This window comes from Mus caroli, unplaced genomic scaffold (assembly GCF_978045245.1).
Source record: "Mus caroli unplaced genomic scaffold, Mus_caroli_1 scaffold_1, whole genome shotgun sequence".
Classification (NCBI taxonomy): domain Eukaryota; kingdom Metazoa; phylum Chordata; class Mammalia; order Rodentia; family Muridae; genus Mus; species Mus caroli.
The window spans coordinates 75,529,461-75,673,639 of NW_028227256.1; the positions used below are offsets into that span (position 1 = coordinate 75,529,461).

Below are 144,179 nucleotides of genomic sequence, written 5' to 3' on the forward strand. Positions count from 1 at the left end.
TATGGGTGGCCCTGAGGGAACAAATTATGCAGAGCCCACTAAACAAAGACCATCTTAACTCATCTCACTTCGACAACTGATAAAGAGCTGTAGAAGGTTCCAGAAGATGAATGATATCCATTACGCCCTATACAAACCCTAGCCCTGGGCTTCCTAGTGACCCATATACTCCAGAGGTCCCCCCCCCCCAAGCAATCTTCCTACAGCAGTTTATTTGTGGAGTACCTGTCTGCTTATCCTGCTTCAGGTGACCCCAAGTGCTCCTTCTATAAATAAACATCCTGAGACTCACAGTTGAGATCTCTGATGGACCCACCCACCTCTGTCTAGGTGTGCACTCCCTATGTGCCCAGAATCCAGTAAGCAGTTTACCCAGACTTGCCTCTAACAGAACCATCTTGCCTTGGCTCTTAGGAAGGGCTTGTTTGAAGGGCCAGCATAGTGTCCTCCTTCATGACAGAAAGTGACAGCTTCTGGAATGTAAGTTCCTTTGCCACCAAGTGTGGTATCAAAAAGGCACACTGTATCCTTCCTGTCACTCCTTCTGAAAGGGCTCATTTGCATGAAGGCCTCTGATTCCTCTCTGGGGCCCTGCCTTCTCACATTCGCTAACTGAGCTGTTTCAAAGGTTTTCTAACACACAACCACGCCTCAGTCCTAGCCTGGCTTCCTTAAACAGAAAAACACTTGACTCAGAGCACTGAAGCAGTCATAAGAGAGACCAAAAAAAGAAAAAAAAAAAAAAAAAAAAAAAAACAACCAACCAAACAAACAAACAAAAAAAAACAGCACAGGACTTTGCTTGGCCAGACACAGTTCCTCTCAGCCCATTGCTGGAGATGCTAATTCAACCGAGTCAGGCTGCCCACATCCAGAACCGTTCCTTCTGCCTGTTGGAAATTCAAAGCCACACAGAGGATCTGAACTCACAGTCTGTCGTGGACACTCAGCCTGTTAGTTACTGTCTTTAGCCAAGAAGGTCATGCTTCCCACAGCAACATCTGGCAGGGACCTTCTGAAGCTGCTGCTGTTCCTAGAGGTGCACTGACACCCTGGATTTTGTTACACACGCCAATCTCCATTTTCTTTTATGGCTGCCAAGATAGCACAGGCACAATGTCTCAGAAAGAACGCAAGTTTGTTTCTCACTATTCTGGAGAATAAAGATCCAAAACCAAGGTACTGGCAAGTACTTAATCATAAGGGCTCTTCTGGCTTGCAGGAGGCCACCATCGACCCTATATCCACAGGACCTCTTTGTCATCAGTGCACTGGGATGGGAAAGCGAGCTTTCTGGTGTCTCCCTGGAAAGCCGCTAATCCCAGCAGGAAGGTTTCATCCTTATAACCTCATCCAGCCCTGACTATCTCCCAAAGGCCTCACTTGTAAGAACCACCACACTGAGCATACTGGAGAAGGAAGGGCATTTGGTCCACAGTAATTTTAATATATATCAAGTTACTCAAAAGCCCTCGTAACATAACTGGACAGAACTTTGGTGTTATCAGTTGGGTCAATTCCTTTAAATGAGGTTCTATTTAGCTTAATGCAGTTAATATGTCTTTTCAGGTCATTACTCTCCTTTTGGTAAAGTGGAAGAAAGAGCCCAAGTCAACAATACAGCAGCATCAATACCAAAACCACAGCAATCAACCCAGGACAACTCTCAGCAGTATTTCCCTCCTGAGCCACTGAGCCTCTCCTGCTTAGTGTAGGAGCCACTATGTGACTGGCTAGTTTCTACTCAACTTGCTCCTGTTTAAAGATTTAAGTATCGATCATGTGTGTTCCTGGCACCCGAGCAGGTCAGAAGGTACTGGATCCCCTGGAACCAGGGTTACAGTTGTAAGCCATCAAGTAGGTGGGAATCAAACCCAGGGCCTCAGCAAATGCAGTTAGTGCTCTTAGCCAGTCACCTCACCAGCCCCCACAATCTCTTCTTCGTCTACATCAATAGGACCATGTGTAGTCGTTTATGTATGGCTTCCTTCTCTTAGCATGCTTGGACTTATTTGTGTTATCAGGAGTCCATTCCTCATAAGGAATGCATGTCCTTCATAGAAAGGCTATGTGGTCTGTGGCCTACTATATGTAACATTGAACATCTGCGTAAAAACTGTTGTGTGATCATGCAGTTCCAACAGCTAAATGGTGTTTCAGGTTTCAAGAAACCAGCAAACTACTTTCCTGGCAATATCATTTTATATCCTCTCAACAGCAGAGTGCAACAGTTCCACGTGGACCACCAGTATCCGATCCATCATTGAAACATGAGCCCTTTTTACATTTTTTAAAAATATAGATTGGTGTTTTGTCTACCACTTACGTCCCTGGTGCCCTTGAGGACCAGAAGAGAGTGTCAGACCTAAAATTACAGATGGCTGTAAGTTGCCATGTGGGTGACAGGAATTCAGGAATTAAATTCAGGTGCAAGAGTATCCACCCTTAGCACCTTTTCAGCCCCCAAGAGTGGCCATTTTAAGTAAGGAGTGTGCAACAGTGTGTCTATGTGGTCTTTATCTGTATCCTGAGGAGGACTAATAACCTTGTCTTATAAAGTTGTAATAAACTGTATATATACACACATACAAAACCACTCACACATATACACAGACTGACACACCACTCATATACACATATATTCACATACAAATCAACTTTAAAAAAAAAAAAAAAGATGACTTGAAAAGCTGTCACTGCTTGGTCGTACTGATTCTGAAAACATTTTCCTAAAGTACCGATTTTATTGATTAATACTTATCAGGTTTAGAAAAGGCTTAAGGCTGTACAGCATGTGTTCTAGATGATGAGTTGTTTCCTTCTCTTCGGGAGGAGTCATAAGTACCTAACACTCTGAAGGCCAAGCAGAGCTTCCGCTCCGAGAACTCACCCTGCCTGTCTAGGGCACCTCTCCCCAATGTGGTGCATGCAGCTACACACCGGCTGTTCCACACGCTGGCCTAATGCAGCTACACAAGGAGCCAGATAGCACATTTCACTTTATTAAACATTAACGCACAAATGGATATGTCCTGTAAAAGAGGGCTGAAGGACACCACAGGAGCAGAAAGGGACACTCAGAGACAGAACCATACAACAGAGACCAACCTCACAAAAAGGGCTCAATATTGATTTCCAGAGAGGAACAGGGCATGGTCAGCTCAAATTTGGTGATAACATCAGGATGAAGGACACCTAGCTTCCCAATGCTTTGACCCCCAACAAAGATCTCAGCACACCGTCCAGGGAAAAATGCAGAACCTGAAACAGAGAGTGGGAGAAAAATCAATGATCCTTCTGAAAAAAAAAGTCAATAGCCATTTAACACTAAAAGCCTCCAAGTCTCCTTTAAAAATAACCGTTCTTCTTTAAGCTACTGTCTGCATAGCCGCGCACCCTTGCACTTGCTAGTATGAAGGAGCACTAATAGCTACACCAGGAAACAATCGTGAGAATAAGAGCCCTATTCTTGAGGCTGCAGGAGTGTCATCATTTCTTAGGGGACACAAGGAGAAGAAGTAAAACTGAGGAACCTCCAGGGACAGAACAGACAGAAGCAGGTTTTCCCACATCAGTACTTGCTGGATATGAAGCCTGCTGTGGCTCCATTCACTCCTTACCATGTCATACTTCACTTTATTACACAAGAAACCCACACTGAAATACCACAGCCACAGGGACCTGCATGTGTGCTTATAGGCCACATCTCCACAATGCAGCCTGTGTCCCTGCCTGAAAAGAGATCTGCCTCTAAGCAGATGGGGCACGCCATCTGTAAAGTTCCGGTGAAGGCCACAGCAGAGCCACACTGGTCTTAGCTGATTCCGACTTCACTTCAAGGCAGGCAGAGAGCTCTCTTTATTTGCTGCCAGAGCTCTGCTCCAGCTTCCCACCCAGTAACCATTCTGGAGGCTTTAACCAGCTGAAAATGAACCAACAAGCCGGGAGGCCCACCCACTTCCTAGCCACTAAATTACCAGTGCCACTGGTAATTACCAGGCTTATCAACATGCTGGACTCTGCAGTAGTTTTAAAAAACAATGCTGATTCATTTCTATCAACACCCACTTGAAAAGGGATCAAACCCACAGCTCCTGAAGGATTCAAGCAAACTGTTTACTGGCCTGAACTATAAATACCCAGCAGAACTGGGCCACAAGCCTGCAGTCTGCCACTCAGAACGAGTGCATTATTAATGGGGGAGCAAACTGCTGAGTCTCTAATAGCTCCAAGGTCAGCATAATTAAGAATACAGAGTGGGAGGGGTGGACAGGGGACTCTACTACTGTTGGGCTGATTCCATGGAGACAAGAGTTACAAAGACTGCCCAATCAAGGTGTAGAGATATTTGCTTCTATTCTCAGGAAAGAACAGAAAAACATTTTTGTCATTCTCAGCCCAAAGCAACATGGCTAAACTATTTTTTCACATCTCATCAAGCTAAGTGATTCTGCTTCACAGTCCAAGCAAGCCATCCCACGAACTCCATTTAAGTGCTACAGCTGGCTCTGTGCCCTAATCCACACTCAGGAAAGGGTTGAGGCAAAGACTGTTATACAACAATTCAGAAACGAAGCTGGATAGTTAATAAAGAATATGGCTGGGATAGTAATTATGGTTAAATCGGATAAAGATGACACACTCTTATCCTGTGAAATGAAAATACAACTTAAAAGACAACACTACCCATACAGACAAGACTGTCAACTACATCCCCAACAACAACAAGAAAAACAGGGAGGGAGAGAGGAAGGGAGGCGCTGTCTTCAAGGCAGAATGAAGAGAACTTTTCAGATGACAAGCCAAGGCAGCTTTTCCCAAGTGCACTCAGACCCCAGAGCTGGGTTGTGCCCACACCCATCCTCCCTGTAGACAGAGCTGTAAGGCTGCACACATAACAAGCAGCAGTGGACGATGAGGGTGCTCCTGATGAGGACAAGGACACTCCTGAGAGGACTCTGGCTTGCTCTAAAGGCCACCAGGAGAGGAAATAAATACCCAAGACCTTCCTGACAGCCTTGCTGTATGAAAGCTTTCCTTTTATCTATTTTCAATTCCAGTTTGATTGGATTCATTTTTACTGAAGCATAAAACCAAACTATTTTAGAATCTAAGCCAGATGTGCTGGTTCTGACAATGTTAGCAAAATAAAGCCTAAGATAAGGAATGAGAATTTCTACTTCATATAACAACATTTGATTCAGCATTTTTTAGTAAAATTCAGTTATATTCTTCTTCAGTTGCCAGGTTTACTTTGCCTATAAACTTGGACCAGATTTTGCTTTAGTTCATTAATCAGGTAGATAGATAGTAACAAAAATATTTCTATCAATAAATGCAATTTTCTCTCTTTCCAGAGAAAAACAAAGAAAAATCCATATTCAAAACTATTTAACATATTCCAAGGTAAAAGAGTATTGAAAAGGGATTCAAATGTCAAAAGTTCACACTTTCACTGGGCCCAAAGTCACAACTGCTGCTCAAAGGCTCCTTAGCCACCAGGCTCCACACTCTCTGTGTAACGAACCCAATTTGCAATCCCTAGATCATCAACCCACTCTGCTCAACTGCACACCTGGACTTGTGGTGACAACTTTATTTTTCACTACCATTTTTCAAGTTTTCACTTCTAATAAGTTCAGATGATGGCATGAACATCCACCTAAGAATCTCACAATTAGAACAAGCTAAGGCTCTGTTCTCCAAATACACAAACTGAAAAGCATGCAAATGGGCCTTCTGCTATCAAGGGCAGAAAGAGCCTTAAGAAACGAACACGCCACTTGACTTGATGCCACAGGTGAACTAGAAACTACGTGTAAAGTTACAAACACAGAAGCATTCTTAGTATTTGAGAAACGTAGAGATCCAATCAAACTCCCCAGTCAGAACTGCCTCATTAACAAAAAGTGGGGAGGGGGACAGAGCCCACATAGGGCAGCAATGAGCCCAAGGCCTTCAAGATAAGAGTTATTGTCAACCGCAGCTCTCCACTTTTTTGAGTGACCACTGCCCGGGGAAACACACCTTTGTTACCCCAAATTCCAGGTTCCACCATAGAACCAACAACAACCCAGTTTCCCAGGGCTTTTGTAGTTTTACAGAATAGTAAATCAAGGGGAATTTAAGCTGGATGGTACACCAGGGGGCAGAAATGTGGGGGTTTTCCACAGGCCTAGAATAGTATCTGATGACATTCTTAGCTCATGGATGGACAGATGGAAGCTAGTGTTCTCTTAAGAGCTTTTAAGAGGTTTTAATTTATTATCACAAGATATTAGCTCTAACAGTTCTATGAGTCAAAGTGTTAGTTCAGATACAGAGTGGGGCACTGAATGGCTATTCCATAAGGCTAAAACTAGCCCAAGATAAAGTAATTAATTAGCCTCTGAACCTACGAAGTTCAAATCTTTGCACGATACACAGTACTGACATTGCAATCAATCTATTGGTCTCTGCAGACACAGGAACTCCTTCGGAGTTCTTTTCAGAAACTCTCCTTTACAATGTCCACTGCTGGCCAAAGGAAGGCACTCTGCTCAGTGCCCAGGTGGATGATGGGACCCAAAAGCTCCAGCTAGAACTGATAAAGTCTGTCTAAAAACACAAAGTCACACAGGAAGGCCATGGCCTAGGCTTTCAGAAAGTCAGACCTGGATGGAAGCCAAACTGAGTTTATCTAATCCCAGCGGAGAAAAGGCAGCATGCTGTGTCTACAGAAGAAGCTGCCATTGCCTTGCAAATGGGAACTGAGGTTCAGCCTCTACAGAGTGCCTGCATTCTCTCCTCCTGTGTAAAAGCACTGAATGCTCCAGCACACCAGTTCCCACCACATCCGCATGAACTCCTTGAGAAGATAAACTCAAGGTTTTGTGTTTACCTGGCACAGTTAATGGCGTTTCCAAGGCAGAACACATTTTGGGAAATATTGCTCTCTATTGCAATACACGTGCAAGTGCAGACAAAAGAAACACCAGTTAGGCACAAAGAAGAGCTTAATTTCCCAAACTTAGCGGGGTGTGAATAAGCCCCTTAATTAAAGTCTTTGTGTCCTTGGGGTCATCTGTGGGCCCGTAATCTAGCACAGCACCCCGTCTTTAGCATGTTTTCTGGCTAACTGACCATCAAAGCATTTGGGAGTGCCTTCTCTTGCCCGTTGCCAAACACTTTGAACAGTTTCATTTTGCTCCCATCTTTTTAGCGCAATATTATAGCCTAGAGTTAGCAGAAGCTTTCCATACACTCGCTCATTCCTTAATTGCAGAAAGCAACGGAAGTAGAAGCTTAAGGTGGTAACTGAGCAGACCCCTCATCTGAGAGTACCAGAGGGTGTTATCAAGCATGAGGCTCGTCACCCCCCTCTCAGTCCTGCCACTGGCTAGAGCCAGCTCACTCCTTAACAGTTTACTCTCCATGTACTGAAGCATCAGCTGCTTATTCAACTTTCTCTTCCCTTTCTTCACATTGCCAATACATATTTTGGGATTCAAACTCAAAAGTGATTGTAATTGGATGCTTTACTACCCAAATCTAGAGGAGGAAGAGGAGGAGGGGGAGAAGGAGGAGGAAGAAGAGGAGTAAATTAACAGGGGCAGAGAATTCTGGTAAAGTAGTATGTCATTACTAATAACAGAAACTATATTCATTAGACTTTTAGCACATACATGTCCCCAAATTCAGGGATGAAATGGAAATTATATAACTGTAGTACCAACTGAGTATGTCTTGAATTTTTTCAAAATGGCTGATTATGTAATATAGGTGAAAGAAAAAAAATATGTGAATAGGCTAACTTTAGAGTTAGTACCTACCCCAAACCCTATACTTTTTCAAAGGATGGATGGAGGGTAAGAGGGAGGGAGGAAGGGAGAAAGTAAGGAAAAAAGGAAGGAAGGAAGGAAGGAAGGAAGGAAGGAAGGAAGGAAGGAAGGAAGGAAGGAAGGAAAAAAGGAAGGAAGGAAGGAAGGGAGAGAGGGAGGGAGGGAGGGAGTCTTACTCAATTTTACCCTCACTGTATGCATGATTTTATTCTTATGAGGCCATTTGTTCTCTGGTTTTAAAACAAGCAGATGTTTTGAGGACAAACAGGATCCCACAAGGGAAAAGAGGTCCATTATAGGTAAGGTGTTAACTTGTGAAAGACTTTAGGGTTCCAAAGAGCCCAAAGCACCACAACCAAGATATGAACACAAAACACTTTTTTTCCGATCTCAGGGCACTCAAGAGAAAATGCCTCTGCAAAGACCATTTAATTTGTAAGGGGAGACTGAATAATTTCCGACTGGTAATATAAAACACCCATTTTCTCCCAGATGTACACAACTCTTCTTCACCTTGCATTTGAAGTGAATATTTATGGTACCTAAAGTCTATAAAGAGAGGGGACCTAATCCTTTGAATTTAATGGCCATCTTTCATCCCTTTCGGAAGATCAAAAGAAAGAAAAACCCCTTACACAACTTTACAGTGCTAATCCCAACACACCTGCAGACACCATTAACTCTTACGGGGAGGCAGTGGGCCAGGTCTTAATACTGGCATCATGTACTTACTAGACAAGGACCTGGGACTTTATTCTTACAAGAAATCAGCAAAGCCCAGACGACCTCATCTTCTCATAGAGAAATGCCTTCAACAGAGAACCATCTTTTGTTGGGCATGTGGCTCACGCCTGTACTCCTGGCACCAGGGAAGCAAAAGACTGACAGGCTGAGACCAGTCTAGACTCCTCAGTGGACAGTGTCAGAGAAATATACCCCCTTCCATTCCCTAAAGCTTCCTATAACTATAGTGAACGGTAACCCACATCTACAGCCTTTGCTTCTGTGGCTGCCACTTTCTTAACAGTTAACTTAATTAACAAAGATCATGCTATGGAAACCTAAGATAGATTTTACAAGTTCAGTCCTTGCTATGCATCTCACACACGCTCTTATTTCACAACCTGAAGGAATTCAAAATGATGGCAAAGGGTTAAAGGTGGTGTATCCAACTGCAATTTAAACTAGCCTCAAAGTAAGTTGTATAAAATCAAAGGACAAATTTTAACTGTAGGTTAGCAAAGATTCACTTGAAAATTCCTAAAGAATACCATCATCCAACTCTTGTCTCCACAAGTCATTTTCTAAATCCTGCCATTTTAAAGTATGTGCAGGATGGAGATATATATAAACAACTCAATTGCCTGGACTTTCTAAGCCATCAGCTCCTTTCTTAGTTTTCCGCCTAACCCAGGACTGTTTGTCAACCCAAGTTTGAACAATGTATTTCTCGTACAGGTACATCTAAATGGTAACAATATGGTTGTGGTCCAGCTAGTGAAGCTAAGGAGACAAAGCAGAGTCTGTAAAATCACAGCCACAATTCCACACAGAATCAATACACCATGGCTAACTTGTAGCAAACACAATTTCAAACATGTAATTATAATAGGTATGTTATGGTTCCAGAATCTGATTTTAGTTTACCATGTACATTTAAAAACAAACAAACAAACAAACAAAAATAAAACAAGACTAACAAAGAAAGAAAAGAGTATTCGACTGTAGGGAAAGATGCTGTATCCTCCTTTCCGCTCAGATCCTTCAATCTGCAGTGGGAGTCAGAGGGTCTCAGAGTGTGGATCTGCCCAAACCCTTTGAGCAACAGTAAGTTACAGATAGGAAGAAAAGCACAAGGAGATTAGGAACTCTGCCCAAGGCAAGCAATAATATAGGCTAGAGAGCAAGAAGCCAAAGGTGAAGAGGGCCCCAAAGCTGCCCTCCTACGTGAGGCCCACAGGCACACAGGGCTGCAGCAGGATGCTTTTAAGCTGCCAGCCAAGCTGTCCACTGCTTCATGTTTGCAAGCTTCCTCTGGTTTACAACAAATAGAATGTAAAGAGGAACTGGAGAACTAACAGTTTGTCACCTCTAACCTTAACACACACGCTGATGCTGTCAATATAGCAGAGTACTAACACAACCACAACAGTCATTTGGGGAAACAAAATTACATTTAAAATTTTTTTTTTTAATTTTAAAATGTATAAAGGAATGTTTTGCCTGCATCTGTATAGAGACACCACATACATGCCTCAGAGATCAGAAGAGCTGCAGAGGGTTGTGAGCCTTTTTGTGGGTACTGGGAATAGAACCCAGGTTCTCTAAAAAAAAAACAGCAAGTGCTTTTAACTACTGAGCTATAATATATAATATATAAATTCTAGATTCCTAGAACAAGTCTTAAATGATCTGAGCTGTGACACATGTAAGCCTGGGCGGGTAAAAAGGAGACAGTGCATGAGAACCTGCAGCAGAGGCCTCTTCTGAACTTCACTCAGAGCTCCTAGCTGGAAACGAGCTTGCAAACAGCCCTGTCCATCCTCTAGCTTACACAGGAGAAGAGAATCTGCAGCAGGTAAAGTGCAGAACTGAGACCAGAATCCACATCCTAAACCCTGGCTCTCCCATCCACGGCTGCTTTTCCTGGTGGCAGACTGAAAATCTCTGAAGAGTGACTTGCCCATTCACAAGACCTTTCTTTACACATCCACATATCTTCTTTTCCCAATAAAACTCTGGCCTAGACAGGACACACACTTACAACAAAGAGATTTAACAAAATCATTTGAATTCAACAGCATCACTCACTGTAAGTCCTGGCACTTGGAAGACTGAGGCAAAAAGAATCTGAGTCCAGCCTGGGCTACATAGTGAAGATCTACCTAAAAGTGAATAAACCTCACTCCACGGTAAAGGTGAAAGATCTGTGGCAGTCCAGTAGCTGGGAGTCATGCATCCTATGGCTAACAAGCAATGCATTACTGGTGTGTGTGTGTGTGTGTGTGTGTGTGTGTGTGTGTGTGTGTGTGTGTGTGAAAGAGAGAGAGTACTTGCAGGAGCACGGGGATAGAACTCATAGATGGCAGGCTTTACCCAACTGGCCCAAGCAATATCTATTGATATTACCTTTATACTTAGCACCTATATCATTTTGGGATATACTTTTCCAATTTTGTATATAGCCACATGTTTAAAGACATTTTTGTCATGTTCCATTACGTTTACAGGATAGTTTGCCGAATAATTCTTGTTTATTTTTTACTGCGTTTCTTTACTTTCCCAAATGTAGTAGTACATAAGTAAAACAAAAGATGAACCACTGACCCAAATTCACAATAAAATATTTCTAATTTTTAAAGAAAGCAGATTATGAATTAATAACATTTTAAAAATCAGAGTAAAAGTAGTTATAAAGGCTTTTAGAATACAGCTCGTTAAAAGGAAATATAGAAAAAACAAAAACAAAAAAACCCAAAACTTCTGAACACAGAGGCAAGAAGAGCTGCAGACCAGCTGCTTCCTGAGTGCATACTGAATTTGTGAATCTGCTGTAGAATTTCCAATGTCTAGAAGAGCCTCAGCTTAGCATTTTAGCCCCTCTTGGCTATGGTGAATCTTATTTGTTTTGTTTTGTTTTTCAAGACAGGGCTTCTCTGTGTAGCCCTGGCTGTCCTGGAACTCACTTTGTAGACCAGGCTGGCCTCAAACTCAGAAATCCACCTGCCTCTGCCTCCCAAGTGCTGGCATTAAAGGTGTGCGCCACCACGCCCGGCTTTTTTTTGTTTTGGTTTTTTTGATCGGTTGTTTGATTGGTTGGTTTTTTTCGCCTGTCAATCTTATATTAACTACATATTACACATGTGGGAAATCTGAAAGTCACAGACTAAATGTACAACTTTTAAAAATAAGGTCTCAGCTCAAATTCCATTTTCATTATAGATAAATTTGTTTTTAATGCTGAAAAAGGACTTTCAATGTTCTGGTAGAGATTTGGATGAGTAAGGAGACCTTGATACTAACTCTGATATACATCTGAAAGCTTCTTGAACTACTTCTTAAGTAAGGAACTGACTTCCGGAGGTCTTCAGAAATGAACAAGGGGCCTCTGAGAAGCTGTGTAATGCTGGGAGCTGTGCCTTTACCCAAACAGAAGTTAGGTCTCTTTTCTAACTCTTACCTACTTTCAGTATAATTATATTTCCTTCTATACCTATCCCATCCTTTGAAAGTTATTTTATCTTTTAAACATACAAATTGAATATGATCATTAGATAGTGTTTCTTCAATTTCTCCATGAATTTCAAAAGGCATATGTGGTGGTTTGACTATGCTTGGGCCAGGGAGTGACACTATTAGAAAGTATGGCCTTGTTGGAGGAAGTCACTGTGTCACTGTGTGGGGTGGGTTTTGAGACCTTCCTCCTAGCCAAGTAGAAGCCAGTCTTCGGTTTGCCTTCAGAACAAGATGTGGGACTCTAAGCTCCTCCAGCACCATGCCTGCCTGGATGCTGCCATGCTTCCTGCTTTGATGATAATGGACTGAACCTCTGAACCTGGTAAGCCAGCCCCCCAATTAAATGTTGTCCTTATAAAAGCTGCCTGGGAGCTGGAGAGATGGCTCAGTGGTTAAGAGCACTGACTGCTCTTCCAGAGGTCCTGAGTTCAATTCCCAGCAACCACATGGTGGCTCACAACCATCTGCAATGGATTTGGATGCCCTTTGCTGGTGTGTCTGAAGACAGTTACCAGCTACAGTGTACTCTACATAAAATAAATAAATCCTTTAAAAATAAAAAAAGCCTTGGTGTCTGTTCACAGCAATGGAAGTTTTGGAAGTTAATTTAATAAAAGTTATAGTAACAACCACAAAAGCAGTAAGTGCAAATGCTATGATGCACTCTGTAAGAAAAACTGGAACCAGTCTTCATTACTATGGTTGGAGTAAAGACCTCCTTTCTGATCTCAGTGTGAAAACATCTCCACTAAGAAAGTCAGATTCCAGAAGGAAAGAAATGAGTAACTTACTATATGATGCTTAAAAACCTCCATAATAAAAGTCAGAAAATCAAAGAGTTAACAAACTAAAAAAGGTACAATATTTATCACAAAAAGTTAATAGTCATACAACAGGAAAAGTTCTAAGACCAATAAATGTAAAGAAATAATTAACAAGAGGCTCAGAGAAAAGGAAATTAAAATATACCACAAATGAGAAAATATGCTCATATTTGTTCATAAAAAAGATGGAGCTAAATGTTAGTGAGATGCCACTCCCATCTAAGAAACTGAGAACAGAAAGGAAAAGACAACCCATAGAACCTACAACTCAGTGCACTCAGGACCGTCTCATCGGCTGCACCTGCAGTGTGAGAGTCAGAAGGTTATCCACCAATTACCCTTTCCCAACAACCCCATACCTCTAGGAATCTCTTCCCAAAGTACCCTGATAAAAGCATCAAATAGCATGAGCACAAGGTTACACACAGTGTAGTACTGACTGGAAATAAGCCAAAGTTCACTGTCGGAGAACTGGGATTCTGTACATGAGAACAGTTCATTTGGGCCAAAGAAAAAAAGCCCCAATATGCTGCCTCTGTGTAGAACAGGAAGCCAGCTACACAACAGTGCACACAGCATTGCTCACTCAGCTGAGAAGGCAGAAGGGTGTGTACGCATTTATGTGCTCTTATATCTAAAAACAAACCACAGAGGACAAATGAAAAGAAAGTGGAGGTCAGTGGAGCACAGCTGTTAATTCCATCACTTGAGAGGTGAAGGCAGAGGTACCGTGGGTTCAAGGCCAGTTGTGGTTATATAGAAACACCCTGTCTCAAAAAAAAAACAACACCAACACACACCACACACACACATCAGACAAACAAACAAACAAACATCTCACAGCCCCAGAAGGTAGTAAAGGAATGGAGTGAAAGATGAAACAAAGACTGACTATTATTATCTATATGTACTCACTCAGTAGGTTATATACTATAGATAAAAGAAATGGCTGTATGTATTTTCAGCAGTCATACAGTTAACAACATTGGAATTCTCGTTTTGAAACTCTGATGACACACACAACCAGATGAGTAAAAGCAAACAAAACTGGAAATGTGTTTAAAAAAAAAAAAAAAAAACCGAAGAGTTTCAGTGTAAACTAAGAGAACTATCCAACTCTGTAAATATCCTCAGGTTCTGACTACGAACTGAAAATATCCATGTTGGGATGGGGATGTAGCCTAGTGGTAAAGCATTTGGCTAACATACAGGAGGCCCTAGGTTCAAACCCCAGGACTAAAAGGCAAACAATATAAAAATCGAACAAAAACCTGTTTGATTTGAAAAGAACACTAAAAAAAACAAAAACAAAAACAAACCAAAAGTGTTTTCTGAATCTCCATAATCTTTGTATGCAAAAAAGCCCAGAAACAAAGCTGCATGGAGCAACAATGTCAACCTTAGCATACAGTCCATGATATAAATTTGATGTCTCACTAAAAGGAACAGGGATCCTTGGACACATGGCTGACTCTAGTGCTAATAAGCAGTACAAACTCACCCGGGAGCACAGGGGATGAGGAGTTTATTCCGAAGGTGCCCATCTCAAGTAAGGTTAAGAATAGAGACAGCAGGTCCCCTCGGGTCTCCTACAGCTTGGAGCCCTTAAAGCTAAGCTCCCCACTTGACAAAATTCTGACTCAGTGTTCAGTTCCTCTCACTGGACTGTGACACAAGGAAGTGTAAGCAGGAGCTGTCTCACAGGATTCAGCAATACAGGACTGTGATGGAAAGCTCTGCCAAGACTGTTCTCTGTCACAGCCCTGTGAGCCCAGCTCTCGGGAGGCTGAGAAGGACAGCCTGGTCTATAAAACAAGACTGCCTCAAAAACCAAAACAAGCCTAGAAATCACACAGAGAGAGCTTAAACGCACCTAAGGGCTGTTGTACTGTCCTGTGCATGTTGCTACCACAGAAACCATCTGCGTGTGGCTTAGGCTCTGACCCTAAATTTAAAAAGTTCATATCACTTAATTTTAAATTAAGTTCTAAATTTATCTTTGTCAAGTGTTAAAAACATAAAATTGTGATTATCAATTAATTCAATTATGTTCCATTTATTATCATGGAGACATTATACTTTTTTGAGACAGGGTTTCTCTGTATAGCCCCCCTGGTTGTCCTGGAACTCACTTTGTAGACCAGGCTGGCCTCGAACTCAGAAATCCGCCTGCCTCTGCCTCCCAAGTGCTGGGATTAAAGGCGTGCAACACCACGCCCAGCGACATTATACTTTTATGAACTACTAACTGGCTTAAGTAATTTTATATACTATTATTTACATATGTAAATAAATAAATTTTTTTTTTAGAAGAGAAGTCATAGCTCAGTTTTAAGAGTCCTCACCAAACATGCAAAGTCCTGAATTCAACTTCAAGCACCCCATAAACAAAGTGTTATGACACGTGCCTATAACCCTGGCAGCAGAAGGATCACAAGTTTGGGCAGTGCAATGGTTCTTATCACCAAGTCCAGTGACTCGAGTCTCTTCCCCAGCCCCCACATGGTGGAAAGAGAACTGATTCCCACAAGTTGTTCTCTGATACACCCCCAATAAAATACAGTGGTATGAGTGCCCTAGACCCCCCACAAAAAAAAGTAAAAATGTAGTAAGAGGATCATATTTTAAGATCATCAGTCTATGTAGCAAATTCAAGGCCAATCTAGGCTTTTTTGAGCCCTGTCTCAAAAAAGCAAAACCAAACCAACATTAAAATAAAAACAGAACCCAAACTTTTTCAGCAGATATAAACCTAAAAGCAAATAGTTTTTTAATTCAACTTCCAAATTACAAGTTTAGCTTGGTGGTGCAGTATTAGCTACCCATAAAGAAGAATGGAATTGATCATTCGCCAGAAAATGGACCGAAACTCATTTTAAGTAAAGCAAGCCTGACTCGGTAAGACAAATGCTGCATGTTTTCTCATATGCAGTAACTAAGTTTTTAAAGACATAAGATCCAAGTACTTTACATACTGTGCATGTATCAAAATGTCACAAGGATAGTCATATTATACTGTATAAACAACAAGAAAATTTTAAAAGCAAAAATTTGTTTGGCCAATGTTAACCCTTCGGTGAACAATTAAAAGTAAGTTTTATAGAGCACTTGCTTAGCATGGGTGAGGCTCTAGGTTTGATCCTTGAGTTGCATTTGCCCACACACATAAAATTATTACGTTTTATAGGTTCTATATACACAGTTACACATGTAGCACATGAGCAATATATAGTACATCTGCAGAATTAAAATTTAATCCAAGGCAATTAAGACAAAAATGTCTGGCTGATAACTAGAGAGACTACCAGGTACTCCTGAAGCAGAGAACTGCTTGCCTTGAGGTTGGGAGTCAGTCCTGGTTAGATGGGAGCAGGACCACTTCCTTCTCTCAACCTAGGGTATAGTCATTCTCTTCTTTGTCTGGAAATAGCTATGAAAATCCATCAGCTCACTGATGCACTTCCTCCCTCAGGGATCAAGGTATGAACACTGGGAGTTGAAGCTAGGTTCCCTTCATTAAGTACAGCCACTGAACCAGCTTCCTCCTGAGAGCCTAGGACCTGCTGAAGGAAGGCTTTTTAACATGTCTAGGAAGAGCATTTCTAACAAAGGCCTGAGAGAAAACTTTCTGTTAAAAGAAAAGGGTTATGTGCTTTGTAGCTCTGTGTAGGAGCTAGCCTAAGGAGGGGATAAACAGTTCTGAATTTTAGAAAAAAAAGACAATATCTTAAAAAAGGTCTTTAGGAGAAATAATAATAACAACAACAACACAAAGGTTGTCACACTGTTACAACACTATCAGAACACTGAACTAAACCATGCAGGTAGGGTTTGTGGCTATAACAATGGCAGAACAACACACATGAAGAAAGCTAAGTGTGTCCATGCCTGGGACCTTTACCTTATGTACGGAAATGAGGCAGGAACCACGAACTTTCACTCACAAATAAGACAGGCCAAGTGAATCATAAGGTAGGTGCCAGGGCTTCCAAGAGCCCTGAGGTCCTACTGTCCTGCTGCCTGCCCCCAGTCTTTTACCACTCAAAGCACATGGACACAGTACTGGGAACCTTTGACACAAACTGTAGACAACCACTAAAGAGGTCCTCTTTGTAAAGTCACAAGGCTCCAAGCTTCCAACTTTTTACCAAAGCCGATGCCTTAGATTAGTCTTTGCTGATGGTAGTGTGGCTATGCTCTTTAGAACCCCTGCATTATACTCCAGGATGCTCTGTGTAACCAAACCATAAACTGAACATCTTTACTTCAACAAGCTGTTCAGATACCTTCCCAATGAACTTTCCAGCTCATGTTACACTAAGAGTGACGAGGGAAACAGCCCAATTTTAACCATGTATTTTAGCATCTGAGATCTTCCACAGGTGTCCTGAGAGAGGAATAAGGTCATGACCTCGGGTCACTAGGTGTTATTGTAACAGAAGGTACCTAATAACATATGGTGCTGCCCTAAATGTGGGCATTACAAGGTCAATTTTCATTTCCTGAAATGAATTCTGAGTAGCATAAAAACTCAGACTATCAAAAACAAACAAACAAACAAACAAACTAAAGCTCTGAAGCCTGTCTGTTCATCAATGATCTTGTCTCAAGTTAAACTGAACTTTCTATAGAACTGAAAAAAAAAAAAATCAAACTGAACTAGGTAACAAGCTAAGGAGGAAAAACCACTGCTGGAGTCAGTGTAGCCAGTCACAAACAAAGCCCACCACATTCTACAAGAAATTATTTTTGCCACTGATTTGCCCAGCAACCACATTACTGTTCTAAACACAAAAATGTTGAGAATTTTCCTTGCCCAGAAGTGGTTTTGTTAAAAGGCTAAGTGCATCTTAACATACATAATTTAGTTTGCAACAAACCACAAAAACGAAGGGAAAAAAGCCTGAAAAAAAATAAAAACATATATTTGGTATAATGATCTGATCAATTACCTCTAAAACACTCTGTGCTGAACTTTTGAAACCCTTAAGATGCTCTGCAGTGTGCTAACAAGTTAAAGGGTTTCTGTTTTTTTCACCCAGCTTGATTCCATTCTCTCATTAACTTGACAATCTACATTACTTTATGGTCTTAAATTGCAGAGGTGCTCAGAAAACGAAAACTATGTATGATTAGTGACCATGCCCTTCTCCACTGGCTGCAGTCACAGCCTTCTGAGTTCTGCAGACACACACAAGCTGCAGAGAGTGCTACTACTCCATCTGTAAGGCTATGCACGTTCAGTAAGACAGAACGTTCCTTGGGAGCCGGGTGATGATCAACCAAATGAATTTCCAGATCTCTCTTCCAAAGGGCAAGACCAGGTTCTAAGAGGAAGATTAAGCTCCACTCTATGTATTCTCCCAGCACAGTCGCACACAAGGAAGCTTGTAAGAAAGCACTAAGAGACAGAAAGCGACAAGACCCAAGTCACACGATCAAGAAGTCTGCTAAACAGACTAAGCTAAAGTATAACTGCAAAGCCGCTAGGGATGTTTAATTATTAAAAAGTAAACCATATGCTTAAGTAATAAAAGACAGCTCAGTAATCAAAAATGGCATGAATCAGTAGTTCTAATTCTGGTTCTACTTGCCCTACTCTGAAGATCTTTTCCTACTATATATACATACATTTTGTGTGTGTGTGTGTGTGTGTGTGTGTGTGTGTGTGTGTGTGTGCGAGCATCTCTTGCCAATCATCTCTACACTTGGGAAGCAAAGAAAAAGGATGGAAAACTGAAGGCAAACTAGGCTAACCAGCCAGATCCTGCATCAAAAAAACAAGGGCAAGCCGGGCAGTGGTGGCGCACACCTTTAATGCCATCACTTGGGAGGCAGAGGCAGGCGGATTTCTGAGTTCAAGGCCAGCCTGGTCTACAAAGTGAGTTCCAGGACAGCCAGGGCTATACAGAGAAACCGTCTGGGGGGTGGGGTGGGGGGGTGGGGGAGGGGACAGGACAGGACAAGGGCAGAGTTTAGCTCAGTAGCAGTGTTTGCTTAGACTGCCCAAAGCCCCACTGAAAAGGAAAAGAAAGTAACAATTTGCCCTAAGCAAAAGAAACATAAAGACCTACAAGTAATTAAGAAATAGTTATAATCACTGGATAGGCTTGGTGGCACACACCTTCAATCCTATATTCAGGAGGCAGAAGTAGGCCAATCTTTGTGAATTCAAAGTCAGATTGGTTTACATAGTGAGTTCCAGGACCACCAGAGTTACTTGGTAAGACTAAAAAAGCTAGCTGGTAGTGACAAAATCCTTTAATCCCAATAGGCAGGGGCAGGCAATCTCTGAATTTGAGGCTTGATCTACAGACCTAGTTCCAGGGGAAGGGGGGGAGGGGGTGAAGAGAAATAGTTATAACTTATAGATGTGTTTTGTAATTTAAAAACAACTCTAGGCTAAAATAGCAGATACTTTTTATTAGGGAAATTAGATGCTAATAAGTTCTCTATTGCTTTGAACTTTAATATCCAAATGATTCAAATTACACACAAGTTTGAAATTACAAAAATATAATTTTTAAGATCAACACCTACTGGTTGTCATACAAGGCTCTAGTAATATAGACTATGAAAATTTCCAAATATTGGATGCTGCTGTTTTTATCTTCTAGTGGCTTCTGCAGCTCAGTCTTAGACAGTCTTGCCATCATTCTTCCTGCCTCCAGACCACATGCACTGCGGCTGCATTAATCCCACTGAAGTACAGACCTGTTAGCACTCACCTGCGTCAAAAGAAGCAGCGGCTTCAACCCTTTCTAGCTAGCTGAAGGCCCCTGCCGCATCCAGGACTTCTCCCACAGCTTGGAGCCACACAAACGGCTCTGTCCTCCATATGCATCCCACGGTACTCACTTTCAGATCTGCCCAAGGGCTCTGCAGGACAGACCCTGGCTCTCTTCTTTCAAATCCCTGTCACTTCCCCCAGTCATTTCTAGAGCCCTACCACTGTTGACAGCGTGTGTACCTTAAGACCTGAAGCAACTGGAGGAAGAGCCCTGGGTTTGACATGAACAACCAGGCCCAACCCAGAAAACTTGCCTCCCCTGAATTGCTTCACTTATAAAGCCCAGATACTGTACTAGATGGACTCTAAGGGCCAGTTCCAGCACTGGACTCTACTATGGAAGCATAGCACATCTTTACTGAATCACATCCAATGAGATATATATGGAAATGCCAAATCCCAGCTACTATTAAACCGTTCAACTTTATATGAGCAAATAGTCCAACATAGCTAGATATTTCAGAGCTACTTTTTAAAATGGTTCGAAATAAAAAAGAAAACAAGCCACAATAAAAAATAAAAACAGAAAAAAAATGTGAGGATTAAGAAAATAAATATAAGCAAAGCTCCAAAATATTTCCTCACCAAATCTCACTATAAATAACTGTTAAATAACACTTTCAAAATGAAGGTTCTGGTGGAAATTTAGGATGCCAAATCCAGTCCTAAAAACAGCAAGGTAAACAGCAGGAACGAGTGATAAAAATACTTTGCTTCAATTGTTTCTAGGTTTCTTGTCAAAGAAAATAAACTTAGATTCAAGCCACAGGAGAACAAACAGCGAAAGCTTCAGAACGCCTCAGACAAGGAGAAACCAGCATATTAGGCCGCAGCACACACACGTGGCATTTATTGGCCTAAATTAAAGCCAGAGACTGGACTGGGCTTTTGGCAGTGGACTCCACCTTGCTCCTTGATTAATAAGTGCAGTTTTCACAGTGGCCTTCTTCTTGCCTTGCCTCAAAGCTGCAGGCACACAGGCAGTGAGCGCAGGCTGAACTTCGGTGTTCTGAACCTGCAGCCTGCACGCTCGGGCTCACCAGTGCTGGTGGCACAATGGTGCCACAGAGGCTACCACAACTCAGCTACTTACAGAAGCAACACTGCGCAGCAGTTCCTAGCAAGTTTGAAGAGCAAACCCCTTGAGATTCTGGAGGGAAAGGGAACAGTATTTCCTAGAAAATACTAACAACTTAAATCAAGTTCTCTGCCCTTTGCTGCTCACACTCTCTAAATCAAAAGCAAAATGAGAGGAAAGCGGACTTTATCAAAACCAGGATGTGGTCTTTCATCAGGCTTGCCAACCCTGGTATCTTACCTGCAGACGCTTTGATCATGTAGCCCCCACTTTCCTCACCAGGAGGCACATCGAGCAGCTGCATAATTCTGTCCAGCAAGCCATGGATGATCTCAAACCCGGGAGTCTTGTTGTAATAAACAGCACAGAGATGCCTGCAGTTTTTCGCACCTACATCTAGGAAATCAAAAAAGACTTGGTCATCGGGTCACATTAGCCATTATTTAAGCAACCTGAACAAAGTTAACAAAAAGAGATAAACAGACTATTTGACATCAAGAGAAGCATCCAGCCTCAGACATTCATGAAAAGATCAAACTTTTTAGTCACCAAGTTTTCAAAGGTGTTTACTATGGGGGGAGGAGCTTTCTGGGCTGGCCTGAAGTCAAAAGGCTTCACTAACAGAACCTGCTTGTAAAATGTGCTGTAAACACTCGTGCAAAATGTACCAGTTGATGATTCATATTCTATATTCATGATACCACCCAAATACTATTAAATACCAAAAGAGCTTTCCACAGAACACGTACTACATTATTTCCAATCGAGACGTAGAAACCTAGATGGGATGAGTGCTGTGCTACGCATGGAAAGCTACTAAGAAGGCAGCTTGCATCTGTATTTTAAACCACCAGAGTAACTTCTAAAAGTATGTGGAGAACCAAAACTATACAAACATAGCCATAATCAGAAACATCCACGCATAGGGAAAAAAGGACTCGAAATAAGTCTAATGTTAACAGGTTATGTTTGAATGAGATAGTTTTTTTTCTACATTTGATCATTTTAAAATCTTACCATGATTAATATATGTTGCCTTATATAAAAATAAGACAAACTGCCAGGGAGTGATAGCACATTCCTTTAACCCCAGCACTCGGGAAGCAGAGGCAGGCAGATCTCTGTGAGTCTGAGGCCAGCCTGATCAACAGAACAAGTTCTAGGACAGCTAAGGCTACACAGAGAAACGCTGTCTCCCACCTCCCCCCAGCCCAAACTCCACAAAGACTCACAACCTGAGATGAACCCCAATGGATAACTGGATAATGGACCAGCGTACAAACAGTGAGACACTACTCACAGATCCAACTTCAGCAACTGTCAATGGACCTAAGCGGTGGAAGGTTCTCAGAGGCACAGTAGTGAATGAAAGGAGTCAGCCACAGAAAGAAGGCCACAGAACACATGATCCATTCATGCCAGGGTGGAAAAGTATTTTTCAAGCAACTGAGACTAGATGGTAGTTGTATAAAGTAAAATGTGGGGGAAATGTGACTAAACTGGGAAAACATGGAGGATTTCCAGGGTGATGGTGTTCAGGATCTCAGGGGGATGGTTTAAAAGGGACCTAGCACATGAAGGAACATTTAAAGTCAGCAGCAGGATTTAACTTTAAAACTAGCCTACAACTTAGGTAAAAACCATGACCCTTAAATTAGAGACACGAGAAACATAGCTCTAAATACAAATGCAAATGCATTTGGCCTCATTTTGCTTTTTAAATTAAGAAAAAAGAAGAAATGACATGAACACAGCGAGCTGCTTCTGTTCACATGGGCTGAACAAAAGCTCAGTGCAGCTTTTCCACAGGTAAAAGCTACTAGCCATGCTGGCACAGATGGCCTTTTATCGTCCCAATAGCCAGATACTGAGGCAGTCAGGCCGCCGGTAAGCTCTGACCAGGGACTGAGTATCTACCAGGCAGCCATCAATGTCATCACTACACTCTAGACACTACACAGCAAGCATTACTGCTTCTATGAAGCAGATGGAGAGCCAAATCAAGGCAATTAAGGGAAGTTGCCCAAAGTCGAGCTAAGTAGCTCAGGCTAATCATTATCAATTCCACAGCTATGAAGTTACAAATCAGGTCATGCTCAGGACTGACTAAACCCCATTCTCTCTCCACTGCCCTACAGTGCACCATAAAGGATTTAGAAGGTTAACAGTATAAGAATAAATGCATGCCTTGCCATATAGTTGCTTAATACAGTCAAAGACATGCATTCTTGAAACATTTTTAGTACAAAGAACAGATGTTTTACTTCTCCAAAGTTTTTATGATTCTTAAAATTTTTTAAGTCACTGAAATAAATTATTTTTTTTAAATCTGGAATCTGTGTCCATCAATAGTATTTTAATTTATGAAGATTATATTCTCAGTAACTCCTGACTGAATAGACACAGAGAAAGAACTGCTTTCCCCATTTAACACTTCCTGCATGCTAAGCTTGAGGCACTCTAGTCTTCCTTACACGATAATGCCCAGTGACACTGCCGGACTGACACAAACTAAACACTTTCTCAATACATAACTAAAGTGTGCAAAGAGGCAAGCACAGGGAGGCAGCCACCATGCCAGGCCAGGAGCACAGAGCGGATCCAATTCCAAGGCAGCCTAAGGGACGAGTGCCGAGCTGCCACCCTGTGCTACTGTTCCTGCCAAGGACCAAGAACTCCGATATCTAAACTCTCTAATCAAAGGTGAGGCTAAGGATAATATTAAAGTCAGGTAGGTATAAATGCCAGGGAACCCAACAGTATGTATAAACGAATATGAGAGGCCTAATTCTGCTGCAGAAATATAAGCGCGCACGCGCGCACACACACACACACACACACACACACACACACACACACACACACACACACACACACAGTCTTTCTCCTCCTGAAGGGAGAAAATGAAGTGCAACAGAACTAAATGGCCCTTTCATATTGCTGACTTGCTTCTGGGTACTCCTGCCATGTGGTCCCCATTTGTTGGTGTCACAGGCCTCCACTTGAACACAGGCATGCACTGAACCCACTTTGTAGCTCCATACTCACCGTGAGAGAATAGGCCAACAGTAAGGCCGCCATTCGGAGAGCTCACCAATGCAAATGAGAAGAAGCTGCCTTAGTTTGATAACCTTTGCCTTGGTCTACTTTTTCCTAATCTCCAAATTACTTAAAGTGAACCTTTCTTTTTTTTTTTTTTCTTTTTTTAAGATTTATTTATTTATTATATCTAAATACACTGTAGCTGTCTTCAGACACTCCAGAAGAGGGAGTCAGATCTTGTTACAGATGTTTGTGAGCCACCATGTGGCTGCTGGGACTTGAACTCAGGAACTTAGGAAGAGCAGTCGGGTGCTCTTACCTACTGAGCCATCTCTCCAGCCCTATTTCTTAAGTTTTACTTAAATCTCTTTGGGTGCTTGGCCTGCATCTAAGTCTGGATTCCACTGTGTCTGGTGCCCACAAAGGCCAAAAGATGGTGTCTTTTTCCCAAAAACTGGGATTACATCTGGCTATTAGCTGCTTTATGTGTACTAAAGTTAAAGTTTGTTTTTTTTTTTTTTTTTTTTTGGAGACAGGGTTTCTCTGTATAGTCCTGGTTGCTGTGGAACTCACTTTTCGAACCTTTCTTGATAACAGTAAAATATCTAGACCAAAACCACAGAAGTTTTAAAGCAATTTATGTGCTTTGAGGAACTATAGCAAAAAAAAAAAAAATTACAATTAAAACTTTAAAAAAGAGCTGCGAACAGAGTCAGTTGACAGAGTGCTTTAGCACTGCACGGGGGCACTGGCATCTCATGTTCAAGGGCATCCTCGGGGACACAGTGAGTTTAACGCTATCTTAGGCTACATGAGACCTTCTTCTCTTCAAAAAGATAAAAAATAAAATTAAAGTTTATTTCTTTTAAGAAAAGTTTCAGGGCATTTATAACTTATGTGGGAAATAATAAACTAACTTCTAGGTTTAATTTTGCAATACTTTGAGGGCTGCGTGTTAACCTCATTATTTAGGTGTTCTCCCTACCCCACGGTTTTTCACATTTTCCAGAGGTACCACCCCCTCTGGATTTGGTTCTTCATATTTTGTTTAAACATTCACTCTCCATTCCCATTACCACCTACAGAAAAATGATGAGGTATGCTAAAATTCCCACCTCCTTGCCTTCTGCACGAGAGGCCATATTACATCACAGGAAGTAAAGACTGCATGCCACAAAGTAAGAACTATTTAGATTTCATGCCAAGGCTAGGGTTTGTTGGAAATGCCTTGGTTCTTTATAACTCAGTTAACAGACCTCTTGTGTCATGCCATCAAACAATTCTGCTTCTTAAATGGGCCTGCCAAGTATGTCAGCCTAAATTATCCATGTATTGCACAGACTTCAAAGTACTGCCTGGAGAGAGCTGATCTAAACCACCCAAAGGAGGGGTGGCTAGATGCAGTTCTGTGAGCTCAAAGAATACAACACATGAGGGGGGTTTTTGGTTTTTTTTTTTTTTAAGGAAAAGAAAAGGGAGTGGCACACAGTGTCCTGAGCATGTGACTCATATCCTAGGCTTTGCCATAGGCTTCCAGGCAGTGTAGATCCTGTTGCACCAATGATTAGAGGGGAATTGGTGGTTTCTGGTAATAATATCATCTAGGGTACAGAGTCCTCCTTACGCTCACATGTACCCAGATGCCAAATAAAGATGCTGTCAGAACAGAAGTGTAAGGGGAGAAGAAAAGGCTTCTAGCAAAATCAAGGGCTGATATTGTGCTCATGCTGGAGACTCACAGTAGGCTCGACTCAGAGAATGAAGCACTTCACTGGAGCATCTATGTCTACCTTTCCAGCAGCATTTTCAACACTGGTACTCACAAAACCGTAACTCATGCTGCAGACCTGCCTCCTAAAGAATTTTAGCATGTTCTAAATGACCACAGCTAATGTAGGGAACCAAGAATCCCGATGTATTCCTTACAGGACTATAAATTAGTGCAGTGGAAATAAGTAAGCAAAGGCATGGAAGTGAAGGAGGGACTAGATGGGGAGATCAGCGGCAGTGACACAAGGACAGGCCATGGGGGAGTGAATAAAACACAGGGCACAATAGCCAGTGGGTGCCCTTAATCCCAGCACCAGGCAAAGGCAGTCAGACTGGAGGCCAGCCTGGTTTACAAGTTCCAACCAAACCAGATGTACCTGTTTTAAGAAAAAAGAAGAGAACAGGAAGAAAAGAAAATGGCATAGTAAAATCCATTTTATAGGTATAATTAATGTATGCAATATAGTACCATATGCGACATATATTTATATGTATAGACATAACTATATGCTGGGTATGTTGGCTCATGTGAACCTGTAAGCAGGATGTAAGTTTGAAGATAGGCAAGGTCACAGAGCAAGGCCTGACTCAAAACCAACAAAGTCAAAACAAAAAAAAAAAAAGAGAGAGAGAGAAAAAAAATCAGTTAAAAAGTTTAGAAAATAATTTACTAAATTATCAAATATTTAAATGTATATACCTAGGGACTGACAATTATTTCTAAAATAATTATTTGTTTAAGGGAAAATGATACTCACTTAAAGACATACTTTAGGAAAAGTCTCCTAACCATCTATTCATTCATGCTCACTCTGCTTTCCACATGGTAGAATATTATGCAACTATTAAAAACGAGATCAATAGTGTGTATCCAGACAGATTAGATTAAGTGTAATTGCATCAGTGTAAACTATAAAACTATCTCTTTGTAGCTGCACACAGAAGTGTAACATGCCACAGATATATGCAAGGACAGGCAGTGAATTATTCTAAATGTGGAATGTCTGACAAGTTGTAGATCTTATTTTTTTAATTAAACAGAAGAACAAAATTCCTAAATCAACAAAACATATTCATGAAAGCTTAAGAATATTAAAAATATATGTTCAATTGTAAGGGACAGAAAAAAAAAAAAAAACAACCAACAACCAGCAACAGCTTTCCTAAAATGCTTTTATATGGCAGCACCAAAGTATACACTTTTATTTTAAAATGATGCTGAGAAGCCGAGAAACAAATGTGAAAAGAAATCTCTCAAATTCTCAATGCATACAGGGGGAAAATTTTATATTCCTGACGGTTGGCTTTTATTTTGTTAACATAAACCTGGAATGGATTTTTATCTATTAAAAAAAATACAGCACTGGATGCATGACAAGGCACATTATACTCACGTTAGCAGATCTTAACTTTGTGGAACCAAGCACACTAAAATAACTTTCTATATTAAAAATGATATATTTACTCAGCTAAGATGCCATCTCATATGAAAAGGATGCTACTTCAAAAACTGTTAACGTCAGTCTCCTTACACCCATGTTTTTTGAATTATTAATTGGAAATTCTACATGCCAAAAATATGAAATGGTGAAATTAAATTAATCCAGACTGATGACATAAGCCCTCTTCAGAAAGCCGCATTGCACATGTGGATGCTGGATAACCTTCTATCATCTGAGGCTCCAGAATTGATGGACAGTATCTCAGAAGATAGGTATTCACAAGCCTATAATAAACTCTTCTTCTTCAGCCGTCACCGAACACACAGGCATACCAAAAATTATGAAGACTGGACCCTTCTTTCACTCATCCATGTCTACTTTCTGTCAGCTGGAGACTGACGCCATGGCCTTATGCGTGCCCGTGTTTAATGTGCCATAACCCACGGCAGATAAGCACTGACATCGTGTGTGTGCATGTGTGTGCGGATAGTATGCTGAGGAACAACCCACTCGAAGACCAACAGTTACGGTCTGTGGTGGCCATGATGCTGCAGGGAGGAAGAAGAAATACAACTCTGAAACAGACCTTGCAATTGAAGGCTTAAAACATAAATTCCTTATTTCCACATTCACTTAAGAAGGGTAAAAAGAAACAGACCATCTTCTCGCTTACAGAGGCGTCTGGGACAAGGTGAGAGTTTGAGAACCATTTCACTGGAGGGAAACGTGAAGGCAGGGGAAATGGAGTTCAAAGCAGGAGCCACTCTGGAAGATGGAGCAAGGTATGAGGGAGTCAAAAGCTCAGAGTAGCTGAGCTTCAAGAAGAAAGGGAGGCTGTCTAGAGCTTATGTGAGAGCTTGAACCCACTGCACTTAGTACAGCAGTGACCAAGTCCAAACCTTCTGAAACCATGCACGTGAGGCTGCTCCTTGGATGAGCGGGTAATGCTGATCTGCTCCTAATGATATAACCACCACCTCCAACCCCTTTACAGAGCAAGCCAAGCTCACGCACATCCTTAGGTTCCTGTTCCTTTTAGACTTGCTCATTCTCAACCCAGAGATCCGATTTCTTGCATTTCAGTCAGATTTGAGGCATAGTGGCAGCTTCCACAGCACTGAGGGAGGAACTGTGACTGCAGGACTCAACTGTGTTTAAACCGTGGGAAGGCCAGATTGTTCAAACTGAGCTAGCTTTTCCAGACAGGCAGCCTTTTGCTCATCCCTGTAGTTTTCCTGGCTTTTAAAAATATTTTGTTTACAGTTTGGTCATTCCTGACATTGAAGTGAATGATGATTAACATCTGAAAGCAGCCAGTAACTTTCACAGCAGCCTTGCATGCTCGCCACAGCTACCCTCCCTGCTACAAAACTAAAAACTTACCCTAGGGCAGAGTCTGTCCTCAGTTTCTTGTTCCAAAAACACATGCCACTCTGTCCACCAAAAGGGATAAATCAGCTCAGTCCCCTGAGTCATGACTAATTGTTAAAAGTGTTACAGCAGCTTCGGAGCTTGAGGCTCAGCAAATGCAGTGGCTGGCTCAGCCTCACACAAGCCAAATGTGCCTGATTTACAGTGAAGTCTTAATGCTTGAAAAGTGTGCCTGACTTGGTTTGAAAACTGGCAGCCTGACAGCCTCATTCATCATGATGGCCAGTGAGAGGAGTGCTCGTTAGAGTAAAATGTCTGATTAGGTCAAGCAGGAAAATGGGAGCTGTCTTTTGCTTGCTTTCAGAAAAACTTGGGTCAGACAGGAAAACACAGAAATTTAGATTCCATTCTTGTCTTCATTTTGGAAGCTATGTTTGCCAAGCAGACACTCATATGAGGCTCAGGGGTGCTAGGATTTTCTCAGCATTACAGAATGAGTTACTGGCAGTCCTAGCTCCATTCTCTGCATTCTCAGGTTACTTTGCACATTCTCTCCACATGGAACATGGATACATGGGGTGGCCAGTGAGCCCCAGGGTTCTGCCAGGCCCTGCCTCCCTGGTCTTGGTAAGACAGGCACATGCTGCCAGGCTTGGTTTCTCACATGGGTGCTGAGAATCTGAACGCAGCTCTGCATGCAGATGTGGCAGGTGCCCTCTTAGACTTACAGTCCTTTCTAGTTTTCTATCACTGTGGTTAACTAGACCACCTGGTTCCTGCTTGCCACACATCACCATTTTTTTGAACCCCATAATTTGGGGACTGCTCACTAAAGAGATTTGGGAAATCTCATTATTAATTGGAAAATCCCTCTATCACTTATTTCAGTGGTTTCAAAAAGTTTCATTTAGGAACATATGGCCAGGATACATCTAAGAGAGAGAGGACTTCTAATTTGTAAATGGTAAATTACTCAAAGAAAAATCTCTGTGATTTATTGATTGATTGACTGATTGATTACTGCTATGCCAGTGTAGTTTTCACCCTGTAGACTCAGATAGAATTAATGCCAAGAACTCCCAGGGTTCTTTGCGTCCAATTTTGGTATTCCATGGCAGAGTGCAGCAAAGCATTTCTTCCAGAGCTGGTACCACCCAGATCCACTTAGGTCTGAACATCATCTTTCCATCCTGGTGAGCTTTAGTATCAAGACCAAAAGCATGTGGCTGCCCGAGGAGAAGGAGCAGTCTTTCACTATCAAGCCTGTGGGGCTTAAGGTAGCCTCGGCACTCTCCAGGTCACCTTTCATTCCGACAGTGCTTCCCCGGCCTCTACCCGGGCTCTCAGCCTACATGCAATAGTGGCAATGGGATCTTCCAGTCCAAGGAGCTGATTTATTTTTACAAGCAAAGTCTTACATTTAAGAGTATGGTTTCGGTTTCTCATAAGGGGGAAAAAAAAAAACACAAAAGAAGAAAATCTAATAACAGTAAGTCCCTTAAAGGTTAGGATAAAAAAACCAAGTCCCATTGTCTCTGTAAAGCACAGTGACACTGTTGGCCACCCTGATCTTTAAGCACTACAGCAGAAAATGGACATGACCCAAGCCAGCAGCATCTGGCCCTAGGACTGCCAGCACCCTAACAAGAACAGGAGTCATCACTATGTGGTTAAAACTTTCTAAATGCAGTTTTACTCCATCCTTACTGCAGTTAATGAAGCAAGTGCTGTCCTTACCCCATTGTACAGATGAGAAGACAGCCAGTGTTCAAACAAACTGTGTACCATAGAAGCATAACTAAAACCCATGCCTTATGGATGTAGTCTGCAGAACCCAGACTCACTGCTGCCTCCCTAAAGACGCTGTAGACCCTTTCCTGTAGGCCAGATGACTAGGAGGGAGGGATCAACATGTACTTATTTAGAATACCGCCTCAGAAAAGTTCTTGTTATGAAATAAGATCCAGGCCTACCTAAACAGAAAACATACTCCATCTCAACAAAAGGAAACATGTTTTCAAGTCGTAACCTCAGCAAGTAATTTAACTTCCCTTCATTTTTCAAATGCTATTGATATGATAGAAAATATTAAAGAAGCAGTACAAGCCAATGCAAGATAAAGTGGGATCAGAAGGAAACAACCATGGAGAAATCAAAAGACAGCTTCAACTAGGACGGGCACAGCAAAGGGTCAGAGTTCTCCCCATGAGAAAAAGCACAACAGAAATGCAGATGTCTGAGCTAAAGAACAACAATTAAACCCAGCTCAGGTACATGCACGTAGGGCTGAAACACAACAGTGTACTGCTCCACGACTATAGCCAAACTCTACAGCAAATGTGGTACCGAAACCGTGCAGTTACCTTAATCCCGTACTTATAATTATGAGCACACCACAGAGGATCAGGACAATATGAAGCTCAGAGGATAAGTGTGGAAGGAAAGAGTCAACGTTCACAGATCAATGCCACTCTGCACCCAGTCTCTACACCAATGGAAAACGGAGCAAACCCTCAACTCTTTACAGCCGACACTAAAAATGTTCTCTCGGTTTTAGTATAGATTTGTCACTTCAAAAAAATCCTACAAACTACAGCCTGGAGTTAAAAACCGCTCCCAACCATAAGCGCTGATGGATGAAATTAAAGGAAGGCTGCCAGCCAAGTGGTCACTTGAGGCACTGATCACTGAGGGGCCACAGCACTTACATGTCTAGACAAACAATTGAACTTGAGCTTGCCTTAGAAAGAATGACTTCCAGGAAAACCAGGTTTCCAAAATTCCTAAATTTATATTTATTGAATGATCATGCATTCCAAGTGTTAGACAAAAAACCCTGCTATACTAAGCTAAGTACTTTGAACTTACATACTTCAAAGGGAAAACTTATGAAACCTATTCACAGTCACTGTTGTCTGGTCAGTCAAAGCCTGAGCACAGTACCATGCCACAAATGTCACGGGGTGCAGGAAAGGAAAGTTTCAGAATGCTCTGGGAACCTTCCATTCTTCCTTCCTTCCCCCCACCCCCGTTCCCCCCGCCCCCCCAAGGCTGGTACTGAGGTGAGCTCAGGGACCCATGCTTAGTTTGAGAATTACCAACTCAAGGATGCTCTGATAGTGATGTACTAACTCGCATTTACACTAAAGTACTCTGAGGAGGGTGGTAGCAATATGGAAGAAAGAAACCTGTCTGCGTGTACAGGAGTAAGCATGCTAAGGTCTCTAAACAAAGCTGGAATTCACACAGTAGAACACATGCTTAAGTATGCAAATCAGAGGTGGCTCACTCTTACCTTTGCCAGAATCCTTTACTACAATGTCAGAGATTTCAAACAGTTTGAGAGGAAGGGGCATCTTCCGGTTTGCTGCAATGGTCTTTAGAAGGCCAGGAAGAAGGGTAGTGCGCGCCACCTACAGGAAAGGATGGGAATTCACACTGACTCAAGAACTGGCAAACTCTGGAGTAAAGGAGACCAAGCTGGCCAGCTTCCTGACTTCAAGGAAAACTTTTGGAAAGGGCAATATCTTTTTATTTTTAAATTCTCAAGTCCAGGTCACTAAAAGAACTGAAAATATTTTCCATTCCAAATTGACAAAATAAACACCAATAAATATAATTTATACAGTGAGAAGCAAATATAATGATTACTCCTATCTAAAGATTAGCTATTCCATTATAATTTTTAAAACTAAACTAGGTTTTCAAAGTTGCACATATGCAAATTTTTATATTCTGCCTCCTTTCACAAACTAACTGAAATAGCCCAGGCTGGACTCCCAAATGCTCACATTCAACCTATACTTGGTTCTTACATGTTTTGAGCTAGCTTGCTCAATCCCTCTTACCTGAATTTTCCACCTCATAATTGACTTTTACTTACTATTCTCTGCTTTCTCATCCATTTATAGTAACTGTAAGATAGATTGATCGATCTAGTTTTCTGATCCTAACAGTGAGAATTGTGAGTTCAAGGCTAGCTTGGGTAACATCATTTAAAGATAGTCTGAGGGGCCACCAGGAGATCCTGTGTCTCTAGCCCACCATGGGGTACACATGGAACCCAGGCACTTGGGAAGCTGAGGCAAGAAGAAGACTGTCATGTGCTCACAATCAGGGAGTACCAGGCCAGCAAGACTATCTCTCAAACAAAGAAGCAAAGTGGTTTCTTTGTATTTAGTTGTTAAATCTGCTTTTTAGTTCTTGTACTCTAGTTCCCTCCTTTCTACAGAGGATGTTTCAAGATGCTCTAGCAATATTGGAAACCAATCTCCATGTAGCTGTAACTATGATAACAGTGTATGCCCTGGGCACAGAAGAGATCAGTTATGACGACTAATGACACACTGTAATAAAGGTTAGTCAACACAATATCTTTTCAAGATACCTTATATTACTATAGAGCTTAGTGATCTTATTATATTGTTTTGAGGGTCTTGGGATTTTTACCCCGTGTTAGACATTTTCACCTTTTAAAGTTACTGTTTGGCCTATCAACCATGTGGGTGGGTTCCAGGGATCAAATTCAGGTTGTGAGTTTTGCTGGTAACCATCCACTGAGCCATCTTGCATCTTGAGTACATCTCTAACTCGATGTACTGGTGCATCTTACCTCAGCCCTTGGAGGTAGAGGCCTTATAATAGTTTGAAGCCCACCTGAGCTAACTAAGTGACTTAGGGTTTCTATTGATGTGATAAACACTCTGACCAAAGCAACTTGGGAAGAAAAGCATTTATTTCATTTTACTATTCCAGTTAACAGCCCATTGTTGAGGGAAGTCAACCCTTTAATTCAAGGAGAACAGGAACCTAGACTCAGGAACTGACGCAGAAGCCATAGATGAGTGCTGCTTACTAGCTTGTTCCTCGGGGCTAGCTCATGTCTTTTTAGCACACCTAGAACCACCAGCCCAGGGGTGGCACCACCCATGGTGAACTAGGCCTTCCTCTATCAATTGTCAAGAGAAAGCACCATAGGCTTTTCCACGGGCCAATCTGCAATCTGGTGGGGCCATTTTCGTCATTGAAGATCCAAAGCAAAAACAAAAAAGCTCTAAACTCGGTTTTTAAGTTTGTCATTCTCCTTAGTATAGTGATAATATCCACACTTATCAATGTTCTTAATACACATAACTCTTATTTGCTTAGTTCAAATCCATCAGCAACATAAAAATTTAAAACCTGAATCTTGTCAAACTTTCAGCTCTAATTTATGAGAAATATTGGAGAGCACTAGGATATATTCAACAAAATCCTAAATGTGGAAAGCTTGCAGAACAAAGGGCCCATATTTTTAAACAAAGTTAAAGAAAGGAATTGTGTCAGAAAGATGACAAGGTGCAGAGCAAATGATGGACTAATAACCTATAGACTACGCTGGAGCAGTCAGTCAACTCTAATGTACAGCCTCAAGGGAATCCCAACTGAAAAGCGACAGCTAGGAAGTCTTAGACAGTGACAGCCATTTGAAGACCTACTAATATTACTGTTAACCTGGGGACAAGTGAGAATACTACATAATCTTGTTTATAATAATTGCAATAAAAATTTACATGTTTTTACTTGCAAATAGTATTTTTCTTCTCCTGCCCATTCTATAAAACATCTACTGTCAGAGAAGAACACAAAGTTAAGAATTACACAGAAAAAGAACATGCTTGTACCCAAATTATAAGCCACTTTCCATTTAATTTAACCACAAGTAAGTACAAACCTGCACTCCATTAGGTAAAGCAGGGGTAATGCAGAGCTGCCCACTCTAAAGGACTCGAGTATGTTAAGCCACATGTATGTACAGCGGCCGCTGAGGCACTTCTGATCTGCTTGCCCTCTGTTTATATAAAGTGGAGCAGGTAGCATACAAACTCAGAGGAATATAACAGTTATAGAAATCTTGAGAAATAAAAAGTTTGTGTCACACTTGATAAATGAAACTGGGGTAGAGGGATGCATTTAGCATCAACAAGTAAAAATCCACTCCTATTCAATGAATAGTGCTATGAGTAAATATCAGTGTAGCTCTTTTGCTACAGTGGGTAGTTCTATAAATAAAACTCAGAATTTTTAAGGGTAAACTTTTCCAGGTCCTGTAGGATTTTCTAAAACTAACCCAGCATCTACCTTTTACACACATGAGAACCAAGTTCCATGGAAACTATCGCAGATCACTACTGAGGTTTCTCTAGTGTCACGTTTCCTAAACCCAGATCCTTTGGTTCAAAGATTTTTCAAACATGCAGGACTGCATATGCAAGAAAGCAAGCCAGAATTCACATACATAGGAAGACAGACAGTCAGCTATTAGCAAAGCTGCTATAACTTGAAATGCACGTCTACAGCTAACATCCTAGTCCATACTCTGAATCATTTAACACGACTGCTAGTGCAGGACCATTCCATTTAAGTCTTCCTAAACCCTGTAAGAAACTGCCAATAAACTTAAGAGGACAATGAAAGCCACAAAGAACAGTCGTTAGAAACTGGCAGGATAGCGTATGGAGAGACGCGGAGTGCATTTTTAATCCACCTACTACAAATGAATGGGAAAGAGAGGAAGCGGGAATTTTAAGTAAATATCAATTATGAATTGAAAAACGCAGGTAAGGGTGGCTAAGCCAGCAAGATGTAACAACAAAGACTAGGTTGTGAGCAGGGGAAGGGGAGTGGGGGGGACTTTTGGAGGGGAAACCAGGAAAGGGGATAACATTTGAAATGTAAATGAAGATAATATCTGATAATAAAAGAATAAGCTGAATGTGAGCACTTGGAAGTCCAGCCTGAGCTATACAATGAGTTCCAGGACAACCTGGGCTACAGTGAAAGACACCATCTCAAAGACAGAAATAATAATAATAATAAATATTATATATTTTTAAGGAAGCTAACTGCACTGTCTGGTTAATAATTAATGGTACATTTGCTTACCAAGCACACGGCTCTGGGTTCAATACTAATACATACACAGAGAAAGAGAGACAGAGGGGCAGGGGGACCAACTCCAAATTATCTAAGGAAAGTTCATTAAAATGTTCTAGGGATTCACCCCTCAGGTATAAGTGAAGAGAGCTTGCTTCCCTAGGTCACTGACAACAGACGGCTTTCACCCCAGTTGTTACCTGGAACTCAGCGGTTTTGGGATTACTTATGTGCACTGCCTTTGTTGCAGAGATATCCAGGCCAAGTTTGTCAGCAATATCTTCTTGGGAGCACTAAGAACATGTAAAATAGATTAGTACAGGGCAATGCCTAACTCAAAGTTTAAAAGTATTTCATGCTCTCACTCAGTTTGCTCTATAGAACTCAGTAAATTAATAATAACCCAAGAATTTGATCTAATAAGTTTTAACAATTAATAATTCATCACTTGTAGTTCACCTAGTTTAGACTCACATAAGATGCAATAACTATGAATAGCTCTCTATGAGGAGTTGTAGCCACAACAGGGAGCTACTTAATGTCTCCTGTAGAGATGGGGGTTTAGCCCACACCCAGGTCCTCTCTGTACTAGGTCCCCACTTACCTTTCCTGTCTAAGCTCCTAATTCCTCCCTGTTTTCTGAGCATTATAATTTTACCTGCCTTTAGCTAAAATCACTGTACCAGCACCACACAAAGCAAACCCAAGGCTCTACTTAAGTGACTGCTCTTTAGCTCTTCAATAAAGGTCTCTCTAGTGGGACCAGTAAGAGAGCCCCTCTCAGTTTCCCCATGGTTTTCTGGTTACCAGTGCAATCCCAGGTTAAGTCTGCACTGATCTGGGGCAGAACTGTGCACCTAGGAGAATTCACACAGCTCAGCGCTCCTTGATGCTGCCATTTAACTTCCCCTGCACATAACCCATCTAGCTCTTAGGAACAAAGAAACTACTCAGTTCTTACCCACCTCAGATTCTAGAAGAGCAGGCACATGTTAGAGCAGACTCACTACTAGATGCAACAAATCTAATAAGGATCAAAATTTAAAGATACTGTATGTCCAATGCCTGACACAGAGTGCTAAAACATAATAAAATGAAAAATAATCAAGTGATGAGCGTTGGTGCCATCAGGTTACTAGAGTCTAACGTTAGGACAATATTGCTCACTGAACTGCTCAGGCCTTCACAGTACTAAAGAGTGAAGATGCCTGTTTTTTATCAGGTACTGTACCAGGAGCTGAGAGAAGGTAAACCAACTGCCAGCTCACCTGAGGGGAATTTTGTCTTCTCTGCATGCTTACCATCCTACCTCAGGCTCCCAAGTATTGTATCATATATGTGCTAGTATGCACCTCCATACCCAACTTTACCATGCTTTCTTGAAAAGGCATTAAACTCTATCAGAACAGAGCCTCACAGCTGCTGTGCTGGAGGGAAAGCCTGCTCCATACTGAAAATGACATTTTCTGCAGAGCAGAATGGAATTTTGCTACAAGATTTAGATACACTGTGCCCAGCTAATTTAAAAATGTATTTACGTGTTACCCACTTTCAAACACAGCTACTTCTGTCTGTGTGAAATAAAAAGGTTTTCCAGTATATCTGACTGACCCTGTGCTTCACAATAGTGAAGACAATCAGAAACAGTTTTCATTAAGAGTTCCTGAAGTGACAGTAGCTCAGGCCCAAGAAGGGAGATGTTCTTAAATATTAGGATTTATGTGTCTATTATAATGTTAGGAAGATAACACATATAAAACCCAAAATCATAACTGGGCAGTGGTGGCACACGCCTTTAATCTGAGCACTCGGGAGGCAGAGGCAGGTGGATCTCTGAGTTTGAGGCCAGCATGGTCTACAGAGGGAGTTCTGGGACAGCTAGGGCTATGTAGAACCACCACCCCACCCGCCTCAATCAATCAATCAATCAATCAGTCAATCCCCATAATCATCATAAGTGTTACTCTTAAGGTTAAGGCAGGCGTTTTGTTCTACTTTACAGAAGACAGTAACTAGTGTGCCGTGTTCAAACGTGAGCTGCTTGTTAGGAGTCAGGAGCAGCTTTGAAAGGCTGATGGTCACGCCTGTGCACACTGCATGTGCCAATACACACCAGCAATGTTAAATTCTAAATTTATAAAAATCACAACTTTATACAAATTTTAATGATTTGTTTATTTTATGCATACAGGTATTTTTGTCTGCAGGAGTGTATGGTGCCTACCAAAGCCAGAAGAGGCCATCGGATGCCCTGAGACTGGAGTTACAGACACTGTGGGTGCTAGAGCTTGAACTTGGGTTCTCTGCAAGAGTAGCCAGTGCTCTAAACCTCCAAGCCATCTCTCCTGCCCCTGTTAAAACTCTGAATAGAAAAGTTTGTGACCTCTAACATTCTAGCTCCTCACACCTCTTTTCCCAATGAACATAACTGTGTGCCTGGACAGCCGAGCTCACTGCTCAGCTAATGCTACAATTCAGTCACAAGCTCTGGCTCCTAACCGGTCTGCGCTGGAATCTTGGGCACATGCCTGTGGCTGTATGGGGTATGGAGGGACTGAGAGAAGTTACTCTAACTGCTGTGGAGGACAGGAACCCTCCTGAGAAGAATTGGTACCACGTGCACACAGTATCAGTGCAGAGTAAACCCTCCTGGACAGAACTAAGTTACAGAATCAAAAAGCACCAACAGAGGCAGTGAGGAGTACAAGCCTAAGTGGTAACTGCAGTTAGTTGGGGAAGAAAACCAGAGTCACAAGTAGAGGGGGAACGTGAGTGCTTACTTTGTTTTATAAAGTTGAAATCTTCAGGATGAGAATGTGTTGATTCCTACTGTCACTTATAAACTCTAAAAACAAATGCATTTCTCAAGGCTAAACTTTATATTTCAATGTGTATGAAATAGTGACTGCTCACAATGGAAACAAAACATCTGCATATGGACGACATGGGACTCCTAAGCTCAGTGTACACGAAACGAGACCAGGGTTGAGCAGTGGTCACGCAAAGGCCTGCTCTCATCATGACGCTGCTGTGTGCAGTATGTCAGCTACTCGTCGTCTTCAGTGCCAAGCTGCCTTCTGGGTGCAGTGCCCGCTAACAAGTCCTGAAACTACTCTAAAAGGTAAGAACTTCAAGGCTGGGGCTGGGGACCAGGGAGACAGGCAGCTGCCCCATCCACAGGTTGTTAAATCAAGCTAACTGGAATATCCAAGACCTGCAGTCTGAGCACCACAGATCCTCTCTGCCAGAGAAGCCCACAGACTGCACACACACTTACTTCGTTCAGTGGTCAGCCTGAGGAGGGGGAGGGGAGTCCCTGCTGATTCTGTAATAACATTCATTTCCTGATTCAGGCCTTTTATGTCAGCTTTTCAACTGGAAGCAAATGTTTGTGAACATGTTCAAAGACAAAGAAACAAGTCTAATGTGGAACAGTTCCTAAGACCTTAACCGGGGCGGTATCTAGTGAGTACAGCCACAGCCAAATTAAGACCAAATATTCCAACCTAACAAGTCTTCTTATGAAATTCATTGTGCACCTTCTACACTTACATCAAATACAAAGCACGTGGTCATCTCACTGGGACTTTTTGTTTCTAGGCCTTCATGGTCATCTATGACTACAAAAAAGAAATACTCACAATTTTTCTTTACTGGAAACTGTATGATGTCAAGAAACAAGAGTTTCTCTTTTAGTATCTTTACGTTTCAGCAGTCTAGACTTTATAGATTCAAGTAAGGAATCATACTATACACAATTCAGGAATTCCAAGGAAACACTCAGCCAGACAGCAGTGAGGTGAAGACGTACCAGAGCAAAAGTCAGTGCTTCGGTGAAGCCAGCCGCAGCCATGTCAAGTCTGAGGAGCTCTGTGAGCTTGTTGAGAGGAAACTGAGGGAAGAGCAGTACACCATGACATCTCCCCACTTGGTTTTCTTAAACAGATTCATCCGTAACATACCATTACAAGGAAACAAACTCCCCTCTGTCTAGCACACTGCTAACATTACCACTCCACTATCCAACAGCCTTCCACCCCACCTCTCCCACGTCTGCCTTTAGGCCCAAGAAGAGAAAATGAATCTTACAGTTAGAGTCAACCAGCGCTCCACGCTGGAAATGCGTCCTTCTTTACAGAGCTAGTCACCACAGGCTCTCAACTCACTCTAATCATCTAGGCATCTGTTCTGTATCCTTCCCCATAAAAAAATGCCTCTCATAGCAAAGCACATCCAAATGGTGTTTAATTCCCAGGTCCCGTTTGTCTCCAAGCCTTCCTGGCATTCAATAATCAGTTGCTAACAATAGGGCTGTTTATTCAAGGGTGCAATCTTACTTGATTAGCTATGGTGTACGTTTTCGGCAGAGTCATCTGAATGTTGTTATAGCCATAAGCAATAGCTGCGTCCTCCACAATGTCACATGCATGGATGACATCTGCTCTGGTCGGAGGAATTTCAACCTCAATCTGATTGCCGTCACCTATGACTTCTGACTTCAGACACATCCTGGTCAGGAGCTTGGCAAGATTTGTAGGAGTTTCTCTAAAAAACAATGGCCAGGCCATAAGCTTCACTGGAGTGTGTAAACATGCTTATATCCTGCTTTAAGATAGGTTTCTACCTGAAATAGTAGCCTTCCTTTCTGAGCTCTGCTAAGTATCAAATATCCTAGCATACTATCGAGCACTCTTTCAAAAACACAAAAACCTCACTGTATACTTTATGCTTCAATTCTCTTCTCTCCCACCATAAATATGTTTCAAAGCATACCTGATTCCAACTTTCTTGTTAATTAAATCAGCTCTCACCATCTCCTTTCTGTAAGGCAGCTCCTGTGAGAGGAAGTTTGACATCAATTATCCACCATCAGATGGTACTTTCTAGTCTCTCTTGTTCACTCAGTTGTTGCAGCTTTATTACCCAGCCAAGAGAAGAGACTGTTCTTAGAGCCACACACTGAAACAAACCTGAGCTCTTTAAACATTGTAATCAATTTGTTACATCTGACTCATATGTGAATAGTCTATGTCCTAAATTATTTTTTAATGCTTGGGTCAGCCAGATGGTTCAGTGGGTAGAGAAGCTAGCTGCAAATCTGATGACCTGAGTTTAATCCCCAGGCCCCACATGACAGAAGGAGAGAAGGGTCTCCTAGAGACTGTCCAGTGACTTCCACTTCAGTGCTGTAGTTCACACGCTCTAAATAAACACAATCTATTATTCTTTACTTAATTAATTAATTTATTTATTAATTTATTTGGAGATGAGGACTGAACCTAGGATCTTATGTTTGCTAGTCAAGTCCTCTACAACTGAGCTAAATAAATACCCAAACCCCACGATTAATTTGTTTTAAAGAGCCAAATTCTTTGTTATCATTTCCCATGTGGAAAAATACTATGATGTCTCCAGACCTGCCTACCAATCTGTTCCAGAAGACAGTAGAAGAGGGTGGGAACACTTCATAAATTGGCATTGGCTCTCCTTCAAATGGCATGGAACCTTACTACAGTAAGTAAAACTCACATGCATAAACCTAGGGCTCTCCACTACCTTTGAAAATAGCTTATGAACACTAATCCTCAATGCCCTCTACACGTAAGCATTAATGAGTGTGTGCATGCATGCAATAATGAAGGCACAGAGAGAGTCTAACACCAAAGCTCACTGTTTATCACCTATCTTCAAAACCTTACTCTATTCTATAAAGTAGCAAGGCTAGTGAAAGGCAACAATTTCCATTCACGTTGTATGTTAAAATCCTGTATTTCTTCCCCCCACCCCCCCCCCTCTGGTTTTTTGAGACAGGGTTTCTCTGTGCAGTCCTAGCTGTCCTGGAACTCAACTCTGTAGACCAGGCTGGCCTCCAACTCAGAAATCCACCTGCCTCTGCTTCCCAAGTGCTGGGATTACAGGCATGCACCACCACTGCCCGGCTAAAATCCTGTATTTCATATAAGGAAAAAGTACCCTCCCTCGGGGGTGTTTTGCTCTGTGGACCTCAGAGCTGTTCTAGGATAAATTTAAGAGAGGAAAAAAAAATTCACAAATACCCAGCACTCCTTTTCAGAAAGCCCACCATTTTAAATTTACAAAAGTACTCTACAACATATTAATGCTTTCATGAGACGGTCTACACAGGAAAATGCAAACAAAATTTTAAAGCATATGCTCTTCCTCTTTATAAAAATATAGTTTTATTAAAACTTGACAATTCCTCACATTAAAAAAAGAAAGGTAGCTTCGATGAAGAGGCTAGGTGGCTGCTGCTTTTCCACAGAGCCCATGTTAATTCCCAGCATCTACATGATAGGTCACAACCAACTGTTAACTCCAGTTCCAGGAGATCTTATGTCCTCTTCTGGCCTCTGTAGGCACTGCATACACACTGAGTGCACTTATACATGCAGTAAGAAAATCTATACACATAAAATACTTAAAATATTAAAAAACAAAAAACAAAAATCAAAAACCAACTTTCTTCAAATCAAGCATTTAAAAAAGCCATTAAAGTTGTTCACACCTGGGTCACAGCACTGAGGGCTAAAGCAGGAGGCTGGTGAGTTTGATACCAGACTGGCTACATTCATTTTTGGTCTCTGAAAAACAAAATAAAAAGCAACCACAAATTCTTCCTCTGTGCACATATATAGCCTTGGAATGCAACACTGCAGATTCACCCAACACAGAGATGGTACCTATTTCTCCACCTCACAGAGTCCCTCAAATCCAGCCATCGGGATGGGTGTCCTGCTGGGAGACCACTGGATGGCTCCCTTCATGCAGGCAGCCCTGAAACAAGCTTTAGCCCTTCTTGGTCCCTCATCTCAGCAACACCGCAGTAGTTGCTGCTCCCTGAGGTCCACCCTGACACCCAAGAGGCCATGTCCCAGTGGAAGCTGGGCTGGCTCGCTCCTTCCTTCCTTCCTTCCACCCTCCCTCCCTCTTTCTTTTTTTCTTTCTTCTTATTTTTGTCTGTTATAACTAACAATCATTGTTAAAATGCAAATCAAGTCAAAGTGTGGTTCTGTAGTGTAGTCCTTGCCTCCCATTTGTGGTAGCCTGGGTTCTATCCACATTATAAAAAGCCCAAACATAAACTACAAAATCTCTACACCCATACACAGAAGCTGACACTGTAATTTCCGCTATATGGTTACATCCTCATTTCCTCCATGATAATCTAGATAGGAGGCTGAGGTAGTAAAATGGCTTAGTGGACAGAGGTGCTTACAGCACAAGCCTGGCAACTCAAGTTCTATCCTCAGAATCCACTGACCTCCAGAGGTACACCAGATGTTACCACCTGCGTACACATGTGCACACACACGCCCACACAAATAATAACAAATTTTTTTAAAGGATACCATACTAAACACTAATGTTTCTAGGAAGGGTAACATTTGTATCTTAACAGACTTTACCATACTTTTAAAACTACTTTACTGTCTGGAAGGAAGTAGAGAAAGGCACCTCCCACCAAGTCTAGTGACTTCCACTTGATACCCACATAGGAGAGACAATTAACTTCTATAAACTATGTAAAACATAGCCACTATATACATGTAATTTAAGTACTACACAGCTCAGGGGTTAAGAGTACTGGACCCCGGTTAAGAGTCCCAGCACCCACACGGCAGCTGGCAACCCTCTGGAACTCCAGTTCCAGGGATCATGTGCCCTCCTATGGCCTGCTTCAACACCAGGTCCACAGCACACATGATGCATACAGGCAAAATACTCAGATACTTAAAATTTTTAAAAATTAGTTAAAAATTTTTTTATGTTCTGATTCACTTCACAAATGAAAGGCAGGAAAAAGAAAAGCAAAGGAATGCAAGTTGATCAGAGAATGGTGTTGCTGGTCAGAATCACAGCTACAAGACTGATACTGCCATTTAATACTTTAATGTGGATGTGGTAGCATACTTTAGTTCTTAGGGAGAGAGGCAGGAGGATCATGAATTCAAAAAGTAGCTTTAGCTACACTGTGAATTCCAGGCCCGCCTCAGTTACAAAACAAGAACCTGTCTAAAAAGCAACCAAGATAAATTATGAATAATACTAGTTTGGATGTTTTCTACCAAGACCCCATATTTAACATTAACTGTGCTTACTTCTCAACCAGTTTGAACAAATTCAGAATTACACTACAATGAGAGCCTTCAGCAATTATGGACTCCAGTGTGAACATCCTAACTAGATCTGTAGAACTGAGTAACCACAAAACGGATGAGACTGTAAACCACTCAGTTAACTAGTTAATAACAAGACAGGCCACAGAATTACGGCACCATGTAATACACTGTGAGACAGGTACAGTCAGGCTCAATACACTGTGAGACAGGTACAGTCAGGCTCAATACACTGTGAGACAGACAGGTACAGTCAGGCTCCTCCACTTAAATCCGCAGCACTCACCACTCACAATCTCCCCACAGATAGGCAGCATGCCACCCACCCTCAAAAGGGTGACACACTGAAAACAGAATCCATGTGCCACCGCCTCCACCACCACTACCACCACCACCACCACCACCACCATCATCTTTTAAGAACTTACTGGAAAGGTACTTGATTTTCCATTAGGAGAAACTACTTCAACTGCTTCAACTCTAAAAAAGAAGAAAAAAGTCAGAAATAAAATGTTTATGAAGGTAAATGAGCTATAAATTCTTAAAATGCATATGATTAATAACTATTCTGTTTCATAACTACAGCCTCAAACATTCGACCTCTCACATCCTAGCATCACTGTTTTGACCAATCTTCCTGTATACACTATACTATTCTACCATTCTGGGTCCCAAAGCTCCCTCCCGCGTCCCTTTCGGCAGCAGCCACTTAGAAAGCTTACTCCCAGTGTATAAAGCATGCATCCTGCATGGCCTCTTGCACAGTGTTGATGTACACCCAAAGCTTTACCAGGATCTTATAGTGAAAGACAGAAGTTAATGCTTAAATCCCTGAAATGCAAATTATAAAAAACTAGAAAACTGGTACAGCCTACGTAGCTTGTCATTTTTATTACTACATATTTACTATGAATTATAACTGAGAGTCTAGAATAAGCTAATGCTAATACATCACATTAATAGTAAGAACACACAGCTTTTTCATACACTTCTACACCTATTTAGCTATTCCTCCATCTTTACATCCTCAGATCTAGTCCTTAAATACTACTTAAGTTTCACTGCCTCCATGAGGCCTTGCCAGACTGACTTTACAAACACCAGACAACAACCAAAAGACTGAACACTTTCCATTCTGCATAGATGTCTTGCCTGCACATATATATATGTACACTACATACATTGCTAAAATTAGTACAGGGAGGGAGGCCTTAGACCCTTGGCTTCAGAACATAGGCAAATGATGGTGCTAGTGAACTTACGTAAACTGATTTTCACAGTGTTCACTGAACATGGTGACAATAATGTCAAGCACGATTTTTGCCTGCAAAAGGAAAAATACAAATATTATGGTAATTTATAATATATTCTCATTCAATTCTAACATAATGAATATTTACTATAACTTAGTCTTCAAACATCTACTAATGAGCCCTTACATACACATTCTAAGAAAGGAAATAGAATAAAAACGTAGGAGCAGGCTCATTCTTATCTTCAGGTGTTCTCTATTTATGCAGCTCTCTGAGAGTTACAATCCATGACTGAGACAAATCGTTTAGTTCCCCCACCCCAACTCTGGATTATGAGGTTTCAAAAGGAGACAAATGGCTAGTTACTGGAGTAAATGTTATCAATTTCATAAGTCTCTGGAGCCAGACTGTTGGAATCTGGCTCAGCCCCTTACTAAGACATGACTGTGGATGATCTAGTTTATTCTCTCTCCATCGCAGTCCTCTCACGGGCTAAGTGGACAAACTAAAACTTTCTACTTTTGGTAGCTATAAGAATGGATGCACAAACATAAAACACATGGGACATCCCTAATAAGCAGTAAGGGCCTGAGGCCAGATACATTCTTAAGGTAAAACCAATCCTTACGGGGGAAGGGAGGCATGAAGAGACAACTTGAGTTCTGGGAAACCTGGAGCCATTTTTTCTGGCCTGTACAGTGACCAGGCATGTATGTAGTGCACATACAAACATGCAGGCAAACCACTCATAGTCACAAAATAAATATGGATTTAAAGGTTAAAAAATGTAGTAAAATCTGTATCACCTTGACAGTATTTCTAAAGGTAAATATCACAGACAAGCGATACAAAGCACGTGCCTACAACAGTCTCCAATGTGGCAGCTGTAGGTGAAAGTCTCTGCAGGTCCTTCTTCCACATCCAACCTCCTACTGTTACAGGCTCTCTCTTCATTTGCCTACTGCCCACTCTCTTGGCTTTACTTACCATGTGTGAACACATGAAATATCACGCAACAAAAAGCTTTCCTTGCACTCAAATCCTACATCTGTAGTACCTGAAAGTGGTACTGTTCCAGTCGCTGGAGTCAAGCTACACATCTGCGACATATGAGCAGAAGGGGGCAGGGGCTGGTCCCCACCTGGTGGTTCAGTCTCTGGAGGTCCCACCTATTCTAACACTTTATACTTTAAAATCAGTCTTGGCCCACAAGCAAACTCTATTTTGTCTGGCATTATAAAAAGGTGAACAAAGATTTTACTTACCTTAGTGAAGTCAGTCCCTGTGCATTCAATAAATACATTCCTAGTATTTACTGTTATTTTTGAATGATTCCCTATAAAACAATAACAACAAAAATTTCAGAGATAGGATATGATACAAACCATAATTTTTTTAAAAATCACATTTTAAACTTAGAAAACAATTGAAATACGTTAGAAGTAAGGAGATATACTTTTTTTTTTGCCTTTTGATTTTTATGGATAGGGTATTATTAGCCCAGGTCAATCTAGAATTCACTACATAGCTCAGAGTACAGTGATCCTCCTGCCCCAGCTTCCCGAGTACAGGGATTCTAGGCACAAGCCAACTATGCCTCGCTATCGGGTATGTAACATTTCCCTTTTACTATTCTTAGTGTGCGTGTGTGAAGGTCAGAGAAACTCTTGTAGGAATCAATTCCCTCTTCCCACCACACCGGTTCCAGGGATCAAGCACAGCTCAGCAGGTGTGGAGTCAAGTGCCTCTACCCTCCTGGGCCATGCCACCAGACCTGAGACAGGAGACTTTTAAGCTCCCACAGCAAGTTGGAAAATACAGATAATCCTCACTATCTTTGGGCATAATCGAAAACAATGCAGTACTAGGGAAGGAGAAACAGGTGGACTTCTGTGAGTTCAGGGCAAGCCTGGTCTAGACACAAACTCTAGGACAGCCAGGGCTTCATGGAGAAACCCTGTCCCAAAATATAAACAAAGTAACGACAAAAAGATAACTAAGGCTTAGAAAGGCTAAACTACCTGACCACCACAAACTATGAAGCAACAGGTTAAGGTCAGTTTGGATCTAGTTCACTTGGAGGTCGGCATTCTTGACCATTCAAAGTGCAGGCATTTGCAGTCTCAAGAGTTCTTACTCATCCTGTGTCAGCTAAACCAGTTCTGATTGCCCCAAACACACGCATCTATAGCTTGGACATCATTACACTGAGCAAACACATTAAAACTGCTTTAGAAACACTATTTCCATAAAGGAAAGAGTACAAATGTAAATAACAGTTTAGTTTATAAAACTACAAATCAGAGTTTGGGTTCAACAAAGAGACTTGCTGTTGATAACAAAACATTTAAATAAAAACAAGGGAAAAAAATCTCTTAATCCCCCTCCCCAAGGGCCATTCACTTGCCACTTGAGCCTGAGTTCAATCCACAGAACCCACATGTTAGAAGGAGAGAACCAACTCTCAGAAGCTGTCCTCAGACCTCCAAACATGCCATGGGATGCATGCTCCCACATAAGCCCAAGTATGTATGCTAACAAGACACTGAAATATCTAAACTACCAACACATCCTGAAAGAAGAGACAGAACCCAGAGTAGTGTCAGAAAATACTTACATATGCATAAACATGTGTAATTATGAATTAAATGCTCATCTTATATAATACAGATTATTACATAACAGTTAAAACTAAAGGTTTTGAGAAATATATAAAAAAATATTAAAATAAAATCTGAAAAGCTGGAGAGATGGTTCAGTGGCTTAGAGTACTTGTTGCTCTTACAAAGCCTCTGGACTCAGTTCCCAACATCACATGGTGGTTCATAACCGTCTGTTTAACTCCCATTCCAAAGGATTCAATGCTCTATTCTTGCTGCCAAAGGAACCAGGCACACAGACACATATGCAGCCAAAACATTCATACACATAAATTTTTAAAAAAAATTTAAATAATAAAATCTACAAAAGACCTGAGATTCAGATGTAAAGTCAATGACTAGCTCACCCTACTGAGAGTTCTACAAAAGTAGCACTAGTAAGAAGAAACTGCAAGGCTCCATGTTCTTTATGGCGTGACTTACCATTTATAATCGGAGGCATCGAAAGGACCACACCATTGCTGTCATAGATAACTGGATACAGGGGCTTACTTTCAATGATATGTAAATAATGTTTAAGGTGGTTGTCAGTCTATAAAAAAAAATGAAGTCAAACAAAAGTAGTTATTTCTTTCTACTATAGCCACCTGGCATTAATCTGAAATTTAAAGAGAAAGTCAGAAAAACTCCAAAAATGTTTTACATGACAGGAAGCTATAAGCTTAGAACCTTCACCAGTGTAAGTGGGAATCTTAATGTGTGCATTCAGCCTCTCCTACCAGAGTGAGGAGAGGACTCATCACTTTCCGAAGGTGTAAAGAGATTTCGCCAGCACTGCCAAGTCATTGCAAACAGTATTCAGCACACAATTCAGAAAGGTGAGTTAAGTTACTGGTAAGTCAGGACCAACGATACTATTTCTACTGTTACTTCCAATACTAAGTGGTGGCTGAACCCCTCATTGCTGAGGCTCTGAAATGCTAATAATAGGGGTAGGTATTTTGCAATGGTATTCCTCATGTACACAAAATAGCTAAAAACACTTTTTAATTTTTTAGTGGTTTCTTTTGATATTTTTATGTGCATGAGTGTTTTGCTTGCATGTATGTCTATGTCAGGCTGTCAGATCCCCAGGAACTAGAGTTACAGTTGTAAGCTGCCATGTGGGTCCTAGGAACCAGGGTCCTTTGGAAGAACGGTCTGTGCTCTTAACTCAGAGCCATCTCTCTAGCCCCTAAGTTTCTAATTATATAAGCATGAGTGTTAGTTCAATACAAATATGAAAATTAAAAAGTATAGTTTACTTATTAGCTCTCAATTCTTGTATCACACTAATAGCATCACAGAGGTTCATTCCTTTAGTCTCAGCATCAGGAAACAGAGGTCAAGGCTTACACCTAAAAGCATCTCATGATTTAGTCAAAGCTATGGGCACTAATGATGATGATTATGATTGTGATGATAATAATAATAACCTTATTTGTAAAGTAAGTATAACGACTCCCTCAAAACCACTGTTGTAAGCCATGTATGTTAACTGCAAATTGAGAAGGGAACACATAAATATCTATTTTAGCCGGGCGTGGTGGCGCACTCCTTTAATCCCAGCACTCGGGAGGCAGAGGCAGGCGGATTTCTGAGTTCGAGGCCAGCCTGGTCTACAAAGTGAGTTCCAGGACAGCCAGGGCTACACAGAGAAACCCTGTCTAGAAAAACCAAAATAAATAAATAAATAAATAAATATCTATTTTATTTTTTGTTAAAAAGAAAAACAAAAAGATTACCAAGCCAGTGAGATGGCTTAGCAGGTAAAGGTACTTTCCTCCTACAAGCCAGGCAACCTGGGCTTGATCCTTAGAATCCATTCTGAAAAGAGAGAACCAATGTCCAATAGTCCTCTGATCTCTACAGTGAAGTCCAGCCTACACACACACACACACACACACACACATATACACGCACATAAACACACTTACACAAAATCACACACAAATAAACCAGACTTATTAAAAAAAATTAAATTAAATTAAATAAATAAACGTGTTTACCTTGTATATGTTCATTAATTCACAAGCTGTATACTCCTTGGTCTTATTCAGAGGCTTGAATTTGATATCTGAAGGACGTTTCGCGGTGTAAGTAAATGGGCCTGATAAAGTGTCCAAGTCGTGAGTTCCAATCGCAACCAACGATCTTTTCCTAAGACAAAAGGGGAAGGAGGATGAAAGAGGAAATGAGAGCCACAGAGCCTAATTTTCTGAAGATAACAGAGATCGTATTTTTAATTTTTATTTTAAACATTTCTTTCAAACAGCCCATAGCTGCTACATAACATCTTTATGCAATATAACAAATTCTCACAATCATTAAAATAGTGAGAACAACAGTTAGTTAAACATTATATCAATAGTGGAAGCAAACACTTTCGCTAAGTACTGTGTCCTTATGATTCCTTAAAATTAGTCCAACATGGAGGTGCATACATGACACATTGATATATAACCACACACATATATAAATCAGATAAAACGTATAATGCAAGACAAAGCTGGGGATTTAGCTATTAGTAGAACTCTTGCCTTGCATACACAAGGCCCTGAGATGGAGTCCCAGTACTGAAACAAACAAACAAACAAAAAAGTATACGTGAATAAAAACTGGAATAACTATGGCTGAACTGGGCATGATTACTAGCAAGCAGAAACAATCTATTGTACAATGAGTTAATAATAAACACAGAACTACCATAATGAAATATGTGAATTCATTCAGTAATTTAAAGTTAGACTGCCAAATCCAAGGATTAGAAAGTAGAAACCAATGAGCCGGAAAAAAAGAAAGAAGGGAAGGAGGGAGGGAGGGAGGGAGGGAGGGAGGGAGGGAGGGAGGGAGGGAAAAAGAGAGGGAAGGAGGAAAAGAGGGTGGGAAAAAGGAAGGGAGAGAGAGGAGGAGGAGGCCAGGGGAAGAAGGAGGGAGGGAGGGAGGGAAGAATGTTTAATAACTATATCTAAAACAATAGTCTGCCACTCATCTCCTAGCTCTCACTGCCTGTGAGACCTTGACCTTATTCCTTTAAAACCATATTCTACTTTGCTCAGGCAAATTGTTCTCATTTTACCACCCTTGCCCACTACACTCTTACAATGTACAATAAACTTCTTTCTTCAAAATAAATTCATAGTTCATTTATTATTTTGCTTACTAATGACATATGTCAGCAAGTTATTACATAGATTTCAATATAATGAGACTAAGAATGTTACTTAAAGCCCTAGGGACATGTGTGCACTATCTGAGCAAAGATACGTTATGAAGGGAACACTAGCTGCCAAATCTGACTTGTAATTTTAAGCATTTTTCACCATTGAAGAAAATATCTAGAATTCTCCTCTAAACTGTCCCTAGCCCATCCCTTATATACCACAGATACAAACACACACACACAACACACACACACTCACACACACATACACTCACACACACATACACTCACACACACATACACACACACACTCACACACACACTCACACACACATACACTCACACACACCCCTCCAAGTCAGTGCACTTTGACAAGCTTCAATTATTAAGAAATGATAATTTGCTTTTATATCATTTATCAGTTTTCTATTCTATTTAAGAATATAAAATGTAACCATCAATATTATCTTTTGAACAAATTAACTTGTTTCTAGATCCACACAAAGTATCTAAAACTAGGGTTTCTCACCATTAATAAATATGTAGTTTTCTTTGCTGTTGTTTTAGACAAGTTCTACCTATAGTCTGGCTGGCTTTCAACTAGACTGGCCTTAAACTTATAACAACTCCCTGCAACTGTCTCCTACGTGCTAGGATTACGATATGTACCACCCTATCTGGCTATAACACTCATTACACCCTGCCCCTCTTTTTAGACAGGGTTTCACTGTAGCTGGCCCTAGACTGGCCTCTAACTCACAGAGATCTACCTGCAGAGGAAGTACTGAAATTATTTCAAGGACTCCCACACTTACCCTCCTTTATTGTTAGGGTTTGGAAATAAAAGGTTTAAAGATCAGTGCACTAGAGAAACACCACACAGGAAGTAATGTGCCATGGAAGCTCAGCAAGACTCAAGCTAAGGTTCCTGCCAACCAACACGAACGACGGAGGCCCTGGGGTTGGTCCACAGCACCACCAAAAAGGACGAGTCAGTTCAATCACTTAAGTTTAGGTTGCTTCTATTTACTTATCTATCTATCTATCTATCTATCTATCTATCTATCTACTTACTTCCAGTGTTGTGATCAAACCTAGACCCACACTACATGCTAGGTGTATGTCTGCCCCTGCTCAAGTTTTATGTATCAACATTTAATTATACTTATTCAAAATGTGGATCAAGTAAAGAAACTTTTCTTTTTTTTTTAAATGGCAGACTATCCTTCAAATTGCCATGGTTTGTACTTGGTAATCCATTAATAACTATATGAACAAGGCTGAGGGCATATAGCTCGACAGTATTTAGCACACACAGAAGAACAATGATTTGACTCTTGGCAGTTCATAAACAAATCATACTTAATAAATATTTTTAAAATGATTTGAACAGAAAGAAAATAATCAAGAAACCTTCTAGGAATAAAAGTCCTCTATATAGCACACACACACACCACTCTTGAGATGTTTGTTTTTATTCATGCTTTGCCTGTATACCTGTATGTGCAGACATACACAGCCATGTGCAAGTGCCCAAGAGCCAGGCGGCTGTGGCTGACTGAGAGCTGCACCATGACTGCACACTGCACCACGTGGGTGCAAGAACAGCAAATCCTCTAACCACTGCACCATCTCTCCAGCCCCACACATACCAGATTTAAACAGTAACAAATATCTGTCCAGTACAGCAAAGTGAACCTCTCTCATTAAATAGCTTAGAAATGTTCTGAAAAGTAATCTGCAGAAGAAGGTAGTGTGGTGGTTTAAATGAGAATGGCCCCCATAGGCTCATATGCTTGAATCCCTGGTCCCCAAGTAGTGGAACTTTCTGGGAAGGATTACAAGGTATGACCTTGTTGGAGGAAGTGTATCCCTGGGGGTGGGCACTGAGCTTTTAAAAACTCATGCCCCATCAGTGCCACTCTCTATTGCTGCCTGCAAATCAGGATGTAAAGCTCTCAGCACTGTGCCTGCCTGTCTTCCTGCTACCATGCTCCCACCATGATCACAGACTAAGCCTCTAAAACTGGAAGCAAGGCCCACCCCACCCCCAACGAAGCATTTCCTTCTATAAGCTGTCTTAGGCACCGTGTCTTTTTTCAGCACCAGGACAGGGAGGTACGTGAGACAAGGAGATGTGAAATGGAAGGGATGAGAAGGAAGCAGGAGGAGGGGAAGACAAGGAGGACTGAGATGAAGTCTGACAAACCTGCAAATATTCTGGTGTAGTTTCTCCTGAAGTTCAATGAAGCTGTCATATCGGTCTTTAGTGAACTTGATATTCCGGAGAACTGCTGCTACAGCAAAAGGGCGCACTTTGGCTGTCTGCAGGTCACAACACCATCGAGACAGTTAGGTTTATGGCTTTTCCCTTTGTCACAATATTTTACCACAGAAAAGTGGTTGTACTCCTGACAAGGTCACAAATAATTCAAACAGGCAATAATATTAACATCAACCAAGAAGGAGTTAAACACCAAGCAGGAGATACAGGTACTACACAAATGCAATTCATATTTCAGTAAAGATTTCTGAAAATGTTAAATAATTAAGGAAAAATTAATTTTTTTTAAACATTTATTTATTATTATAAATAAGTACACTGTAGCTGTCTTCAGACACATCTGAAGAGGGCGTAGGTCTCATTAGGGGTGGTTGTGAGCCACCATGTGGTTACTGGGATTTGAACTCAGGATCTTCGGAAGAGCAGTCAGTGCTCTTAACCACTGAGCCATCTCTCCAGCCCCGAAAAATTAGCCTTTAAATAATTTGCGCACATGCCTTACTTTTTACCAAAATAATCCCTCTACATTAACGTACCACAATTTAGACAACTAAATCTCCAATGTATCTATCTTATTTATTTAGTCAAAATGTTTGGAAGCAGACAATGAACATGGTGCCTCCCTCAGACTAAGCTGGTGCTCTATCACTGAGCTGTGTCAGTTCTCAAGCTTTTTCTTCCTTTTGGTTTGGACATTTCAAACAGGATCTCTTTCTCATGTACCACAGGCTAGTCTCAAACTTAGTGTATGGATGGTACTGGTCTTGAAGAACTGATCTGCCTGCCTCCACCTCCCACATTCTGTGAGGGGCTCTCTACAGATGCCAGACAGAGAAGCAAACCCTGTAAAGAGGTAAGAAGGAAACAGTGCAGACTGTCAGTCTGGGTCAGACTTCAGGGCGTCTAAAGCCACGCAATTCGTTGCAAGCATATTTGAAACACGGTAGTAATATCAGTTCAATTCCAAGTGCACAAATAAAACTTGAGGTGTGACCACATAAAAACGTTTACAAAGTAAATGTGACCATGAGGGCAAGGTCTATAGCTAAAAGGCCTAGAATCTAGTGTGGTCTCTGACCAACAGTACAGAGGTCGGCGTGTGCCATCTCCCCTCAGGATGAGTAATGGTCTGGGGAGGGGAGCGTCTGGGATAGTCTTTCTAGGGAGCTTGGGTAAGGTCGGTCTCTATAGCAAAAGTGGGTGAGGTCTGTCTCCACAGATAGTAAAAAGGTCACCATCAATTGCACGGGACCTGAGACTGCATTAGTTAGGGAAGCAGAAACCGGCCTGAGTAGGACCACAGGCCTCATCCGGCTGGATCAGCGCCGGGGTAGCAGGAGCGCAGGGTTGCCTGACACCCGCCAGCTACCCACGACCCCCGCCGCAGGATTTTGGGACTGCTGGTGAGTGGAACACAGCTTCAGCTCCAATCCAATTGCGCGGGACCTGAGACTGCATTAGTTAGGGAAGCAGAAACCGGCCTGAGTAGGACCACAGGCCTCATCCGGCCGGATCAGCGCCGGGGTAGCGGGAGCGCAGGGTTGCCTGACACCCGCCAGCTACCCACGACCCCCGCCGCAGGATTTTGGGACTGCTGGTGAGTGGAACACAGCTTCTGCTCCAATCCAATTGCGCGGGACCTGAGACTGCATTAGTTAGGGAAGCAGAAACCGGCCTGAGTAGGGCCACAGGCCTCATCCGGCCAGATCAGCGCCGGGGTAGCGGGAGCGCAGGGTTGCCTGACACCCGACAGCTACCCACGACCCCCGCCTCAGGATTTTGGGACTGCTGGTGAGTGGAACACAGCTTCTGCTCCAATCCAATTGCGCGGGACCTGAGACTGCATTAGTTAGGGAAGCAGAAACCGGCCTGAGTAGGGCCACAGGCCTCATCCGGCCAGATCAGCGCCGGGGTAGCGGGAGCGCAGGGTTGCCTGACACCCGCCAGCTACCCACGACCCCCGCCGCAGGATTTTGGGACTGCTGGTGAGTGGAACACAGCTTCTGCTCCAGTCCAATCACGCGGGACCTGAGACTGCTCTGGTTGGGGAGAGAGAAATCCGGCCTACGTAGGGCCACAACCCTCTTCCGGTCAGAAAAGCACCGAGGCAGCTGGGGTGCAGGGTCTGCTGACACTCGCCAGCTACCCACAACACCCGCCACAGGATCTTAAGACTTCTGGTGAGTGGAGCACAGCTTCTGCTCCAATCCAATTGCGCGGGACCTGAGACTGCATTAGTTAGGGAAGCAGAAACCGGCCTGAGTAGGACCACAGGCCTCATCCGGCTGGATCAGCGCCGGGGTAGCGGGAGCGCAGGGTTGCCTGACACCCGCCAGCTACCCACGACCCCCGCCGCAGGATTTTGGGACTGCTGGTGAGTGGAACACAGCTTCAGCTCCAATCCAATTGCGCAGGACCTGAGACTGCATTAGTTAGGGAAGCAGAAACCGGCCTGAGTAGGACCACAGGCCTCTTCCGGCTGGACCAGCACCGGGGTACCGTCAGCTACCCACGACCCCCGCCGCAGGATTTAGAGACTGCTGGTGAGTGGAACACAGCTTCTGCTCCAATCTTTAAACAGTGACAACGATAACAACTAACCCCAGAGATTACCAGATGGCGAAAGGTAAACGTAATAATCTTACTAACAGAAACCAAGACCACTCACCATCATCAGAACCCAGCACCCCCACTTCGCCCAGTCCAGGGCACCCCAACACACCGGAAAAGCTAGACACGGATTTAAAAGCATATCTCCTGATGATGATAGAGAACTTCAAGAAGGACTTTAATAACACACTTAAAGAAATGCAGGAGAACACTGCTAAACAGGCAGAAGACAATAAAGAGAAAGCACAAAAATCCCTTAAAGAATTGCAGGAGAACACTGCTAAAGAGTTACAAATCCTTAAAGAAAAACAGGATAACATAATCAAACAGGTAGAAGTCCTTACAGAAAAACAGGAAAACACATCCAAACAGATGATGGAAATGAACAAAACCATACTAGACCTAAAAAGGGAAGTAGACACAATAAAGAAAACCCAAAATGAGGCAACACTGGAGATAGAAACCCTAGGAAAGAAATCTGGAACCATAGATACGAGCATCAGCAACAGAATACAAGAGATGGAAGAGAGAATCTCAGGTGCAGAAGATTCCATAGAGAACATCGGCACAACAATCAAGGAAAATGTAAAATGCAAAAAGATCCTAACTCAAAACATCCAAGAAATACAGGACGCAATGAGAAGACCAAACCTACGGATAATAGGAGTGGATGAGAATGAAGATTTTCAACTCAAAGGACCAGCAAACATCTTCAACAAAATTATAGAAGAAAACTTCCCAAATCTAAAGAAAGAGATGCCCATGAACATACAAGAAGCCTACAGAACTCCAAATAGACTGGACCAGAAAAGAAATACCTCCCGACACATAATAATCAGAGCAACAAATGCTCTAAATAAAGATAGAATACTAAAAGCAGTAAGAGAAAAAGGCCAAGTAACATATAAAGGCAAGCCTATCAGAATTACACCAGATTTTTCACCAGAGACTATGAAAGCCAGAAGATCCTGGACGGATGTTATACAGACACTAAAAGAACACAAATTCCAGCCCAGGCTACTATACCCAGCCAAACTCTCAATTAACATAGATGGAGAAACCAAAGTATTCCACGACAAAACCAAATTCACACATTATCTCTCCACGAATCCAGCCCTTCAAAGGATAACAGAAAAAAACCAATACAAGGACAGGAACCACGCCCTAGAAACAACAAGAAGGTAATCCCTCAACAAACCTAAAAGAAGACAGCCACAAGAACAAAATGCCAACTTTAACAACAAAAATAACAGGAAACAACAATTACTTTTCCTTAATATCTCTTAATATCAATGGACTCAACTCCCCCTGATAAAAAGACATAGACTAACAAACTGGCTACACAAACAAGACCCAACATTTTGCTGCTTACAGGAAACTCATCTCAGAGAAAAGGATAGACACTACCTCAGAATGAAAGGCTGGAAAACAATTTTCCAAGCAAATGGCATGAAGAAACAAGCTGGAGTAGCCATTCTAATATCTGATAAGATTGACTTCCAACCCAAAGTCATTAAAAAAGACAGGGAGGGACACTTCATACTCATCAAAGGTAAAATCCTCCAAGAGGAACTATCAATCCTGAATATCTATGCTCCAAATACAAAGGCAGCCACATTCATTAAAGAAACTTTAGTAAAGCTCAAAGCACACATTGCACCTCATACAATAATAGTGGGAGACTTCAACACACCACTTTCACCAATGGACAGATCATGGAAACAGAAACTAAACAGGGACACAGTGAAACTAAGAGAAATTATGAATCAAATGGATCTGGCAGATATCTACAGAACATTCTATCCTAAAACAAAAGGATATACCTTCTTCTCAGCACCTCATGGTACCTTCTCCAAAATTGACCACATAATTGGTCACAAAGCAGGCCTCAACAGATATAAAAATATTGAAATTGTCCCATGCATACTATCAGATCACCATGGCCTAAGGCTGATCTTCAATAACAAAATAAATAATAGAAAGCCAACCTTCACGTGGAAACTGAACAACACTCTTCTCAATGATACCTTGGTCAAGGAAGGAATAAAGAAAGAAATTAAGGACTTTTTAGAGTTCAATGAAAATGAAGCCACAACATACCCAAACTTATGGGACGCAATGAAAGCATTTCTAAGAGGAAAACTCATAGCTCTGAGTGCCTCCAAAAGGAAACTAGAGAGAGCACACATTAGCAGCTTGACAACACACCTAAAAGCACTAGAACAAAAGGAAGCAAATTCACCCAAGAGGAGTAGACGGCAGGAAATAATCAAACTCAGGGGTGAAATCAACCAAGTGGAAACAAGAAAAACTATTCAAAGAATCAACCAATCAAGGAGCTGGTTCTTTGAGAAAATCAACAAGATAGATAAACCCTTAGCCAGACTCACTAGAGGGCACAGGGAAAGCATCCTAATTAACAAAATCAGAAATGAAAAAGGAGACATAACAACAGATCCTGAAGACATCCAAAACACCATCAGATCCTTCTACCAAAGGCTATACTCAACAAAACTGGAGAACCTGGATGAAATGGAGAAGTTCCTAGACAGATACCAGGTACCAAAGTTGAATCAAGATCAGGTTAATGATCTAAACAGCCCTATATCCCCCAAAGAAATAGAAGCAGTCATTAATAGTCTCCCAACTAAAAAAAGCCCAGGACCAGATGGGTTTAGTGCAGAGTTCTATCAGACCTTCAAAGAAGATCTAATCCCAGTTCTTCACAAACTATTCCACAAAATAGAAACAGAAGGTACTCTACCCAACTCATTCTATGAAGCCACAATTACTCTGATACCTAAACCACAAAAAGACCCAACAAAGATAGAAAACTTCAGACCAATATCCCTTATGAATATTGATGCAAAAATCCTCAATAAAGTTCTTGCTAACCGAATCCAAGAACACATCAAAACAATCATCCATCCTGACCAAGTAGGTTTCATCCCAGGGATGCAGGGATGGTTCAATATACGGAAATCCATCAACGTAATCCAGTATATAAACAAACTCAAAGACAAAAACCACATGGTCATCTCCTTAGATGCGGAAAAAGCATTTGACAAGATTCAACACCCATTCATGATAAAAGTCTTGGAAAGATCAGGAATTCAAGGCCCATACCTAAACATGATAAAAGCAATCTACAGCAAACCAGTAGCCAACATCAAAGTAAATGGTGAGAAGCTTGAAGCAATCCCTCTAAAATCAGGGACTAGACAAGGCTGTCCACTTTCTCCATACCTATTCAACATTGTACTTGAAGTCCTAGCCAGAGCAATTCGACAACAAAAGGAGATCAAAGGGATACAAATTGGAAAAGATGAAGTCAAAATATCACTTTTTGCAGATGATATGATAGTATATATAAGTGACCCTAAAAATTCCACCAGAGAACTCCTAAGCCTGATAAACAGCTTCGGTGAAGTAGCTGGATATAAAATTAACTCAAACAAATCAATGGCCTTTCTCTACACAAAGAATAAACAGGCTGAGAAAGAAATTAGGGAAACAACACCCTTCTCAATAGTCACAAATAATATAAAATATCTTGGCGTGACTCTAACTAAGGAAGTGAAAGATCTGTATAATAAAAACTTCAAGTCTCTGAAGAAAGAAATTATAGAAGATCTCAGAAGATGGAAAGATCTCCCATGCTCATGGATTGGCAGGATCAACATTGTAAAAATGGCTATCTTGCCAAAAGCAATCTACAGATTCAATGCAATCCCCATCAAAATTCCAAATCAATTCTTCAACGAATTAGAAAGTGCAATCTGCAAATTCATCTGGAATAACAAAAAACCTAGGATAGCAAAAACTCTTCTCAAGGATAAAAGAACCTCTGGTGGAATCACCATGCCGGACCTAAAGCTCTACTACAGAGCAATTGTGATAAAAACTGCATGGTACTGGTATAGTGACAGACAAATAGACCAATGGAATAGAATTGAAGACCCAGAAATGAACCCACACACCTATGGTCACTTGATCTTCGACAAGGGAGCTAAAAACATCCAGTGGAAGAAAGACAGCATTTTCAACAAATGGTGCTGGCACAACTGGTTGTTAACATGTAGAAGAATGCGAATCGATCCATTCCTATCTCCTTGTACTAAGGTCAAGTCTAAGTGGATCAAGGAACTTCACATAAAACCAGAGACACTGAAACTTATAGAGGAGAAAGTGGGGAAAAGCCTTGAAGATATGGGCACAGGGGAAAAATTCCTGAATAGAACAGTAATGGCTTGTGCTGTAAGATCGAGAATTGACAAGTGGGACCTCATGAAACTACAAAGCTTCTGCAAGGCTAAAGACACCATCAATAAGACAAAAAAACCACCAACAGATTGGGAAAGGATCTTCACCTATCCTAAATCAGATAAGGGACTAATATCCAATATATATAAAGAACTCAAGAAGGTGGACTCCAGAAAGTCAAATAACCCCATTAAAAAATGGGGCTCAGAACTGAACAAAGAATTCTCACCTGAGGAATACCGAATGGCAGAGAAGCACCTGAAAAAATGTTCAACATCCTTAATCATCAGGGAAATGCAACTCAAAACAACCCTGAGATTCCACCTCACACCAGTCAGAATGGCTAAGATCAAAAATTCAGGTGACAGCAGATGCTGGCGAGGATGTGGAGAAAGAGGAACACTCCTCCATTGTTGGTGGGATTGCAAGCTTGTACAACCACTCTGGAAATCAGTCTGGCGGTTCCTCAGAAAATTGGACATAGTACTACCGGAGGATCCAGCAATACCTCTCCTGGGCATATATCCAGAAGATGTCCCAACCGGTAAAAAGGACACATGCTCCACTATGTTCATAGCAGCCCTATTTATAATAGCCAGAAGCTGGAAAGAACCCAGATGTCCCTCAACAGAGGAATGGATACAGAAATTATGGTACATTTACACAATGGAGTACTACTCAGCTATTAAAAAGAATGAATTTATGAAATTCCTAGCCAAATGGATGGACCTGGAGGGCATCATCTTGAGTGAAGTAACACAATCACAAAAGAACTCACACAATATGTATTCATTGATAAGTGGATATTAGCCCAAAACTTAGGATACCCAAGATATAAGATACAATTTGATAAACGCATGAAACTCAAGAAGAATGAAGACCAAAGTGTGGACACTGTGCACCTTCTTAGAATTGGGAACAAAACACCCAGGGAAGGAGTTACAGAGACAAAGTTCGTAGCTGTGATGAAAGGATGGACCATTTAGAGACTGCTGTATCCAGGGATCCGTCCCATAATCAGCTTCTAAACGCTGACACCATTGCATACACTAGCAAGATTTTGCTGAAAGGACCCAAATATAGCTGTCTCTTGTGAGACGATGCCGGGGCCTAGCAAACACAGGAGTGGATGTTCACAGTCAGCTATTGGATGTATCACAGGGCTCCCAATGGAGAAGCTAGAGAAAGTACCCAAGGAGCTAAAGGGATCTGCAACCCTATTGTTGGAACAACATGATGTACTAACCAGAACCCTGGAGCTCTTGTCTCTAGCTGCATATGTATCGAAAGATGGCCTAGTCGGCCATCAATGGAAAGAGAGGCCCATTGGACTTGCAAACTTTATATGCCCCAATATAGGGGAATGCCAGGGCCAAAAGAATGGGAATGGGTGGGTAGGGAAGTGGGGGGCGCTATGGGGGACTTTTGGGATAGTATTGGAAATGTAATTGAGGAAAATATGTAATAAAAATAAAAAAAAAAAAAAAAAAAAAAAGGTCACCACCAGGCCGTCACAAAATCCACTCTCAGCTTTCTGGATGGGATGCAGGTATTTAATTTTTATCCCTCCACTGAGGAGACACCCCTGTGTGATTAACATACCTGGATCTCTTAGAGCTTCTCTGTAAGTACAAGAACCTCTGTGCCCCACCCCCAACAGTTCTGGAATTACAGGCTTGTACCACCATGCCTGGTGCAAATGTGCTTTTTAAAAGCAATTGATACTTTTCAAAATTACCTACGAAAGGAGGTACTTCATTTTCTTTCATTTCTTGTAATAAACTGACAATCTTTTAAAAACTATTAAGTTATTTTATATGTACAGGTATTTTGCCTCACATATATGCCTATGTGTTGCATGTATGTATGCTTGGTGCACACAGAAGCCAGAAGAGAACATAAGTCCCCCTACAAATGGAATGACAGATGGTTGTGAGCTGCCATGTCGGGGCTGGGAATGGAACCCAGGTCCTCTGAAAGAGCAGTCAGTGCTCTTAGCTGCTAAGTCATTTCTCCAGACCCATAGACTGACAATTTTTAAGGGTGAGAAACTGAAAACCATTCAATCTGAACACATAACTACAGGAAATGACATCTGACAGAAGGGTTAGTTTTATTACACCCTCTTTCCCACCTTATTAACACATGCATCAGGGGAGGGGGTGTTAAGGGAAAAGTCAGAGCCTATTTCATTACCTCTTCTGTGATAATCAGCTTTTGGATGTCTCCCTTCGGCATCACTCGTTTATATACTGGAGCTTTGATCCTAAAATAATATTGAAGCAAAGTTATTCGAAACAGTAAGACTATTTGATAATTACGTCTTAATTCTATTGATTATATGTATATATGCACTTTATATTTATAGCTATAAAGTGCATATATATATGTAATCAATAGAATTAAGGAAATAGCTTAACTTACAGTAAGTCAGCTTCCCTTGAACCTTAGAAATAAAAACAAAAACCTGCAAGCTTCCTAACATTTAAAATTCCCTAAACACGCACAGAATAACCCATGGTAATAGCTCCTCACTGGAGTCCCAGCAAGACCACAAAGCCATTAACAAAGCAACTGGTCAAGGCACTGGACTTGACAGTGTTTAAATTTCATTACAACACAAGATTCTAAGCTTCTAAGAATAAATAAAATTTATTGAAATTGAAAATAGAGCTTCTCTGGTTCTATGTGAAGTTACTGCAGCAGAGAAGGTATTGGGAGAGCTTGGTAACAAGTGCAGTTTGAAGGCATTTCTGGGCAACTCTCATCACCTGAAGACAGCTATTGCTGTTTTAAGTCAGTACTTCTCCAACTCGCACGACTGTCAGCCCACCACTTTTCATCTCTGTAGCAACTGACAGTGCTGCTAAAGCTCAGATGGACCCCAGAGGCTGAGCTCTCTTGTAATGCAGATGCTACTGGCTTATGGGCCATACTTGTAATTGCAAAGGTGGAAATTACTTCCTAGTTCTGCCTAGACATAAACACCTACAGGTATTTACTGAAAATACAGATCCTAGAAAGGAATGGCTGTACACATGCCTGTAATCCCAGCACCTGGAAGGCAGGGACAAAAGGACTACCTGAAGTCCAAGGCCAGTTTGGTATACATACTAAATTCTAAGCCAGCCAGGGATACATAAAATGGCCCCCATTTTTCCAAACACAAACACCTATATCCATTAAATAAATAAGTAAAAGTAAAAATCCTGACTAATCGCCTTAAAATCCAGCTGATTTAATTTTCAAGTATGAAAGCAACTGAACAAACCCCAAACTCAAACCCAACCATCATTTCAAATATTTACATTCACTCAAAGATGTCAACGTTTCAGAATCGAGCCTAGCAACCAAACGAATATACTCTTTTGTAACTGGCCAGATAATGTGTAAGTAAATAAAAACAAAAATAATGACTTCTGATAACTGTATTTTTTTCATGTTACATTCATTGCCCTCTACATTTACTGCCTGCTGAGTCTGAAGAGCCTTAAAGATCTTCATTACATCAAGAGACTAAAACTAGAGAAGGTGACAAGCATGCCAAGACCATAAGTATTCAAAATTTCCACAAGGGTTTTCTACACCTTACGATTATTAATGTAAAGACAAATATAGTCCATCGTCACCTCTACTTTTCCCTCGATGCTTTAACAAATCTAATCAACTATTCACCTCACAGGATTACTGAGGGAAACCACAGAAGGATTTTTATAGTAACCCTAAGATCATGTATTCAGAGTTTTAAAATGTTCCCCCCAAACTTTGAAATGGCTATAATCCCCACGACTCTTATCTCCCCATCACCACTCCTGAGGACCTGAAGCTGTTTTACCCATATGAGGTTTCTCCTAGAAATTTGAACTCATCTGCTGACAGCAGCAGAGGGAAAAGTGGCGAAACAATTCAGCAATGTGTGCAATTCCTTACCTTTCTTTGAAGACTTGGAGCCCCCGAGCCAGTCCTTCTAGACACAGGAGGTCATATCTGTTGGCAGGGACGTCAATCTTGTAAAGCACAATATCTGAGGCCCCCTGTGCCTTCACATTACCTTGTTCCTTGCTTATGATTTGCTTCTCAGAAGTCTAAAACAAGCCAAAGAGTTTAATAAGCTACAGAATATACTTCCTTTCTGCAATAATAACAACACAAGAAAGTTACACGTCTTATAGTCACAGCAGACAGACAACTACTGTCTTCACGGCAGAGCACTCTACCCCACCTAAACCACCATCAGCAAACGGGGAAACCGGAAAACCATGCACCCACCTGTTTTTGCAAACAATACTTTACTGGAACACAGATAAACACAGGTTACACACATTATTCTACTGTCATACACTGAGACAATGAGTAATGTCAGAGGCAATACTTATCTGCCACCTTACACGAAAAGTTTTGCCACCAAAGCAAACGGAAGACATCATCACGAACACAGAGAAGGAAAGTGTCGGAAGTGAACAGTGAGTTGTCACATGAGAGAAGGAACGCTGAATTCAGCAGCCCTGGCAAGGAGTCTCATAGAACACGAGGCCAAGAGGGACAGCACTGGCAAATCTGAACGCCCTGAGAGGAGAGCTGGGCTAAAAGTGAGGGACAGCAGAGCGGTGGGAAGCCATAGGGAGACAGCAAACTGAAGGAGCCACCACACCAGTGGCCCTAATGCAGCAGCAGAGCTTAGAAACCTCAGCTACGCCTAAGGTAATACCTTACAGCAGAGAATAACACTTTTTTCAAAAAAGATAATCATGGCCAAAAAGTTAAAATTCTACTCCTATTTTTTTATGTTTGTTATTTAAAACAGCAGGGTACTATAAATACACTTAAGAAATTTTCAGTCACAAGGACTAAAAGTTATTATATTCCACACCTGACCTTAGCCAAAGGTTCAACAGTGCTAAAAGTTAAATGTCAAGTGTTACCGTTACCCTTTATGTAGAAACGCTACTCAGTGGCAACCCATCAATGACCTGCTGAAGTAACAGAGGGAGCTCTGTAACAACATACCATGCTTTCTGCCCTCCATGGCCAACCTTCCTGTCCACATAAGGATTACAAGCTGCCATCTGGGGGAAGGAAACCATCAGCAAGATAAGCAGAGGGGGACAGAGGACAGAAATGTACACATACATATGCATGAAATGTCACACTGAAACCCATTTCTTCATATGCTGCTCAAAAACGGAGATGGGGGAAGTAGGGAGAGGAGAGAAAAGAGAGGAGCAAGCCATGGGTCCACACAGTGTTGGGACTGTTCAAGGATGTTCCAGGCCCTTAAAACACATCTAACCTGGTTAATAACCTTAAAATCAGAGAAGATGATTAAAATTAGAAAGGAAAGGAAACAGAGAGAAGGGAAAAGGAAAGACAAGGATGGAGAGAGACCAAACAAAAATAACTAAAACTGAAATAATGTTTGATTGAAGCATTAATAAGAGTGATGTTTTTCAGTGAAGATAGCTAGTTAGGATGGCAGGTATCAGAAGAGTTCTAAATAAAGAATTGAGAGAAATGAAGGCATATGAATAGAAAGTGACCTGATACTTATACGGCCATCAGTGTCAACTTCAGACTCAGCTCATGAAGCCTATATGTGAAAGCTGAGACTGTACTGCTACCTGACTAAGTCCAACAGGAATCAAAGGCCACATGAATTTCAGAGCCAGAAGGTCTTGTGATCATATAAAACAAATCATTTGTTTCTCCAAAATGAGGCCAGGCAAGACAAATCCAGAGATCACGGACACAAGTAGCGCCCCCCAGAACAAAATACAGGAATCCCTGAATTAATTACCAAAGACTAATAAAGATAAACCAAAGTTAATAAAGATAAAACAGCAAATTCTTAGGGGAAAAAAGGAATGGGCTCAGACATACACACCAACTGGTTATCCAATACCAAATGGTCAGCCCTGAAAACTATACACACAAGTAACATATAGAGTAAACAGGTTATACTTATATGTATTTAGAAATATATATGTATGTGTGTATATGTGTGTGTGTGTGTGTAACAACAGTTAAAGAAAAAAAGAAGCCTTGTATAAAAGACAGAAAAGGGTGGATACATGAAAGGGTTTGGAAAGAGAAAAGGGAAGAGTGAATGATATAATTAAAGTATAAACTCAAAAACGAAAAACTGCTTTAAGCAAAGTCTTTGTAAGGGGTAAAACTTGCAACACAAATTCATCAAATAAGAATACCTCAGGCCTTATCCAATAGTAATAAGAAAACATTTTTAAATATGAGCTCACAGATAGAATAGCTTTTTAAAAAAAAGTCTAATACATACAATTTCATCAAGTTCCAGACCAAATTCAAAACACAGTTCGTCAAATTCTTCATCAGCTAGGAGGAAAAAAAGAATGCTAATGTTAATGTATTTAGCATATGAATCTATGAATCTCATCTACTGTTTAGTTCCTTAGCCCTGAGCATCTGAGCATGCATCACATAGCACTATGAACGCAAAAAGGGTTGCCAGTGTTTTTGTTTGGCTTTGTTTTAAGCTAAGAAACATGGCTTTACAACCTGAAATTCGGTGGGTCTATAGACTGACAAAGTTCTCTTATCTGCTTTGCTTTGTTACCTGACGCAGCATCTCCAGGGTTTTTACATTATCAACCACTGAACACAAACCACCAAAGCCACCATGCATGACTGAAAAGCTAGACAGATGTCCTAAGTTCAAAGGTCAAGGGTGAGACTTAGTCTGTCAGAGGCTCAGAGCCCACTCTTTAGCATCAAAACAATAACAAGAAAAGATCTGCCTAACGCCAAACATCTAGAAAAACAATTAAAGGGCCTACCACTCTGTACTAATATCAGCTATACACTTTGGTTGGCAGTGCTGAGATATCTGTACAGACTCTGCAGAAAAAGAATCATTCTGTGGAGATCAAATGAGAAAGCAAGCTCAGAAGCGCAGGTCCTACACAAAGGAATGCCACTAAGTCTTGGTATTTAATTAAAATCCTCTCAGGTATTTTTGGGAACCACTCTGATCAGGGTTTGATGTCCCTCACTCTGAGGGCTCAGCACCTTATGTAAACTTCACCAACACCCTCATATGGAAACAACCTTTTGTCACCATTTTTAGTACGTAAAAGGTATAAATGGAAATAGACCTAGCCTAATACTCTGAAACCCAGCAGGTCTACAAAACCAATAGTTCTTCCTTATTTCACTTTGCTTTGTTACCTAAGAGCATTTTTTCAAGGTCTTCATTTATCAAACACTGAACAAACACAACAATTACCATTATATTCTAGTGAAGAACCAGATGTCTTAGGTTTCCTGATCCAGGGTGAGCAGTTGGCCTCAGTAGAATGCATGTTTAGTATGTCACCCACTGGCCCTAGGTTCAATTCCCAACATCAAAATAAAACAATGACAAAAGACTTGTCTGGCCTAGATATCAAACTTCAATTCAATTTAACAAATATTTACTGCTATTATGTGCCAAGAAACAGTACTAGATGCCAGGGCTATGAAGATAAATAACCATTTCTGCCCGAACTACTTCCTTCTCAAGCAAAGAAACCATAAATGTAAGTAAATAAATCCAGTACAAGGTTCAGGGGTGGCACAACGCTCCGCTTAGGGTCACTTAGAGCTACATAAAGGATGTCTTCATTAGTCAAAGATTGGAAGCAGTGAATCAAGTGCTTGGCATAGCTGGGAACTCCTAAGTAGTTCAGTATGGATGAAGAATAATGTTTGTGTCAGGAAGAAATAGGATCTAAGAAGTAGAAAAAGGGTAGCTCATGACATGCCAAGGGATCTGCCCTCTGTCCTACTCACAGGCAATGAGAGCTGTGCTCAGGGACTCTCTAGCTAGGCAAACCCTGAGTAGATGTGCTTCCCCAAACCCCTTAGCTCTGTATCTTCATTTTGCTTTGTTTTGTTATTTTTCTGAAACAAGGCCTCATAGGTAGACCAGGACAGCCTGCAAGTTATCTATACCAAGGCTGGCAAACTCCAGATCCTCCTGCCTCAGACTCCCACGTGTTTCTCTCATAGCCATAGGGATCAAGCTTGGTTCCTTACATCTGAACTTTTAAGACTGGGGGGAGGATGGAAGATAACCAAGAAGGGGAGCGTCCTAAACCAGCACACGTGAAACACAGAGCTGTTCTCGTAAACCAACAGAATATGGGGGAAGTGTTAGAAGCAGAATGTGTATGGCTCAAAGGCGGGCTAGTTACAGGAGAAATGGTGAGTGAGCACGAACAGTGTGGCTCCCAGCTCACTTAAGTGAGAAAAAGCATGCAGTAACTGAGATACCTAGCCTCCAATATGGCCTGAAATGATCCTGCCTCCTGGCTCCTCTTTGTGTGAGCTTATATATGGTGCAATCACATGAGTGAGTTAGCAAGCTCAGCTAATACATGAGGTGAGTGCAGTTCTAGATGGCAGCTTACTTGCTACCTAGCAAGAAGTTAGAGCCAGAACCACCCAGCCAACCCCCTCTGATCCCTGTCACTCTGACACTGTGTGAAGTAACAAAGGCATATTGTTTTCTCCTCCTAAGAAACAGGATATTCTGTTATGTAGCAACAGACTAATACAAATCTTAGCCTCTGTAAAGGAAGTGGCACCAGAACTCTAAAAATAGCTTTGGAATCACAAAGCAGGCTTTGAGGATTGCAAAAGAAAACCCACAGACCGCAAAAACACTACTGGCTGAAGCTCCATGGTCTTGAATCAGGATGCAAGCAAAGGCCGGGAGGGAAGCGAGGTAACGCTGCAGGAAAGTACAAGGGCATCCTTGTCCCGTAGGGAGAGACTTGATCAGCACCGCTGCTGCAGGTACTCGCACTGCAGAAAATGATACTGCTAAGACTTCTGTGCTCAAAGAGCAGCTTGTTTGTTCTGTTTTGTTTTTACCACTTATTTAAGAAGAGATAAATGTAGAAAGAGCTATTAAACAAAAATGAGCCAGAATGTTGGTGATTTAAATATATATATATATATATATATATATATTTTGGCTTCTAAATGTAAAGCAATACTGAAATTAAGTAAGTTCTGGACAGAGACCAAATCCTAGGCATGAGATAGAATCAATGTTCTGAATGAAAAACCTTCAGGCAGATCAAAGGCACAATTCGTTCAAACAAAAGGTGTAATAAAGAAAGTAAGGGTGTGCCTCACAAATCCAATTAATCAAACAATAAAGTTTAATTAAGAGTACTGTATGAAAAAACTTAAAGTACTGAAACAGCTAATTTCAGAGGTTTTTGGAGTCTGTGGTTTTTAACTAATATAAAGGAATCCACCAAAAAATTCACCAAAGACCCAGAAAGCTTTTAGAAAAAAACACTTCAGCAGACAAAGCCAGCTTGAACTGAAAGGGGCGGAAGCAAGACAAAAGGAAGTCTTTGAGCCCCTAAAACTCTATTGACAGGAAGTAGATGAGGAAAGTAATCAGCTGTGAAGCACATGCTTTCTGGGGCCACTCAGAGGGTGGAGTCAGAGCCTAGAGGGCAGGCACGGAGCCATGGAGAATTATCCCAGGCCTGAGACCTAATCAAGACCATCCTGCATTTGCCATTCAGTTTCAGAACTGTAGTGGACCAATGGCTCCTCTCTGAGTTCCATTTTCTCCCCCTCCAGTAGTTACGCCGGCTATGTGTCTCTATGGCATCTTAGATGTATGGGAGACACCCATCCTACTGCTTGAGCCTCTCCGCACTCGGATAGCACTCATCTATCACAAGATGCTAAAGCATCCTAAGACGCTCATCCACGTCAGAACCAGGTTCAGATGTCTCATTGTGGATGGTGCTATAAGATGACACTTCTAGGACAAGTATATTTTGCATGTGGATGAACAAGAACCATTTGGTGGCTGTGTGGAGAGACTGATTCCAATGATACCTGTCTATCTAGTCCCCTTACGCAAGGTCAGGATTGGTCTCTGTCACCAACAGAAGATGGAAAAGGATGGAATAGCGTGTCTGAGCAATTATCAAACACAGAGAATAGTACTTAAGCGCTCCCGTTTACCTGCTCTCTCAAGAGTTCTCCTGGGACAAATTAACAAAAGCCAAGGTAGAAGGAACTGGAAAACATCAGTGGGTAAACAAAACCACTTAATGATACCGCTTAAGAAAACTTAGCAGAGAAGAGATGGCTCAGCAGTTGGGAACACTTGTTACTACTGCAGAATACCCAGGTTTGATTCCCAGAACCCACATGGTGGCTTACAATCATCTGTAACTCAAGTTCCAGGGGATCTAATGCCCTCTTCTGGCCTCCACAGGCACCACACACGCACCTGATGCAAAGCAAAACACTAATACATATAAATTGGTTTAAGTCTAAATAATAATAATGATGGCGATGACTTAAGAAACAACTTAGAAGCAGATTCTCCAGCCCCAATGAGCTCTTGACCCCACTTCAGATCTGCAACTTGCAGTAAAATACAGGACCACCAAACATCAAATCTTAACCATCAGAAACTAAGTAGCAAACACTCAGTTTGTAATATGCAAAAATCTTGTCAGACAAATGGCAATAAATCAGATTGTATGAATTACTAGAATATACTGAATCTTATTCCTTATTCCTTTAAGCTATATTTTTAAAACTTAAGTGAAAGAAAGAAGCAAAAGTAAAACCATGAATAAGTCCCTACAATAAAATGGTAAACCTAAAAACCTGTGTGGCACACAAGTGGCTATGGCAGTACTTACTGGACCAAGCTAGAACAGGGCCCAGACTGAAGAGCAATCAGAAACCAGTTCACAAGAAAATGAATATCAAAAAACAAACAAAAAGCAAGTAACAAGAACACAACTGAACAGAAAGGCGATCGCAAGGAGGATTAAGAAGACAGAGCTGCGCCAAGGGCAGCAGAGGAAAGGAAATGCCCTGGGCAACAAAAACTGCCAAGAGAAATGGAAGGTGACGGTGGCAGCTGGAAATGACAGTGGAGGTCAGATGGGCAGCAACCCTAGAGGTCTCAATAAGAAGGTGACATGTAAGAGCACAAAACAAGAGAAAGAGGCAAACAAAAAAGGAAAAACAAAAAAACAAAAACCAAATGACACCCACACTTCATTTGGAAACTACCTGTTCTGGTGGACAGCCTTTTCCAACTCCAACCACCACTGAACTGACATTTAAAAAGAAAGATTTCAAGAAAGAAGACAAGAGAAACAATGAAGATTAGTACTAACCCATCTGATGTATACCTTAAATACCATCAATATGTATGAAAGAATTTCAAAAGAGCCTACAGTTACGGCCTGGGGAAATCAAGCTTATTTGATCACTCACCATTTTAAAGTGGAAGGAAAAGGAGACAGCCAGAGAACGTATTAAAACATTATCTGATAATTGCGAACAGGTCATAAGCCTCATTGTCTTTTAAAATTTGGACAGTCTGGTACTTTTCCAGAGATAAGGGTCTGACTAGGAACTGATTCTAAAGTTGTTCATCTTGCCACACGCCATCATATGAAGTTCAGAGACAGAAACCACCAGTAGAGAGAATATGGTTAAGAATAGCAGGGAAAGTGAGGTATATTAATAAGCTTACTATATAAGGGAAACTGGTTAAGAAATTAAAACCACATTCCAAAAGCAAAGTGATTTCCTGTTTCTAAGGCCATGGGACAGTTCCTGGTCACAACTATAATTGTATCACTTGGGAGACTGAGTCAGGAGGGTTGCCACAAGTTTAGAGTCAGCCTGGACTTCAGAATAAGGTTCTGTCTCCAAAAGAACAACGACAAAAACCGACAAACACAGGGGGTGAGTAATATCTAAAGTCCATCCTTAGGAAAAAAAAATCTTAAAAGTTTATTTGTACGACATCAGTACTATGGCATTATGAGCCTGCTCCATTTTGTTATCATTTTGGCCTCTAATACTCAAAAACTAGGAGGCTCTCATCAAACACTCGTTCTGACCTTTATAGAAGCTGATAATTACAGGGTGAGGCTGATACCATTTCAACTTACTACATCTGTGTTGGAAATGATAATTTGACTAATATTTACCTCCCTTCCACCTACCCCCCCAATGGTTTAGTTTTAGAACTGAGAAAGAGGGAAGTGTATCGTGAATGTTATGCCCATAGAAGTGATTCCTTCAATGTTACCTATCACATGCTACCCCTGCACACAACCTGGTTTCCTTTCTCAGAAACATTTAGCATGTCCAATAAACCGTTTTACTAACGTCATGGTTTGTTATTTTTCTCATGTATGTGTCATGTGCACAGCTCTACTCCCAAACAATGCCTAACACACTTGTGGAGCCTGGTCAACACTAAAATAAAGCCAATGCCTGGCTTGGTGGCACACGCTTGTTATCCCAGCACTCAAGAAAATGAGGCAAGAAGACCGACAGTTCTTCTGGTTCGAAAACAGCCTGGGCTACATAGTGAGACCCGCATCTTTCTTAAACGTCTCCCCTTCGCTGTCAATCTGGTTCCACAGCCTACACTCGTGATGGAAGCCAAGGTACGTTTCCTCGTCTGTGTCCCGACACCAAAGTCGGTGCTGGGCACGGAGTTGGAGCTCGGTCTCTGAATGAATGACACGAAGAGCCCGACACGCGCTGATGATGCAACGGAGCCACCGCGGGGCTGGTTCCGAGAAGCTACTTCAGCGCAGCCGAGTCTCCTCGCCCAGCAGCGCGCCCCTGAGGACTCTGGCCGTGCCGGGCCAAACCCCGCATAGCGGCATGAACGCCGCCAGCACGTCCTTCTGCAGGGCGAGCAGGCTTCCCCAGGCACCGAGCCCAAGCCACGGGGCGGGCACTCACTGTAGGTCCGGCCCAGGGCTTGGAAGAGCAGGTCTCGCTTTACGCTGACAGTCGGCATGGCGAGTCGTGGACACTGCGCCTGCGCCACATGCGGGGCCTCAGCGACCCTAGAGCGAAGGACCCGCCGCTCCTCTCTTGGGCTGTCTCAAGTGATGCCTGTCTAAATTCAACCATTTGCACACCCGTTTTCCACCTGAATATAGGAAAATTCCGCTCTCTGGATTATTTAACATAGTTCTGTTGTGACGATAACCAAAAAGTTTGGAAAATAGGTATAATCGGGTGGAATTATCTCTCTATTTTGACAGGCAAGAGTGAGAACAGACCTCAGAGGCCCGGATGCTTCCCAAAGCCCTAAGGAAGATGCCAAGTTGGGTAGGCGGAGCACTAGATTGGTGGGAAGGACTTCCAGGTAGAGAAGTCCGCTCAGAGGTATTTGAAAAGCAAGGTAAACGGGTGCAAGACTTCCTGCAAAGAAGACTATGCAAATATTAATGGCAAGGTCTGTTAACAGGCCACACATTTTCACTTTTTTGAGACAGGTTTCTCTGTCGCCTTGACTGTTCTGGAACTCGCACTATAGACTAGGCTGGCTTTGAACTCCGAGAACTTTGAGATCCGCTTGCCTCTACCTCCCTAGTGCTGGGATTAAAGGCATGCGCCACCACTGCCCGGCTTTTACTTAATCCTTTAACCCTCTTGAAACTACTGATTTTATACTCGAGCCTTGTTTGAACGCAGCAGCAACCTTATGGGTAGGCGTTGTTAGAGACCGCAGGACATTTCTGTCAGATGCTGTACTCAGCCTAAAAAGTGCACGAGCAGATTTCCTCCTTAGATTAACTGTGAGGGACAGTACGTCAAATCATGGGCCACTAAGATGTCAGGACTTAATCCCGTGTAGCCTGCAAATGCTACTTTATGTGGTATCGGAGCCTGTGTGGAATAAGCTAAGGGTTTTGAGATGGAACTTAGCCGAGGTTATTAGGATGGGCCCTAAATGCAATTGCGTGTAGACTCAATAAGCCGAAGGCAGTGATTCCAGTAAGGTCACTACAAAAAATAAAGATAAAGTCACTAGTCTTCAGAAACTGGAAGAGATAAGGAGAGAAATCTCTCCTAGCCTGTTCAGCAGCCCCCAAAACACTTGGATTTGGGCCAGTGAAATTGCTTTTGGGTTTCTTGCCTCCAGAACTTGAATATAACAAAATTCTGTTTCATCTCATTCATTATTCTTTATGATTTGAGATAAAGGCTCAACTCTATAGCTGAAGCAGTCCTGGAACTCATCCTGTAGCTCTGGATGGCCAGAAATTTTCAGAGATTCTCCTGTTTCAAGGTGTCTTGAAAGACAAGAATATAAGTCACCTCACCAGACTCAAGTTTCTGTTTGAAATCAAAAGTTTGTGGTACTTCCTTTCAGCAGCCATGAAAAAAACAAATACATCAAAGCAGGAAGATAAAACAGCCATGGACTGTGGGACTCACCTAACCTGTAAGGCATAGCAGAAACGTTGCTTCCTCAAGAGAAATAAAGCAAGGACCACCACTGCCCTTCACTTGAGGAAGCAGAACTGAGGCCAGACTTAGGCCATCATAACTCTTAATAAGTTTTCCACTGCACTAATTTCCACTTATAGCAAGTAAGTCCCACGTGTAGCTTTCTGACCCTAAATTGCAGTAAGTGCGCACTTACTGAGTTTACCAACTCCAATGCTCATCTGTCAGAAACATACAACTAACAGTATTTGGCTACTTATTAAGGGATCTATTAACTCAGGCATTTGACCATAACATTAACTCTCATACTTCATTCGGATTTAAAATGCTGCTGTGTTTCCCCTGATATGTCACTATAGGTGTGTTTTAAGAAATTATAGATGGATGTGAGAAACAAAGTAAATAATGCTATTTGGAGAGTAAAACAGAAATAGTTCTTAATATTTTACTTCTAAGGATTATTTCCCCCGTGGAGATTTACAAAGTTCCAGCCCAATTTAAATTATTTTTTTCTATTGATCCTGGAGTTTAGGTTGTATTTTTTAAAAGTCTTCCTCCACACATTTTTTTAAAAATCATGTTTTCCTTTTTGAGTACATCAGTAGAATTTTTTTCCATTTAAATCTCAGATCTTTTCTGAAATTTGTTTTGGTTTTTGGAGCTAATGAACAAGCCAGTTTTATTTTATTTTCAAACAGCAATGCCAATACCATTTATTAAAAAGCTTTTTCCCCCATCCAGTTTGTAATATCACATATTAAATTTCCACATATATTTGGATCCACTGCCAAAATGTCTGTTTCAATGCCAGCACCAAGCTCTTTTAATAATTATGGTGTTATTTTCCAAACCCCTCCTGGAAACCAGTTCCAAAGGCCAAAGAACCACATTGTCAAGTTTAGTTACAGCAGTGACCCTACTTCTCCAGTTACTTTTCCCATTGCTGTGACCAAAAACACCCGACGGAAATAATTCAAGGGGAAAAAAATTATTTTTGGCATCCTTTCAAAAGGTTCATTCAGTTGGTCATGGTGGGCAAGGCAAGGAGAGGCAGTTCAGTTCACATCTCAGAGGGCCAGGCAGCAGGGCGGGAAATGTGGGTGCTCCCTTAGCATTCTTCCTTCATGTTTTCATTCCATCCAGGCCTCTAGCTCATAGAATGGTGCCACCTACATGCATGAAAGATCTTTACCTCTCTGGACTCAGCCTTTACAAACACAGCCGGCTGTGTACCTCCCCAGCTTCTAGGTGTTCTAAATCCAGTCAAGTTGGCAATGATAATAACTTTCATAAGCATGTTTTCCCTTTCATCATGAAACCTCAGTCTTGGAAATATTCTAAAGAAAAAAAACTGGTATCATTCTTTGTAATATAGAAAAAAAATTGAAACAGCTGAAACATCTAACAACATGGCTTGGTTAAAGTGTTTCAGTATAACCCAATAGGAACATTAAAAGCCATGTAGAGGGCCAGGGATTCAGCTTCCTTGTAGAGTGTTTACCCAGCGTGCATCACATCTTTGGTTTGATGTCCAACACCCCAAAGTAAAATATAAGTCAAAATAATGTTGACTGTGGTGATGGTTTGTGTTAATTTTCAACTTGACAGAATCTCCGACCACCTGGGAGATGGGCCCCTAAGCATGCCTTTGAAGGATTATATTGATCGTGATGTGAAAGGACACATCATAATTATGGTTGGGACTCTTGCCTCAGCAGAGGATTCTGGAATTCATCCCTGTCTAGTTCTTGATTAGGGATGTGGTGTGAGAAGCTGCTTCAAGCTCTTGCTGCCTTGACTTCCCTCTTTGAGGACTGTACCTTGAGCAGTAAACTAAAATATGCCCCCCTTCCCTTACGTAGCTTTGTTAGAGTATTTCATCACAGCAGCAGGGGAAACGCACACATTATGTATGCATATAATGTTGCGAGATCTTTTTGGAGAAAGAGAGAGTCACTCTGTGTGACTGGAATTCTATAAACGAGGCAGGACAGGAGCTCTCAGAGATCCTTCTGCCTCTGCCTCCCAAGCACAAGGATCAACGACGTATGCCACCACAGCCTATGTGTGCTGTGGAAATTTTAATAGGAAAAGATTTTTAAACAAATAATATAAAAATGAAGTTATTGTATATGCTTAAAATGATTAATTTTGCTCAATTGAGTGTCTAAATTGAGTAAATATGAATGGAGGGTATGAATAAAGACAACAATGTACAATATAACATCTAAGAGTTATAGCTATCCCTAGGTGGTGCAACTATTTTCTTCATTATATATTTTATAGTTTATAAAACTATAATTAATAATCATTGCTTTTATTATAAGGAAGAGTGTCATTTTGAAACACAATATTGTTTGAACTGGAGAGATGGCTCAGTGATTAAGAGCACTGACTGCTCTTCTAGAAGTCCTGAGTTCAATTCCCAGAAACCACATGGTGGCTCACAACCATCTGTAATGGGCAGCCTATTCCCTCTTCTGGTGTGTCTGAAGACAGCAACCCACCCACATACATGAAATAAATAAAAAATCTTGGGAAGACCCACTTCCAGGTGCTCTAACATAACCAGGATCATAGGATCAGAGGTGAAGAGGATACAACATCTGCCCCATCACTGGAAGTAACTGGAACCAGCGAGACCCAGGCACCCAGGAACACGGCCCAACCACTGGCATGGGTTCCTTCTGGTCTGAGCTGGTGCCCTGAGGAGACCTTGGGCATGAGCTCCACAACCAGTCCCACAACACCCAGAAAAACTCCACTCCCAGGTACTCTAACATGCCCGGGTCCACCCCAGGAGCTTGGTCACACCAGGATCTCAGACTCCCAGAAGCAGCTTGACTCCCAGGAGCTCTGACACACCCAGGATCTCAGGATCACAGAATCACAGGATCACAGAGACAGCTGAACTCTGAGGAGTTCTGACACAACCAGGATCACAGGAAGGACAGGCTCCAGTCAGATATAGCGAGGACAGGTAGCACTAGAGATAATAAGATGGTAGGTGGCAAGCATAAAAACATAAGCAACAGAAACCAAGGTTACTTGGCATCATCAGATCCCAATTCTCCCAATACAGCATCACACCAGAAAAGCAAGATTCGGATCTAAAAATCACTTCTCATGATGGTGATAGAGGATATTAAGAAGGATATAAATAACTCCCTTAAAGAAATACAGAACACAGGTAAACAGCTAGAAGCCCTTAAAGGGGAAATACAAAAATCCTTTAAAGAATTACAGGAAATCACAACAAAACAGGTGAAGAAATTGAACAAAACCATCCAGAATCTAAAAATGGAAGTAGAAACTATAAAGAAATCACAAGAGGAGACAACTATGGAGATAGAAAACTTACAAAAGAGATCAGGAGTCAAAGATGCAAGCATCACCAACAGAATACAAGAGATAGAAGAGAGAATCTCAGGTGCAGAAGATACCATAAAAAACATTTTCACAACAGTCAAAAAAAATGTAAAAAGCAAAAAGCTCCTAAACCAAAACATCCAGGAAATCCAGGACACAATGAGAAGACCAAACCTAAGGATAATAGGTATAGAAGAGAGCAAAGATTCCCAACTTAAAGGGCCAGTAAATATCTTCAACAAAATTATAGAAGAAAACTTCCCTAACCCAAAGAAAGAGATGCCCATGAGCATATAAGAAGCCTACAGAACTCCAAATAGGCTGGACCAGAAAAGAAATTCCTCCCATCACATAATAATCAAACCACCAAATGCACTATACAAAGGAAGAATATTAAAAGCAGTAAGGAAAGGGGGTTAAGTAACATATAAAGGCAGACATCAGAATTACACAAGATTTCTCACCAGAGACTATGAAAGCTAGAAGACACTGGGCAGATGTAATAAAGACCCTAAGAGAATACAAATGTCAACCCAGGCTACTATACCCAGCAAAACTCTCAATTACTATAGACAGAGAAACCAAGATATTCCATGACAAAAACAAATTTACATGATATCTTTCCATAAATCCAGCCCTACAAAAGAGAGTAGATGGAAAACATCAACACAAGGAGGGAAACTACACCCTAGAAAAAGCAAGAAAGTAATCTTTCAGCAAATCCAAAAGAAGATAGCCACACAAACATAATTCCACCTCTAACGACAAAAATAACAGGAAGTAACAATCACTTTTCCTTAATATCTCTTAACATCAATGGACTCAATTCCCAAAAAGACAGAGGCTAAAGGATTGGATATGGCATTTTGCTGCACACAGGAAAAGCACTTCAGTAACAAAGGCAGGCACTACTTGTCAGTAAAAGGTTTAAAACAATTTTCCAGGCAAATAGTCCCAAGAAACAAGATGGAGTAGCAATTCTAATATTGAATAAAATCAACTCTCAACCAAAAGTTATCAAAAAAGATAAGGAAAGACACTTCATACTGGTCAAAGGAAAAAAAAAATCTACCAAGATGAACTCTCAATTCTGAATAACTCTGCTCCAAATGCAAGGGCACCCACATTCATAAAGGAAACTTTACTAAAGTTCAAAGCACACATGGTACCCCACACAATAATAGTGGGAGACTTCAACACCCCACTTTCAGCAATGGACAGATCATGGAAACAGAAATTAAACAGAGACAGTGAAACTAATGGAAGTTATGAACCAGATGGATCTAACAGATATTTATAGAACATTTCATCCTAAAGCAAAAGAATATACCTTCTTCTCAGCACCTCACGGTACCTTCTCCAAGACTGACCATATAATTGGTCACAAAACAGGGCTCAACAGATATCATAAAATTGAAATAATCCAATGCACCAGATCAGATCACTATGGACTAAGGCTGGTCTTAAATACCAATAAAAAGAACAGAAAGCACACATAAACATGGAAACTGAACAATGCTCTACTCAATGATAACTTGGTCAAGGAAGAAATAAAGAAATTAAAGGCTTTTTAGAATTTAATGAAAATGAAGACACATCATACCAAAGCTCATGAGACACAATGAAAGCAGTGGTAGGAGGAACACTCATAGCTCTAAGTGCCTCCAAAAAGAAACTGAAGAGAGCTTACACTACCAGCTTGACAGCACACCTGAACGCTCTAGAACAAAAAAGAAGCAAATACACCCAAGATATAATCAAACCAAATATTAAAAAAAGAACTATACAAAGAATCAACAAAACCAGGAATTGTTCTTTGAGAAAAAAAGTCAACAAGATAGATAAACCCTTAACCACACTAACCAGAGGGCACAGAGACAGTATCCAAATTAATAAAATCAGAATTGGAAAGGTAGACATAACAATGAAGTATATCTTAAAATAACTATTCTATTTGTTGGATATCAAGAGTTGAAAATATTAAAATTATGTTCTATAAACATCATGGAAATATTATTGATAATTTTTCTCACTGTGTTTGAAATTAGCATTTTCTTAATGTTTAACTTCTAAGAGTTCTTGCTATTTTGAAATTTTTTAAATATGCTTACTGATAAAATACTTTCTCTCCTAGAAATACTGATAAACTTTTTTAAGTAAACTGATTGTTAGACAATGTACATAGATATATACATAATGCGTTTTAAATACTCTCTCACTATGTCAGGTGGTGTCATATAAGGGCTTTTGAATATAATTCTTAATACTTCATTTTTAATATTTTATGCTCTTTTACTATGCTTAACTCCCAAGGAATATTTTTTATGTTTTGAAACAATTTTGTATTCAACATTAGATATAGGATCCTCAGTTATGGATAGTACTAAATATTCATTAATGATATTTTTAGGGTATGAAAGGATATGAATATAAAAGTTGAACAAATACTTATGTAATATTTTATTCTCAAAATACTCAATATTATTAATATGTTTGATATATAAAATGCATTTAGATAAGAAAAAATATAAATAAAAAATCTTTAATTAAAAAAAAAAAAAAAAGAAGCCGGGTGTGGTGGTGCACGCCTTTAATTCCAGCACTCAGGAGGCAGAGGCAGGCAGGTTTCTTAGTTCGAGGCCAGCCTGGTCTACAAAGTGTGTTCCAGGACAGCCAGGACTATACAGAAAAACCCTGTCTCAAAAAAAACCCCCCAAAAAACCAAAAAACAACAACAACAAAAAAAAAAAAACAAAAAGAAGAAGAAGAAGAGGAGGAGGAGGAGCGTCCTCTTTAAAAAAAAAAAAAAAAAGAAACACAATATTGCTCATTTCTTCTTTCTCTCTCATGCCTACCATGTGTCTCTGTAGCTCTCTCTCATTGTCCATAGGGTCAGGGCTGATTGCTTCTACATGTCAGAGCTTCAGTATGCACAGAGAACATTGCTGAGAGAACTGCCTTACCTTCCTGAAGTGCTTGTGGCTCAGGCAGTAACTGAGAAAGTGATACTCCAGGTATGAAATTCTCTCTGTGTAGGTCCTTGAACGCAATACATTTTACACTAGAGCAGAAGATTAACATGGCACACTGATGTTGTATATGTTTTCATGTGTATCTTGTCCATTGGCAGCTTCCATTTCCTCCTTCATAAAAAGGACATAGCACTTCCTCTGATGACAGAATAAAGCTTGTAGGAACGACTCTAAACCTGCAAAGTACTATTTGGATATTAGATATTTACACTAAAGCTAACAGTCCTGAGTGGTCCAAGGCTATAAACCCTCTCTAACATCAAGTCAGCTGGAACTTGATCTACTTACCTACTGTCAGAAGTGAGATGGCACAGCAGAGTACACAGCTTCCTAAAATTGTCTAGTGTGCACTATTGTGTATCCTAACTACCTACCATCAAAATCACATGCCTTTTCTTTTTTTTTCCTCTTTTTTAATTGGGTATTTATTTCATTTACATTTCCAATGCTGTCCCAAAAGTCCCTCACATGCTCCCCCACCTACTCCCCCACCCACCCACTCCCACTTCTTGGCCCTGTCGTTCCCCTGTACTGAGGCATATAAAGTTTGCATGACCAATGGGCCTCTCTTTCCAACGATGGCCAACTAGGCCATCTTCTGATTCATATGCAGCTAGAGACACGAGCTCTGGGGGGGGGGGAGGGTAACTGGTTAGTTCATATTGTTGTTCCACCTATAGGATTGCAGATCCCTTTAGCTCTTTGGGTACTTTTTCTAGCTCCTCCATTGGGGGCCCTGTGATCCATCCAATAGCTGACTGTGAGCATCCGCTTCTGTGTTTGCTAGACCCCGGCATAGTCTTCACAAGAGCAGCTATATCTGGGTCCTTTCAGCAAAATCTTGCTAGTGTATGCAATGGTGTCAGCGTTTGGAAGCTGATTATGGGATGGATCCCCAGATATGGCAGTCTCTAGATGGTCCATTGTCAAGCTGCTAATGTGTGCCCTCTCTAGTTTCTTTTTGGAGGCACTCAGAGCTATGAGTTTTCCTCTTAGAAATGCTTTCATTATGTCCCATAAGTTTGGGTATGTTGTGGCTTCATTTTCATTAAACTCCAAAAAGTCCTTAATTTCTTTCTTTATTCCTTCCTTGACCAAGGTATCATTGAGAAGAGTGTTGTTCAGTTTCCACGTGAAAGTTGGCTTTCTATTATTTATTTTGTTATTGAAGATCAGCCTTAGTCCATGGTGATCTGATAGGATGCATGGGACAATTTCAATATTTTTGTATAACTTGATGCTTGTTTTGTGACCAATTATGTGGTCAATTTTGGAGAAGGTGCCATGAGGCCTCTCTTTCTTTAGGTTTGGGAAGTTTTCTTCTATAATTTTGTTGAAGATATTTGCTGGTCCTTTGAGTTGAAAATCTTCATTCTCATCTACTCCTATTATCCGTAGGTTTGGTCTTCTCATTGTGTCCTGGATTTCCTGGATGTTTTGAGTTAGGATCTTTTTGCATTTTCCATTTTCTTTGATTGTTGTGCCAATGTTCTCTATGGAATCTTTTGCACCTGAGATTCTCTCTTCCATCTCTTGTATTCTGTTGGTGATGCTAGCATCTATGGTTCCAGATTTCTTTCCTAGGGTTTCTATCTCCAGCGTTGCCTCAATTTGGGTTTTCTTTATTGTGTCTACTTCCCTTTTTAGGTCTTGGATGGTTTTATTCAATTCCATCACCTGTTTGGTTGTGTTTTCCTGCAATTCTTTAAGGGATTTTTGTGCTTCCTCTTTAAGGTCTTCTACCTGTTTAGCAGTGTTCTCCTGTATTTCTTTAAGTGAATTATTAAAGTTCTTCTTGATGTCCTCTACCATCATCATGAGATATGCTTTTAAATCCGGGTCTAGCTTTTCGGGTGTGTTGGGGTGCCCTGGACTGGGCGAAGTGGGAGTGCTGGGTTCTGATGATGTTGAGTGGTCTTCGTTTCTGTTAGTAAGATTCTTCTGTTTACCTTTCACCATCTGGTAATCTCTGGAGTTAGTTGTTATAGTTGTCTCTGGTTAGAGATTGTTCCTCTCGTGATTCTGTTAGCCTCTATCAGCAGACCTGGGAGACTAGCTCTCTCCTCTGAGTTTCAGTGGTCAGAGCACTCTCTGCAGGCAAGCTCTCCTTTTACAGGGAAGGTGCCTCCCTCCCGGCTGAAGATGAAGCCCAAAACAGGACCTGTCCCAGAAGCTGTTAGCTTCTGCAGTCCACACTCTCACCTGCACAGACTAGTGTCAGAGGGATCCGGGAACCAAGATGGCTCCCCCAGGTGCTCCTGCAAAGCCCTCCCAGGCCGGGTGGACACCCATCCTCTGGTCGGGAAGGTGCCCGGATGTCTGGAGCCCGAAAAGGGGGCTGCCTCAGAAGCTCTGTGGTTCCCGCCTGTCCCAGAAGCTGTTAGCTTCTGTAGCCCACACTCTCACCTGTGCAGACTACTTTCGGAGGAGTCCCGGATCCAAGATGTCTCCCACCGATGCTGAGGCAAAGCCCTCCCGGGCTGGGCGGACACCTATCCACATGCCTTTTCTGATTTCTAGAATGTATCTCGGTGGTACAGCACTTTCCCAACAAGTATGTGCACCCTTCAGTCCATCCTAAGTACTATAAATAAAAATAACCAGCGCACATTCCTTTAACCTCAGCTACTCAGGAGGCTGAGGCAAGACTGTGATTTCAGTATTAGCCCTGACTCTAGAATAAACCCAAAACTTGTTCTCAGTGGGAGGTGATGACTGAAAAGATAGAAGACAAATGGGTAGAGCCTTTTAAAGGGGCTGAATCCCTGGTTGTTTTTAAGACACCCTTTACTCCTCCTGCTTTTTCAAGAGGAAGATGTTCAGAGCAGTTAAGCTTACAGTGTTCCAAGCTGCAAAGTTACAGTTGAGAGTCAAGAAATAAGTAGATTATCTGTAATCCCAGCACTCATGCTGGGATGCCCACAACCAACCGTCATGGCTCCAGGGGTTATGACACGATCTTCCTGCAGAGATATGCTATGCACAGCACTCATAAACACAACATAAAAATCAATCTTGTTTGAAAGGTTGCTACTTCATCCATTTAAGTATCCACTGAGAACAATTGAAAGAAATCCTGGGATTTTTTATAAATGCCAAGATTAAAATCTGGTATTTTGAAAAACTCACAGTAAGCATTGTTTCAGTTGCCTGTCATTCTAGCAGAGTATCTGTGGTGTTTGAACAGGAATGGCCCCCATGGGCTCATGCTTGGCCGGTTCGGTGGGACTATTTAGGAAGGATTCGAAAGTGTGGACTCAGAGGTGGTGTGTCACTGTGGTGGGTTTTGCCATGTGGCTATCCCTCGGGTGGAGAGAGAATAGCAAAAAGGTGAGGAAATCCTTTCTGGTTTTAAAGAAAGTGAGGGCAACTTCCAGGAAGGAGCTGCACAAGCCAGAAAAGCCTGCCGTTTACAGCTGCAATGGGGAGGCTTGTGAGCCAGAGGAGCCAGCAGGCTAGTGTGAGGGCTGTCATGTCACTGGTGTATGCCCATAGGAAACTAGATGCCCCATTTGCTGGAGAGAGGGGGAGATAAGGGACTTTTGATGGCTCTTCTTGGCAGACAGAAACTCATTTCACAGGTTCCTGAAAAAAATGGTGATTGTAAGCTCTGTCCATCCGTCTGTCTGTCTGTCCGTCTGTCTGTCTGTAAGCAGTCCTTCTGTTTACCCTGTCAGAGTCCCGCCTGAGCTGAGCCCAGAATGTCATTTAGGATATTGTCAGTGGCATTGCCATTTGTGGGTCTGGTCTTTGGAGCCTAACACCTTCTTCTATCTTATTTGAGACAGGGTCTCTTTGGTTTTCTTACCCCCATCCCCTTGCCCTCTGTGAATGGCAGTCTCTCAAGCCCACTGACTACCAGGGATTCTCCTGACTCCTCCACCTCCTCCTCTCTCTCCAGAGTACGCGCATGCATGCTATTCCATCTGATGTTAGCTGAGACCTGGGTATTAAGTTATGTTTGCATCTCCTAGCTCCTACCAGTTAACTAAGGTAAAACACAAAGACCAAGCATGGAAGGAAGTCAAAACTCCTAATTACCCAATCTACACCTCAGTAATCTATGGGGCAATTTGAACTGTGACCTTCTTATTGTTTAGTTAACAATTGTTTGTTATGTGTTTTTTTTTTAATTGGTTATTTTATTTATTTACATTTCAAATGGTATCTCCCTTCCCGGTTCCCCTCTGCAATTTTGTTGTGAATTTTCATTGGCATTTGTATTGCAATTTAAAAATATCCCATTATATTTTCTGTTTGTTTATGAATATGAAGTGGGTTCAGCTGTCAGAAGACAATTCACAGAAGTCACTTCATTTCTTCTCATCAGGTGTGGCGCAGGGATCAAACGTAGGTCTTGAGTCCTGGTGGCAAGTGCCTTTACCCACGGAGACCTCTAGGCCACTCCTGTTGTCATTGGTTTCTTTTCAGTATGTAGCCCTGACTGGCACTGACCTCCCAGAGTTCCACCTGCTTCTTTTTTTTTTTTTGGTTTTTTGAGACAGGGTTTCTCTGTATAGCCCTGGCTGTCCTGGAACTCACTTTGTAGACCAGGCTGGCCTCGAACTCAGAAATCCGCCTGCCTCTGCCTCCCGAGTGCTGGGATTAAAGGCGTGCGCCACCACGCCCCCACCTGCTTCTTTGTTCTGGGTGCTAAGATAAAGGCATGTGCTACCATGCTCAGGGTCCCACTGTCATTTTTTAAAGCTTATGTGTAGACATGTGGTTTATTCCATTCCATTAATTGTTAATAGTGAGCATCTCTTCACTGGTGGAATGTCTCTCCAAATACCTTACTCATCTTTAAAGTTTATTATTTTATTGTTGAACTATATTAGTTTATTGTTGAACTTTTTTTTTTTTTACATTCTAGATTGAATTGTTTATCGGGTATTCATCTCAGAAATATTTCACCAGTCTACTTTATGGCAGGAATCTTATAGTTAAAATTTTAGGTATATATCTAGAATCTACTGCAGATTGATTTTTGTGAATTGTGTAAGAATAAATGTTTAGGGTGAATGTTCTATCAGTGCCAACATTAGTTGCTGGCAATGCCAAACACAGGCACACTGCCTCCCACAATTCCTTTTCTATGATCACTTTCTCAAATAGTTGTTGACTGAATGAATAACCCCAATATAAACTGACCAGTTTGGTCTTGTGTTCTTTGTTCTATAATACTCTCTTTCTTATTTGAGCACAAGTCTTACTACCGTAGTTACTTGCCAGGGTGCTAAAGACAAAAGTTATTTCCCCAAAGTAGAAACCTGGTTCTATTCTTCCCTATCCTAGTGGGTAGTGTGAAAATCCGCTTGGCTTTTAGAGTCAGTTTCTTCATTGATAAAAAGAATAATACCTATCTTGGATTGGCCCATGTAGGGATGAAATCAGACATGGTATGTGAAGCTTGTAGCTCTCTATGTAGAGGTGGAAGCAGCCAGTGATGCTTGGATGTTAAATTTGGAAGTGCAACACTCCTTTGATCTGTATCTCTCCAAATATCCAGCCACCCAGAAAATAAGATCAATACACAAGAATGAGGACAGGAAACAGTGGTTCCTGCTGGACGCACAGTAGCTGAAACTGCCCGTATTTACTTTATGCTGGTTTCATTTTACTAAAAACACAGTCTCCTGAGGAAGGTGTGGATTAGGCAGAGTCAGGGTCTAGCCTGGCTTCTGCCTCAGCTGCTTTGCTTCACTTTGTTTTATAAACTGGATGGTTCCAAGGGTTAAACAGTAAAACTCTGAAGCCAGTGTCTTACACCATACTGCTTTTCCTCCTTTGTTCTAGCCCTGAAGAACAGAAATCACTTGCAGGACTATCAAGAGATCCGGGTGCACCAATTACCAGGAAATAGCTGGCTGTTTTGCAAGCCATTCAGTTTCTATGCTCTCCCTTCCCAATTCCATTAAGTGTGCGGCTTGGAAGTCTAACGTCAAAAAATCCCGTTGCCCAGTGGATTTTTATGTGATTAGTTGATTTTGTTTGTTGGGTTGGTTTAGTTTGGTTTTCTTGAGACAGGCTTTCATACAGTCCAAGCTGGCTTCAAAGTTACTATGCAGACAAACATGACATGATTTCCCCCTTCTTCCTTCCTCACTGACTGATAAAAAAGAGAGAACATGATTGCTTCTAGGTATGATGGAGGAGAAAATTTATTGTAGATAAAAGGGAGAGCATACTAGCCATTATATAATCAAAAACCAAATATGTTTCTTGGGGTGGGACCAACTAGTTTATTAATAATACCTAAAACTCTCCTAATACTCTGTGCTTCTTTGTTCCTCCCTATAATTTAAATAATATATCCAACAAGATACAACAGAAGATTTTCTACCAACCTAAAAAATTCAAGGACAGAACTAAGTAAAGTAGAATATTTTATCTTGCAGACTTCTTAAACTGCTAAGGTTAGCATATGTCTGTGATTTCAGCACTCAAGAGTGCTGAGGGAGAAGGATTGCTATAAGGCCAGTCTGGGCTATATACTGAATTCCAGACTAGCCAGGGCTACCTAACAAAATCATGTCTTAAAAACTCAGATGGATAAAATCCCTATAGGGTTTGGCAAAATTTTGTCATAGTGAATCCTGTCACATTAAGTTAGAAACCCTTTTTAAGTTTCCGCTCAGTAATTTCCAGTATAAATCTCACCACTGCCCCTCAATTATAAATATCCACTTGTCTAATTGGAGTCAATTAGGTCCAATCTCTGTGTCCCACTGTAAAATCTAGTTGCTGTAGTTCCTATGCCATGACTGCCCCTGAATGGTCTGTTTCCCATGCTTCTAAAAATTAACTAAAATCATTGTCATCTTACATGTTTTACTTCTTCAGAGCTGGTTTTGCTTCCTGGCTGTTGTGTAAAATTTTGATGTTAAAGGAAGCTGTCTATTACATCAATTAGGAGAAATAAAACTGATATTCACACAAAAAGGGAGAGAGAGAGAGAGAGAGAGAGAGAGAGAGAGAGAGAGAGAGAGAGAGAGAGCATAGCCAGAGGCAGAGACACCTGGGAGAGTCTGGAATAGACATGACCCTGAACACTGTGAGAAGATGGGAGGCAGGAGGTGGGTGGGTGGGTGGGTAGGGTCAGTAGCCAAGATGGCCAAAAGTAAAAGAGGGATGAGTAACCAAAATGGCTACATTATATACATAGGAAAGAATCTCTTGGGAAACAGCAGCCTAACCCCTGGCCAGGAGAATTCAGAGTTGAGGGCAAGGTATGCCAACCATACCCTGTATCAGGTTGGAACTAAGGGATGCTGGGAAAATCTGGCGGCCAGGTTTCTGCTTTGATATGTTAACTAAGCACTTCAGCTAGTTGTCCCACAGTTTGAGATTTAACTTTCATCTCCCAAGTGCAGGAATTACAGGCAAGTACCACCATTGGTGGCTTCCTGTTAGTTTTTTTAATTTTAGAGATCAAGACGACTGATAGGAAACAATAAGAATCTAAAGAATTAAACTTTCTCATTCTTTCAAGCCAGTGATTGCCCAAGTCTAGTGGCCACACAGCCTATGTCCACCCATGGTCACACACTGAATGCCCAAGGGTTGAGTAAAGGATTCAGCTGTTGATCAAATGAGGGAAATGAAGATGGAGCTGGCTGTGGTGGTGCACACCTTTAGACCCAGCACATAGGAGGCAGAGACAGATGGAACTCTGTGAGTTCAAATTGACTCTGGTCTACAAAATGAGTTCCAGGCCAGCAAGGCTACATAATGGGACGCTGCCTCAAATAATAATAATAATAATAATAATAATAATAATAATAATAATAATAATAATAATAATCAAAACAATAAAATGATGAGATGATGATAGGTCAGTGAATTGACCCCCTTTTCGGTCAGAGAATGGCTTCAATGGACTGTGATGTGTGTTTGGGCGGGAGAGCAGCTTGGCATTTTAGAGTAGATGCTGTTCTTCCATAGCATTCATGCCCAATATCCAGGAACCATATGACAGTTCAAAACTGTCTGTAACTCAAGTTCCAGGGGATCCAATACCTCTTCTGGCCTCTGTGGGCACCCAGACATACATGTAGTACACAGACAGACAGACAGACAGACAGACAGACAGATCACCCATACACATAAAATCAAAATAGGAAAAAAACCTACACATATAAAAGTAAATACGTCTTTTAAAACATGATGGTTCTTGCTGATCCTGATGTTGCGCGCCTGTAAGCCCCTTAACGCTAGGGAGGTGGGTCAGGAGATCAAGTTCATTAACATATGGAATGCAGGGGAGTCCCTCTCTCAAGCCAGTCCTCCACCTCCAACAAAAGATTCAATTGTTCTTTACTAGCTGCTTTCTGTGAGGTGACAAATGCATCATCAATAGCATTCTAAGTGATTAGGACCAAGGGTTTTAGGTGTTCTGCATATCCTACCATTTGTATCTTTCAACTGAATTTCATTTCATCTCTGTTCTGCCTAGCTTCCAGGAAAGGACAAGCCAGGTTCCTCAGCACTTACCTACAATAACAGCTCCTCTCCTTTCTCCTCTCCTCTCCTCTCCTCTCCTCTCCTCTCCTCTCCTCTCCTCTCCTCTCCTCTCCTCTCCTCTCCTCTCCTCTCCTCTCCCCTCCCCTCCCCTCCCCTCCCCTTTCTCCCCTCCCCTCCTCCCTCCCCCCTCCCCTTCCCTCCTCTCTCCTCTCCTCTCCTCTCCTCTCCTCTCCTCTCCTCTCCTCTCCTCTCCTCTCCTCTCCTCTCCTCTCCTCTCCTCTCCTCTCTTCTCTGTCTGTCTCTGTCTCTGTCTCTGTCTCTCTCTGTCTCTCTGTCTCTCTGTCTCTCTCTCTCTGCCTCTCTCTCTCTCTCTCTCTCTCTCTCTGTGTGTGTGTGTGTGTGTGTGTGTAGGTTGTTTTAATTGTTGAGACAGGGTCTGGTAGTCCAGGCTGGCCTCTACTTTGAGTCCTGATTTCCCTAGCTCCAAATTGGCATGAATACTTCGAAGTGTTGCTATGGAGTCAGGGCATACCTGGCAAGAGACTGTCACAGTGTGTGACATAATATTCAATCACAGAATCTCCCACCTAGCATGGAGGGTGGCTCAGAAAGAACTCTAAGAGAGAAGAAAGTACCTCTTCGACCAGAAAAACAAAACTAAAACAAACAAACAAAAACAGTTTTGCCAACAAGTTACAAATGGTGCCCTTCCCCTTTTCTTAGGAAGACCTTTGCACACACATTTCCTTTTGCCTGTTGACGTCTTCAGTTAATTAAAGCAATCATTTAAAACTCAAGGTCTGAAAAGACAGCTCAACTGTTAAAATGCTTGCAAGCATGAAAAATCTGAGTCTGGTGTCCAGAATTCAGGTAAAAAGTCAGGCTGGTGAGGTGATAACAGAGAACACCCAGAGCTTTTGGGAGCTTTTGCCAGAGCAGCCTAATTGGGTGAGTCCCAAGCTCCGTTGACTCTATCTCAAAAAACAAAGTGGAGGGCTAAGATAGTATTGAGAAACATACCTGAGGTTCACTTCTGGTCTCTCCACATGCTGCTGTGCACACAATTAAGAAAACTATGCAGGTAAGCGCTGAGAAAGAAACAGGCACAAGAAGTTGTCCCACTGGATTCTAGATCTTTCACTCTAGTGTTCATAATAGGGTCTTGTAATTGTATACTATTCAGTTGTATGGTTAGTTTGCTTAGATTTTTCCTGCCCCCCCCCAAGGTCATTTTCTCACAAGATAATAGAGATTTGGTGGGCTTTCAGTATATATGAGTTAAGAGAATGAATGAAAGGAAATCACCCAGGATTTGTATAGGAATTTTAGGACACAAAAGAAAGCACAAAAAGAGAGACCCGTGCACGCACTTGCTTACGCACACACCTTGGGGGTGGTGGTGGTAGCATGGAGACCCACACTAATAAACGCAAGACCCACCCTTTCTCCAGCTAGTGCTGGACCCCAAAGAACTAACCAAACTACCCATTCCCCAATCCTTGGCTTCAGAGGAAGAGGTGGGTTTATGGGCTGATGCTGGAGCTGAGTGCTAGGCGGTCTATCAGATGAACAATGGTCAAACACGGGTGGAGACCAGGCCCTAGCGATTGGGCAGGAGGCAGGCTGACCTCTCCCACGAGTGACCAGGTTTCTGCCTCAAGCTGTGCACAGTGATCCCCAGCACCCCGCCTCAGCGCCGTGCACCCTCCCTCACCTCCCGCCCCAGGGCGAATTGGTTCCTTTCCGGCCAGCTGGAGCCTCCGCCTCCCAGTCGGTAGCGGTACCACATCCTGAGAAAGGAGTCCTCCGGGTAGAAAAATGATGGTCGAGTTCGCGCCGCTCAACACCCCGCTGGCAAGGTGCCTGCAGACCGCTGCCGTGCTGCAGTGGGTCCTGTCCTACCTCCTGCTCGGTAAGAGCCCCGCCGTGCCACACACTCACCAGACACAGTCCCTACCCTACTGCGCACAGCCTCTGGCTCCCGGGTCTGCCTGATCAGACAGTGTTCACCTACTCTGGGACTCCCTGCTTTGGATTCTTCTCCTTCTCTCCCTCTCTCCCTCTTTCTCCCCCTCTCCCTCTTTCTCCCCCTCTCCCTCTTTCTCCCCTCTCCCTCTTTCTCCCCCTCTCCCTCTTTCTCCCCTCTCCCTCTTTCTCCTCCTCTCCCTCTTACTCCCCCTCTCCCTCTCCCTCTTTCTCTTCCTCTCCCTTTCTCCCCCTCTCCCTCTTTCTCCCCTCTCCCTCTTTCTCCCCTCTCCCTCTTTCTCCCCCTCTCCCTCTTTCTCCCCCTCTCCCTCTTTCTCCCCCTCTCCCTCTTTCTCCCCTCTCCCTCTTTCTCCTCCTCTCCCTCTTACTCCCCCTCTCCCTCTCCCTCTTTCTCTTCCTCTCCCTTTCTCCCCCTCTCCCTCTTTCTCCCCCTCTCCCTCTTTCTCCCCTCTCCCTCTCTTTCCTCCTCTTTCCCCCCTCTCCCCCTCTCCCCCTCTTCCCCCTCCCCCTTTCTCTCTCTCTCTCTCTCTCTCTCTCTCTCTCTCTCTCTCTCTCTCTCTCTTTCCTCTTTGTAGCCCTGGCTGTCCCAGAAGAACTTGCTCTGTAGAACTCTTTATGCTGGCCTAGAACTCATAGATCTGCCTGCCTTTGCAAGGCAAGTGTTGGGATTAAAGGCATGTGCAACTATAAGCCTGTACTATTTTGTTTCTAAAGCGAGGTTTGTCTTACTTACAATGGAAGACACGGGTTTTCAATATACAGCTGGGTAAATTGGGGGCAACTATGGTCTCCCAAATGTAGTGATGGTCCCATCTAGAAAGTGGGTGCTATACAAAGTTGCATTTTAGTCCCTCAATGGCTGCCAATTCATTTCTGGATCCCTCAACTCATAATGAGTAAGTAATGCCCATAGGTATTAAAACTTTGCCATCTTGACGTCAGGACAAAGAGCTATTTGTTAGTTTTCTGTTTTCGGGTTGCCTTCGCTCCCGGGCTTTTCTGCCTAGATCCAGCTGCCTGTTTGGGTTGGATTCCAGTGCCTTCTGTTTGGAAATAATCCACCCAGGGGTATGTTCTGGAGTAAGGCTAAGCCCACACAGTGACAGTATAGGAACCAGATAGCTGGACAGCACTTGGAGGAAGCTTGTCCTGAGTGTGTCATGCTCGTGGAGAAAGATGGTGACACACATCGAGAAGAGAGGAATAACTATGAACTTCTATGCTTAAACTTTGCAGAGAAGCAGAAGTGGCCCATATGGGCCAAGTCAGAGTCACACACCGGTGGGGCTAAGTAATAATAACAACAGTCATTGCATTGCAGAGTTTTGCATGTTGGAAGCAGTTTCATGTGTTCAGTGCACTTACAGTGTCTCAGCCATGACTGTATATAAGGACCACTGAAGGAGCTGGGCTGCTGCAGCTACTGCTTCTTCATAGTTATCCTCCTCCTCTTCATCTTTTTTTTTTTTTTTTTTTGAGACATGGTTTCTCTGTGTAGCCCTGGCTACCCTTGAACTCTTGCTGTAGACCAGGCTAGCCTTGAACTCAGAGGTTCACCTGCCTCTGCCTCCTGAGTGCTGGGATTAAAGGCACCCAAGAGGATGTGTCCTGGGATTACTTCTACCCCATCACCCAGAATAGAAGCTACCCTCCATGTGTCCCTGGAAGTATAAACTCATGCCATCTCCTTAGCAGTCCAGTAAGGGTTCCTTCCTCGTCTCACTCACAATGAGGAAAGTATTGCACAGGGTCACTTAGCTTGGTGGGAGGTCTGAGAGGATGTATGCTACATGCAGGTAGATTTCATTTTTAGACACAGAAGGGCGGAGAATAGGAGGTGGATTTCCACAAACCAACTGTCTTGGTTTCTTTCTTTTTCTTAGCCTGATTTTGTTTCTTTGTGTGTGGTTTTGTTGTTGCTTTTATTTAGGTTTTAGAGACAAGCCTTCACTCTAGCCCAGGTTAGCTTTGAACTCATGGCAATCCTTCTACTTCAGTGCTAGGATTGCAGACCTGAGCTACCACACTTGACATTGTTTTCCAATCATTTAATATTTTGCCTTTTTTGTTTTTTCTAATATTTTGTAAAAAAAAAAAAAGCTTTAAAAATTTATCTTTTCCACATACCATTTTGAGATTCATTCTTGTATTTGGATTCCAACAGGTCACTTCTCTGGGGAATTATTTTTAACGTTTTATTCTTTGTACATTTCACATCCTGGCCCCCAATCCCACTCATCTCCCAGTCCCTTTATACCCAACCTTTGCCCTTGCAACTTCTCCCCAAAAGAAAACAAACAAAAAATTTCACCATGGAATGTGTGTGTCACAGTGTGTCACACACACACACACACTCATTTGTCAAACAACTTTTTTTTTTCTTTTTGGTTTTTTGAGACAGGGTTTCTCTGTGTAGCCTTGGCTGTCCTGGAACTCATTTTGTAGACCAGGCTGGCCTCGATCTCAGAAATCTGCCTGCCTCTGCCTCCCGAGTGCTGGGATTAAAGGCGTGCGCCACCACGCCTGGCTCCAAACAGCTTTTCTTGCAAATGTTCATTGCAGAGACTTATTGGTCTGGCTACACTGTCAGTCCTGGGTCCTCACGGGGACTCCTCTCAGATATCCTGTTGTTGCCCTGTGTCATGGAGATCCTGTAGCTTTGATTCTGGAGTAGCAGACCCTTCATGTGCTCCAACAGTTCATACCTGGGGTAGATGTTGGGCTGGGCCAACTCAGTGTCCTGGATCTGGGCCTGTGTGGTAACTGAGTTGCCCAGCCTGACTGCTTTCCTTTGCTCTCCAGCACTGCCCACGTAAGGCAAACTCACCCAAGTGCAACAGCCAGCAAGGGGGCTGCTCTCATGGCCCCAACTCTCTGTTGCCCACTCCACCAGGGCCAGTTCTACTGTGCTATCCGGCAAAGTTCAGGACCTGCTCTTCAATGTGCTGCAGCTGGTGAGGGGCGGGGCCAGCTCACCTGCTTTCGTGCCTTCAGGGCCAGATCTGCACAGCCCTGGTTCATCAACGTGGCTGGAGGCGGCAGTCCAGAGCAGGGACAACTGCATGGCCTTTGGTGGTAACATGGATCATGGATGTCACACAGACCTCACTGCTGCAGGGCCAAGGACACAGGCATGTTCCTCAGTGGCAGCTCAGGCCAAGCCATCATCATAGCCTCAGGTGGTGTCGAAGGCCACTCACATTACACTGTTCCTCACTAACCTCGAGTCTCCAGTTCCCCCTCTCTTCATTGTGCACATATCATTCTGCTTCTCTTTCTCTTCTGTCTCTCCATCATCTTAGTGGCACTTGGCGGGGGTGGGGTGGAGAGGTGTGTGTGGGGGGGGGGTCTGTCTTCTGAGGTGGTCTCAGCTCAACGGAAGCTGTCTTCATCCCGCCTGCACCAAGTGGTGCCACCTTAAGTTATGTTCTATTGAGTGAATACATTGTCGTTTGTGTGTTCCCGTGCTGCTGCTTGTTTTTCTTGTAGCTGTCATGAATACGGGCTGTCTTAGCTAGGGTTTCCATTGCTGTGAACAGACACCATGACCATGGCTTACAAAGGCAAACTTTTAATTGGGGCTGGCTTACAGGTTCAGAGGTTCAGTCCGTTATCATCAAGGTGGGAAACATGATAGCATCCAGGCAGGCATAATACTGGAGGAGCTGAGAATTCTACATCTTGATCAGAAGGTAGCTAGAAGACTGTCTTCCAGGCAGCTAGGAGAAGGATCTCAATGCCCACGCCCAACGTGGCACACTTCCTCAAACATGGCCACATCTACTCCAACAAGGCCACACCTCCTAATAATGCCACTCCCTGGGCCAAGAGAATTCAAACCACCCCAAGTCCTTACTTGGGAATCTTTCCATGACAACATACTTTCTATTTATCTGTTTGTTTGTTTGTTTGTTTGTAGACAGGGATTCTCTGTGTAGCTCTGGGTGTCCTAGGACTCTCTATGTAGACCACACTGGCCTTGACTTAAGAGATCAGCCTGCCTCTGCCTCCCTAGTACTGGGAATAAAGATGTATGCTATCATTACTAGGCTGCTTTTCTAAAACTGATAATTATTGTGTTTGTGTTTATACTAATTAGCATTAGGATTACCATTGCGGTAATGAAACACTATGACCAAAGCAACTCAGGGAGGAAAGGGTTTATTTGGTCTACACTTCTATATTACTGTTTATCTCTGAAGAAAATCAGGACTGGAACTCAAATAGATCAGGAACCTGGAGGAAGGATTGGATTCAGAGGCCATGGAGCAGTGCTGCTTACTGACTTGTTCATAGAACCGCAAACACAAACGAACACTGTGCTGGCTGCTTCTGTGTCCATTTGACACAAGCTAGAGTCATCTGAAAGGAGGGAACCTCAATTGAGAAAATGCCTCCATTTTCTCAGCTCAGGGATAGTACCACCCACAGTGGGCTGGGGCCTCCATCAATCACTAATTAAGAAAATATCCTGCAGGTTTGCCTACAGCCCAATCTTATGTTCATGTGTGTTTGTGTGTGTGGGGGGGGTGGGGGACTGAATGTATGTTGTACAGATGCAGAGGTCAGAGGATAACTTTGTGGAGACCCTGGTCTCCTTTTATTTCTTCCTGGGTTCTGAGGATCAAACTTGCATCTCTTGTCTGTGTGGCACGTGCCTTCACACACTTAGCCATCTTGCCAGCCCCAACATGCTCTCCTTTATTCTTGGGGATGAGCCTGGAAAGGTGAGGTCACGAGGTATATGTAGGTTTAGCTTTTTAAAGGCAGTTGTACTGTTTTACATCCCCCTGAGCAGTGGGCAAGAGTTCCACCAGCTCCACAGCCTGTTCTTTAATTGACATAATCAGGCTTCTTTTATCTGTAGCTACAATAGCTGCATAGTAGTGTTCAGCTGTGGCTCTGGTTGGCATGCTGTGTTCCAAATCTTCACTGGCTCATCTGCTACCTGTGCAAGTTTTATCGAATTATCTGTACAAATGTTCTGCCCATTTTTGATTGGATGACTTATTCTTATTACCAGTGTCTTTTCAAAAGCAGAGGATTTAATGTTGGTTCACTCTTATCAATGTGTGTGGGGGGGGGGGGGTGAGAGAGAGAAAGAGAGAGAGAGAGAAACAGAGACAGACAGACACAGAGAGAGAGAGAGACAGAGAGACAGAGAGAGAGAGGGAGAGAAGGAGAGAGGGAGAGAGGAGGGAGAGTGTATGTATGCATACTTGTTTGTGTGTAGGGTGCAGGTCCACAAATGCCACGGCTCAAAACGGAGGCCAGAGGACAGCCTTTACCTTTCAGTCTTTGGGTGTCTGGCTTTACCTTCCCACAGTGTTTGAGAGAGCATCTCTTTGCTGCTCTGAGTCAGGTTAGCTGGCCTGAGAGCTTTTGGGAGATTCTCTCTGCCTCCCATTTTGCTGTGGCATGCTAGGATTGTGGGTGATTGAGATATTTCATCTGGCTTTTTCTTAGGTTCTGGGCATCTAAACTCTTTTGGTTTTTACTTACCAAGCCATCTCTCAGCCGAGTCATCAGTCTTTTAAAGATTGCATCTGAATGAAACGGGCACTGTAGAAAAACAAAACTTGTCGCTCTGTTGGTGAAAAGGAGAAATTCTATTCTAAACTGCCAAGGGGTGAACAGAGAAGCAATGGTGGGTTGGGGGGGGGGGCAGGGAGTGCAGAGTTCCAGGGTTTTAAGGGAACAGGTATCTGGGAGAAGGGGAACCTGTGAGCTGGGGTGGAGGACTTGGAAACATAGAACAGGAGGTACTTGAGAGTAGGGATTGAAGGGACCTAGAAGCTCGCCTAGACCTTAATGTGCAGTGCTCCCTTTTGCCAGAGATAAGGAGAATGATACCTTTGGGGGGGGATCCCCAAGGGAATGCTTGCTTTTGTCTAAATGCCAGACTTTTAGAAAGGGGGGTTTCTTGGGACCAGACAATATCTTTGACTTCATATCTAATAAATATTTTCATAATCTATTGTTGGGCAGGGTTGTTTTGGGGTTTTGTTTGATTTTCTTTTTGAAGCATGGTCTCATTCTAGCTCAGGCTAACCTGAAGTTTACTCTGTAGCCCAGGCTAGCCTTGAACTCATAGCAGTGCTCCTACCTCAGCAACCTGAGTACTCGAGTTACAAGTGTGAGTCACCACACCCAGCTCAGTGTTTCTTTATCTCAGGTTTGTTCGAAATATTCTAGGTCCTTGCCATTTCTATTTGTCTATGAATCATCTCTACGATTTTTTTTTGTTCCTAAAATAACAAAACCCCTCCCTGTATTTGATTAGGATGCCTCTTAGTTGTGACTGAGATTCCTTTATGGGTTATCTTGGGAAGCACAAAGGCTCAGCACTTGGATTCTTTCACTATGTTAGTTAACTTATCCTAGAATCTTGCACAATTCATAGCGTACTGAGAATCATAGAAGGGGCGTGGGAGCATGTGCCTACCGTCCCAACCCTTGGGAAGTGAGGTAGGAAGATGATAAGTTCCCAGCCAGCCAACCTGAGTTACACATCAAGTTCTAAGTCACCTGACCTATGAGACTCTGTCTCAGAAAAAAAGCAAAAATGGAAGAAGTGGGGGGTGGGGGTGAGGAGCAGGGAAAGGGGAGGGGGAGGAAAAGAGGGGGTGAAGGACCACTGCCTGGAGATTTTTGTTAGAATACAGATTTCTAGAGGTTTAAGCTTGTGAATCTCGGGAAACAATTTCAGAAATAGCAGTTACAGAAAATTACCAAAAAAAAAAAATTCCCATATTTCATCTTCTAAAATCTCCTAAAGGCTAGCACTTTTGCACCATTTTCTCTTCCTGTCCCCCTCTGTTTACCTCTTCTCCTCTCTCCCCCTCCCTCCTTTCCTTTTCTCCTCCTCTCCTTAGTCCCCCCCTCACACACACACACACTTTTTATCTTCTGAACCCTTTTAAAGACTAACTTGGAGGTATGGTCACTCGTTCCTCTGAAGACTTTGTCACATGTTACTGATTTTCTATGTATAGGAAACCAAGGGTATTTTCTTACATAATGAAACACAGTTTATGTCCCACAGGAAAGAAGGGGTGGTTTATTCTGAGATAATATACATGACCTGGGAGTCATGGAGAACACGGGTGCAGGATTCCACCCTGCTTCACAGTGGAAGGAGTTAAATGAACTTCCGTTGACACAAGAGCAAAGCGAATTATAAAAAGAAGTGATGTCAGGCAGGTGACAGACAGACAGACAGATAGACAGTTTTCTCTGAGGTATCAGATGTTATCTTCCAGGACTCTCAGCTTTGTGACTAATAGAAGCTAGAGGTCCTGCAAGCTTAGTAATACTTTTCCAGAGTTTTACCTAGTAGTAAGGAAGATGTTGGATCAGACACAGAGGTTGGTGCTAAATGGCCAGTAAAAGGAACTAAAGATACTCCAAGGTAGTTTTGTCTCTGGGTGAGCAATGTTCCCTCTGTCCATAATTCCTGTGTTCTGGTCACTAATAGTCTATAGTTGCAGCTGTCACATACTAACACACGAATCTGGAAGCCACATGGATTCAGTGTCCTGACAGCCACATACCTGAGTCTAACCTGGGCAGCTAGAGCATATAGACCAGCACACATTTATTTAGTTGTGTCTTTGTCTGCTTGGAGCTGGGAGTTTGGGGGGAGAAGGGCACACTTTAAGCTGTGAATGAGTTCTGAAACTCTTGGGCACCTCGCTATACTGACAATACCTTCTTTCTTAGGGACAAGCTCCGAGGCTTCCGGCATGAAGCTATAAAATGGTATTTGTGCTGGTACCGTCTCACAGTTGCAAACCTTCCCAAAGCACACACAATGGGGGACTAGGTTTTAAGTGGATTCTGGTTTTGATTCATTTGACGTCTATAGGCAAAGCATTAGGTCAAATAATGGACTCGTTTCTTGAGAGAAAAAGAGTTCCCATTATATAATACTTTAAAACTATGGAGTAAACAAACACGAAGAAAAACGGACCGAAGAACGGACCGCAGGATCTGTCTTCTAGCACCATCTTTAACTCTGGGAGAGTTCTCTTACAGTATGAGTCATGAGAACGTGGAGGACAGGACACTTATGCTCCTTCGTTCAACAGATGGCATTGATTGGTGGTTTGAATCTCTGTGTCTTAAGGAATATAAATGAACAAAAGTGCTAATGGATTTTGGCTTGCCTGCGGATTCTATTATCTTTCTCTATTCTATGTTAAATTGTCAAAATAATGGACTTTTCTTTCTTTATAAGTTTGTTTCCTAAGTTTTGTACAGTTTTAAAAATGTTATCTCATGTAGCAAAGGCTGGCCTTGGACTCCCAGTTCTTCCCTCTTGGTTTCTTATACTGGGATTTCAGGTGTGTGCTACCTTGACCAGGCAGAAACAGTTTTATGGGGGAAACGAAGAAATTTTGGATAGGATGAGAAAGGAAAGAACGCATATATCTTAAATATCGAGCTATTCCTTAATATTGATTGTGGTGGTTTGAATATGCTTAGCCCAGGGAGTGGCTTAGCTTAGGGGGTTTGGCCTGGTTGGAGTATGTGTGGCCTTGCTGCTGGAAGTGTGGGGGTTGACTTTGAGCGCCTATGCTCAAGCTCTGCCCAGTGCAGAACAGAGAGCTTTCAAGAGAGTCCCCTGCTAGCTGCCTGTAGAAGACAGTCTTCTCCTAGCTGCCTTCGAAACAAGAGGCAGACCTCTCAGCTCCTCCAGCACCATGCCTGCCTGCACAGTGTCATGCTTCCCACCAAGACACTAATGGACTGACCCTCTGAACCTGTAAGCCAGCCCCAATTAAATGTTGTCCTTATAAAAGTTGCCTTGGTCATGGTGTCTGTTCACAGCAGTAAAACCCTAATTAAGACTGCAACTTTATTTTTTTTCAAATCCTATTTTTTAATGATGTTTCTTAAACACTTGAACCTCCATTATAGCCCACCACCCACCAGAGTTAGTGGAAAAGAAAGGATGTTGGGGGATAGGGGGGTAGACCTGTTTAGAAAGGTTCTTTGGAGCAACTCCCGTCTGTGTTGTCTGGAAATCAGCAGTTCAGTTCACAGGTTAGCAGCAGCAGCTCCATCCACTCACAAACACCTCATGGAAATACCAGCAATCCAGCTCGATAGAGTCTGGTCAGCATCCTTGGTGGCACTACCTAGCAGAAGACACCCAGGCCTTAGCCTTGGCCCCAGTGAGCAGGTGGGACCAGGGCCAACAGGAACATTGAGAAAAGTTCTCCGTTGTGCCTCTCTCATTGAGGCAAAGATCAACGAAGATGTGAGACCCACAAGTGTTGCACAGCTAGCTCTATAAGCTCAGCCTACGTCACTGTGCTTTGAGCCCCTTTTACATGCCCTCCAAACATCTCATATCCTCTATGGGTCTTGCCTTAGCAAGCATCTTGCCTCAGCACGTCTGAGCTGATGTTACCCTGCCAATTACCCCGAGTCCAAGGAAGTAGAAAGAAGTGTTTTGTATTTCACTCTATGGAGTCCCGACAAAAGGAGCTGAGCTACACAAGGTAAGGGGGGCCAATGTCATGATACATGGATGTCGTTAGCAAAAAATCCATCATATGTCTTTTCATGTGCTTGGTGTAGCAGGACATCCATTCACCTCAGCCAAATGATCCTTCCCAAGTCTGCCTTAGCCCTTCACTTGTGTCCACTTCAGGAAAACACTTCTTCAGTGTGTTTGCCCCAGCAAACACACCTGACTCTCCAAAGAACCCTTACGTTTCCACTTCCTAAGACACTGGTCATCAATGCAGATGAGTCAAGTTTCGCCTGTTTTCACGGTGCAGGTTGTGTGTGGGAATTTACTGAAGCCCTTTAAAGGTGTGACCTTTCTTTGGATAGTGGCTTTGTTCTGCAGAGGTTGATTTGGGTCTTCTTTTCCTTTGATAGCATCATTTAGCTTCTTTCAAAAAAGAAGTTTTTGATGGCTGGGAATATAAGTCAGAGGTAGAGTTCTTGTTTAGAGTACATGAGGCCCTAGACTCAATTCCCAGCAACACACACACACACACACACACCACCATCACCACCACCACAAACACCAACAACAAATAATTTTATAGATAAAAGAAAATCCATTCTAATTATGAGTAAAATAGAAAAAAATGTGTAAATTTTCTTAACGATGAGGACTTAGCTCAGTGGTAAAGTGCTTACTCAGCATGAACAAGGCTCTGGGGTCAAAACTGTAGAGGAGAACAAGAAAGTTTCAAATACCATCATTATAATTTTGACTTTTTTTTCCTTCTTGGATGATATATATATATCATCCAAGATGATATATACATATATATATATATATATAATGTGTTTAATTAAACTACATGAAATGGATTTTTTTTAATCTTAAGCACTCAGTGGTAGCTAACATAACTAATAATTACTGCTTCTTCTAAGCCCTATGTTATTTAACTATTCCCCCATGCTTCTGTGAGTAACCCTTCACCCATGTTGCTGTAACTCCAGTAAATTCACTGGTTCACCAAACCTGACTCGAGTGGGATTTTCCTTTGGCCTGTGGATAATGCCCTACTTTGGGTGAATAGATGTTTGTTTACCCCTCCCCAGGAAAAGTCACAGAACATTGATTGTAATTGCTCTTGTTTCCCTGAGCACTCTCTATGGTGACCTAGGTACATCTCTATTCTGCCCTAATCTTGTTTGTCTTTGAAATCTAGGTGCTTATGTGTCAGGTGGTCTGGCTAAAACTGACTGCCCATCTGCTTTGCATAATTGCACACATCTTCAGTACCATCCCCACTGATAATTGCTGTCTTTTTCAGGGTTCCTATTGCTCTTATAAAATAAAACATTTAATTAGGACTTGCTTAAAGTTTCCAATGTTTAGTCCATTATCATCATGATGGGAAGCAGGCAGAAAAGTTTTCCATCCAGACCAGCAGGCAGCAGGAAGAAACTGCCACACTGGGTGTGACTTGAGCATCTATGACCTGAAAGCCTACCCCCTAGTGGCACACCTCCTCCAACAATGCTGCACTGTATTAGTTAGAGTTTTATTGCTGTGAAGAGACACCGTTACCAAGGCTATTCTTATAAAGGCAAACATTTAATTGAGGCTGACTTAGAGTTTCAGAGTTTTAGCCTGTTATCATCACAGTGGGAAGCATGGCAGCACACAGGCAGACATGGTGCTGGAGAAGGAGCTGAGAGTTCTACATCTTGATCGGAAGACAGCCAGGAGACTGTTCCACACTGGGCAGAGCTTGAACACTAGGGGACCCCAAAACCTGTCTCCACAGTGACACAATTCCTCTAACAAGGCCACACCTCCTAATAGTACCACTCCCTATGACCAAGCATTCAAACACATGAGTCTCTGGGGACCAAGCTTATTCAAGTCACCACACTCCACTCCCTGCCTCCCATAGGCTTGTAGCTGTAATAAAATGCACAATGTATTTAGTGCAGGTTCTAGGGTCTATGACTTCTTGTTAGGTTTATGAGAGTCATTCTAATTTTTTATGTAATTGACAATATTGCTTCAAAATATAGGTGGGGAGAGGAAAAAAGAGAAAACTTGAACTGAGTACTGACAACAAAAAAAGATGACTTTACAACCCCTTACGTTTAAGGTATACTTTTGGTTTTTCAGACAGGGTCTTAATATGTATCTCTGGCTGGCATGGAACTTGCTATGTAGACCATGCTGGCCTAGAACTCACAGAGCTCTGCCTGCCTCTGCCTCTGCTTCCTGAGTGTTGGGATTTTAAATGTGGTCGTTTGAGTGAGAATGGCCCCCAGAGGCTCATTTGTCTAAATACTTGTCCTTGATTGATGAGACTGTTTCGGAAGGACTAGGCGATGGCGCCCTTATTGAAAGAGGTGCATCACTGCTATCAGATTCTGAGGCTCTAAAAGTCAAGTGCTATTCCCGGTATGACTTCTCTGCCCCCTGCTTGTAGGTGTGAGTTCTCAGCTGTCCCTGCCTTCATGCCTTTGCTCCCCAATCATGGCCTCTAGCTCTCTGAAATAATAAGTTCCCAATTAAACATTTCTATTTTATCAGTTGTCTTGGTCATGGGCTGGAGAGATGGCTCAGTGGTTAAGAGCACTGACTGCTCTTCCGAAGGTCCTGAGTTCAAATCCCAGCAACCACATGGTGGCTCACAACCATCTGCAATGAGATCTGATGCCCTCTTCTGGTGTGTCTGAAGACAGCTACAGTACACTTAGATATAACAAACAAACAAACAAACAAACAAATAAATAAATATTTGGGCTGGCGCAAGCAGGGCCAGAATGAGAAAGGGAGAAAAAAAAAAGGTTGTCTTGGTCATGAGGTCATGATGTTATGTCACAGTGATGGAAAAGTAACTTATACAATGCTATTTCTGTTTCCAACCATAGAGTTCCTGAAGATGGAGGCTGTGCTTTATGCATACCCCCTTCCTGCACAATGGCTGTGCAGCCAAATTTCTTTTCTATAGTAGCGAATCTTCTACTTTCCATAGCCAGTGGCTGTGAAGTACAGGGAGCAGATGCGGATGGGCTGATTCCACCTGGCTTTTCCCTTTCTTACAGTGCAGGTATGCATTGGAATTATGGTGATGCTGGTCCTGTACAACTATTGGTTCCTTTACATCCCATATCTGGCCTGGTTTTACTATGACTGGAGAACCCCAGAGCAAGGAGGCAGAAGATGGAACTGGGTCCAAAGCTGGCCTGTTTGGAAGTATTTTAAGGAGTATTTTCCAATGTGTGTAAGTAGAACTCTCTTCTAAAGGACTGAGTCGGGAGGACAGTGGGAGTGTGTTTCCATCAGTGTCTCCCCACCTTTTCCTCTCCAGACGGAACGTGCCTTAGTCCATTTTGTCCTCTTATAATGATACCAGAGAGTCAGATCTACAGAGAGAAAATTTATTTCTCTGAAATCTGAGGATGGGCATCCAATTAAAAAAAGTTCTAATAGTCAAGCAGTGTCATCTTGATCCATGACCTCATGGCAGATACAGAGGGCAAGAGAGAGTAAGAAGAAGACCAACTTGTCCTTTTAGAAAGACCACCCCACCAGCAGCAAGAATGCCAGGCTCTCCTCACTCCACCATCATGATCTAATTCTCTCATGAGGTCCCACATCCCTACACTATTGCTTTGGAGTTTATGTGTCCAGTGTGGTTTTGTGGGTGGCTGATGGGCACATTCAAATCACTACAGAGAAAGCTTGCAGTTTGGTCCAAGTTAATAAATGGATCTTAAGCTGAGTTGACAAAGTCTGAAAGACTGTGTATGGAGGGACCTGGGCTAAATGGATTGTTTAGAAAGGTCAAAACATCTCTAACCCAGGGAAGTAAGTTGAGTCATGTCCCTCATTTCCCACTGAAGTTCAGAGAAGGGAACCCTTCCATTTCTCACTGATCCGGGTCATATCATTTCCTTCTCTCTGTGTCAACATGCTGTAGCTCGTCAAAACGCAGGATTTGGATCCGGGTCACAATTATATATTTGGGTTTCACCCTCATGGAATATTCGTGCCTGGAGCCTTTGGAAATTTTTGTACAAAATACTCAGACTTCAAGAAGCTATTTCCTGGCTTTACGTCGTATCTCCACATTGCCAAGCTCTGGTTCTGTTTCCCGTTGTTCCGAGAATATCTGATGAGTAACGGTAAGTGACACAGCCACTGGCCCTACAGGGCTCGGTGATGTAGCCACACTGTCCCTACAGGGCTTGGTGATACAGCCATTGTACCTACAGGGCTTGGTGATACAGCCACTTGTCCCTTCAAAGCTTAGTGACACAGATACTAACCCCTACAGTGCTCTGGGGTGGCAGGCAGCAGCAGTTACTTGATTTTTACACTTCCTATGCTCTGTGGATTTTCCTCATACACATTCCTGGACTCGGTGTATAATAGACCTTGGGACCAGGCCTTCTCTTCCTCTGCTCATCCCAGGTACTTCGTATTGTGATAACAACATAGGGATTTTTGAATAAACACCAATCCACTGGAAAAGGAAACTGGTGAATTCATTCAGTATATTCAAATGTAGAAAACAGTCATGGATCAAATAAATGATAAATTTCACTCTGCAGAGGTAGGCATAGTTTTCTGAATGCTGGACCTGGAAAATGTCTTCCACTGGGTCTCACAGTAGCAACAGTGACATAAACTAATCAGTGTGTTCGCTAGCTTTGTCATCCTAGGTTGTGTGTAACTCCTAGGGTTGTGGATGTTGTCATTGGTACAGTGTTTGTCTAGCATGAGCAAAGCTACCCCCTGATCTACAAGGAAAGAAAAGAAGGGGGAGGGGAGGGGAGGGAAGGGAACAGAAGGAAATGAAAGGACTATAAAGTGAGTTCCAGGATAGCCAGGGCTACATAGAACTTCACTCTCTATAAGCCAAGCTGGCCCTCTGGCCCTGAATCCCTGATGGTACGGCTTCCACCTCTCAAATTTTGAAATTGTAGGTGTGTGCCACTGTGCCTGTGAAGCAATGCCACACTCTTTAATTACTAATTCTGAGAACAGAATCATCCTGAAGTGCCTTAGAGATACCTGTATACGCATGGCTACTCTCACCACGCCAGTAGGCTTCATTTCAACTCAAGAGGTTCTACTTGGTTTTCCAACTTGATGGGTGTATTAGTCAGGGTTCTCTAAAGTCACAGAATTTGTGGATAGCCTCTATATAGTAAATGAACTTATTGATGACGTACAGTCTGCAGTCCAATTCCCAACAATGGTTCAGTAGTCCAAGGATCTAGCAGTTACTCAGTCCCACAGGGCAAGCAGGCGAGGGAGCAAGAGTGAGACTCCCTTCTTCCAATGTCCTTATATGGTCTCCAGCAGATGAAGTAGCCCAGATTAAAGGTATGTTCCACCACACCTTTAGTCCCAGATGACCTTGAACTCGGAAATCTCCCTGTCTTAATCTTCTGGATTGTAGTTCATTCCAAATATAGTCATGTTGACAACCAGGAATAGCCACTACAATGGGCTTTTTGACCATGCACCTCAGTAGCTTACAAAGCCTATGAAGTATTTTGTACTTGCCAAAGTTATGTACAGTGGTTATAATTACCTTTGCAGCTCCTGGGTATAAAGAAAAATGATTAGCCTTTTTCGATTAGTAACAGAGTTAGGGACAGATTTTCTGTTACCTTCCAGATTGTCATGGCTTCCTGTATATTCACTTCTGTTGTTCTGTATCTGGAGAGCATTTCAATCAAAGCTGGCTAGGGTCTGCGCCAGTTTGTAGCCTCAAATGCCGAACTCAGTCCCGTGAGTGCTGCAGGGCACACTAGAGGGCGCCATAACCCCTCGAACTACCGAGTGATCTAGCATCTGGCCTCAAGAGGGCGCACTAACATCCCAAGCTACCGAAGAAAACAATAATTCCCTTTCTCATCTTGTAGAAATTGGGTTAAAGTTTTATAAAAGGGAGAAAAAAGATAAATATTTAATTTCAGAAAAAGTCACAGAAATAGATTTTAAACATACTTTTAGCTGAATCAAAATATGATCGCTAGTAAATCTAAGTAGTTGAGAACTGGTGCAGCAGAGATAGCAAGATACTCCCCTGTCCGTGGCCATGTCAGTCACAGTCTCAGAGTCTTTCGTAATATAGTGATCACAGCCGTTCCTGTTTACTAGAGTTGATACGGAGATGCTGTGTGCCATCGTTGACTTATTTATTTATTAGCTCTTTTGAGATTGGGTTTCTCTGTTACCCTGGCTCTCGAACTCACAGCGAACACCCTATGCGTGCACTGCGGGCTCTCGAACTCACAGCGAACACCCTATGCGTGCACCGCCACACCGGCCCTTATTGGTTTATAATATAATATTGCTGTAGCCTTCATGTCTTAAATGCTAAACAAGAATGTCCAAATTTGTAGCCAGTGACGTCTTAAGCTGTTACTGCCTTTAAGTTTTCAGCATTATTTCCCAGTGCTGGCTTCTGAGGACAGTCTGTGGGGCAAAGCTTCCTCCTGCGAGGAGGAAGATAATGAGTTTGAAGGGTCTTGGAGTTGTCAACGTGGAGATTGGAGATTTCCATTTGGCCATTGGTGATGTGACCTGGGAAGCTGAGGAATATATTCAAGGAGATGGGGTTGGTTGATACAACCCCACATAAGTGGGAGTTGAGTTCATGGCTAGATATGAGCTTAGAAGACAACAGAAGGGACTCTCAGGAATAGCAGCTTACAGGAAGGGTTGGCAATAAAACCTAGCAGGGCATGAGAAGTGGCCAGGGGAGAGACAGAAGGGTTATGTGTCAAGATGCAGGGGCTGTCTTTGCAAGAGAAGCAATGCCTCTCTCTCTCTCTCTCTCTCTCTCTCTCTCTCTCTCTCTCTCTCTCTCTCTCTTTCTCTCTTTCTTTTTTTTTCTCACGAAGGTTACTCAGAGCTAAATGACATGTCTTGGACTCAGGGAAAGTTCAAAGCCAACCCAAAGGGTCTGATTCTCTCATCTGTCGGCATTTGTCTTTTCTTTCAAGGAGTAGACCATTCAAAGACAGGGGTGACCTGTAACCCCAGCATATTGGAGGCTTAGTCAGGATGAATGCCACGAGCTTGGTGCAAGCTTAGGCTTGTGAGCTGAGGGACAGTGAGCCTATGTGGTGGGACCTTGTAGAGAAAGAGAGAGGAGAGAGTGATAGTGAGAGCAAGAGAGAGAGAGAGAGCGATTATCATTCAAAATCTTTTTTTTTTTTAAGATTTATTTATTTATTATATGTAAGTACACTGTAGCTGTCCTCAGACACTCCAGAAGAGGGCGCCAGATCTCGTTACGGATGGTTGTGAGCCACCATGTGGTTGCTGGGATTTGAACTCTGGACCTTCGGAAGAGCAGTCGGGTGCTCTTACCCACTGAGCCATCTCACCAGCCCCAAAAGTTGACAATCTCCCCGTCGGGGAATCGAACCCCGGTCTCCCGCGTGACAGGCGGGGACACTCACCACTATACTAACGAGGAAGAGAGCTCATTCAAAATCTTATACTTCTCATAGGAATCATAATAAGACCATCACAGTTGCCATAAAACATTATTTTTAAAAATTATTCTTCAGGGGTTAGGAGCACTGACTGCTCTTCCAGAGGTCCTGAGTTCAATTCCCAGCCACCACATGGTGGCTTCCTACCATCCGTAGTGGGATCCGATGGCCTCTCTTCTGGTGTGTCTGGAGACAGCTTCGGTGTACTCATATACACTACGTAAATAAGTATTTTTTAAAAAATTATTCTTCAAAGGGAATGGCTACCTATACTTTCTGTTTGACTCCCTAAGGGCCGGTTTCAGCGTCTAAGGAGAGTGTGTCTCATGTGCTGAGCAAGGATGGAGGTGGGAATGTCTCAATCATTGTCCTTGGAGGTGCAAAGGAGGCGCTGGAGGCTTACCCAGGAACATTCACCCTGTGCATCCGCCAGCGCAAAGGGTTTGTTAAGATGGCCTTGACCCATGGGTAAGTGGCTTTTTTTTTTCCATTTTGTTAGAGACAGGGCCTTGGTATATAGTCCAGGCTAACCTGGAACTCACTATGTAGCCCAGGCTAGCCTGGAACTTGTGATTCTCCTGCTGAGCCTGCCAAGTCCTAGGATTATAGGTATGAGCCACCCTGTCTGGCCTAGTTAAGTGGCTGTTTGTTTAGGGTGAGCATGTTTTAAAAGGATAAAACACTATATGAGCACAGAGAATGAGAATAACTTTTCTGGTCCTTAAAGAACATTCTGCAAAGTCAAAGGAAGTGGAGGATAAGCTTTCTACCAAGGCAGTTTGATGTCACAGCATATGGCAATCTAAAGAAACAACAGTGGATGCAAAAGGTTTGCATACTCAACAAAATGGGGAAAGCCAGTGGGGGTGGGGGGAGAATAATTAGCTTACCCTAAACTTGACTTTCTATAGAATAAAGTTCTGGCCATGGCTAACTTGGTGAAGTACTTCCTAGGGATTTCAGGTACAGCTGAAAGCACTTTGAAGTCCACGCAGCTTCGGTGTTTCCAAGTGGAATAGGACACAGCATGGGAAGGGTTGGGCATGATATCAGTTGCTTTTCCCATTGCTGAAAAATGCCCCATTAAAGCAGTCTGAGGGAGGACGGGTTTATTTGGGCTTCCTGTTTCAGGGGATACAGCCCATCTTCCTGGGGAAGGCACTTGGGGAGCAGTAAGCCACTAATGATATTGCACCCACAGTCTACAGGCAAAGAGCCATGAACAATGGGACTTGGCTCACTTTTTCCTTCCCTCCTCTTTGTTCAGTCCAGGACCCCAGCCCATGGGATGTTTACAACTTATGCGCAGGGGTCATCTTCCCTCTTCATTCAAAACCCCTGTAAGAACACCTTCGCAGACATACCCTGAGGTGTCTCTCCTAGGAGATTCCACATTCACTCAACTTGACAGTGAAGATTCAATGTCACTGGTACATATAGATTAGAGGAGGTTTTCTTGAAACCTTTGGATGAACGTAAATTATTTAAATTCATATCCTTGAGGTTGTGTGGGGGGGTTAATTCAGGGTTCAACAATTTAACATGCAATATGAAGACTGGAGTTTAGATCCCAGCACCCACATAGCAAGCCAGGCATCCTGCAAACACACATAGATCCAGCTTTGAGGGAGGGACACCTTTTAGCTTCCATGCCTGCACAGTGTGCGCACCTGCAGACAACACAGGTATGCATATGCTTTGCTATGCACAACCAAACAAGCATTTTTGCATTTACTTGTAAATCTGTGCTCTTCCCCTCTGTCCCTTGCAGTGCCAGTTTGGTCCCAGTGTTTTCTTTTGGTGAAAATGATCTATATAAGCAAATTAACAACCCCAAAGGCTCCTGGCTACGAACTATACAAGACACAATCTGTGATTCAATGGGAGTAGCCTTGCCACTGATGTACGCCAGAGGAATTTTCCAGCACTACTTTGGCATAATGCCCTATCGGAAGCTGATCTACACTGTTGGTATGTACATGAAATACACAAAAGATCTTACTTCGTACAGTGTTTACCATTACTGGCTAGTAATTCAAAAGGTGCAGTCCTGGGTTTAGACCTCCTAATGTCCTAGAGCAGTGGTTCTCAACCTTCCTAATGCTGAGGCCTCCAATGCTAGTGACCCCCAACTATAAAATTACTTTCGTTGCTACTTCGTAACTATGATGTTGTTACTGTTATGAATTGTGATGTAATTATCTGTGTTTTCTGATGGTCTGAGGCAAACCCTGTGAAAGGGTCACTCATTCCCCAAAGGGATGAAGACACATAGGTTGAGAACCTCTGTTTTAGACCTTAACTGAACTTTAACTGTAGCCTGCACATCTAATGAACTATCCCTTTTCCAATTTTGACTGGCAGCTGGTTACTTTGCAAAATTCCACCGTTAGACTAGAATCCAAGTTTAGACATGAAGTTCCTAGTGCTCCTTAGTGGTCCTATTTCTCCGCACTTGCCCGTCCGTAGCAGAGTGGTTGACTGGTAGACAACAGCAGGGGTCAGAGGCCGAATCCATGAACGTTTCTAGAAATTACTGGAGACCATCTCAGCATCACGTATGTCTTTGCTGGGGACCTTCCCAGCACCACGAGTGCTGAGGTGGGACAGAGAGTTAGATGAAGGCAAAGGACTGATGATCTCTGGCCTTGTAACTCTCTCTCATTGTCCTCAGGGTCAAAAGCTGATGGCCTCTGGAAACTTAACTCTTTCTTACCGTTCTCTGCTAGTAAGCGCTGGTTTTCTTTCTCTGGAACTCTCTCTTGCTATTTTGTACTAATTAATGTGGGTTTATTTTCTCTGTTGCTTAAGGACCTCTTGGTGACCATCTCCAGAAAACTTACTTATTTGCCTTTAGCTTTTCCTAGATGGCTCCTGACATCTTCACAGCCACACACCTTGGCGTCCGTCCCTTACTGAAAGCGTGCTTTGTGTCACTAATTATGCTTATATATGTTCTGGTATAGAATGATTTTAGGTATAAAAGGTGAATGTCTGGGTGACTAGAGATGGAGAGGAGTGGAAAATGGGGCAGCATTCATCCTAGACATGCCTGTAGTTTCACCTCTGGAGGATATGGAGGCAGGAGGAACCCAGGGTCAAGGCTAGCCTGAGCGACACACAGGCTCGCAAAATAATTTTTTTCTGAGGCTTGGAAGAGATTGGGAAGTTCAAAATGAGAAAGAGCTGAAACATGCAGGACTAACCACAGCTTTGTGCTTTATATGAGATGGAAATAACCTAATATCTAAAATCTGAACATAGTGACTCATTTTTTTTTAATTTTTTGACTTTTTTTTTAAAAAAGATTTATTTGTTTTATGTATATGAGTACACTGAAGCTGTCTTCAGACACCAGAAGGGGGCATCAGATCCCATTACACTCAGGACCTCTGGAAGAGCAGCCAGTGCTCTTAACTGCCATCTCTCCAGCCCAACTTATTGTTTTAGATCCATTTCACTAGGATTTTCTTCATTTCTTCCCTTCCTCTCCCCCTCCCCTTTCTCTTTCATAACAGTCTCACGTAGCCCAGGCTAGCCTGGAACCTAGCTACGTAGCCAGGTGTTCTTGAACTGCTAATGTTTCTGTTTCCACTGGAACCGCTCCTGCTGTGTTACACGGTGCCCATGTCCACACGTTACATTTTCTGCCATCAGTTTATATGAGCTTTGCTGTTCAGATGTTACTATTTTTAGCTGCCATATTTCACTCAGGTGGGATGTAGGAGTCTGTTGATGAGTTACTACGGGGAACACAGGCACATTTCAGAGTACAACTGCCGTTTCATGATCTGCTGGCTCACTTCCTTGGCTTCATATCAGTTCATCATTTTGGCTCCCTTGTGTAATGCTGTTGATTTGGGGGAGAAATAGAATGGAAATTTTGAGATATGATTTGAGGAGTAAGCTTCATTAGATGCAGTGCATAAGCTCCCATATGAAAATAAAGGGCATTCTGTTGAGTTAAAGGATAATAGTTATTACCCCATTGCGTTAATCTTTTCTATTAAACTAGAGCCACTTGCCATCTGACATAGTTAAATTGTGCCTTTCCTGACAAAGCCAGAGTCAAATGCAGCTGCCAAATGTGAGCTAGCCGTCAAGACACTATTATCATCCATCCATACTGTGCACTGGGCTTCGTTTGAAAACTCAGAATAAGGGGACATTCCATTGGCCCACCCCTCTGCTTCCTCCCAGTGATTCTTAGTCCACAGCAGCTCTGGTGGCCTGTTATTATTTGAAAAATTTAAATGAAGTTAAGAATATGAACATTTCATAAAAGCCCAGCTGTCATAATCTTAGGACAACAGAAGGGGAGTCAAGGATTGCAAACTAAGCATAGGCCCAGGATCCCATTTCCTAGGCAGCTGAGGCAGGAAGATCACAAGTTCAAAGCTGACCTGGGCTGTGGAGTGAGTTCAAGGCCAGCCTGGACATACGCTACCATAGTTAGACTCTATTTAGCTTAGTGGTAGAGGAATCGCCCAGCATGCGAAAGTCACATTCGGTTCCCAAACCTGCAAGAAGGAAGGCTAGGAAAGAGGAAGGGAACAAAGGAAGAGGGAAACAAGAAAAGGAGGGAGAGAGATTGGTTCTTGGGAGTTATGTCTTAATGGCTGTGGCTCACGAGTCCTGAGCTGTACACAGATTGATATTGACTTCAGGAATCCTCATCGTGCATCAGGGAAACGGGCTGAAGGCAGTGGTGAGATTTAAGGTCTGACTCCGAGTGACCAAATGTGTTTCCTTTTCTCTCAGCCTCGGATTTTCCAATTCTGAGAGAGAAGGTAAGCATAACTGGCCCATCCTCCCTTGGGCTTCTCCAGGGATCACGTGTCATGGCGCACGCGCAGCTGTGCGGGGGCCCCAGTGCTGGGAAGGCGCAGCAGACGCACAGGACAGCAGCCTTCCTGACCAGCTTGCTGAGGGTTCCCAGTGTACTAAGCTTTCCATGAACAGGGATTCCTGCCAGAAGGTTAACCCGGATCAAATCGTGAGGAAATAGACAAATGGCTTATTTAAAAAAAAAAAAAAAAAAGTAAAACAGTTTGTGGAAAGACCTTGAGGAGGGGACACTCAGAGGCACACAGCTGTCGCGAGCTGGGAAGCAAATGCAACCGTGACGAATGAAGCCCTTGACAGAGTTTGAATGTGGATTATGAAATGTCTCAACATGGCGTGACTCTGTGCGTGATCATGGCGATTCCTAGGTCACTTCCCATTCTTAGAAAATAAAATAGGGGGTGATTCACAGAACTGAGTTAGTGCCATCCATGATCTCACTTCAGATGTTTTGCAGACATAAATAGCATGCCTGACATGGTGGTACATGTCTTCAGTCCCAGCATTTAGGAGGCAGAGGCAGCAAGATTGTTTCACGTTTAAGGCTAATCGGGGCTACATACTAGATCCTGTCTAAAAACAGAACAAATAAATGAACAAACAAACAAAAACCCTAGTAAGGAACTAAGTAGGTAATTTGGCTGGTGAAATGCTTGTCTGCCAAGCACAAGGCCAAGATTTGATTCCCAGCATAAAACAGATAGGATAAATGAATACCTTTAATCCCAGCACTAGGAAGATAGAAGCAAGAGGATCCAAAGTTCATGGTTGTTCTGTGCTATGCAATGATTCAAGGCCTGCCCAGGCTGTAAGAGACTTTGTCTAAAAAAAAAAAAAAAAAAAAAAAGATATAATAATTCCTATGTATGCTGATGTATATATATATATATATATATATATATATATATATATATACACACACACTTATATATATACACACTTACACATACAAAGCACACAAGGAATGGTTGCATGTGCTTTTGGCATTCTTTCTAAAAAGGATAAAGAAATGTGTTTTATTTTAATGAAACTAACTCCAACCCACAGAAGGGCCAAATAGTCCACTGTGTCTTAAATCATCATATACTAGAGGGGGGGAGTACAGGCTGAGGGATTTCTGAAATAGAAGAAAAAGAAAGGGGGTGAAATTTAAGTTTTATTTATAAACTTATTTATAAGCAGGAGATTAAAAAAGGAAAGGCTAGTGTCATGAGGTCTCACAGAAGTGGGTAGGAGACACATTTATATGCTGGGTTCACCAAAGACAAGCAGTTGTGGGAAAGTACCTAAAGCATACGTAGAGACTAAAGCCAGAAAAGCATAATTGTAACACAGTCTGCAAGGGTTCTCTTGACTACTTCCCTGGTCTGCTGAAAAGAATATTTCTTTCTTCCTGATACAAAGAGAGCGTCACTTACATGGGAGTTTTAGTTCCTTCTCTCAGGAAGAAAAGGGAAAACCATAATGACCTTCTCACATCACAAAACTATTCTCCGCCATGTTTTAAGTGTTGTTCGCTCAAAATTACCCATGAGCCAAAGTGGCAAACAACAAGGCATACTTATAGCACTTCAGTGCCCAGTACTGTGTGGTAACTGCTCAATGAAGGATCACAAGTGAGTGCCTATGTGCTGTCACGCAGCAGAGTGCACATATACATGCATGCACACACACAGGCCATCCTTTGAACTTCCGTCAGAGACTGGATCTGAACTCGGGGATCTTCCAGCTCCCAAGTTTATCCACAGCCACACCCGACCACCTATGCCCACCTGTTCTTTCTCCAGTGGTACACCTTAAGGAGGGAGCTTCCTTCATGAGACTAGGAGAGTCTTGTTTGGTGTGTCGGTACACACCAAAGTTTATAATACCAGTGCTTGAAAGAAGCTGAGGCAGTTTGAGGCTAGCCTGGGCTACTTAGTGAGTTCAAGGTCAGTTTGATTACACAGAGAATCTATGTCTAAAAGGAAAATTTTTTTAAAAATCAGGGAAAGTTAAAAACTCTATGGAATCTTTCTACCTACAGACGAGCAGAATAAAGATGTTTCTAATTTGAAAGATCGATGTCTTAGGGTTTTACTGCTGTGAACAGATACCACAACCAAGGCAACTCTTATAAAGTCAACATTTAATTGCAGCTGGCTTACAGGTTCAGAGAGTCAGTCTGTTATCATCAAGATGGGAGCATGGCAGCATCCAGGCATTCATGGTGCAGGAGCTGAGAGTTCTACATCTTCATCTGAAGGCTGCTAGCAGAATACAGACTCCCAGTCAGCTAGGAATAGAGTCTTAAAGCCCACACCCACAGTGACACACCTACTCCAACAGGGCCACACCTTCAAATACTGCCACTCCCTGGGCCAAGTATATTCAAACCACCACAATCAATCGATTCTTTACTTCCCTGGAGGGAGTGGGGGGTGAGCATCCATGTCCAACCCTCCTAAGTGCTGTCTGCACTGGCTCATGAAACTCCTTGTCCTCTAGCCTAGGTACCTGTTACACAGTGGTAGCTCGGACTTGAAGCAAGAGAGATCCTTGGAGTGATTGTGCCCTCCTTCTTTCCCCATTCTCCGTCCCAGATAAACTTATCACAGGACGATGAGATGAACGGGGCCCCGCTGTGGAGGCTACAGATTAGCAGCCGCACTGGGATAGCTGCACAGAATGGAGAGCTGCAGCCTCGCCCTCGCGGCAAGGCAGCCACCGTGCAATGAAAACATAGAATGCACCAAATTGGAGAGTTCCTCCATCTTTCTGAGACAGGGTTGTAGGCTTAGATTAAAAACAAAAACAAAAAACAAACAAACAAAAAACCTACTTTAGGCTGGGCATGGTGGCGCACGCCTTTAATCCTAGCACTCAGGAGGCAGAGGCAGAGGCAGAGGCAGGCGGATTTCTGAGTTCAAGGCCAGCCTGGTCTACAAAGTGAGTTTCAGGACAGCCTGGGCTATACAGAAAAAACCTTCTCGAAAAGCAAAAACAAAAACAAAAAACAAACAAACAAGAACCCCTACTTTAATAAGGGTTCTTAAATGCATTGACCTCCCTTTTGGCCCCCTCCCAACAGAGCTGTAGGAAAGGAAAGGTTAATAGGGCCAAAGAAAGCAAAAACTTCCCGCTTCGCAGGGTCTCACTCTGTAGCTCAGGCTGGCTTGAATCTCTGAGGTAGAGGCAGTGGCGGCATCCTCCCTAGGTTGTTCAAGCGATCTATTTAACAGCATCTGATAGACACCCATAAGCCTTAACGCTTTTAATAAGGGTTCCATCCAATTTCAAGAAGCAGGAGGCAAGCTGAAGCCACACGGGAGTTTGTTCCCATTGGTCCCACTGCTCCCAGGTGGGTAGTTCTTGCCTCACAGCCGCTAGATGAGCTTCCTTGAGTTTTGTAGTCTAACTATGGTCTCGATGATGATCAAATTTCCCCTTTATTACCTCTAGCTTATCCCTAAAAAGCATTGAGATTTTCCAACCTTCTAATCCAGTTAGGGGACAGTTTAGGAGCGGGAGGAAGGGATGCTAGGCTTAAATATTAAGTTCCTCCGATTTGGAATTTTTAACATCTCGGAGGAAAGCAGGAAGGACTATGGTCATCTTACAAGGAGAACGTCTTATGATTACTTCAGTCGAAAGGGGTATATTTGAGCTCCTGGAAGAAGCCGCTGAAATATAGCGGAACTTAATAAGAAGGGACTTAGCTAGCTGTGGTGTCCTTCCTAGGGGAAGAAGCCCTAACTGAGAGGTTGAGAGGTCACAATTCCTATAACAGTAAGCTGTTTTCACTCCTGCCTTAGACAGCAATGCCTCTCTCCGCAGTCCCCACTGCACCATCCCGTTGACCTCTCTCCCTGAGGTAGTCTCACTAGAAACTACAGCTATTTCTATAAGACTACAAGTTTACTGGTCCGTCTATGTACAGATTTCTCAGATTTCCTTCCTCAAAGTTCACAACTGCGAGGAAGCTTTATAGAACAAGTTGTATTCTCCCATCCCTTGCCCAGGAAACTTTAGGGCAGAGAGAAAACTAAGATGAGTCCAGGCTGCTCAGTATGTAGCCAAGGTTGCCCGGCCTTCCTGCCTCCACCTCCTGAGTGCTGAAACTACAGGTATGTGCCAGCAATGGCTTATTTCCTCCAGTTCTCTCTGCTGTGCGTCAAAAGACTGGTGTCTGCCGTGCATAAATCAGACTTCGTAAAGACCGAAGGAAACTGCCCATGAGTGTTTGGAGGCTCCGTCTAGTGAAACACTCAGCAATTAGGGAGTGTCAGTCCTTTTTTCTGTGCCCCTCAACTCCCATATTCATGGTCTTTATCACTTGCTGCCTCTTTATTCCTTCACGAGGATTGCTTAGGTTTTTAAGCACAGGTTCGCCCTGTATGTAGTTTGAAGAAAGACAAAGGAACCTACCCCCACCCCACTCCCCTTTGCATACTCCATTCTTTCCCTCCCTCCCCCCTCCCCCACCCCCTACAGCGGCGCTTACAGTCCTCAGGCCCAAGCAAATGACTTCAGAAGGAGTAGTTTGCTTCAAGGTTTGAAGTTAACCACCCGGCTCATCCTGGCCTTGGGCGCAGTAGCAACACCAGGCCAGCAGGGGGTGCAGTGCATACAGGCCGTCAAAAACTTGTATTTCTAAATTTCCAAATTCTGAGATTGTTATGTAAACGTCTTTTAAAATATGTACAGAAGCCGCCAGATTTATTTACAACCAATAGGTATATCTGTAATTATACAGATGAGACAGATACTTTTTTGGGGAAAAACATTCATACGATACAGGTAAAATAAATGAGCCGTTCCCCGTCCCTGACCCAATCCCCAAAGGAAAATGTTGATCTTGCCAGGTTTTTCTTGTACACTGAAAATATTGGTGCACCTAGAAATTTATTTTTTTATAGATATGATCACACTTCATTTTGCAACTTTTCTTGGACATTTTAGGCATTGTGTGTGCCACGTTATTTGTTATTTCTTTTTTTTTAAGTTAGCTGCCTAAGATTCCGGTGAATAACTGGAATGTCGCTCAGCTTATGTAACTGTTTTCCTAATGAGCTGTGGTTGCTTTCAGTTTTGTGACTAGATGACTTTCTCGCACAGAGGCTTCGCTGTAAAGATAAGTGACATTTTCAATTGTTCTGAAAGATATTAAAAAAAAAGTCATAATAGAGGATGTCACGTGACCTGAACATTTCACAGTCAGTCACAATAAGAACCCTGTGGTCTTGCTGTCAGCTGTGCCCAGGGGAGAATGAGGGTGACGTGGCTCGCAGCAACGCCTACTCTGCTCACAGCTGCAGTCGGCACAGCAGCGCGTTTGACTCAGAAGTCAAACCTCCAGAATGACAGCTCAGTGTCTGCTGAGAAGGGAAACTCTTTATTTGTTGTCGAGTGGGATGGTGTGACTGAGGTAGGCAGCCAGTGAGCTGAGGAGAGGACTGGAGCCAGCGGGCTGGAGGGAAGCCGATTGGCAGCCCAGCGCTCAGCTGCCCACGGGAGACCCAGGCTGCGGTGGAGTGGTGGCTGGCTGAGTGGTGGCTGTCCTCAGGGATGACACGTGCTCTGTTTTCCACAGTTGGCCGCCCCATCCCTGTTCAGCAGACTCTGAACCCGACCTCAGAGCAGATTGAAGAGCTGCATCAGACATACATAGAGGAGCTAAAGAAACTGTTCAATGAACACAAAGGGAAATACGGGATTCCGGAGCATGAAACTCTGGTTTTTAAATAACGGCCTTCCTCCAAGGCATAAGAAAGGAAGGCAAGAAAGCATTGTTGAGAAAATAAATATTTTAAATAATTTCTCTGGTTTTTGTTTTGTTGTTTGTTTGTTTGTTTGTTTTGACTATAGAATGAAGTTGCAACTGAAAGGTATTAGTGGTGAAGATCACTGCTGTTATTTTATACTGTGATAAATAAAAATACAGGAAAATGGAGGTGTGGGGTTATGACCAAATGGTACAATGCTTACCTACCATGGGTAAGGCTCCAAGTTTGGTTCATAACAGTGGAAAATAAAAATACACTAGATGATTATAGCATAGGATTGAAGATGACTAAGACTTAAAAATCTTCTGAATTTAGGGAGACTATATCATTCTTCAGGTTCCTAAAAGTCTTAGAATTACTCATACGCTCAGAGCAAAAGCAAAATACCAACTTCAAAGCGCCCCTAGACACTAACTGAACAATTCTGTGGCTTAGGGTGGTATCTTCACTGAGCAGGGCAGCTGTTGTTCGGCACAGCTGGACATTTAGAGACCGTGTAACTTGGCTTACAGAAAGTTGGAGAGAAAGGGCTCCTACGTAAATAGAACATTTGTCACCGAATCATGTCAGTTGTAATACTGGGTAACCTAGGTCTTTCAGGTCACATCAATGCATTTTTTTCTTAAATCGGTGCAGAATTGTTTTGCCATTTTTGAGGCAGGACGAGTCTGCCACTTGGAATCCCATAGGAATGGCCAGAGTCATTTCGCTTTACGGTCAGAAACGGGTGTATTTGCAATGGCAAGGCAAGTCTTTTTGGAAGATAGCATCGCCCTGTTTTAGGATGCATTGTAGGGTGCTGGAGATGTGGTATGCAATAGGAACACTTGTAATCTTCTCCCCCAAGAGCCTTTTCACTTAATACAGAGGTGGGGCTTCTCTGCTTGCTGGTCTCTCCCTGGTGCCTGGCACAGCTTGGGGCAATCCCAGGGCATAAAATATGTACTTGCTCAGTGGGTGTAACAAATAACATTGCTATAATGTGAAGCTTCTCCTAAAGCTATTCCATAGTGATGGAACCTGTTACAAGCCAGGACCCACAGGAAATGGGAACACTTCCTGCTCGCTAGTTGGCCCACACCAATCCTGCACACTGTCATAAGCCAGTCAGGTGTTGGCTATTTAGTCACTGAGCAGGAGACTGGCACTAAAACCAAGGACCTTTCCAAACCTTCTGCACTACAGCTGCTTGTGAGTAACTACATCCAACCACAGGTCGTTCCTGTTAACAGGCTTCAAGTTCTGAAGTATAAAGTCTGGAGAGAGCCTGGAATGTGCTCAGTGCCATGCCAGGGCTGGAGAGATAGGCTTTCGAGTACGAGGACTTGAGCTACAGTGCCTAGAACATAAGGAAACGCCAGACACTGTGCTGTGTCCCTGGAATCCCAGCCCCGAGGAGATGAAGGCAGGTGGACCACAGGAACTCACTGGCAGGGCAACCAAGTGAGAGACCTCGACTCAGAAAAGATGGCAGACAGCCCCTGTGGAAGGGCAGCAGAGAGTGTCCTCTGGCTTCCTTGTGCGTGCCATAGCCAGGCACATATGTCCCCATGCATATGTCAGTACATGCATACATACTACACACACAAAAATCATGCTACACAACAGCAAGAGTGGGAAAGTAGTTCACATGGGGCAGCATGGTCCTTCCCAGGTGCTCCACACTTGCCATCTGAGGATCTGTTGTCCCAAAGCTTTGAAATCCATTGTTTTGCCAAAGCAGAGCCTTTAAGTTATTAGAGACCCATGAATCCATCCTTTGAAGATGTTTTTCAAAAGCCCGGGATTGTGATTTCTTGATTTCACAGAGGCCTAAATTTTAATTCCATTTAGTGACGAGACCAGGCTGATTGTCCATCACAGCTGGATTGCCCAGCTGGCAGCCGAAGCGCAGGCTTGGCAAAGCAGAGTTTGCAAATTGAAGAAAACATTCTCTCATGAATTTATACAAAATTTTGATCTTAAAAAATGTTAGGGGCTGGTGAGATGGCTCAGTGGGTAAGAGCACCCGACTGCTCTTCCGAAGGTCCAGAGTTCTAATCCCAGCAACCACATGGTGGCTCACAACCATCCGTAACGAGATCTGGCGCCCTCTTCTGGAGTGTCTGAAGACAGCTACAGTGTACTTACATGTAATAAATAAATAAATCTTTAAAAAAAAAAAAAATGTTAGACCTAAATGACTCGCAACTTGACATGTGGGAAACGTTACTTTCGATACCTATTATAGAAGAGGGTAAGCTTACCTCTTAGCTTCTTAGGGTCTCCTGGAGACTTAATCAGGCCATGCCAGTGGTCTCTCAGATATGTAGCATAGCTGTAAGTACCACATGGACCTACAGATGGCAAATGGGGGTTTTGTAAGGAATCCATTACATGCAAGTGCCACGTCACTAGTGCAGTTTCACAGAGGTCTCTCCAGTTGTGAAGGTTCCATCTACCATACAATCACATGAAAGGTTTAAGCAGCAAAGGAAACCAACCAGGATTAAAGGCATGTGCCACCACCACCCAGTACATGGAGCTAGATCCTAGGAGGTGCACTGGCTGGTTTTGTGTGTCAATTTGACACAAGCTGGAGTTATCACAGAGAAAGGAGCCTCCCTTGAGGAAATGCCGCCATGAGATCCAGCTGTAAGGCATTTTCTCAATTAGTGATCACGGATGGGAGGGCCCACCGTGGTGGTATCATCCCTGGGCTGGTAGTCTTGGGCTCTATAAGAAAGCAAGCTGAGCAAGCCAGGGGAAGCAGCCAGTAAGTAACATCCCTCCATGGCCTCTGCATCAGCTCCTGCTTCTTGACCTGCTTGAGTTCCAGTCCTGACTTCCTTTGGTGATGAACAGCAGTGTGGAAGATTAAGCTGAATAAACCCTTCCCTCCCCAGCTTTCTTCTTGGTCATGATGCTTGTGCAGGAATAGAAACCCTGACTAAGACAGGAAGCATTTCCTTTATTGAGGTTCCCTCCTCATAGATGACTCTGAATGACATCAAGATTGTAACCTCCCCTCCCCAGCCTGAAACCTGTTTGCTCAGGTTTCAGTGTTAGAGAGCATCAGGGCAGAGCTTGCTGCCCCATCGTCCTGCCACTCCCACTGCCGCTGCCCGCCAACTAGCTGTTCCGGAGCTATCACGTGTTCACCTGCAACTTTACTCCAAGATGATTTGGCGGGAATCGGGCCCCTCTCCCTGCTTCATAACTGAGTGTCAAAAATAGTAAAATTGAACCTTGAGCAGAACCTTGTCTTGGCTCCGTCTTTCTCTCGCGCCGCCTAGTCCCCCCCACCTCCCCTTCTCTTCCAGGTTTCCAAGATGCCTTTCCAGACTAGAACCCAGACATGTGAGCCGCTGGCCGAACACAACACAAGATGACAAGACAACTTGTGTGGAGCTGACTTAAAACTACCCAGCACACTTGTGCTTTCATGGCAAGCACTTTACCAATGGAGGTATCTCCCAACCCTCACTTTGTTTTTTGAGACGGAGTCTTACGTATCTCAGGCTGGCCTTGACCTTGCCTTTTAGCTAAGAACGACCTTGCACTTTTGATCCTCCCATAGTTACCTGGGGGCTAGTTGGGCGCTTGACCACCTGAGCCCCAGCTAGATAAGATAAAGCACAGTCTGGGGCTGGCAGTCAGTTGGTAGACGGCTTAACCTAATTGTTCCCCTTCTATAATTTCTGCATGGTTAATAATAGCTGATTTTAGAAAAGATACGGAAATTAGTAGTTATCCCTATGAAAACCATCACTTGGGGCTTTTGAATGGAGTTCAGTTGATAGAGTATATTCCTGTCATGCACAAAGCTCTAGATTCCATCCCCAACCCCACATAAACCATTACAAGGTGGAACATGCCTGTAGTCCTGGCACTCAGCAGGTGGGGGTAGAAGGAGCAGAAGTTTAAAGTCATCTAACTCAGCAGATGGGGACTGGGTTCCACACTGGGCGGAGTTTGAGCATAGGAGACCTCAAAGCCCACCCCCATAGTGACACACAGCCTCCAACAAGGCCACAGCTCCTAATAGTGCCACTCCTCATGGGCCAAGCACTCAAACACGTGAGTTTTCAGAAACACACACACACATTCCATTGTAAGAAGTATTTTCCATACTTCACCATGGGAAGGATCCTCAGCCTTATCCTTTTCCTGGGAAGTCCATCATCTCCCTCTATAGACTTCTTTCTTGACCCTCCCACCCCCAGAAAGAATGAATCTTCCTTACACGCAAAGCACTGAGTCTTGTCATTGATTTCAATGTGAAATGTCCCCCATAGGCTCACAAACTTACACACTTGGTCTTAGCTGAATGTACTGCTGGGGTGTTGTGGGGGGCCCAAGGGGGAGCCCTGTTAGCATAGATCAGTCACCTTGACTATTCATAGCCTAGCCTGATTCTTGACAACTCATTGTTTCATGATCCATCCAGATAACAAGGAGTCCCAGCCACATGCATCTGCTTCCATGAACTTTTGAGGAGCTCTCACACTTTATGGACTATGGTGGTCTGAGTAAGAATGGCCCCCATAGGTTCATATATTTAAATGCTTAGGGACTGGCACTATTTGAGAAGGATTAGGAGGTGTGGCCCACTGGGGGTGGGCTTTGAGATTTCTCAGAATCTTACACATTGGTGAGAATCTATACTACTGGGTTATATTTACCCCAGACCTCTAACTTACATTTAAAATGTAATTTAGTTTAACTTTTTTATCTGCTTGTGTGTATGTGCTTGCACATGCTACAGTGTATGTATGTGGAAGTCAGAGACCAACTTCAGTAGTTGGCTCTTTCCTTCTACCTTGTTTGAGGCATCATCTCCCTTTCAAAAAATTGTATTCATGAATCTTTTTTGTGAGTTTCATACACGAGCATACGCTGTGTTTACATCATTTCTACCTCTCCCTCTCTTCTTTCATCTTTTGTAGTTTCCTTCCACATCCCCCCCCCCTTGAATTTATGTCTTCTTCTATAATTATCATCTGGCTAGGAACCCAAAGGGAGTCATGGAAAATACATACATACATACCTACATACACACATGCATATCCCATATATTTATGTATGTGTATGTTTATATATGTGTGTGTGTATTTATATACATACATATTCATACAACCTAATGATTCCTGTTTGTGTTGTCTGTGAGTTTAGGGCTGACCACCTAGGCTTGGGTGACCTATCAGGGGGCTCATCCCTAAAGAAAACCTGACTTTTTCTCAGTAGCTGTCATCTGACTATAGCTAGTTCATCTAGGGGCAGGAATTTGTGACCCTTTCCCCCATCTATGTTGGCATGTTGATGGACATCTTGTTCAGGCAGCCATATTGTTGAGAGGTCATGAATTCAGTACCCCTTCGGTGTCCAGGAAATGCTAGGCAGAGCCTCTCTTGTTTCTGCCATCACACTGGATGCTCCAAGATGGCTGTACTTGCCCCATCTTTACCTCCCATCTTGCTTTCTCTGCAAGGGTGCTAGCAGCATAAATGTGCACTACTGCATCTTGCTTTTTTACTGCATCACCCTCCCCCCCACCAGCCAAGCCATTTTCCCAGCTCTTTGATTTGCTTTTAATGACACAGTGCCTGGACCTTATGACTTTTGAAACTTAAAATACACTTTGAGATCTGATATTTTTAGGACATAGCTTGCTCTTTATTTAATAGCACTTATTCTAATATTTTGTTTGGTTTCCTGGGGTTCTTCTTAGACATTAAAATATGTATATTTAAATCTTACATATTTATACTTTGTTCCCAAAAGGTCTGTGGATGATCACTACCTCAGAAACTTAATGAAAATTGTAATTGTGTATAAAAATACCAAATCAAATTTCAATTGCATATCCATTCAATAATAAAAATTATTTCCCATCCAGGAATGCTTAGCATATACTTTGAGATCTCAAAATCCTGAAGATAGAGACAGGAGGGTCAGGAATTCAAGGTCATCCTTAGTTGTTTAGGCTAGCTTGGGCTATATGAGACCCTGCCTCAGCAAACAAACAAACAAACAAAGACACCTAGCATCTCCTATGCAAAGGATCCCCTGGGCATAGGGACAAACCACCACGGACCTGTCTACAGCTTTAGCACACTAAATGAGCACATTTAATCTTGAAGCACAGCGTTTCAAATGTTTTCCCTTCCTCCCAGTCTGCATACCCTGGAACTTTTAATTTGGTCTAAGGCTAAAATTTCCTCAATTGCCATTTTGACTATCATGCAGTCTTCATAAAACAGTCTTCTTTTTTTCTTTCTTTAATCATTTAAAACTGTGAAGAGAAAAGAAATATTCTTAGCTCATAGGCTGTACAAAGGCAGCACTCTGCTGGGCTGCACTGCACGTGTTGTTTGCCTTCACGGGCGGGACGTGTGGGAGAAAGGTGGGAATGGCTTCAGGCCCTCACTCACGGTGTTGACTGAATAGCTCTGTATCTTGATTATTGAGTCATAGAGCCCAGGCGTGGTGGAGCACGCCTGTAATTGCAGCAGGTGTGAGTTAGAGGCAGGAAGACTAGGAGTTCAAGGTCATCCTCAGCTATATATCAAACCCAAGGCCATCCTGAACGACAGGAAACCGTGCCTCAAAACCCCAAAATAAATAGATACATATAGAATCTGTAAAATGATGACAGGCTCAACCTTGGTTGACTGAAACTCAACCAGGAAAGGCCTGATTCCAGGTCACGTTTTTTATTTTATTTATTTATTCATTTTTTAAAAATCTCTCCTCCCCTGCACCCTGCCCCCTCCTTCCCTGCTCACTCTCACCCAAAGATTTATTTATTTATTATAGGTAAGTACACTGTAGCTGTTTTCAAATACTCCAGAAGAGGGTGTCATGTTCATTACGGATGATTGTGAGCCACCATGTAGTTGCTGGGATGTGAACTCAGGACCTTTGGAAGAGCATTCAGTGCTCTTAACCACTGAGTCATCTCTCCAGCCCCACATTCTTCATTTTGAACAAATTAAAATGTGACAAACACCACGAACACAGAATACTTACATTGCTCATCAGCTGACCAACAGACCTTCCGGGTTTTACATATTTTGTTTCAAGGTATTGTCTTGCAGGAGAATCAGTTTGAAGCTAGCCTTGGCTACGTGGGACCTTGTCTCAGAAAGGGGAAAAAAAAAAAAACCTAAAACAAGATCAAAACAAACCAATTTGTCCTATTGTATTGGCAAAATTGGACACGACGCTATGCAGGGAAGTTCTAGAGGAGTCTAGAACTGCAGCCAGGTTGGTCTGTTATCGAGATGGATATTGCCCTTGCCTTCATAGTTGAAGCAAGCTGACACTTCCTTCACATTCCAGTTAAACATTCTCAACTGGACACATGCACTGCTATGTATTCCTTCGTGAAATGAGAATAAAGCAATGAGAATGGTCAAAATCAGAGAGAGGGCTAAAAGAGAAAGTGACATCAACACAATTCTGCAAAATGAAAAATGCTGACTTTATGCCTGGGGGAGATGAGAGGGAAAGTCTAGTTATAAACCAGCCAGATCACCTGCAAAATCCCAGAAAGGCGGAGTCACAGATGGCACCACCTACCTCTGAAGGTTGGGAGTAGAGGGACTAAAGGGAGGTTGGAAAACCCTTTTAGAAGGTACCAGGCTCCCAGACTTCTTCCTCTAGCTCCGTGGCTCTCGACTTTCCCAATGCAGTTCCTTTAACCCATGATGTGGTAACCCCAAGCATAAAATTATTTTCAATGCTTCATAACTGTAATTTTGCCACTGTTATGAATCATAATGTAAATATCTGACATGTAGGATAACTGATATGAGGTCCTTGTCAAAGGATTGATTGACTCCCAAAGGGGTCATCCCCCACAGGTGGAGAACCACTGCTCTGACTCCAGCAGCTTATCATTCACCTACCCAATAGAGCCCAAGAGTCTTACACTTGTGAATCTTAGCCAACTTTGAATTCTGGAACACTGGGCTCAGTCAAGAGAGTTGAGAGGAGTGGGTATCTTTAAGGCAGTTGGAATGAAAATTTTGACATTGAATGGTAAATTCCAATAGCTCCCTTCCATGCTAATCCCCTATGAAAATCTTAATGAACATCACAGAACAGAATCTGGAACTGCTGGAGAGATGGGGCTCTGGGCATGCCTGTGAGGGACCAGAACACTCATCCACTGTGGGTGGCACCATTCCCTGGCTGGGATCCTAAGCTGTATGCGTAGAGAAAGGAATCTGGGCATTAGCATGCATGCATGTTCTCTGCTTCCTACGTGTGAATGTGATGTGACCAGACTCCTGCTCTTGCCACCATGACTTCTCTGCCTGCTACCATGTCTTTTTTTGCTACAATGGACTGTGTCTGTCTAGAACTGTGAGTAAGAATAAACTTTCTTCTGTAAGTTGTTTTTGCCAATGTATGTTACTACAGTAACAGAAGAGAAAGATATCACTCACAATCTTAGCTTGTCAGCTGTATACCCACCACAGATTGCCAGCTGTATACCCCTGCCACAGGAGCTTAGATCTCTTCTTTTTTGTCTATCACCCATGGCACCAATACAATACACACCCCCATCTCTCTCAATTCCTTTTTTTGCCAGCAGGTAAATATAAACCAAGAATGCACTGAAGAAATGATTCAGTGGTTAAGAGCTTGCTGCTCCTCCAGAGGACCCAAGAAATGTATTCAGCACCCCAGTCAATGGCCCACAATTGCCTCTAACTCTAGCTTCAAGGTGTCTTTTGGCCACCTGCACAGATGCATACACACAAATTATAGGTATGCATGTATGTATGTATGTGTGCATATATGTTTAAAACACACCAAGAAGCCAGGTTTTGGGATAACAAATAATAACAGTGTTTATGTGCACTGTTATTTTCCAGCTTCACATGAGCATTCAGAGTTATTGTTAATCTCTCATTCCTACATAGAAAGTGAGCCTTAGGTGATGGAGGGCTCTGATATGCACAATTATTAGGTGGTAGAGAAAGAATTTGGAAGTCAGTATCCTGATGCAGGAAGAACAGTCACACGATGCCCTTTCCTCCTAATTGGTCTGACAATAGTGAACTTTCACTGCCGAGAGAAGCGAGTGGGAGGAGGGAGCAAATGAGGCGATGTGATGTAGGATGCTCTGACCAGCACAGGGCCAAGAGCAAAATGATAGCTCAGCCAATCTCTTTTCCTGTGGCCTCTAAGAAGTGACAAAACCAGAGAACCCAGACAGAAGACAGTGGCCACATTGTCCTGCTGGACTGAGGCTGAATACATTTCCTCTCCACTTGTTTCTTTAGCCTCCTGAACTCCACTGTATGGCACTGTGCTGGCCCCCTGTGCCAGCTGCTCCTGGTGGGGAAAGTGGGGAGGAAGACTTTTCTGGGAGCAGGCTGAGCAGCTTGCAAGCCCGTGTGGCATTTCTACTTGAATTTTCGTTTGGTTATGCTGTTGTGAAATCCTGGGTGCTTTGAGACTCAGCTCTAAGGCTACTGAGTCAGAACATTTTATCCATTGCTCTGTGAACTCTGATGGATGAGCTATGGAAATCAGAGGCGTCTGGGAGACCAGGCAACTGTCCCAGCTTTCTCTTTAAACAAATAAGAAAGATAAAGCCTGTGATGATTATTAGTATTAGTGGACAACCTAACAGGACCTGGAATAACCTGGGAGGTGGCCCTCTGGGCATTCCCACGGGGCATTATCTCGATAGTATTAATTGATGTGGAAGCCTTGTCTTAATTATGGTTTTGACCATTCTCTGGATGGTGGTTCCTGGACTGTACTAATGGACAAAGGGAACTTGGGTGGCAGCTTGCATTCATATTTTTATTTCTTAGGCATGGGTACAATGTGCCCAGCAGCTTCAAGCTCCTGCTGCCATGACTTCCCCCTCTATGAAGGGCTGTGTCATAGTTACAGTTTCTGTTGCTGTGAAGAGACACCATGTCCAAGGCAACTCTTATAAAGGACAAGCTTTAATTGAGGCTGGCTTATAGGTTCTGAGGATCAGTCCCTTATCATCATGTCAGGAGTATGGCAATGTCCAGGCAGGCATGGCACTGGAGGAGCTGAGAGTTCTAGGTCTCGTTCCAAAGACAAACAGGAGAACACTGTTTTAGGGCAGCTGGGGTGGGAGGGGTCTCAAAGCAAGACCACATCTCCTAATAGTGCCTCTCCCTGGCTGGGCCAAGCATATTCAAGCTACAATGGGCTATAACCATTAACTGTGAGCCAAAATAGATTCTCTCCTTAACAGTACTTTTGTTAAGGTGTTTTATCTTAGCAACAGAAAAAGAAACTAAGACAAACCTCCACCTGGCTGAATGAATTTCCCAAATCACAAAATTAGCTTGTGTTGACACAGAAGAGGCAAATTCTCCTTCTCTTGAACAGTTGAGGTTCCTGAGAGTCCAGGAGGGAGCCTGACCATTCGTATGTGGGACCTTGGCCCAGAGAATTATTTCTCCAAGCTGGAGTTTTCTCATCTATAGCATAAAGATCATTTAAGCAATTTTTTCCCTATGGAAATGGGAGAAGTCATTGAGAGTATTAATGTCAAGGGTGAACTCTGGTTGGTATATTTGCCCCGTGGTACTGCGTGTTCCCCTCCATTTCCTGTTCAGCCTATGCCCCATCCAGCATGCTAATAGCTAACTGTGGGAATTGCAATAAAAAGTATTCCGTTTTTCAAAGCTCACAGAATTGTGTACCTTGAAAGTGTGCCTTTTGTTGGGTGTGATGTTGTGTGCCTCTAATCCCAGCATCCAAGAAAGGAAAGCAGGGGGGTTGTGCATGAGTTAAGTCCTGACCAGTCAAGTAACAAGATATGGTCTCAAGAAAACAAATAATCATTTACTGTCTGCTATCTTTAAATAAATCTCAATTTTGTCTTCTTTTTAAGTATCTGCTTACTGAAAACCATTAGGCCTCAATAAAGCAAATAACTTTACCATTTCAATAGACCTTTACATGGCTCTAGCTGCCAACTTAAAACCCAGAGGCTAAAGGAGTTAGTCCAAAAAAAATGAGTTTTCAAAAAGTCCTTTGACCTTATTCTAAGTGTAGACAGAACCGAGGTCAGGGTGGCTGCTTTTATAGATATTTATTCATTGGTGACTGAAAAGATCCCAAAGTCTCTCCATCAGTCTAAAAACAAAAGGTGCCCTGTAGTCAAATAGACTGTTTGGGGGTTTTAAAGAAAATTGCTGATTTCCCTAGAAGCTTATATGTTTTTTGTTGCCAAAAGACTTGAATGGTTTTCATTAGCTCTACACTTTTTTTTTTTCTCCTTGTGAAATCAGAATCTATTTCTCTACTTTCCTTTCTTCCAAGCACATGTGACCCAGCTCCTCTGGAATAAGTGACAATGGCCCTTAAATGGTCATCATGATAATGGAGGAAGTCTGCCTCCATCATCAGCTATACCTTCCCCAACCTCCAAACCCGAAAACCAGGGCATCTCAGGCAGGCAGTCTCCATCTTTCCCAATCTCTGGGTTAGGGCTGGGTTGCTCAGTTGCACATCCTGCATGCCAGCCCAGCTTGCTGAACCCACATCAGACCCACAACCAACAAAAGAAGTTCACATATCCAGATCTTATCACAAAAGCAATGTGAAAGGTCAAGACAGTGTGTCACCCCCAAATTCCATCAGTTCTATAGAATGTTCTCCACAGAAAATTATCTAAATGAACCCCAGGACATTGAACTCGAAACAATACCATAAGCTTCGTCAAAGAATTCAAGGAGTTTAAAGAAGATTCCTAACAAACAACTCAGTGAACTTAAAGAGAATAAATGCCTGACTGATGTCTAAGAAAACAGAAAGCTAAGGCTGAATGAACTAATGAAGACAGACAGAACTCAACAAGGAGAGATATCAAAAAGAACTCAAGCTGAAATAAAGATAGAATTGAAAAACTCAGTAACCCAAGTAGAAAACTCAGGGGAAAGTCTTACAAATATAATGAATCAAGTAATAACACAGAATGTCAAGACACAAATATAAAGTAAAAGAATTAGACCACACAAGCAAAAATTATGAAAAAAAAAAAAAACTATAGAGAAAAAGAACAGGGGCTGGTGAGATGGCTCAGTGGGTAAGAGCACCCGACTGCTCTTCCGAAGGTCCGGAGTTCAAATCCCAGCAACCACATGGTGGCTCACAACCATCCGTAACGAGATCTGACTTCCTCTTCTGGAGTGTCTGAAGACAGCTACAGTGTACTTAACATATAATCAATAAATAAATCTTTAAAAAAAAAAAAAAAAGAACTCTGGGACAAGCCGGGCGTGGTGGCGCACACCTTTAATCCCAGCACTAGGGAGGCAGAGGCAGGCAGATTTCTGAGTTCAAGGCCAGCCTGGTCTACAAAGTGAGTTCCAGGACATCCAGGGATATACAGAGAAACCCTGTCTCAAAAAACCAAAAAAAAAAAAAAAAAAAAAAAAAAAAAAAAAAAAAAAAAAAGAACTCTGGGATACAATTTACAGATCACATGAAGCTCAAGAAGAAGTGTGGATGCTTCAGTACTTCTTAGAAGGGGGAACAAAATTCTCACAGGAGGGAATATGGAGACAAAGTGTGGAGCAGAGACTGAAGGAAAGGCCATCCAGAGACGGCCCTACCTGGGTATCCATCCCATATACAGTTGCAAAACCCAGATGCTATCGCAGATGCTGGGAAGTGCTTGCTGACGGGAGTCTGATATAGTTGTCTCCTGAGAGGCTCTGCCATAGTCTGACAGATACAGAGGCGGATGCTTGCAGCCAACCATTGGACTGAGCACAGGGTCCCTGATAGAGGAGTTGGAGAAGATGCTGAAGAAGAGTTTGCAGCCCCATGGAGGGAGCAACAGTGTCAACTGACCAGATGAGCTCCAGGGGGCTGGACTACCAACCAAAGAGTACACATGGAGGGACCCATGGCTCAGGCTGCATATGTGGCAAAGGATGGCCTTGTTGGACATTAGTGGGATGAGTGGTCCTTGGGCCTGAGGGGGATTTATGCCCCAGGGGGAATGCTAGAATGGGAAGGTGGGAGTGGGTGGGTGGGGAAACACCCTCATAGAGGCAGGGGGAATGTGTATGGGATAGGGGGTTTTCAGGAGGGAGACCCGGAAAGGGGATAACATTAGAAATGTAAATAAAGAAAAAAAAAATCCAAAAACCAAAAACAAAAACCCTCTGGGACAAAGCCAGTCTCTGGTAGAACAAGTCTTTTAAACCCTGGAGGCATTTGTGGGTGGATACATGAGTTCAAGGCCAGCCTGGTTTACTGAGCAAGTTCCAGGACTATGCAGAAAACTGTCTCAGAAAAAAGACCAAATTTTTTAGGTTATAGGAATAGATGACGGAGAAAAATCCCAGGTCAATGGCATAGACCATACCTTCAACAAGATCATAAAAGAAAACTTCCCCAAACTAGAAAGATATAACCACACAGACACAAGAAATACACTGGACACCAACTAGACAAGACTAGAAAAGGAACTCTTCCGTGCACATCAAAGTTAAAACCTTAAATATACAGAACACAGAAAGAGTATTGGAATCTTCCAAAGGAAAACTAAGTCACATATAAAGGAAAACCCAACAGAATAACAGCTGCTTTCTCAATGGAAACATTGGAAGCTGGACAAGCCTGGAACAAAGCATCCCTAGTTCTAAAAGCCCACATCTGTCGACCTCAACTACTGTATCCAGCAAAACTATCTACAATAGGTGAAGGACAAAAACAAACTTTCTATGACACAAACAGGCTAAAAGAGCTTGTAACAACCAGGCCAGCTCTACAGAGGATGCTGAAATACTTTACACTAGTGGTTCTCTCTTCCTACTGCTGTGACCCTTTTATACAGTTCATGTTGTGGTGACCCCAACTGTAAAACTATTTCACTGCTACTTCATAACTATAATTTTGCTACTGTTATGAATCTTAATATAAATATTTGATATATAGGATATCTGATATGTGACCCCCAAAGGGGTTGCAACCCACAGGTTGAGAACCACTGCTTTAGATGAAGAGAGAAATACGCATAGCCAAGAGACTCTAAAAAGAAAACAAAAGAAGCCATAATTACCAAAACACAAAGTATGACCAAGAACACAAACAACAAAATGACTGTTTCTCTGCTTCCTGACTATAAATACAATGTGACCACCTACCTAAGGTCCTGGCAGGCAGCCATGCCTTCTCTAATAAGGAGGAATATATTTCTTCTTGAACTGTGAACTAAAGTAAATCTACCCTTAAGTTTCTTTGGTCAGGTATTTTGTCACAGCACCAGGAAAAGGAACTAAGTTAGCAGGTGTATGTTGTGGGTGTTCTGGTTAGTCTTGTATCAACCTGACAAGAGCCAGGGTCATCGGATAAGAGGGAACTTCATATGAGAAAACATTCTTATAAGATTGAGTCGTAGGACTTGCCTGCCAGGATCTTAGGTAGTTGGCCACACTGTATTTATAGTCAGGAAGCAGAGAAACAGAGAAACTTAATATTTTATTAAGCCCAGGACCCAAGTCCCTGGTGTTTCCGGAAATATTAAAAAAAAAAAAAAAAAAAAAGAACCTGCCATCTCTCTGTGGTGCCTGACCATGCTTCCATACCAGCCTGCCAATTATTTTTTTTTAATATTTATGTATGTATTTATTTATTTTATTATATGTAAGTACACTGTAGCTGTCTTCAGAGACTCCAGAAGAGGGCATCAGATTTCATTATGGATGGTTGTGAGCCACCATGTAGTTGCTGGGATTTGAACTCCGGACCTTTGGAAGAGCAGTCGGTGCTCTTAACTGCTGAGCCATCTCACCAGCCCCCAGCCTGCCAGCATCTTTGCAGCATCAGGCGCGCTTGTCCTGCGTGCCACTAGTTCCCTCTGTGTTATAATCCCCTGTAATTGGTGGTCCCACACTCCAGTAACCAAATAGATCCGCCATCCTCGCTGTTTGGTGACACACTACCCAGTAACCCAGTAAAATAAAGACTCTTAAGCTTATAGTTAACCAATTAGATTTATGTATCAATAAAATCACAATTTACAAGATGCCAATAAAAAATTTCAGAGCCAATTGATAATGATAAAGCTTTAACCCAATTATTCTAACCTTTTGGTAACACCTCATCAGACTCCATTCTCCTTTCCTCTCCTCCTGAGACCTCTCTGTCTCAACTCTTAGCTCTGCCTCCCTTTCCCTTTCCAATCACAGGCCTCCCCTTCACTATTGTAATTGGACAGGGAAAATCCTGCGACACCTGAAATGATGTCTCCCTCATTCAAAGTGGGTTTTCCCAATTCTACTGAACATCCTGGAAAGCCCCTTATAAACACAATTGGAGGCTTGTCGCCTAGATTCCAAATCCTATCAACTTAACAACTTAACAATGGATTCGCACACATACTCACACTCAAACACAGCCCTCCACATCTACCAGTTCCATCACACATGGATCAAAAATATTTGAAAAACAAAACAGAACACAACATGTCTACGAGTGCTGGCTAGTTTTATGTCAACTTGACACAAGCTAGAGTCATCTGAAAGGAAGTTAGTTCAATTGAGAAAATGCCCCCATAAAATCCAGATGTAGGGCATTTTTTTTAAATTAATGGTTGATTGGAGAGAACCCAGCCCATTGTGGTGGTCCCAAATTCTATAGAAAAAAGCAGACTGAGCAAGCCATGATGAGCAAGCCAGTAAGCAATACCCCTCCATGGCTTCTGCATCAGTTTCTGCCTCCAGGTTCCTGCTCTATTTGAGTTCCTGTTCTGACTTTCTTCACTGATGGACTACCACATGAAAGTATACCCCAAATAAACCCCTTTGTCCTCAACGTGCTTTCACTCGTGGTATTTCACTACAGCAACAGAAAGCCTGACAAGAACAATTAGCATATGTAATTTTTCATTCTTATTCTTTAAATAAAAAAATTAATAAGAATTTACACAATGTGTTCATTATATTGGGTACTACCTACAATCTACAAAGGATGCAAAGCTTATTTCTTGGATGAAAAATACCATATCTACTGGTCAAATGAGTGTAACACTTTAAGATAGTGGTTCTCCACCTTCCTAATGCTGTGACCCTTTAGTACAATTCCTCACATTAGAATGAGCACAACCATCAGATTATTTTGTTGCTACTTCATAAATGTAACTTTGATACTGTTGTGAGTTGTAGTGTAAGTATCTGATATGTAGGATATCTGATATGCAACCCTTGTGAAAGAGTCGACCCTCTAAAGGGGTCGTGAACAGGTTGAGAACTGCTGTTTTTGGAGGTTATGAGAGCAAATGCAAATTTTTATGTGCATGCACATGTAAAAAAGAATGGTATTTGTAAACACGAAAACCATTTTCATACCTTATTTGTAATTTATGAGGTGTGTGGTAAATGCTGCCTTCTGAGCACAACCATACTGTTTTAACCAAAACAACTGTTGACAGTCCCACATAGCAAGGAGTGAGACGAAAGGGTGGGGATAGTCATGAGACCATCACCTAAGATTTTAGTCTCTCTCTCTCCTGCCTCTCCTACAGGTATGCAGCTCTGCCTTAACTACACATGCTACCTAGAGGTGCCAGAGTATACAGGAAGTGGAAAATTATCTAAAGGTGACTCCATCTATACAAGTCTGGATAGGATTTTTGTGGTGATACTGCTGTTTAGGGATCAGCCACACTCTGATAAGCCAAATAAACTCATTGGTTTATTAAGCTAGACCTGGTTGGAGTCATTGCTTCTGTAAATCGCTGATACTTTATCTAAGGTGAACAGACATTTGCTCATATCTCTCCAGGAAGCATTGACATAACAGTGTGGTATGTCCCAAGAAGTTCCTGTCACTTGGCAGCAGCACTTGAAGATCATTCCTCATTGATGTTTCTTGTAAGACTCTTAGCATCCTGGTCTCAAAGAATCTCAAGGTTTTACTGAAATTTTGTTAGTTCATTTCCCATGGCTACCAAAAGAAAGTTCCATAATTAAGCAGCTTCAAACAACAAAAATTTATTGTGTCATAGTTCAAGTAGATCAAAGTGCAAATTCAAGGTGTTGGCAGGGGCTGAAACCTTGCAGCGGTTCCTTGTCTCTTCCAGCTTTTTGATAGCCATGGATCCTCAGTATTTCTGACCCTGCAGTTGATTAGGTCAAAGTTTGCCTGTCCTAGAACTGTGTTCTTGCTGAGTGTCTCAGACTAAAGTCCCCACGAGAAATGTTATATTAGGCATTGTGATAGAAAACCTCCATTGTTATCTTGATTGGATTAAGACCCTCCTAAACTATTAGTGCTTGCCTATGAGGACATTTCTAGAGAACATTAATTGTGAAGAACACCTGCCTAACATGTGGCTGTCACCATTTTGTGGGTGAGGGTAGTAGGCTGAATATAAAGGGGTAAAGCAGAAGTGAACTGAGTCTTAGAATTCAGCCTTTCTGCTTCTTAATCCCTTGAGATGTGAGGCATCTCAGCTACAGATTTCTACTACCGTAAAGCATACAATACCTTCTCTGATATGCCAGTGTATGTGGTGGTTTGAATATGTTTGGTTCAGGGAGTGACACTACTTGGAGGTGTGGCCTTGTTGAAGTAGGTGTGATCTTGTTGGAGGAAGTGGGTCACTGTGGGTGTGGGCTTTAAGACCCTCATCTTAATTGCCTGAAAGTCAGTCTTCTCCTAGTGGCCTTCAGATGAAGATGTAGAATTTTCAACTCCCCCTGCCTGGATGATGCCATGCTCCCACCTTGATGATAACCTCTGAGCCTGTTAAACAGCCCCAATTAAATGTTGTCCTTATAAGGATTGCCTTGGTCATGGTGTCTGTTCACAGCAGTAAAACCCTAACTAAGTGTAACTTTAAAAAATTTTTTACTTATGTATGAGTTCTCTACTGCATGTACACCTTCATGCCAGAAGAGGGCACCAGATCCCTCTGTAGATGGTTATAAGCCACCATGTGGGTGCTGAGAGTTAAACTCAGGACCTCTGGAAAAACAGCCAATGCTCTTAGTCACTGAGCCATCTCTCTAACCCTGACAGTGTACCTTTTAAAATTATGAGCTCAAATAAATCCTTCCTTAAGTTGCTTCTCTTGGATATTATGTTACAATTTTGCCAGTGAGGAAAGTAATCTGAGTCTGTTGCTGGTTAGTTTCATGTCAACTTGACACAAACTATAGATGTGAGAGGAGGGAACTTCAACTGAGAAAATACCTCGATAAGATTGGGCTATGTAGGTAAGTCTGTAGCAAATTTTCATAGTCAGTGATTAATGTGGGAGGGTCCAGTCCATTGTGAGTGGTGCCATCCCTGAGCTGGTGATTCTGGATTCTATAAGACACCAGGCTGAGCAAGTCATGGGGAACAAGCCAGGAAGCCACATTCCTCCATGGCCTCTGCATCAGCTCCTGCCTCCAGGCTCCTGTCTAGTTGAGCTCCTATCCTAACTTTCTTCCATAAACAGTGATACAGATGCATACACCAAACAAACCCCTTCTTTCTCAAGTTGCTTTGTGCAAGTGAGGTGCAGTGAACCCACCTAACTGGACCACTCCATGGGTAGAAACGTCTATTGGAGATCAAATTACCAAGGCTGTCTCTTGTGGGGTAGAGTGAAGCAAAATGATGGAAAAGCAAAGGGATTTTGTAAGACAACAGGGCGGGGTCTTTGGCCTGATACTGGTGGCTCTGGTTAACCGGGAACCAGATGCCCTTGGAGTTAGTTGGCCTTTGAGGATGGATCAAGGGAGCTCCTAGGAAACCGCAATCCACTCTATGAGATCTGAGATCTGCTTTCCTGGTAAATAGAGACCTGCCTTATATCTCCAATGGATGAAGAATTTATGTTCTCTTTACCTAATAACAATCCTTTAGTTTACCAGATCAGATTTCTTCTGTTTACGACATTGTAAGCAGCACTGGCATTTTGGGGAGACTACACTAGATCTAACACTTTGGTATGTTTCATCATAGTAGGAGTAACCCTAAGACAAAGGGCCATGTTGATTAAACTTATTCTTAACTTAATTGTCTTCATAAATACTGTTTCCACATTAGGGCCATTTTCACATATACTAGGGTTAAGGTAGCAGATCTATGGGGGAACGAATAAGCAGTTGTATAGGAAATTTAGTTCAGCTCTGAAGAGACAATGGTTGCCAAACTTCTGTTTCTCAAATTAAGTACACACCCCAGTGTCCTGGACATCTTGTTAAAATCCAGTTTATGAACCAGTTGGTCTGGAGTTGGGGAAAATAGCAAGGAACCAGTCCTGAGCTGCCTAAGATTGAAACCAGTAGCCACATATGGCTATTCAAATTTAAAAATAAATCAATAAAAGTTAAACAAATTAAATTGCTTGTTGTAGGAGCCGTATTTCAAGTGCTCTGTAGACACCATGACTATTGGCCATCATATTGCATGGTCAGATGTAGATGAGTTTCACCATCACAGAAAGTCCTGTTGAATGGTGTTCTAGACCAGTGGTTCTCACAAAGGATTCCCAGGCCAGGGGACTCTGCATTGTGTGGAAACTTGTCACAGTGCACATTTTCAGGCCCAGACCAGCAGAATCAGATACTTTGGAGCCAATGAGAATGAATCCCCCAAGTGACCTTAATGTTAGGGTTCAGGAGCCACCCCATAAACCACACATACATCCATCTCAGTTAGAGAGGGATAGTTTATTGAGTATTCACCTAGGACTGATTGATCAGGGCCACAGACCAGACTTGGGAGCTGACTGAGACCCCAAATGTTTCCCAGGGCCAGTTTCTAAAAGTAAAAGCCACAATGAGCTCTTATGCAGGTGCAGGAAGTACTGCCCCATGGTTGTCTCTGACTCAAGCTACTTTGGCTAGCTAGACAGACCAGTTCTAACTGACTTTTATTCTGACTGGTCATAAGTAGAATTTATGGTCATGAAATTCTTTAGGATTAACAAACCTCAGAACATAACAGGGCATGTGGTCAGTTTGACCCTGCTGTGAGTCAAGCTATTTTTCTGTCAGTAACAATATGAAATGGCTGGCAGCCATGTTCAGGGACCAGGCTTCAACAGTTAATGCATGGACTCATTTGAGAATTGCTTTATTTCAGTAATCCCCTTCCTGACCCCAGCTCCCCTCACATCTCTTTTTATGGTCACAATATAAATGTGATTTACCTGACCATGAGTTCAAAGCCATGCCAGTTAATGGAATCACTAAGGTATTCCAGGGGCGGGGGTGGGGTGGTTGGGAAGTCATTGTCCACTTTTAATATTAGTTGTGAAATAATTAGGGTGATAATTTGACCCTGTTTCAGCCTCGTACCCCCCTAGAGTGCTAAAGAACCTGCACACAGGTGGAATGCTTGTGAATACATCCTCAGGGAATAGAAGTGTGACATTTGGGAGGAAAAAAAAAATAGGAAGAGGACGTTAGTACAGGGAGGAAGCTTGAAGGGTTTCAGCACTGCCTGGCTGATAAAGGGGAGGGCTGAGGCTTTCCACTGGAGTTAACATCCTCACACTTTCAGGTTTTATTCAAGCACTAAATTCCTGAATGAGCCTCAGCATGGGTCCTGTGCAGCTAGATCTGGGGGGTGGGGGGGAGTCAGTCCTTAGGCTGTGTCTCAGGGTACTACAGCAACAGGAAATTTGAAAATGAGATGAGCCATGAAAGGTGTCCAATGTCCTCTCTGGAAATGAGCTCGTCATCATACTCTGGTAAGAAGAACTAAAACAGGGGGATAGGAAACGAAAAAGCATTTTAGTGTATGTAGCTGGAGATGATCATAGAGACGGAGTTAGATCTCTTTCAGAAAGACAGACATCACATGTTTTCCTTCATTTGTGGGTCATAGACTTCCTAAATACATAAAAATCATATACATATATACATACATACATATCCCTTTATCAGTTAGGCAGTGTTGAAACCCATTCTACAAGCTTCCTCCCTACACTGTAATATAGAAATGAAACTGTCTGGGGAACTGATGAGAGGGAGAGGGGATGAAGGGGGAGGGTAGTTAGGGATGGGGGAGAATATGTTCAAAGTGTTCTATATAACTAAATAAGATGGCCCGATGTAACCCTGTATAATAAAGTACCAGGTAAAATTTAAAAGGAACGTGTTTTCTTTTCTGTTACTATAATTGGTCGAGAATAGCTTAGTTGGGAGGGCAGCTACTTGTGATCTGTAGCAATGCCAGGCATTTAGCAGCACACACTGGAATGATGAATGAAATTACCCCTTTCCATTTTTCTCCCCTCATCTTCATTCTGAGTCTAAGTGATTAAAGTTCATTCGTTGTATGTGTGTGCCTAGTGCAGCCCCATGCCCCACCACGTGGGTTTATTATCATATGTCTGCACATCTATCATCACTGTGGCTGTCTTAGTTAGGATTTCTCTTGCTGCAGCAAAACACCATGACCAAGAAGCATGTTGGAGAGGACAGGGTTTATTCGGCCTATACGTCCACATTGCCATTCATCACCAAAGGAAGTCAGGACAGGAAGTCTAGCCGGGCAGGAACCTGGAGGCAAGAGCTGATGCAGAAGCCATGGGTATAGCTGACTGGCTTGCTTCACACGGCTTGCTCAGCCTGCTTTTTGATAGAACCCAGGACCACCAGCCCAGGGATGGCACCACCCACAATATACCAGGCTTTCCCCCCATTGATTAATAATTGAGAAAATGCCTTACAGCTGCTGGATCTCATGGGGACATTTCGTCAATCGAGGCTCCGTTCTCTGTGATGACTCTAGCTTGTGTCAAGATATCACAAAACCTGCCCGTACAATGGCTAAAACCGTTTCAGTACTCTAAACAGAAGCTGTAACCATTAGGCAATAATTCCACATTCCTCGCTCTTATCCCCACCCTCCAGGAACTGCCAGTCTGCTTTAAGAGCTTGACTTTTATAGGTATCCCGTATAGTCAGAATCTCACAGTATTGTGCTCTGGTGTTCTTGATACAATATCAAGATGATTTGTCCATGCTGCCACTTGCATTAGAGCTTCTGTGGGTGGCTATGCCACATTTGTCCCAGTATCCACGGAGCCACAGAAGTTATTTCCATCTTCTGGTTATTATGACCATGTCTCTAACCTGTCTCTAACCTCTGACCCCTGACCCCTGACCCCTGACCCCCAGCACTAGGATTACAAGCACCTGCCACCATGCTGGGCTTTTTTTGAATGTCAGTTCTGGAGGATCCAAGTCATGTCTACATGGCAGGCACTTTACCAACTAAGCCATATCCCTAGGCTTGACCTGTAGCCTTTTAAGGAAGGGATCACAAACTACTTCCACAGTGGTTGTGTCATTTTACATCCCTACCCATAGGCTTTAAACACAAACAGCTATGTCTACCCCAGGCGACAGATCCACCATTGGCACCTCAAAGGATCATCAGAAAAACTTGCTGATTATTTGGTTTGCTGTGGAGATGAGGGTGGAATGGGGGTAGAAGGGGGTGAGGTGGAGCCTTGGGAAAGTCTCTGCAAGTAAAGGTCAAGGGAGGTTTTCCAGCGTTTGAGGGCACAGGCACAGTAACCTGAAGGCAGGTCTAGGAAGCTGAGGGATTCGTTGGTACAGGGCAGAGTTTATGACCTAATACTCATGGACTTGGTGGGTGCAGGGAAATGGGAGTCTCAAAGCTACTCGATGGGCAAGCAGTCAGTTTGTCTTACTTCTCAGAACAAAGCGGTAGGTGCCCATTGTCACTTAAAGTAAGCACAATAGCCCAGTATTGTTTCACCCAGACACAAGACATTGCACCGATTTCTATCCTAAGGCAAGAGGAATATATCATTATTTCTATATCTATTTATTTATATTTGTTTTCAGTTATTTTTATTTTTGGTGGTGGTGGCGGTGGCAGCAATGGTGTGTGTGTGTGTGTGTGTGTGTGTGTGTGTGTGTGTGTGTGTGTGTGTTGAAACAGGGCCTCATGCAGAAATCATCCATCCATCCTTAGCCTCCTAAATGTTAGCAATACAGGTATAAGCCACTACATCTAGCTTGTATCATTGTGTTACTAGCAGAGATTTGTAACAGAAATCTGCAACAAGCCGGGGTAGCAGGACCATCCATAAAGGATTTGAGAGCACTTTGGATGAGAATTGTAGCTTTGTGGCCAGCTCTTTAAGCCCTGATTGAGATGGCTCTCTGTCGCCTCTTGGGTTTTTCATTTTGTTTTCTGAGATAGCATCTCCCCTTATCCCACTGTGAACCCTTGAACCACCAACCCTCCATCCCTCTTGTGTGGATTATAGGCAAGGGCACCATGTCCAGTTCTTCATTTAAATTCTAACTTGTATATCTATATTCCTATCTGCATTTAAGCTGTACTGCCAGTGATTTCCCCAGTGTTTTTCACTCTCCTCAGGTTTGGAGGAAACAGGACTCACCCCCTCCCCCATCCTGCTTCCTCAATACCAACATCTATTTATCCCCATGCCATGCTACAGACATGCAGGAATGTACACACACATGCGCACGCTCATGCATATAGCTCCTTTTCCCTCCCTACATCTCCTTAACACTCTGTCCCTTCATCAAAACTTGACAAAGAGCCCTGAGGAAAACCAGGTCAGCTTCCCAGAACACTGGATTGTTTGGAGAAAGCAGGCGCAAACAGCCTATTTGTTCCCTTTAGTCTGATGTGTACTTGAGAGTGTTGCTACAGTCTATGTATTAAAATTTATCTCTAAAAATCAAAAGTTTTGTCTATGATGGAGGTCCGTAATTATTGTTTGTCAAATAAAATTTCAAATTTTTCATCTAATCAGTAGGAACAACCAAGAAAATGTTAGGGAAATGACAGAGATGTTAGAGGTTGTAGCCTTGCTGGGGAATGTATGTCACTGTGGGTGAACTTAGAAAGCTTAAAGCGCCGGGCGGTGGTGGTACACACCTTTAATCCCAGCACTTGGGAGGCAGAGGCAGGTGGATTTCTGAGTTCTGGTCTACAAAGTGAGTTCCAGGACAGCCAGGGATATACAGAGAAACCCTGTCTTGAAAAAAAAAAACAAAAACAAAAAAACAAAAAAAAAAAAAAGAGAGAGAGAGAAAGAAAGAAAGAAAGCTTACAGCCTCACCCTACTTTCAATATGCATCCTGATTTGTGATTGTAGTTGAAGTGTAAGCTTTCAGCTTCTCATGCCTGGTGTCTGCTGCCTGCTGCCATACTCTGTTGGCATGATGGACTCCTATCCCCTGTAACCATAAGTCCAAATAAACCCTTTCTTTATAGGGTGCCTTAGTCATGGTGTTTTATCATAGCAACAGAAAACTCACTAATACAGTCCCATCCTGGAGTGCTATGATCACAGGTCTGCATCACAATGTGTTGCAGCACTTTGCTTCATTTTCCCTCAGGTTATCTCTCATGCTATTTTTGTTTTTTCCTCTCCAAATTGTATAAGTTCCTTATGTATGTGGGCAATAGCACCTTTATAAGCTAACCGGCTTGCAAATGGTTTCTCCCGTTCCTCTCAGGTTTCTGTTCCATTTTACTGTTGTGCTTGTACACTGAAGCCTTTGAGTTTAGTGCTGATGGCTTACGCTGTTGTCTGTGCTTTGGTAACATAAAGCCAAAATGCTATTGTTAAAACCAATCTGAAGGAGTTTGCCCTTGACTGACTTCGCTGGGATACAGGCCTGTCTCACCATGCTTGCTTCTCCATTCTTTTGCATGTGGGTATCTAGTTTTTCCAACATGAAGTGTTGACAAGACTCTCCTTCCTTATGTGATCTTGGTACTGGTCTGAAATGGTAGTTGCTCAGCCAGGTGTGATAACACCTGTAACCTTGTTATACACAGAGTCGGGAAGAAGGGGCAGCCCAGTTGACTGTAGTTCCATGGATTTATTCTAGGCACTCTGTTTTATTATACTGTTGTATGATCTGATTTTATGATACTCTCATGCTGTTTTGATCACCATAGCTTTGTAGTAGTATTTGAATTTAGAAAGAAAGAAAGAAAGAAAGAAAGAAAGAAAGAAAGAAAGGAAGGAAGGAAGGAAGGAAGGAAGGAAGGAAGGAAGGAAGGAAGGAAGGAAGGAAGGAAGAAAGAAAGAAAGAAAGAAAGAAAGAAAGAAAGAAAGAAAGAAAGAAAGAAAGAAAAAGGGTGATATTTCCAGCTTTTCTCTTTGTGAAATTTTCTCTGAATGTTTGGGACAATTTGAAGCTCTGTATGAATTTTAGGGTTTTTCATTTGTTTGTTTGTTTGTTTTAAGTGTCATTTCAATTTTTATAGGAATCGTATTGAAAGCTTTGTAATCTTACACTCTATCACCTGACGTAACACAATGAGAATATGCTCTTTCACTCCAAGAAGGCAGACCCACGAAACTGAAGTTAGTGAACACCAAAGGCTTTTATGAAATGGAGAATAGAAGGGGATGAATTTTTACCAAGTAGCAAAAGTCACTGCCTTCTGAAAAAAAAAAAAAAAAAGAAAAGAAAAGAAAAGAAAGAATTAAAATTGGGGGTGGGGAAATGACAGTAATTAAGATCACTGGCCGAGGTCCTGGAAATGTGCCTCGGGACCTGAGTTTGATTTCCAGCACTTATATCAGGCAGCTGTTTCCCCAGCTCCAGGTGGATTTGACACCTATGACCTCTATGGGCACTTGCATTTAATTACATACCCTCACCCCCAGGTGCTGATGGCTTTCAAAAATCCCAGTTGAGGCTCTCCCTAAGGAAATGATCAAAGCCTGGATGGCAGAGATCTGTGAGACCACCATGTAGACTGTTCCTCATCTCCCCCTTGTGTAACATGCCTCCGGGGAGTGATATCTCTTTGAGAGTTGGTAGTCAATGACAGGTAAAATCCTAGAAGATAGGA

The 144,179-nt window shown here is 42.5% G+C and overlaps 2 protein-coding genes across 3 annotated transcripts; one reads left to right on the forward strand and one right to left on the reverse strand.

Moving 5' to 3' along the window:
• Window positions 1-2,981: 2,981 nt before the first annotated feature.
• Window positions 2,982-72,505, reverse strand: Farsb (phenylalanyl-tRNA synthetase subunit beta). 2 transcript variants are annotated; one of them, XM_021158176.2, is made up of 17 exons: window positions 72,422-72,505; window positions 65,931-65,986; window positions 63,569-63,723; window positions 61,835-61,904; window positions 52,691-52,806; window positions 49,328-49,478; window positions 47,763-47,871; window positions 45,945-46,015; window positions 44,689-44,750; window positions 43,855-43,906; window positions 40,062-40,123; window positions 39,626-39,833; window positions 39,100-39,180; window positions 35,489-35,581; window positions 31,669-31,786; window positions 20,989-21,144; window positions 2,982-3,261 (listed from the first exon to the last, which is right to left on the reverse strand). In XM_021158176.2, the coding sequence occupies exons 1-17, from the start codon at window positions 72,477-72,479 to the stop codon at window positions 3,110-3,112; spliced, it is 1,770 nt and encodes a 589-aa protein (XP_021013835.1). In that variant the 5' UTR covers window positions 72,480-72,505; the 3' UTR covers window positions 2,982-3,109. The 2 variants fall into 2 exon arrangements, with proteins under 2 accessions (XP_021013835.1, XP_021013999.1); XM_021158340.2 differs by lacking the exon at window positions 65,931-65,986 and having other exon boundaries at window positions 72,422-72,488.
• Window positions 72,506-90,537: 18,032 nt separating this feature from the next.
• On the forward strand, window positions 90,538-118,349 carry Mogat1 (monoacylglycerol O-acyltransferase 1). Its single transcript, XM_029481195.2, has 6 exons — window positions 90,538-90,697; window positions 103,318-103,496; window positions 104,196-104,400; window positions 108,030-108,204; window positions 109,508-109,707; window positions 118,154-118,349. Exons 1-6 carry the CDS (start codon window positions 90,604-90,606, stop codon window positions 118,306-118,308), a joined length of 1,008 nt encoding a protein of 335 aa, XP_029337055.1. The 5' UTR covers window positions 90,538-90,603; the 3' UTR covers window positions 118,309-118,349.
• The last annotated feature ends 25,830 nt before the right edge of the window (window positions 118,350-144,179 follow it).

Excerpts from the sequence above, each read along its gene's own strand:
- Mogat1 (XM_029481195.2), top strand. The coding sequence starts at position 90,604 with ATGATGGTCGAGTTCGCGCCGCTCAACACCCCGCTGGCAAGGTGCCTG. Across the intron at positions 103,497-104,195 it reads AGGAGTATTTTCCAATGTGT|CTCGTCAAAACGCAGGATTT; the intron begins GTAAGTAGAACT and ends AACATGCTGTAG. Across the intron at positions 104,401-108,029 it reads AGAATATCTGATGAGTAACG|GGCCGGTTTCAGCGTCTAAG; the intron begins GTAAGTGACACA and ends TGACTCCCTAAG.
- Farsb (XM_021158176.2), bottom strand. The coding sequence starts at position 72,479 with ATGCCGACTGTCAGCGTAAAGCGAGACCTGCTCTTCCAAGCCCTGGGC. Across the intron at positions 44,751-45,944 it reads CAGGGACTGACTTCACTAAG|GCAAAAATCGTGCTTGACAT; the intron begins GTAAGTAAAATC and ends TTCCTTTTGCAG. Across the intron at positions 31,787-35,488 it reads CCAAAACCGCTGAGTTCCAG|GTGGCGCGCACTACCCTTCT; the intron begins GTAACAACTGGG and ends CCTTTCCTGTAG.